This window comes from Schistocerca cancellata, chromosome 3 (assembly GCF_023864275.1).
Source record: "Schistocerca cancellata isolate TAMUIC-IGC-003103 chromosome 3, iqSchCanc2.1, whole genome shotgun sequence".
NCBI lineage: Eukaryota > Metazoa > Arthropoda > Insecta > Orthoptera > Acrididae > Schistocerca > Schistocerca cancellata.
The window spans coordinates 30,906,312-31,028,207 of record NC_064628.1 but is presented as its reverse complement, the minus strand read 5'-3'; the positions used below and the strand labels follow the sequence as shown (position 1 = coordinate 31,028,207).

At 42.9% G+C, this 121,896-nt stretch overlaps 1 protein-coding gene across 1 annotated transcript; it reads right to left on the bottom strand.

Moving 5' to 3' along the window:
* Positions 1 to 16,196: 16,196 nt before the first annotated feature.
* On the bottom strand, positions 16,197 to 110,784 carry LOC126175588 (cytochrome P450 4C1-like). The gene is made up of 5 exons (XM_049922449.1): positions 110,579 to 110,784; positions 76,758 to 76,959; positions 69,175 to 69,402; positions 42,262 to 42,522; positions 16,197 to 16,223 (listed from the first exon to the last, which is right to left on the bottom strand). Exons 1-5 carry the CDS (start codon positions 110,782 to 110,784, stop codon positions 16,197 to 16,199), a joined length of 924 nt encoding a protein of 307 aa, XP_049778406.1.
* Between the last annotated feature and the right edge of the window lie 11,112 nt (positions 110,785 to 121,896).

Below are 121,896 nucleotides of genomic sequence, written 5' to 3'. Positions count from 1 at the left end.
TTATCAGTGTGAGATTTTCACTCTGCAGCGGAGTGCGCGCTGATATGAAATTTCCTGGCAGATTAAAACTGTGAGCCGGCCGCGGTGGTCTAGCGGTTCTGGCGCTGCAATCTGGAACCGCGGGACTGCTACGGTCGCAGGTTCGAATCCTGGCTCGGGCATGGGGGTGTGTGATGTCCTTAGGTTAGTTAGGTTTAAGTAGTTCTAAGTTCTAGGGGACTTATGACCTAAGATGTTGAGTCCCATAGTGCTCAGAGCCATTTGAACCATTAAAACTGTGTGCCGGACCGAGAATCGAACTCGGGACCTTTGCCTTTCGCGGGCAAGCGCTCTACCAACTTTTATTTTTTTTTATTCACCAAAAACAGTAACAAAAATGGCTACAATGAAATGACATAAATAAGGTGACAGATAATTGCAGTCATAAATTTCAGCATTCAAAAAATGAGTCTTTAGCAGTAGCACAATTTGGCACCTTCCCTGTCACCTTCAACTGGTGGCAGTTCAGCATGCACATTTTCTTCTTCTGCAGCCGGTTCCTCATCATCATTTCCCAGACCCAAATTTATCATTCAGTAAATCCTTGATGTGTGTTCCTTCCAGCGAAAATTACATGGACAGAAGAGAAGTCCGGAGCAGCGACATCGCAAAATATTTGACTGCCTTGTTATTTTTGTCAGTTCCAGCCTTCTAAACACATCTATAGGGAGTTCCAGATCTTCCTTTATATCAGACACCAGATGTTTCTCGCCATATTCTTGTATCTGCTGTACTGCTGATTTATTTTTCGTGTGTGAATTGCAGGTGAGGTTAGGGTCGGGTACGTGACCCAATCCATTCCCTCTCTACTAGAAATCCAGTTCCTAACCTATACCCATTCGGTTGAAGACAATCCGGAGCATGTTACCACATTTCTTATTGTGATTCTGATATTTGAGTATTTTCTCGAATTCATTTTCCATATACATCTTGTATTCAATATGTTCATCGCTCCCAATATTGTTAAAAACATAACTTGTATATTTGCCCATTAACCAAATCACTGCCTTATTTTTTGCCTGAAGGTAGTAACTTTCCTCTGGTCTGAAGGAAATGTTAGTCGGTACATTGTTTGCTGAAGTTCTTGTTATTTGAGCAATTTTCTTCCTGGTCCACCTCCAGTTGATAATCCGATCTCCACAAGTGTAACGATGAGGCACACTATCAACGAGGTTGCATTTGCTGCAGAGGTTTGTGTCACTTAAACCGATGGCAAAGAGACGTTCATTAGTGCTGATGATGTTATTGAGTACCTTGTATCACGCTGTTCTCACGTCAGACGAAAGAACATCACTACTGATGTTTTTCCAGACCACATTCCATGCTATTCCAGCATATTTGGTTTCTGAGCTACCGAAGCACGCATCACGCCCGGTACTCACAGCTGTACTTCTGCCAGTATCTCGTCTCCTACCTTCCAAGCTTTACAGAAGCTCTCCTGCGAACCTGCAAAACTAGCGCTCCTGAAAGAAAGGATATTGCCGAGACATGGCTTAGCCACAGCCTAGGCGATGTTTCCAGAATGAGATTTTCAAAGTAAATTTCCTTTTACGCAGGCTGAACTATGTGCGAGAATGTACGATGAATTTCTTAAATCACAGAGCGTTTGATGACGAGCCATTTAGAAGTATTTCAAGCCCCGAAGATCAGACATTCGTCGTCACTATGCGCAAATTCACGTAGTCTACGGGAAGCTCTCTCTCCTCTGCGGTAGCTAATTTATTTGTGGAAAACTGTGAGGACAAGTCACTGGACTCGCCTAAAATTTTTACTGCCACATTTGTGTGATGTATCTTAAAGGGTAAACACGCAAAAAATATCAACATTATATGTGAAAGCTTAGGCCAATATTATATGTGAAAGCTTACCTTTTCTTGTGGCAACACTGTGTATATTAATTTAAGACATTAACTTTTCCTGAATGACATTTTCATTCTGCACCGGAGTGTGCGCTGATATGAAACTTCCTGGCAGATTAAAACTGTGTGCCGGACCGAGACCCGAGCTCGGGACCTTTGCCTTTCGCGGGCAGTTTTAATCTGCCAGGAAGTTTCAATTGTCAGTGTGTCTGCAATTCATAAATTTGGAGAAAATATTTGAAGCAGTTTCAACTAAATTTGTACAAACAGCCTTTGAGGAACAGGGCACTGAACCAACCTACGTTAGTAAGCTGAAGAATGTTTATGTCAGTGTTACAGCTTCCACTAGCTTCCATCAGGCAAATGAGAAATTTATAATTGAAGGCGGAGACCCACAGGGAGATTCCATATCATTAAAACTATCTGCAGCAGTGACACAGGTTTTCACATCATTAAACTGGGTAAAAAAGGAATGAGTGCCGATGAGTGATATTTGAATCACTTATTTTATTGACATTGTAGTGTTTGCCTCTAGTACAGATAAATTAAAAAAAAAACGAATGGCAGACTTTCACAGAGTAAGTTTAAAAGTTATCCGGCAAAATAAATTACAGCAAGATTAAAATGTACGGTGACTACAAGGAAGAGAAAATTACCCAAGGTAACAATGGAGTCATAGAGACAGTTGGGATTTTGTATTTAAAGCAGTTGGAAACCATGACTGGATGTTCAGTAAAAGAAATAAATAAAAGAGTATGCACTACTTGGAGTGCTTTTGGTAACCTGTACATGATTTTTAAAACTAACCTTTGATATGTCTGGAAATAAAAGTTTGCGATCAATGTGTAAATCAGTTTTGACCTCCGACAATGCGACAGGGATTCTCAGTTCAAGAACTATAAAATAAACGAGGATTTTTCATCTAGAGATGAATGCTGGGAATTTCTAACAGAAGCAGCAAAGGAAAAAACTGGGTTAGGAAAAGACTATAATAAGAGATGTAATTTCGACCATACTGAAAATGAAAGAGGTCGCTGACAAGTGTAGTCAGGAGAATCAATGGTACCCTGGACAACGGAAGATATTTACTGGGTCCCACGAAATAAGGTACGACTGAGATGATGACCTATTGGAAGATGGTTACGCGACACTAGAAACATGCAGAAGCAAATGGGTGTGTGTACTGTAATGTACTGGAAAGAGCAGATGAGGTCTTTATGAAGCAGTGGATGTCTAATAGCGGATTATATATATATATATATATATATATATATATATATATATATATATATATATATATACACTCCTGGAAATGGAAAAAAGAACACATTGACACCGGTGTGTCAGACCCACCATACTTGCTCCGGACACTGCGAGAGGGCTGTACAAGCAATGATCACACGCACGGCACAGCGGACACACCAGGAACCGCGGTGTTGGCCGTCGAATGGCGCTAGCTGCGCAGCATTTGCGCACCGCCGCCGTCAGTGTCAGCCAGTTTGCCGTAGCATACGGAGCTCCATCGCAGTCTTTAACACTGGTAGCATGCCGCGACAGCGTGGACGTGAACCGTATGTGCAGTTGACGGACTTTGAGCGAGGGCGTATAGTGGGCATGCGGGAGGCCGGGTGGACGTACCGCCGAATTGCTCAACACGTGGGGCGTGAGGTCTCCACAGTACATCGATGTTGTCGCCAGTGGTCGGCGGAAGGTGCACGTGCCCGTCGACCTGGGACCGGACCGCAGCGACGCACGGATGCACGCCAAGACCGTAGGATCCCACGCAGTGCCGTAGGGGACCGCACCGCCACTTCCCAGCAAATTAGGGACACTGTTGCTCCTGGGGTATCGGCGAGGACCATTCGCAATCGTCTCCATGAAGCTGGGCTACGGTCCCGCACACCGTTAGGCCGTCTTCCGCTCACGCCCCAACATCGTGCAGCCCGCCTCGAGTGGTGTCGCGACAGGCGTGAATGGAGGGACGAATGGAGACGTGTCGTCTTCAGCGATGAGAGTCGCTTCTGCCTTGGTGCCAATGATGGTCGTATGCGTGTTTGGCGCCGTGCAGGTGAGCGCCACAATCAGGACTGCATACGACCGAGGCACACAGGGCCAACACCCGGCATCATGGTGTGGGGAGCGATCTCCTACACTGGCCGTACACCACTGGTGATCGGCGAGGGGACACTGAATAGTGCACGGTACATCCAAACCGTCATCGAACCCATCGTTCTACCATTCCTAGACCGGCAAGGGAACTTGCTGTTCCAACAGGACAATGCACGTCCGCATGTATCCCGTGCCACCCAACGTGCTCTAGAAGGTGTCAACTACCCTGGCCAGCAAGATCTCCGGATCTGTCCCCCATTGAGCATGTTTGGGACTGGGTGAAGCGTCGTCTCACGCGGTCTGCACGTCCAGCACGAACGCTGGTCCAACTGAGGCGCCAGGTGGAAATGGCATGGCAAGCCGTTCCACAGGACTACATCCAGTATCTCTACGATCGTCTCCATGGGAGAATAGCAGCCTGCATTGCTGCGAAAGGTGGATATACACTGTACTAGTGCCGACATTGTGCATGCTCTGTTGCCTGTGTCTATGTGCCTGTGGTTCTGTCAGTGTGATCATGTGATGTATCTGACCCCAGGAATGTGTCAATAAAGTTTCCCCTTCCTGGGACAATGAATTCACGGTGTTCTTATTTCAATTTCCAGGAGTGTATATATATATATACTCCTAGACATGGAACAAAGAACACATTGACACCGGTGTGTCAGACCCACCATACTTGCTCCGGACACTGCGAGAGGGCTGTACAAGCAATGATCACACACACGGCACAGCGGACACACCAGGAACCGCGGTGTTGGCCGTCGAATGGCGCTAGCTGCGCAGCATTTGTGCACCGCCGCCGTCAGTGTCAGCCAGTTTGCCGTGGCATACGGAGCTCCATCGCAGTCTTTAACACTGGTAGCATGCCGCGACAGCGTGGACGTGAACCGTATGTGCAGTTGACGGACTTTGAGCGAGGGCGTATAGTGGGCATGCGGGAGGCCGGGTGGACGTACCGCCGAATTGCTCAACACGTGGGGCGTGAGGTCTCCACAGTACATCGATGTTGTCGCCAGTGGTCGGCGGAAGGTGCACGTGCCCGTCGACCTGGGACCGGACCGCAGCGACGCACGGATGCACGCCAAGACCGTAGGATCCTACGCAGTGCCGTAGGGGACCGCACCGCCACTTCCCAGCAAATTAGGGACACTGTTGCTCCTGGGGTATCGGCGAGGACCATTCGCAACCGTCTCCATGAAGCTGGGCTACGGTCCCGCACACCGTTAGGCCGTCTTCCGCTCACGCCCCAACATCGTGCAGCCCGCCTCCAGTGGTGTCGCGACAGGCGTGAATGGAGGGACGAATGGAGACGTGTCGTCTTCAGCGATGAGAGTCGCTTCTGCCTTGGTGCCAATGATGGTCGTATGCGTGTTTGGCGCCGTGCAGGTGAGCGCCACAATCATGACTGCATACGACCGAGGCACACAGGGCCAACACCCGGCATCATGGTGTGGGGAGCGATCTCCTACAGTGGCCGTACACCACTGGTGATCGTCGAGGGGACACTGAATAGTGCACGGTACATCCAAACCGTCATCGAACCCATCGTTCTACCATTCCTAGACCGGCAAGGGAACGTGCTGTTCCAACAGGACAATGCACGTCCGCATGTATCCGTGCCACCCAACGTGCTCTAGAAGGTGTAAGTCAACTACACTGGCCAGCAAGATCTCCGGATCTGTCCCCCATTGAGCATGTTTGGAACTGGATGAAGCGTCGTCTCACGCGGTCTGCACGTCCAGCACGAACGCTGGTCCAACTGAGGCGCCAGGTGGAAATGGCATGGCAAGCCGTTCCACAGGACTACAAGCAGCATCTCTACGATCGTCTCCATGGGAGAATAGCAGCCTGCATTGCTGCGAAAGGTGGATATACACTGTACTAGTGCCGACATTGTGCATGCTCTGTTGCCTGTGGTTCTGTCAGTGTGATCATGTGATGTATCTGACCCCAGGAATGTGTCAATAAAGTTTCCCCTTCCTGGGACAATGAATTCACGGTGTTCTTATTTCAATTTCCAGGAGTATATATATATATATATATATATATATATATATAGTCAATATTTTGTAAAGTGTTAGTAAAATTTCGTACAGTATGATAAGTACCATTTCTGGGTTTCAAAATCACCTAACGTCGAGTCCTATCACAGGATTTGACCTTAATGGCACACTTTCCTATAATTCATAACACATTGGACAGGAAATTTAATGACATTTGCTTTGAAGCATCATGAACAGTTTCTATTCTGTTTCGGGGCGACGAAATTGATCTGGCAGAAACACGAAATTCAATGCCGTTTCCTTCAACCCACTGTGCAATGGCCACTTTTAGTGCACAGGAACGTTAATATGTTGATACACAAGTCCAGCTCTGAATTACTGAGGGATGATGTCAAATCACTTTTATTATTAGATACAAGCACAGACTGTGAAAAAATTGTCCTCATACGATGATAATAGCTTCGAGTTTCACTCTCATTAAAATACAGTGCCGTAAATAACAGCAGCCCTTGGTGAGGTCTTCACGTATCTCATCATTCACAGTTCCTCATAATTGTATTAAACAGCCTCCCACTGCTCGTCAGTTCCACGACGGTGCAGTTTGCAATGAACTAAATAATGTTGGTTATCATTTCAGCGACAATTTGAATTAAGGAAATTAACAGTATATTTATTATGTAATGTGGAAATTTTAAGGAAAGGTAATTTTCATGTGGTATACTACATGAAGCATCGTACTACTTGTTAGGTTTTGATGCCAAACTGAACTACATGTAAACATGTAATAAAATATTACGATGGACCTGCCAAAACTTTTGAATGAGAGTGGCAAGAAAATCTGTAATGCTCTTGTATTAGATTTTGTAAAAGGAGACTATGAGTTTTATGAATTAGAAAAAAATGAGCTGTTCTAGAATATTGTTAGGTGAAACTGCTGCAAATATTTGTTGCAACGAAAGAGGTAAGGAATATCTTGAACAATTACGGCAATTTCGCGTACATTTTGCGATCAGACATCAGTTCCTTTACTCTGATTTCTCTCTAAACGGACAAGGTGAATCTTTATGGGTTTGACAAAGAGAGAGTGTTTGTATCTATCAAATGTGAGTTGTGTGACGATGCTAAATGTTGGTACACGTTTTATGGGTAACAGCAACGTGTTCATCCACACACAAACGTATTGTCGTCTGCCTGATATCTGAACACATGAGTTATGAAAAATGTCTTCTACAATAGCTGAATTTCATCTCGAAAGCCAGTGTCTCCATCAGTTAATTCCTTCCACCAACAAGAATTATTACTGAGTCTAGAGCTTTCCTAACGTTTACAGTTCACGATAAAATCACTAAAAACGATCTGAGGACAACGTGTAACTACCTGGAAATTTACGCCAGAATGCATGAACCTATGACCTACTACAGTCACGTTCCATTCTACCTCACTCAGTTTTCTCAGTGACCTCTTTCTGGAAAAAGTATATACGGTGATGGAGCATTGTACCCTACTCATAGCTTTGTATACATAACTTGAAACAACACAGAGTGTATTCAAAGGGGTGTCAATACATTTATGGCCACATAGTATGTAAGAAGTAATGAAGTGCCAATTTAATATCATCTTTATTGAAAATGGTGTATAATGTTGTATGTTTTCCTGCTAAAGAGGTAGAGAGTTTTATGACAGAGGAGGTTCCACAAGGTTCAGTCTTAGTTGCAACTGGTATATTACGAGAATATGTGTTTTTTCAGACTAGAAATATTGTAAAGATGTTTTCAAAAGAATGCAAAATCATTTTTTCACGTTGGGTCTCTCCCTTAATTTAACAAAAAATAGAATGCTGTACATCCCATTCTGCATGTCGATGGGCATAGCACCAAAAATAAATTTAATAGATGGTCAAGAGTTGTCCAGTAGCATACAAACTTCTAAATATTCCGGCTTATATGGAGCGGGAATCACCTAACACTTGCACCACAAACATTTCAGGTATGGGAGGCGTTATCGATACGCCATTTTCACGGAACTGAATTGTAGGCAAGGACATGTATTTGCAGCCAATACATATTTTGAGACGTTAACGAAAATGCAGTTATTTACAATAGTTACAAATTTTTAAATAGTATCACGCTTATTGACAGTGATATCCTAAAAGTAACGTAAATGAGAATGTCAACGGTGTTCGTTGTAGGAAGGTATGCAAGTTGTTTACTAGTTATCGTATTCTGAACGTCTTATATGCTAGGCGTTGATGTTATGTTTGTATACATTGTGTTGTGAGTACACTGCGACGGTTCTGTCACTGTGTGATAGTGGACGCAGTAGGATGTACTTTGAAGATGGTATTTCCCAATGCGGAAAATGAGGATACACTCATGGTTTATAGTGAATGTAGGAAGAATGCTGTTCGTTCGTGTACTGTGTACGCTGGAAGGTATCCCAATGGACGTTGATGATCACGATAATTGTTTGTGGACTTCTTCAAACAATTACGTGCAGACAGTAGTGTAACGCCTAAAATATGTAACAGAATGAAATGTGTGACTGGAGAGGAGGGTGAAATTAATGTTGTGGCTGCTAGATAAGCAAAGTAGATCCCGTGCAATCCCACGACATGAGTCAGGCGTTCTCCATCGTTGTAAGTTGCACCTCTGCCATATTTCTCTACAGCAAGTGCTGCATGGAAATGATTTTGCGAATCGTGTGAACTTTTGTACATGGGCATTGAGACATGGTATTCCGGGTGTATCATGTATCTTGTTTACAGATGAAGGAAAAAAAAATGCTTCAAATGGCTCTGAGCACTATGGGACTTAACTTCTGAGGTCATCAGTCCCCTAGAACTTAGAACTACTTAAACCTAACAAACCTAAGGACATCATACACATCAATGCCCGATCAGGATTCGAACCTGCGACCGTAGTGGTCACGCGGTTCCAGACTGTAGCGCCTAGAACCGCTCGGACACTCCGGCCGGCACAGATGAAGAAACATTTACTTGTCATATACAAGTAAATCTCAGAAACGTACACTACTGGTTTGTTGACAATACCTGTCGGCTTCGTCAGGTGATACGTCAGCGTCCATGAAGGTTCAACGTGTGGTGTGAAATAGTGCACCATTTCTTCACAGGCCCGTTGTTCGCGGAAGTATTTCAATCTCCTACCGGACCATCTTCCACACATGTTACAAGACGTTCTCTTTCAGTCTCGGAGGAACCTGTGACATTCATATGATGATTGTCCGACTCATAGTGTACGAATTACGACTTTATGTTTTCAGTGATCGTTTCCAAATCTATGGATTGGACGAAGCGGAGCTATACCTTGACCGGCCTGTTCCCAAATCTGATGCCTTTGGATTTTTTTTTTGTGTGGGAGAAGCTGAAAGACACTGCCTACAAGGACATACCAACCACACTAGAGGATATGAAATGGCGTATTACAGTTTTCCCTGCAATGCTAGAACGTGCGCAGCAATCATTCCATGGCAGACTGCAACCTCGTATTGACGCTGGTGGTGTTCTTTTTAAGCACAGGCATCGGTTCTTTATTTTTCCGACCCTGCAGAGGTACTGTATTCACTTTTGCTTGTCTTTCGTTTGCCCAGGAAATGTCCCATTTAACAACAAGACACCTCTTGAGGCGTATTAACATCCGTATAGTGCTGCATATACGCACCCACGTCCAATTCACATTCGTTTATGCTACCACATAGAACGAACAAGCAAGGATCGGTGTTTAGAATGGTCAGACTACGATATCTCGTAAACTTCTTGCACTAGGCTCCTACAACAAATAGCACTGAGATTTTAATTTGCTCTTCTTTCGTTGTGGTACTGTCAATAGGCATCGTTCCACTGAAATATTTGCACCTATTGTAAATAAACACACATTCGAAACTGGTAATACTCCGTGTACTGGCTGCAAATACGCGCCCTCTCCTGCAGTTCAGTTACATGAAAACGGCATATCAATAGCGGCTCCCACGTCCGAAATATTTGCGGTGCAAGTGCTAAGTGATTCACTCTGCATACGAGCACATGACAGTTTAAACTGGGTGAAATATTTTCTAGAAAACTTATTAACTGCTAACATCTGTAGCTTGGACACTCCACGCCAATGAAAATCTCATTAAGATAAATTATATCTATTTCTATTTGGCATCGTTTGGAATAAAACTCTGGTGAAATTTACTCCACGAAACCAAGCCATAAAATATCTACGGGGTCATGTATTACCTTTCCGGAAAACGATCTTAGACTAGTAGCGAACTATCTTAGTAGTTCGGCGCCTTACCTCTCAGGGCGCATGATTCATTCTTTCCATCAACGAGAACTGACAGTAACAAAAATTTGTAATTAGGAATTTTATGATTAATTGAGTGATACTGAAATTATTGTTAACAATTTCTCAGTGCAAGTAACGTCCTCAGTACAGTTGAGGCTTTATATAAATGTTTAAACAGTAAATATAAATAATAAGAGATTCTGTTCTTGGCGTCCAGCGTGGTAGGTGGATCCCCACTCCCTGGTCTCTTGCTCGCCCGGCCGTTCTCACACTGTGACCATCTGGTCGGTCGTTCGATAAGTTTGCTTTGTGATCCTATCTACTTGCAACAAAATGTTCCTATACTGTGTATTAAAACCTGCCAACAAAGAACGTAATAGACGTGTGCAGGGATGTGGCAAAAACGCAACAATATTTCTACGCCCTATTTTGTTTCCCTTCATGGAACTCCATCCTATGCTTACATCACAGCGAAGTAATGCCTGTCCGCGCACGGCGAGAGTTACCACTACTTGTCTTTGTGCTTGACAAATCCTATCTTGGCCACCAAGTTCACCGGATCTCTCCCCAATTGAGAACGTTTGGAACATTATGGGCAGAATACTGCAACTAGATCGAGGTTTTGACGATATGACGCGCCAATTGGACAGAAATTGGCACGATATCCCTCAGGGGAACATACAGCAACTTGTAACGCCGGAAATGCATATCCTCCTATTTTCATCTATTGTACTATAAATTTGTTTTCCTTATTTTTGTTACCTGAATATATAACATTTCTGTGTCTTTACATATTTTAATTGTTTTACTGTTTGTATATATATATTTATGCATTTATGTCGATGTATAATTGGTTTGTTTCGTAAATATTATTTGTTTTTTTACGCTGGGTCTTGCCTAGGGAAAACTGCTATCGAACGATTACATCGATAGGTCGTGTGAAGAGTCAAAGTGTGTAGGATCTTTGGTAGTGCTAACTCTGCCGCGTGGAGCGCGGGCTGAGCAGAGAGTCTGGCTGGAGTAGCGAGTGGAGCAGGTGTGTTATGTGACGCTCCCGCGAGTTGCCGCGCTTTCAGGGTTTGGCAGCATGTAATTGCGCTCGACTTGCGATGATAGTTTCTGACACGGTGTCGCGGATGGGAAGCATTAGCTGGCGCACATCAAGAGCCCGTTTCGTCTGGTGACCGTGTCGAGAAGAAGGCGCGCCAACATCCAGCTTCTGCAACAGCGACGGCTGACAATGAGTGACTGTCGCCACCTCCTCGATCGACGGCTTCAAACCTTCAATCAACCAACAAGAAAGACTGGAAGCACCTAAAGTTTTAGAACTGTATGGCAGACCTCAGCTTTTCCAACTTTTAAAATTGTTGCATCACAAAATTACAGCAACTTAGCATGAACCTTTGTTGCTCATTGTCCCAATTGCATTACCAAGCAGGGTCCCTTCCTTTTCTGGAATGAACCCGAGTGTCGTTGAAATTCAAACGCCAGCATTAAAGTAATATTATAGCATTTCGCTGCTTTAATTTCAAAGTTCAGTTAAAGTATTCATAGCTGGCTACAATATTGAGATTACACAAGCACAAATTAAGAGTGCGAGTTTTGTTACTGTATTTTAGCTTACCTCTGACTGCAAAGCTCAGCTTGGTACGTACTAAATTTTAATATTTTTAATTGTTCAGAATCATTTAATTCAAGTTCAAAGTTAAATCTCTTATTTCTAAATTGTGTAGATTCAAGTAGCTTTTGAAATGATTGTTGAGGTAGTCCAAGACTAACCATATTTTACTGAATTTCGATGTGCTTCAGAAAGAAAGCTCACTATTAACACCAGTCACTAAATTAACTTTCGATTTTCCGGTTTTATTAATTCTTCTGCTAAATTAAGTCAGGGTGTAGCGAAATTTATTACTTCTGACAAACTTTCAGTTTTCACACTATACTTGTCAACCTTCAGTTGCCACGCTTCTAGTGCTAATTATATGTGTAATAATCTTTCTTTTTCAGTTACTATAGTAATTGTCCTTAGGACTGGCGACTGTAATTTCCCCCAAATCTCAAATATCTAATTACCGCTAGTTGATTGTTAATGTAACTTTACCCCTATTTCAAAATTAATTTCCACCAGTTTCATTAGCATTTTTCCTTTCATTTAGATGTAACCCTTTCCTCCCTCTTTACCGACAAATTAACCTCGGTGACGATTGCTTTTCCCAAATTTCCATTAGGTACATGCGGTTTAATTTTTCACTGTCATTAAGGTCGATAACTGAGGGGGAGGTTACAAACTCTATCAATCAATGCTAAGTAGAATAACTGCTTGTTCAAGGGTCAGAGGTGGACCAACTCGTTATTGACTAGCCGAGTTTGTGAAGCTTTTTCTCTTGAATAAATCATCAGATTTTCTGACATACCTCACGCCACCGGACTTTTTTTTCAGAATCTTCAGAATCTTTTTCTTCAGAGTCTTCAAGGTTCTAGTTCACCAACCCGGACAGCGAACACTAGAAACATGTCTTATCATGAAATTACAATGGATGTGTCGGGACCCAGGCGGAAACGCCCACAGGCCGCCAGAGTGGAAGGGTGGCGCGCTACCACCAAGCGTGCGGGCCGCCTTGGATACATTGCGGTCTCCGTCAGGCAATGCGTTTGCGGTCATGCGTTGTCCACAGCATCCGGCAACAGGGCAATCCGGCGGCCAATCGGAGCGCGTGGCGCTAAGATTCCGTAGTTTAAAAACTGTGCGCTGTCGACCTACAAAACATTACTAATTTTGATTCCTACTGGCACCAGCTACCCAGGTTAACCGAGCGGTTCTAGGCGCTTCAGTCTCGAACCACGCGACCGCTGCGGTCGCAGGTTCGAATCCTGCCTCGGGCATGGATGTGTGTGATGTCCTTGGGTTAGTTAGGTTTAAGTAGTTCTAAGTTCTTAGGGGACTGATGACCTCAGCTGGTAACTCCCATAGTGCTCAGAGCTATTTGAACCATTTTATCCAGGTTAAAATTTTTCTCCACCCTGTATGTAGGCAGAGGTAGTAATAGTATGACTTGATGATATCTATGATAAACAATAACCAGTGTTCTATCTAGTTATGGTTCTCAAAAAAGTTTACCACAGACGCCGAAAACTAGTTTTTTGGGTAAAGACCAAAAAATTTTCCACTGCCAGTAAAACATTGGATAGCTGAAGTCTTCGGAGAGACGACCTCATACAATCAGATGCATATAGCTAACTGGGAGGGGAACCAACAGAGGACACATATACGCATCACTAGCAACTACTTTTACATTTTACAAAGCACAGTAGGGTTTGCAACAATTCCATTATCCTTATTTACTAAGAAGTATGGAGTAGCCTTGCACTGCACGAATAAGAACAGCAACTTCAAAGTGCTCCCAGAACGTGAGGACACAAGATGGGCTTTAAGTCACTGTTTATATGACGTTCTGAGTAGTGAAATGTCTACCTAATTCATACTGTGTGCAGTGAAAGTCATCAATCATCCTAAATCCATTTGTACAAGAACACTTGAATGTGGGACGAGCACTATTGGGAACTTTCCTGTTATTTTAAAATATTTGTCAAGCAATGTATGATCAAAAAGTCTGAGACTGTGTTTATAATTCTGAGTCGGGAAGGGGGGAGGGTCAGCAATAAAGACACAGCTGTTACCAATGGAAACAGTAAACTGGACGGTCAACAATAAAGACACAGCTATTACCAATGAAAACAATAAATTGGACGTTTCAAATGCAAAGAATGATTTCTTCGACTCAACCTAGGATAATGTGTCATTGCGATACTTTACGTTTAACCAACTTTCGAAAAAACTGTAACAAAAATTATCTTAGAAAACCTCTATAAATTACATCCTTAACTTGTGCAATGTAAAATTATCATAATATAAAATTACGTCAATTTAGTTAGACACCACAGCCTATCACAAGAGTCAATATTACTTAACATTTAACTGAAGGCCATATAAAAAATATATCAGTTACAATAGGACTTTCCTGCGGTCTGTCAATAGGACCATGTCTTAAAACTGCCCCTACAAGTGAAGCTAGCTCTATTAGTCTATTGTTATAGTGTGCCTACCTTGACGATGCTGTCGATGACAGTGAGCTGTGTGAGATCCTCCAAGGTGCAGGGCCGCAGATAGTCGTCTCCATTCCCAAAGACGGCGTCCAGCTCTTTTTGAGCGATGTCCTGCCACTCGGGGTGAAGTCCCAGTAGCGACAGGGCGAAGCCCAGCGTGGAGGCAGTCGTCTCTGTGCCCGCCATGGCGAACGTGCATACCTGTCCGGCAAAGGAACAGTGTCAGAGTGTGGCGCCTACCAGTTGGCACTGGGATCCTTAGCGACCCAGCAGTGGGAGGGGGGTATCGTCCATGTCTTCAAGAAGCCATGTGAGCAAAGTACAAAACGCCAGGATGACTAGATTAAATTTTGGACGCAGCCTCTCTCTAAAACGAGTCCAGAAGTTTTGAGCACCACGCCACCTCTGTCACTACTGTTTGGCGCAATGTCACTTCAGATGGGTTTCAAGCGTCTAGGGCTATAATTGTACAGATCGTAGAGGATGCTTAACTGAGTACTTTACAATAAAGGATTAATAGATTCAAATGCATATTTGGTTTACTACAATGGACATGAAAATTTTTGCTATACTGAGATTTTCTTGTTACTTATCGCACAATTCGTCTGTTCCCTGTGGCTTTGGCCACGTATGATTTCAATGCATATAATGAACACACCTCCTAATCCCTTCTCTGTATAAACCTCTTTCTCCTGCAATCCATCGATCTCATTCCCGCATCTCCATCTGCCTTTCTCCTCCTACCCCTCTCTGCCCCTTTCTTTCAACCTCTCCCTCTGATCGTAGGCTTCTTCCCCCTCCCTCTCCTCTCTTTTCCAATCTTCACCTCCCCCACCCCTTTTGCACCTGCCCAGTACCCCTCTATATTTTCCATCTGCCTAATGCATCTCTCCTTCTTCCCTTCTCTCGGTCCATTTCCTCCTCCCTTGCTCTGTCCAATTCTTCTGTCTATCTCAACTTGTCCTCAGTAATCCTCATTGGCAGGTGTAGCCACTGCAATACAGTTCAATAAACCAAGCCAGTACTATTTCAACAACATGCCTCTCATGCACGGCAGGCTACACATCAGGGGCCTGAAAATCATTTGCTTGCCCGTGACATGTAGGCAACTATGCAAAGCAGATCCATGAAGCAGGCCAATACTACAACACATCGTACCTGTCACGGAGGACATTCTATTTGCCAGGGGCTGGAAAAACACAATTTTGTCTTGTCTTTGCTCCTACAGTCCTGATACTTGTAAGACCCATTGTTTCTGAGCCAAATGTGGTTGAAGTCGATCCAGGGTTTGGGAGGAGATCCCACACATTCACAAATTTGGCTTTAGCCTTTATATGTAACAAAAGAGAGGGACACTTAGGACACTATTCAGTTTCTTCTAGGATTCCATGCACCAACGATTTTGCGCAGCACCACAATCAAAAAATCTCTAAGATATCCAATGATATGCTGGTCACAGGAGAAAAAGTCTTCTTCCAGTCCAACAGAAAAGATATCCATTGTTCAGGTTTTTAGACTTTAATATTGAAGTGAGATAGTGCTTCATCATGTCGTACCCAGAACCTCTCTCATTACAAGAGATGCAATCAACAGCTGTGGCAGAACATTTTCAGTGAACTTCAGGTAACGTGCACCATTCAGACTGTGCAGCAGCAAATAAAATCCTATCAGTTGAAATTGTACTATTTCAAGCCATTAGTAGGTAGAGAATCCTTGGTGGTGGTTAGAGAGGAGTGTAGCATATTGGCTTTTCATCAAGCCATACACGGTTGTTCTGGCATCTGGAAACAGCTTCACGCCACATCTATGGGCACTACAAACTGTAGGAAGATGGACATTGCTGTAATTCACTGTGTACTGGATTATCCATTGAAAGAATTGAAGAAATCAGTGTTCACTATAAGGGTGTAATTGCTGGTTTGGCGATGTACTCTCCACATGCTTTTCTTTGATGTGTGCATTTCGTGGGCAAGATGATATACAGTTATTGATGAAATTTTTCCCTTTCGAACAATTCTTTGTCAAAAACGTTGATATGATTACAAGATTGAAGACGCAGTTACTCATATATTTCTATCCATGTCGATAAATTTGTATCAATTAAAAAGACACCTAACGATAAACTTTTCTCTGAACAATCGTTTGAGTTTCTGGCCCCTACATTTTGCTACACCATATCTGCAAGTTCCTGTAACAAGTTACTTTCTGTCTTCGATACTCAGTCATTAACTGTAGACAGTGCCGTGCAAAACATCACATGCTACTGTGCGTGTTTTTGAAGATAGCACCACCAATGCCGAAACGACAGGCAGTTGATTCTTATGAAACTTAAGCATTTTACAAACACATGCCCGACACGCATTGCTTATCTAAGTCCTGGTATTACTCGTTTCCGGTCACTGATTCAAAAAAATGGTTCAAATGGCTCTGAGCACTATGGGACTTAACATCTATGGTCATCAGTCCCCTAGAACTTAGAACTACTTAAACCTAACTAACCTAAGGACATCACACAACACCCAGTCATCACGAGGCAGAGAAAGTCACTGATTCCTCTCCAAATACTCAGTTTACGATCCTCTACGATCTGTATAATTTTTGGTCCTAAAGATGTGGGGTCACCTCTGTATGGTCAAAAGTCTGATTCTGCTCATCACTGATAGCAGTTTTTCACACTCAGGAACTCCAAGAAAGGAAGGAAGTTACTATCGTTACTAGAAGAGAATGAAGGAAGAATACTGACTGTCTTTCCTGAAGAAATCATCTCTTATTTCGTTTGAAATGAGATACCCTCAACCCATGTACTGTACGATATAAACTGTAGTGGTCAGAAGCGATTTGAACCTCACTACTTCTAAATATGAGTCCCAACTCATTTCACCCAAACCAGGACCTATGAGACATCAAAGATATTTTAATATCGAGAGCGCTCTATGAATGTACCTGTCAGTTAATATCACTTACGGTGGAAAATAATTATTTTGAGAATTGAAGTTTAACAAAAACATGCTTCGAACCTCCCGTGTTAGAAGACAAGCTGAACGTTTTTGCATCGCTTAGTACTGAAAGTTATGTCATGAAGATGGTGTAAATAGTTTCATTAGTATCAAATGTAGGTGCAAATCAATTACCCAATAAGATTAAATTTCTGATTTAAACTTGACTACTTGGGAAAGTATTGCTTTTGAATTAATATAGGTAAAATTTGCATAGCTGATGCATTCTTTTTGTTTCCTCGTATTTGACTAAAAATATGTGTGCTTATACACTGCCTGACAAAAAAATGAAGCACCCAGAAGACATGTAGGTGGCCATATAAATGATTTAGAGTTTCACTTCTCTATGACAGGTTGAACTGCCACTAGTGTACACATGTGTTTTTCGTGTTTAGTGTTGTTACCGGTTTTGGTAGGGTATGCAAGGGACGTGAAGAGAATCAGATGCTGAATGATAGGCGTGAAGGACACCATGGTGCCGCGTAGATTAGAGGATCACAGAAATGTGCAGAAAGAGCTCGTGTTTCAAATGGTGCAGGACGAACACAGGAAGGGGGTAGACACAGGAACAATCAATATTGTATCTGTAAACTGCCGTAGCTGTGTTGGAAAAGAACCAGAGCTGCAAGAGCTAATAGAAAACATTGAATCCCAAATCGTTATAGGTATGGAAGCTGGCTAAAGCCGGAAATAAGTGCAGTCGAAATTTTTACAGAGGACCTAACCATGTTTAGAAACGATAGATTACATACATCTACATCTACATGAATACTCTGCAATTCACATTTAAGTGCTTGGCAGAGGGTTCATCGAACCACAATCATACTATCTCTCTACCATTCCACTCCCGAACAGCGCGCGGGAAAAACGAACACCTAAACCTTTATGTTCGAGCTCTGATTTCTTTTATTTTATTTTGATGATAATTCCTACCTATGTAGGTTGGGCTCAACAAAATATTTTCGCATTCGGTGACTGAAATTTAGTAGATAGATCTCGCCTCGACGAAAAAGTCTTTGCTTTGATGACTTCCATCCCAACTCGCGTATCATATCTGCCACACTCTCTCCCCTATTACGTGATAATTCAAAACGAGCTGCCCTTTTTTGCACCCTTTCGATGTCCTACGTCAATCCCACCTGGTAAGGATCCCACACCGCGCAGCAATATTCTAACAGAGGACGAACGAGTGTAGTTTAAGCTGTCTCTTTAGTGGACTTGTTGCATCTTCTAAGTGTCCTGCCAATGAAACGCAACCTTTGGCTCGCCTTCCCCACAATATTATCTATATGGTCTTTCCAACTGAAGTTGTTCGTAATTTTAACACCCAGGTATTTAGTTGAATTGACAGCCTTGAGAATTGTACTATTTATCGAGTAATCGAATTCCAACGGATTTCTTTTGGAACTCACGTGGATCACCTCACACTTTTCGTTATTTAGCGTCAACTGCCACCTGCCACACCATACAGCAATCTTTTCTAAATCGCTTTGCAACTGATACTGGTCTTCGGATGACCTTACTAGACGGTAAATTACAGCATCATCTGCTAACAACCTAAGAGAACTGCTCAGATTGTCACTCAGGTCATTTATATAGGTCAGGAACAGCAGAGGTCCCAGGACGCTTCCCTGGGGAACACCTGATATCACTTCAGTTTTACTCGATGATTTGCCATCTATTACTACGAACTGCAACCTTCCTGACAGGAAATCACGAATCCAGTCGCACAACTGAGACGATACCCCGTAGCCCCGCAGCAATGTTTATTGCTGTCAGAAGTAGTTTACCTTGTAGTGAAATTGAAGTTGGTAGTTCCTGTGAGTTAGTGGGTGGGTAGAGATTACACTCGACAACAGGAATTAATGGTTCCTTTTACCGGACCCCCGACTCAGATGATACAGTTGCTGCACAGTGCAAAGAAAACTTGAGTCTCATTTCAAATAGGTACCCCGCTCATACCATTATAGTTGGTGATGGCTTCAATCTACCCTTGATATATTGGCAAAAATACATGTTTGAAGTGGTAGGTACAAAACGTCGTCCGAAATAGTACTGAGTGTCTTGTCAGAAAATTATTTCGAACAATTAGTTCAGGAGCCCATTCGAAGTGTAAATGAATGCGAAAACGTACTTGACCACTTAGCAACAAATAATCCTGACCAAGTATGGAGCATTACGACAGATACTGGGGTTAGTGACCACAAGGTGGTTGTAGCTAGACCGAATACCGTAAATTCCGAAATCATCAAAATAAACGCAGAATCCATCGATTTAAAAAAATCTGATAAAAAATCGGCTTGGCATCTTCCTAAGAGAGAGTCTCCATTACTTCCAATCCGACTAACCGAGCAGGATAGCGCAGTGGTCAGCACACTGAACTCCCATTCGCAAGGATGACGATTCAAAACTCCATCCTGATTTAGGTTTTCTGTGATTTCCCAAAATCGCTTACGGCAAATGCAGGGATGGTTAGGGCGCGACCTATTTCCTTCTCCATCCTTCCCTAATCCGAGCCTGTGCTGTCTCTAATGACTTTTTGGTCGACGGAAAGTTAAGCAGCTGCTCCTCCAGTCTGACTACGTAAGCGTTGACCACATGTGGTTTAAATCCAGAAAAAAAGTGTCGACGGCAGTTGAGAGATATTTATAGCTTAATCAATTAATCATCTCAGATTAAAGAACTGAAATCATTAAAATATTCAACATGATTTATAAACATCGCTTTGACAAAGAATTTATTTAACAAGCTGAAATTTTAGTCATGCTCATCAAAGATCTGTATTTCCATTTGTAAGGGGTCCATAGGCCCTTACTATAAGTCTGCACTCGGCACAGGTCGATAGGGCAAACAATCAATTGTGTCGTGTTGCGAGAGCGAGTGTGAAGTGGAGAGAGTCCCATGTTGCGGGCCGAGCTGTGTGGAGGCCTGTTGTTGTAATGCAAGGCTTTACCGACAAAGGGAGTGGCCATCGCCGCGGTTTAACCCCTTTGTGCTAGAATAATACCGGAAAAGTGAAGTAGTATAATTACGAAGTGATCAGTGATATTTCTAGTGCCGATATTTTGGTTTCGCGTCTACCGCGCCGGCATCATTTTGGATTGCAGTGTTGGATTGCAGTGATTGAATTTGCGTGTGATGATAATGAATAATGAAGAAGCCTGTGCTGAGATTAGCCGTAATTAGATATGTATGACGAAGGCAGTGGCTGTCTCCTTCTTTCTGTGTTTTTGAGACGAATATAGGTCCTTGATTAGTGAAACTGTGTTGGTGTTCTTCTTGTTACCAGACGTTTCATTATTACAGCATTTGAGAAGGACAAACTGGAAAGTAACAACTCCGTAGCAGTCAATTCCGATTGCCAGCCCCATTAGGTACACGGTCACATTAATAATAATTATTGGGCTGCTATTTGATCAGACCAGGTTGGGTCGAAAATTTAAATAAGAGGTGTTACACCTTGGCTTACCATGAAAGGACAAGTGCAATTTTCGGACGAATCGTAAAGAACAATAGGTAATTTTATCTTGCTTAACGCGAGAAAATATTTTTCCAATTTTGGATGAAGACAGAGTAGGGACTTTAAGATCGCGACAAGAAACAGTGCATTATTGAACAATACGAAGTAATAGCATCTTACGATTGTACTAAACTGTTTTTTCTCGCCATATTAGATAAGAATAATAGTGTCGATAAACTGTGTTATAATGTGCAAACGCGTAAATCCGCACGAAAAACTGTGAAAAGTGAACACCAAAGAAAGACACGTGTGAACATTACAACAGCAAAACGAACTAAGAATTCGTCACAGAAGCTTTTAAAGAAGTGTTTAGTAGTAATATTATGACTGAAATTGCTTTTTGAATAGTGAAAATCGGGCAATTTCATGTGGACCAATAAACTGTTATACAGACGACAATTTATGTGGCGACGCAATTGTTGAGTGACGTCACGCAGACCCGTGTAGCAGCTGCGCCAAAGAGCTTCGATCTGCAAGGTGATTTCACACGTCATCCCAACTGCCTGTGCAAGGAGTAGGTCAGGCACAGACGCACAACACTGACGGATTTTCAGCTTGACTTCGAGACACGGAGCGCCAACCCGGTATCTAGCGGCCGAACTACAAACTACGCCCGCCTGCAGCGCCACGGAGCGGCCGGCTGAGAACTACGACGTCTCGCCAAGGATCTTCAGCTCGACTTCGAGACACTGAGCGGCGGTACAGCATCACGCCCACTTCAAACGTCAAAACATCGCGACTCGTGGTAACGTCAGTTGGTGAGTGAAGACGGCTGGCTGGCATAACATTAAATTGCCGTGTGCAGTCCTCGCGATAAATAAACAATTTTAAACTGATTTTTCACATTAGGAAAAGTGCCCAATTACAGTAATTTTCGAGAAGTTTGCGAAACATACTCTGAAATATAGCATACTTATTGATACATGCTGCGCTGTCTAAATGGTGATTGTACAGATATGCTCATTGTTTTTGGGGATTTTGCATTTATAGATTTAATGAATGGTGGGATTCATCTTATTTAGAACATTTTACATAAACTGTGTATGTGAAAATTGATATTTGAAATTATTAGGTTTTGAGAACCGTTATGTTCAGTATTCATACGTATTGTGTCAATTTTGGGAGTAACTGAAAATACTGCAGTTACTTTTGATTAGTTTCGTGGTAATTAGGAGTGTTTTGGGTTGCTAGAGGTTATTTTATATTACTTGCCTGTGCATTAAAATTAAACAAAACATGTCTACTGAAGATAAGTAGGTTTGTGAGGCAGTAGTTGAAAGGAAAGGGATAAGACAGGAAGACAGAGATGATTCAGGAATCAGTGATTGTGGGTTGTCATTAGAAAGCCCATTAGCACATTCAACTAGTTACCCCGAGACACCGGGACAAACGACGAGAGATAAGCCAGTTTCAGAGGATGCAGATATACGGTCGATTTTAGCAGACTTGTTAAAGGAAACCAAGGCAACTAGAGAATCATTTAAGGAAGAGTTACAAGAAACCAAAGAAAGCTTAGAAAGGTCATTTAAGGAAACTATAGCACAAGAGGTCAAAACATCGCAAATGAAGATGGAATGTAATCTGAAGAAGGAAATGCAGGAGTTACAAGAACAATTGAAGATGGACATCGACGAGAGAGAGAGGAAGCTACAGAAGAGCATGGACCAAGTCCAGGCAGACGTGGAGAAGATGGAAGGAAAGTTAACAAAAAAGATAGAAGACGATATTGAAGAAACTAAAGCCAAATTGGGAGAAAGGATCACCGAAGTGGAAACAAATTGCAATCATCGAATCACCGAGGTGACGCAGATGCAGAAACAATGCAATGATGCAGTTAAGGGAATAGGAGATAGACAAAACCAACTGGCTGTCAATCTGAGAAATGCTATAGCTGTGCAAAGAGAAGAGGATAACAAGAGGGTTGCAATGGAGGTCAGGCAATTACAACAGGGAGTGCAACAATTGGAGAGCAAGACAGAAGAAATTGATAAACGAATTAGCAATGCCGCTTTAACCGTTGGGGAAGGTAGAGTCGTTACCTTGACGAGCAGTGATAATCGGTACATCCAAAATAATACAGGGCAGAAGTTTAAACCAAAAGGAGGGTTGCACCCAATGATATTTATGAAATGGTTAAAAGGAGTTTTCCCAGCACATTTTAAAGACTCAGACAAGATTCAATTTGCAATAGATAGGATGGAAGGTGAGGCCTTCACCTGCGGAGTGAGGAAGAAGGAAGGGACTACTAGTTATGATCAGTTTGAAGGGGAATTCTTGAAGAAATATTGGTCCAAAAGTCATCAGTGTGCAGCAATTGAGGACCTATCACACCGCAAGTCACTTAATACATGGAGAGGAACGTTGAGAGAGTCTGCCGAACATTTGTGGGAATTGAACGAGACCTTGGCACAACCCCCGAGTGATGACGTCATGATATCAGCGATAAAAAGAAGACTGAGCCGGGGAACGCAAGAAACTGTATCCGGGAGCCTAATTAAAGATAGGGAGGCCTTGATGGAGATACTAGAACAGTTGGAATCTGTTCGATCACAGGAACACAAGCAAGCTAATGATCAAAACCGAGAGGGAAGTAATGACCAAAGGAATCATTTTAGTCATTCGTCTGATTATAGAGGAAGAGGTGGAGGGACCGGAAAACTGAATGACACTCCAGATGAGGTCCGGTCAAGATTGAGAGCTACAAGGACCTGAATAAACCTACTAAGATGTGTTTAGCATATTTAGTTGTTAAACGGACATTTGAAAAAGGGGAATGTTTATTTGTATTATATTTTCTGAGGTATTATAACTAGAACATCATATTTCATATCGACGATTACCTGAGAATGGGTGTAAAAACCTGTAACAACTAATTTGTAATATAATAATTCATATGTCATGTGTTCACGTAATAATTTTTGATTGTATGCTGTGTGTTACATTCAATATGGACCATAGAGGATTATTGCTGCATGATAAAAAATTGTAATTTGGACAATGCCATGTTTATGAGATGTAATAACCTTTTGTAGAATATTATTGTGGAGGCAGCCCACTACCGGAGTTGAGGGATTATTTGGTGAATTGTAATTTCATTAATTATTTACACTATGTGTTTTGTTCAGATGTATGATGATGATGATGATGAGTCGCATACTTCTTTACAGAGCATAGGGGAGCGACGCAGGAGAACTGCGCCGCCTTACTAGGCATGGTCCTAGTGGAGGTGGTTTGCCATTGTCTTCCTCCAACCGTAATGGGAATGAATGATGATGATGAAGACGACACAATAACACCCAGTCATCTCGAGGGAGGAAAAATTCCTGACCCTGCTGGGAATCGAACCCGGGACCCAGTGCTCGGGAAGCGAGAACGCTACCGCGAGGCCACGAGGGGCGGACGTTCAGATGTAATAATATCAAATTCCCTTGCCGATTCATTTACGCCAGAGGCTCCAAAGAAGTTTTCGAGGGCGGGGATGTAAGGGGTCCGTAGGCCCTTGCTATAAGTCTGCACTCGGCACAGGTCGATAGGGCAAACAATCGATTGTGTCGTGTTGCGAGAGCGAGTGTGAAGTGGAGAGCTTCCCATGTTGCGGGCCGAGCTGTGTGGAGGCCTGTTGCTGTAATGCAAGGCTTTACCGACAAAGGGAGTGGCCATCGCCGCGGTTTAACCCCTTTGTGCTAGAATAATACCGGGAAAGTGAAGTAGTATAATTACGAAGTGATCAGTGATATTTCTAGTGTCGATATTTTGGTTTCGCGTCTACCGCGCCGGCATCATTTTGGATTGCAGTGTTGGATTGCAGTGATTGAATTTGCGTGTGACGATAATGAATAACGAAGAAGCCTGTGCTGAGATTAGCCGTAATTAGATATGTATGACGAAGGCAATGGCTGTCTCCTTCTTTCTGTGTTTTTGAAACGAATATAGGTTCTTGATTCGTGAAACTGTGTTGGTGTTGTTCTTGTTACCAGACGTTTCATTATTACAGCATTTGAGAAAAACAAACTGGAAAGTAACAACTCCGTAGCAGTCAATTCCGATTGCCAGCCCCATTAGGTACACGGTCACATTAATAATAATTATTGGGCTGCTATTTGATCAGACCAGGTCGGGTCGAAAATATAAATCAGAGGTGTTACACATTTCAAAAGTCGCTTAGTGTAAGTACGAGGCGTGTTTTTTAAGTAAGTACCGTTTTGAAATTAAGAAAAGACGTGCTAAGATATCTCAATGATTTTATTTTTACATGAAAGTCTACTTTAATCTACTTTTCTACATAATGTCCGTCAATATTGAGGCACTTGACATAACGTTGTACCAGTTTTTGAATACCCTGCTCATAGAAGTCTGCCGCCTGACTTGGTAAACACTGCATCACCACTGTTTTGACTTCGTCATCGTCTTGAAGACGCTGACCGCCCAGGTGTTTCTTCAAGTGCAGGAACAGATGGTAGTCACTGGGCGCAAGATTGGGGCTGTACGGAGGATGATCTAGAGTTTCCCATAGAAAAGATGTGATGAGATCTTTGGTCTGATTCGCCACATGTGGACGGGCATTGTCTTGCAACAAAACGACGCCCTTGTTCATCTTCCATGGACTGTTGCTTTGATTCTGGCGTGACGTAGGCCACCCACCGCCCGTAACAATTTGGCTTAAGAAATCATCACCATCGTTGTGGTACCGCTCAAGGAAAGTCAATGCACAGTCTAAACGTTTGGTTTTGTGCACATTCGGCAACATTTTCGGTACCCAACGTGCGCACAATTTTCGGTAATTCCAGTGCTCGGTCAAAATGTCATACAAAACACTACGAGAAACATTAGGAATGTCATGCCGCAAGGAGGAAATCGTAAAGCGTCGGTTTTCTCTCACCATATTGTCCACTTCCTGTACCAAACTTTCATTAACGACCGAAGGACGCCCACTCCGTTGTTCATCATGCACATTTGTGCGGCCAACTTTAAATGCTCTCACCCACTTTCTTACCATTCCATCACTCATAATATTTTCTCCGTAAACTGCACAGATCTCACGATGAATATCGATCGCTTTTAGGCCTTTAGCACTAACAAATCTTATAACAGCCCGTACTTCACAGTCGGCGGGACTCACGATTATCGGAGGCATCTTAAACATTCAGTACACAACGTAAACAAGGAAGATTCAGACTGTAAAGGCGTCAGTGCGCAGATTAAGGTACAGGCTTTCATGTAAAAATAAAATTATTGGGATATCTTAGCACGTCTTTTCTTAATTTCAAAACGGTACTTACTTAAAAAACACGCCTCGTACAAGTACACAGAACTGTTAGGCAAAAACAAGGTAACAAAAGTAATGCAACAGCCACCCAGACTACGACGGAACGAAATGGAACGTCGCAGGTTGAAAGGGTATGAGATGCTGTTTCGCCAATTACAAAATGGTGGACTTCACAAAGACATTGACATTATGAACCTCTTCATGAATACGACGTCCTCGCATTCATCCGAAGAGTGTCACAAAACCGTTGTATTTTCTTCTAGCGTAATCTGGTACGCAACTGTTCTAAGCAGTTGTTCATATCTTCGTTACTGGAACTGGGACAGAGATGACTTCTGAGCCGAGTGTCTCAACATCACGTAGGCAGTTCACAGAGAACAGGCTGAAACAACAGTCTCGATAGCAATGATATTTTACTAATGACCGGTTTCGACTTCATGCAGAAGTCGTCTTCAGAAAATGAACACCTTCTGGCTGCTGCTGGCGGCTACTCGGATGATAACGTGGCAACACGATCGCAAACTGACGTATTGCTGCGTGAGAACCCGAGGAGCCCCCAGAAACAGCCAGGTGGTGCTCGTTTTCGGCAGGTGACTTCTACTTGAAGTCGAAATCGGTCATTAGTAAAATATTATAGCGATCTAGACTGTTGTTTCAAACCTGTTTTATTGCAGTTCACTGTTACTCCTCTGGCCCATGTTGTTCAAATTTATAGGGAGTTCGCAGAGATATTTGCCATGTATGGACGAGCATTACACCGTTACATGAGAGGTAAGCACGAGGACGCAGGACCAGATATAGACTGGGACATTCAGATGTTTAGGACGGGTGGTAGGGACAGAGCATCGAGTGACATTATACTGAGTGCACTATCCGAAAATTACCTCGAGAAATTAAACAGAGAACCGACTCGTGGAGATAACATCTTGGACCTACTGATAACAAACAGACCCGAACATTTCGACTCTGTAAGCGCAGAACAGGGAATCAGTGATCATAAGGCCGTTGCAGCTTCCCTGAATATGGAAGTAAATAGGAATATAAAAAAAGGGAGGACGGTTTATCTGTTTAGCAAGAGTAATAGAAGGCAGATTTCAGACTACCTAACAGATCAAAACGAAAATTTCTGTTCCGACACTGACAATGTTGAGTGTTTATGGAAAAAGTTCAAGGCAATCGTAAAATGCGTTTTAGACAGGTACGTGCCGAGCAAAACTGTGAGGGACGGGAAAAACCCACCGTGGTACAACAACAAAGTTAGGAAACTACTGCGAAAGCAAAGAGAGCTTCACTCCAAGTTTAAACGCAGCCAAAACCTCTCAGACAAACAGAAGCTAAACGATGTCAAAGTTAGCGTAAGGAGGGCTATGCGTGAAGCGTTCAGTGAATTCGAAAGTAAAATTCTATGTACCGAATAGACAGAAAATCCTAGGATGTTCTGGTCTTACGTTAAATCAGTAAGTGGATCGAAACAGCATATCCAGACACTCCGGGATGATGAAGGCATTGAAACAGAGGATGACAAGCGTAAAGCTGAAATACTAAACACCTTTTTCCAAAGCTGTTTCACAGAGGAAGACCGCACTGCAGTTCCTTCTCTAAATCCTCGCACAAACGAAAAAATGGCTGACATAGAAATAAGTGTCCAAGGAATATAAAAGCAACTGGAATCACTCAACACAGGAAAGTCCACTGGACCTGACGGGATACCAAGTCGATTCTACACAGAGTACGCGAAAGAAATTGCCCCCCTTCTAACAGCCGTGTACCGCAAGTCTCTAGAGGAACGGAAGGTTCCAAATGATTGGAAAAGAGCACAGGTAGTCCCAGTCTTCAAGAAGGGTCGTCGAGCAGATGCGCAAAACTATAGACCTATATCTCTGACGTCGATCTGTTGTAGAATTTTAGAACATGTTTTTTGCTCGAGTATCATGTCGTTTTTGGAAACCCAGAATCTACTATGTAGGAATCAACATGGATTCCGGAAACAGCGATCCTGTGAGACCCAACTCGCTTTATTTGTTCATGAGACCCAGAAAATATTAGATACAGGCTCCCAGATAGATGCTATTTTCCTTGACTTCCGGAAGGCGTTCGATACAGTTCCGCACTGTCGCCTGATAAACAAAGTAAGAGCCTACGGAATATCAGACCAGCTGTGTGACTGGATTGAAGAGTTTTTAGCAAACAGAACACAGCATGTTGTTATCAATGGAGAGACGTCTACAGACGTTAAAGTAACCTCTGGCGTGCCACAGGGGAGTGTTATGGGACTATTGCTTTTCACAATATATATAAATGACCTAGTAGATAGTGTCGGAAGTTCCATGCGGCTTTTCGCGGATGATGCTGTAATATACAGAGAAGTTGCAGCATTAGAAAATTGTAGCGAAATGCAGGAAGATCTGCAGCGGATAGGCACTTGGTGCAGGGAGTGGCAACTGACCCTTAACATAGACAAATGTAATGTATTGAGAATACATAGAAATAAGGATCCTTTATTGTATGATTATATGATAGCAGAACAAACACTGGTAGCAGTTACTTCTGTAAAATATCTGGGAGTATGCGTGCGGAACGATTTGAAGTGGAATGATCATATAAAATTAATTGTTGGTAAGGCGGATACCAGGTTGAGATTCATTGGGAGAGTCCTTAGAAAATGTAGTCCATCAACAAAGGAGGTGGCTTACAAAACACTCGTTCGACCTATACTTGAGTATTGCTCATCAGTGTGGGATCCGTACCAGATCGGTTTGACGGAGGAGATAGGGAAGATCCAAAGAAGAGCGGCGCGTTTCGTCACAGGGTTATTTGGTAACCGTGATAGCGTTACGGAGATGTTTAACAAACTCAAGTGGCAGACTCTGCAAGAGAGGCGCTCTGCATCGCGGTGTAGCTTGCTCGCCAGGTTTCGAGAGGGTGCGTTTCTGGATGAGGTATCAAATATATTGCTTCCCCCTACTTATACCTCCCGAGGAGACCACGAATGTAAAATTAGAGAGATTAGAGCGCGCACGGAGGCTTTCAGACAGTCGTTCTTCCCGCGAACCATACGCGACTGGAACAGGAAAGGGAGGTAATGACAATGGCACGTAAAGTGCCCTCCGCCACACACCGTTGTGTGGCTTGCGGAGTATAAATGTAGATGTAGATGTCCGTCTGAGTTCCGACAGTCGCTTCCATCCGTGACCTAAACTCATAACCGATGCTCCCTCCCCCGCCTACCCGCCTCCACACACACACATACAAACATACCATAATGAAGAAGTAACATGAAGACATTGAAGAAATGGGACTTTTCCTCAGGTCGCTACCAAACAAGCCAACGATACTCATCCGACGCAGTAGAGAAACGCTATTCATAGCTGAACACGCCATTCCTCAGCAGTCTGTGCTTCCGGGTACAGCATGACTCCAAATGCAGCCGTTTGTGCTGCGGTTTTAACGGCAGCGCACGCGTGGGACAGTAATTCGCAAGTCCGTCTGCTGCTACTCTCCGACGAATGGTGCGGGATGATACGGAATGTTACGGGGAATTGTCCTCAAAAGGCAGGTGATATTATGAAGGGCTTATGATCTGCCCGATACACAATACGGCGATCTTAATTTTTAGCGGTGAGACATGTTCCACCGTAACATTGACGACGAGTGTGCCTGCCCTCTTGCTGCCATGCAGACCAAAACATGAGACCAACGTCACATCCGGATGCCCGCTCGTCTGCATATTGTCCTAATCGATGAACTGGCCAAATGGTCGCCAGCGGCCAGACTCCGTAACTTGCTGATAATCCTGTGTCACACAAACTGCACTACTGGCCATTAAAATTGCTACACCAAGAAGAAATGCAGATGATAAACGGGTATTCAGTGGACAAATATATTATACTAGAACTGACATGTGATTACATTTTCACGCAATTTGGGTGCATAGATCCTGAGAAATCAGTACCCATAACAACCACCTCTGGCCGTAATAACGGCCTTGATACGCCTGGGCATTCAGTCAAACAAAGCTTGGATGGCGTGTACAGGTACAGCTACTCATGCAGCTTCAACACGGTACCACAGTTCATCAAGAGTAGTGACTGGCGTATTGTGACGAGCAAGTTGCTCGGCCACCATTGACCAGACGTTTTCAGTTGGTGAGAGATCTGGAGAATGAGCTGGCCAGGGCAGCAGTCGAACATTTTCTGTATCCAGAAAGGGCCGTACAGGACTTGCAACATGCGGTCGTGCATTATCCTGCTGAAATGTAGGGTTTCGTAGGGATTGAATGAAGGGTAGAGCCACGGGTCGTAACACATCGGAAATGTAACGTCCACTGTTCAATGTGCCGTCAATGAGAACAAGAGGTGACCGAGACGTGAAACCAAAGGCACCCCATACCATCACGCTGGGTGATACGCCAGTATGGCGATGACGAATACACGCTTCCAATGTGCGTTCACCGCGATGTCGCCAAACACGGATGCGACCATCATGATGCTGTAAACAGAACGTTTTGCCATTCGTGCACCCAGGTTCGTCGTTGAGTACACCATAGCAGGTGCTCCTGTCTGTGATGCAGCGTCAAGGTTAACCTCAGCCATGGTCTCCGAGTTGATAGTCCACGCTGCTACAAACGTCGTCGAACTGTTCGTTCAGATGGTTGTCGTCTTGCAAACGTCCCCATCTGTTGACTCAGGGATCGAGACGTGGCTGCACGATCCGTTACAGCCATGCGAATTAGATGCCTGCCATCTCGACTGCTAGTGATACGAGGCCGTTGGGATCCAGCACGGCTTTCTGTGTTACCCTCCTGAACGCACCGATTCCATAATCTGCTAACAGTCAATGGATCTCGACCAACGCGAGCAGCAATGTGGCGATACGATAAACCGCAATCGCGATAGCTACAGTCCGACCTTTATCAAAGTCGGAAACGTGATGGTACGCATTTCTCCTCCTTACACGAGGCATCACAACAACGCTTCACCAGCCAACGCCGGTCAACTGCTGTTCGTGTATGCGAAATCGGTTGGAAACTTTCCTCATGTCAGCACGTTGTAGGTGTCGCCACCGGCGCCAACCTTGTGTGAATACTCTGAAAAGCTAATAATTTGCATATCACAGCATCTTCTTCCTGTCGGTTAAATTTCGCGTCTGTAACACATCATCTTCGTGGTGTAGCAATTTTAATGGCCAGTAGTGTACATCTGCACGATTGCTCAGCAATTCACAATCAAGTGCCTGGTAGAGATTTCATCGAACCACCTTTAAGCTACTTCTCTACCGTTCCACTCTCTAACAGCGGGCGGGAAAACAAACTCTTAAATCTTTCCTTGCGAGCTCTGATTTCTCTCATTCTATTACGATGATCATTTCTCCCTACGTAGGTGGGCGATAACAAAATATTTTCTCACTCTGAAGGGAAAGTTGGTCACTGAAATTCCACGAGAAAGGTCCTGCCGCAGCAAAAAAGGCCTTTGTTATAGTGACTGCCATCCCAGTTCGAGTATGATATCCGTGGCTCTCTCTCTCTCTCTTGTTTCTCGAAAATACAAAACGAGCAGCCCTTCTTTGAACCTTATCGATGTCGTCCGTGAATGCTATCCGACGGTGATCCCACTCCGCACAACAGAACTCCAGAAGAGGGCGGGGAAGCATAGTGTAAGCAGTCCTTTTAGCGCACTTTTACCTTTTCTAAGTGTTCTGTCGATGAACCGCAGTCTTTGGTTTGTTTTCACCACAACATCTATGTGATCGCTTCAATTTAAGTTATTCGTAATTGTAATCCCTAAGTATTTAGTTGAGTTTCCAGCCTTTAGATTTGTGTGGTTTATCGTGTGCCTGAAGTGTAACGGTTTCTTTGTAGTTGTCATGAGGATGACTTAACACTTTCATAATTTAGAGCCAATTTTCGCTTTTTGTACAATACAGATATCTTGTCTGAATCATTTTGCAATTAGTTTTGATCATCTGATGACTTTACATGACGGTAAATGACAGCATCATCTGCAAACAATCTAAGACGGCTGCTCAGATTGTCTCGTACATCGTTTACGTAGATCAGGAACTTCGTGGGAATAAAGAAAGACCCAGCAGTGTTTCACAAGAACGATATTTTCTGAATCCGTGTTGGCTATCTGTCAATAGATCATTTTCTTCGAGGTGATTCATAATGTTGTTGTTGTTGTGGTCTTCAGTCCTGAGACTGGTTTGATGCAGCTCTCCATGCTACTCTATCCTGTGCAAGCTTCTTCATCTCCCAGTACCTACTGCAACCTACATCCTTCTGAATCTGCTTAGTGTATTCATCTCTGGGTCTCCCCCTACGATTTTTACCCTCCACGCTGCCCTCCAATACTAAATTGGTGATCCCTTGATGCCTCAGAACATGTCCTACCAACCGATCCCTCCTTCTGGTCAAGTTGCGCCACAAACTTCTCTTCTCCTCAATCCTATTCAATACTTCCTCATTAGTTATGTGATCTACCCATCTAATCTTCAGCATTCTTCTGTAGCACCACATTTCGAAAGCTTCTATTCTCTTCTTGTCTAAACTATATACCGTCCATGTTTCACTTCCATACATGGCTACACTCCATACAAATACTTTCAGAAATGACTTCCTGACACTTAAATCTATACTCGATGTTAACAAATTTCTCTTCTTCAGAAACGCTTTCCTTGCCATTGCCAGTCTACATTTTATATCCTCTCTACTTCGACCATCATCAGTTATTTTGCTCCCCAAATAGCAAAACTCCTTTACTACTTTCAGTGTCTCATTTCCTAATCTAATACCCTCAACATCCCCCGACTTAATTCGACTACATTCCATTATTCTCGTTTTGTTTTTGTTGATGTTCATCTTATATCCTCCCTTCAAGACACCATCCATTCCATTCAACTGCTCTTCCAAGTCCTTTGCTGTCTCTGACAGAATTACAATGTCATCGGCGAACCTCAAAGTTTTTATTTCTTCTGCATGGATTTTAATACCTACCCCGAATTTTTCTTTTGTTTCCTTTACTGCTTGCTCAATATACAGATTGAATAACATAGGGGAGAGGCTACAACCCTGTCTTCATAATGTTAGAGCTCAGCATTTGCCCCAAAGTCCTACTGTAAATCGACGTAAGTGATATCGGCCTGTAATTCAAGGAATTACTCCTACTTTCTTTCTTGGTTATTGCTGTGACTTGTGCGACTCTTAGGTCTTTGGGTACGGATCTCCCTAGGAGCGAGCGGCTGTGTATGACTGCTAAGTATGGAGATATTGTGTCAGTACACTCTGGAGGGAACCTGACTGGCATACAATCTGGCAGGAAGCCTTGCTTTTCTTAGGTGTTTTAAGCTGCTTCGCTACACAGCGGATATCTACTTCTAAGCTATTCATGTTGACAGTTGTTCTACATTCGAATTCTAGAATATTTACTTCGTCTTCTTTTGTGAAGGAATTTCCACACAGGTCCAGCCTAGGGGGCCAATAGGTCCTGAGTACGATCCTACTGGTGCATTTATTTCTTACGATACTGTTTGTCCAGCAACCACTGCCAGCTAGTACCAGCTGGTTATAATTAACGTGCAGCTAGTCACAGAGGTCCAGTGTGCGCTGCAATTATCGTATGGCAGCGAAACTTCGTAGATATTCTAATGCGTTAATGCAGTACCGATTTAAGCTGAAAAAAAAATAAAAAATTGCTCCAACTTCGGCCACCAGAAGCAAATCTGGTACTGTGAATGCGAGAAACACGTACAGAAATGTTTCCATATGTATGGATTAGAAAGGGGATGTAGGCAGAAAAGATCAAACAAGTGAGAAAGGCATAATATTTATTTTATTATTATCTGCCGCTTGCACAATTCGTTCGCTATGAGCACTGGAGATGTCGACAAGATGCTGTACAGCGCCAGATCTGCGCCTGGTGGCTAAAACTGGAACTAATTTTTTTCCAGCGTAAATTGATTCCAAATTAACGTTTTAGCATATCTACAACGTTTCGCTGCCATACTACGACGGGCGTTTGAAAAGTCCACGCAAAGTGCGAGAGATTGCACCGCCGGCGCGTATCGAGGTCAGCTGTAGTTAGCAGCATCTTTGGAAAGAACGCACACCAAGTTTGAGCCATATTGATCTATTTCTTTGTGCCTGGCGTTCGTGTGGATCAAGGAAGTCGAACGATTGTCAAAAAATGGACGAAAAAGAATTTCGTGTGGTGATTAAATATTACTTTATGAAAGGCAAAACGCCTCAGGAGACTAAAGAGAAGCTTGATAAACATTACGGTAACTCTGCACTTTCGATTAGAACAGTTTATAAGTGGTTTCAAAATTTTCGTAGTGGCCACATGGGCACAAGTGATGCTGAACTTTCTGGACGCCCTGTGGAGGTTACGACTCCAGAAATCATTGATAAAATCCATGATATGGTGATGGATGAGAGAAGAGTTAAGGTGCGTGAGATTGCTAGTGCTGTGGATACGTCAAATGAACGGGTACATAATATTTTGCATAAACATTTGTACATGAGAAAGCTATCCACAAGATGGGTTCTGCGATTGCTCACGCTTGACCAAAAATGGAATCGTGTGAAGTGTTGCAAGGATTGATTGCAGATGTTAAGAAGGAATCCGCAGGACTTTATGCATCGTTTCATCACTGTGGATGAAACATGGGTACGTTTGTGGTGTGCGTACTGTAAGACCTTCGGTACACACACCATCAGATTATTTGACTTGTCGCTCTAACAAAGTAGGTGAGTGTCAGAAATATGTCTCTTGGTCTTATCGTGGCGTGTTTATCTTCTGCCGTTAGGTCAGACGATAGAAATGCCACTTGCACGCTTAGAGTAGCAGATTGACGGCGACCAATTTTAAACAGAACTTGATTAATTTTCACACACATTTATTAAAATAATAAAAAGCATAGACATTACGTAACTTGATTCTGGATGCTATTTACAATTGACAATCTGAAGTTCCTTTGGTCTTGGTACGTTAATCTTATTCTCACATATCTCTGATACTTGACAAAGTGTATTCATTTATCTTCATGGCTATGTACAGGAATATGGTAATCTTATTAGGCGCAGACTGAAACTTGACTATAGACTGGTACAGACTAATGCAGACTGGCATATCAGAGGTCTGTACACTCGTTATAATACCTCGCGCGTTCAGGTATCACTGCGTGAGTGTGATCCGCGAGGAGAAAAGGTTCTACGTTAGCAGCATTCTCATTGGCTGCATTACATATTAATACGCGGATCGGCGGAAACAGAATTTGGTCCGCCTCTAAGGCAGTGCCATCTCGTAGTGTGGAGACGGACGAGCGCTGCGCCTGCACTGTTGTGCTTAGCGGGGCGCGCTCTAGTGGGAAAGTTGTGTACGCGCTGACTACGCGGAACTATGTACACAACAACATTACTATACACCTGAGACCAAACAACAATCTAAACAATGGGTTATCAAGGGAGAATCTTCACCAAAAAAGGCGAACACCATTCCTTTGGCCGGAAAGGTTATGGCGACTGTCTTTTGGGTTTCACTAGGGATAATCCTCATTGACTATCTGGAAAAGGGTAAAACTATTACAGGGGCATATTATTCATCGTTATTGGACCGTTTGAAAACCGAGCTGCAAGAAAAACGCCGGCGATTGGATCGCAAAAAAGTCCTTTTCCATCACAAAAATGCAGCAGCACACACCTCAGCAGTTGTGGTCGCAAAATTAATGGTAATAGGATTCCAACTCGTTTCACATCCCCCCTAGTCTCCAGACTTGTCTCCCTCGGACTACTATTTGTTCACCAATTTGCAGAAACGACTGGTGGGACAAAGATTTTATTCAAACGATGAGATGATTGCAGCAACTAATAGCTATTTTGCAGACTTGGACAATTCCTATTATTCGGAAGCGATCAACAAATTAGAACAGCGTTGGATGAAGTGTAAGTCTAAAAGGAGACTATGTCGAAAAATAAAAAAGGTTTACCCCAAACACGTAAGTAGTTTTTATTTTTGCACGGACTTTTCAAACGCCCCTCGTATAATTTCAGCCCACACTAGACCTTCCTGACAAGGGAACCTCCCCATCGCACCCCCCCCTCAGATTTAGTTATAAGTTGGCACAGTGGATAGGCCTTGAAAAACTGAACACAGATCAATCGAAAAAACAGGAAGAAGTTGTGTGGAACTATGAAAAAAATAAGCAAAATATACAAACTGAGTAGTCCACGCGCAAGATAGGCAACATTAAGCATAATTTGAGCTCAGATGCGCCGTGGTCCTGTGGTTAGCATGAGCAGCTGCGGAGCGAGAGGTCCTTGGTTCAAGTCTTCCCTCAAGTGAGAATTTTAATTTTTTATTTTCAGACATTTATAAGAATTCAGGCACTCACACATAATCAACTTCGCTCTCCAAGATTCCAGGACATGTTCAGATTTGCTTGGACATATACAGGATTTGACGGCCTACACACAGAAAAATTTGAAAACGTTAAAAACTTATGCTTTGACAGAGCGCAGAGAAAAATGTGCCACTGTGAAACTGTGGCATTCATTTGTTGCAGTTTATGTGACACACTCTTATGTTTTCACCACTTTTTGGGAGTGATTATCACATTCACAAGAAAACCTAAATCGGGCAAGGTAGAAGAATCTTTTTACCCATTCGCCAAGTGTGCAAGTTAGGTGGGTCGACAACGTATTCCTGTCATGTGACGCACATGCCGTCACCATTGTCGTATAGAATCCATCAGACGTGTTTTCCTGTGGATGAATCGGTTGACCTAAGACCTTGCGATCAAATGTTTTCGGTTCCCATTGGAGAGGCACGTCCTTTCGCCTACTAATCGGACGGTTTTGCGGTGCGGTAGCAAAACACAGACACTAAACTTATTACAGTGAACAGAGACGTAAATGAACGAACGGACAGATCATAACTTTGCGAAAAAAAAAAAGAAAAGAAAGTAAACTTACGCTCGAGGGAAGACTTGAACCAAGGACCTCTCCCTCAGCAGCCGCTCACGCTAACCACGGAACCACGGCGCTCTTGTGTTGGTAGTATCCTTGATGTTGCATATGTTGCCCATAGACTACTCAGTTTGTATATTTTGCTTATTTTTTTCATTTTTGTTACCTGAATATATGACATTTCTGTGTCTTTACATATTGTAATTGTTTTACTATTTGTATATATATATTTATGCATTTATGTCGATGTATAATTGGTTTGTTTCGTAAATATTATTTGTATTTTTACGCTGGGTCTTGCCTAGGGAAAACTGCTATCGAACGATTACATCGATAGGTCGTGTGAAGAATCAAAGTGTGTAGGATCTTTGGGAGTGTTAACTCTGCCGCGTGGAGCGCGGGCAGAGCAGAGGGGGTCTGGCTGGGGTAGTGCAGTGGAGCAGGTGTGTTGTGTGATGCTCCCGCGAGTTGCCGCGCTTTCGGGGTTTGGCAGCATGTAATTGCGCTCGACTTGCGATGATAGTTTCTGACATGGTGTCGCGGACGGGAAGCATTAGCTGGCGCACATCAAGAGCCCGTTTCGTCTGGTGACCGTGTCGAGAAGAAGGCGCGCCAACATGCAGCTTCTGCAACAGCGACGGCCGACAATGAGTGACTGTCGCCACCTCCTCGATCGACGGCTTCAAACCTTCAATCAACCAACAAGGAAGTCTGGAAGCACGTAAAGTTTTAGAACTGTATGGCAGACCTCAGCTTTTCAAACTTTTAAAATTGTTGCATCACAAAATTACAGCAACTTAGCATGAACCTTTGTTGCTCATTGTCCCAATTGCATTGCCAAGCAGGGTCCCTTCCTTTTCCGGAATGAACCCGAGTGTCGTTGAAATTCAAACGCCAGCATTAAAGTAATATAATACAATTTCGCTGCTTTAATTTCAAAGTTCAGTTAAAGTATTCATAGCTGGCTACAATATTTAGATTACACTAGCACAAATTAAGAGTGCGAGTTTTGTTACCGTATTTTAGTTTACCTGTGACTGCAGCTCAGCTTGGTATGTACTAAATTTTACTATTGTTAATTGTTCAGAATCATTTAATTCAAGTTCAAAGTTAAATCCCTTATTTCTAAATTGCGTAGATTCAAGTAGCTTTTGAAATGATTGTTGAGGTAGTCCAAGACTAACCGTATTTTACTGAATTTCGATGTGCTTCATAAAGAAAGCTCACTATTAACTTCAGTCACTAAATTAACTTTCGATTTTCCGGTTTTATTAATTCTTTTGCTAAATTAAGTCAGAGTGTAGCGAAATTTATTACTTCTGACAAAGTTTCAGTTTTCACACTACACGTGTCAACCTTCAGTTGCCACGCTTCTAGTGCTAATTATATGTGTAATAACCTTATTTTTCAGTTACTATAGTAATTGTCCTTAGGACTGGCGACCGTAATTTCCCCCAAATCTCAAATAGCTAATTACCGCTAGTTGATTGTTAACGTAACGGCCGCTCATTTACTTTCTTGATTAACTTTACCCGTATTTCAAAATTAATTTCCACTAGTTTCATTAGCATTTTTCCTTTCATTTATATGTAACCCTTTCCTCCCTCTTTACCGACAAATTAACTTCGGTGACGATTGCTTTTCCCAAATTCCCATTAGGTACACGCGGTTTCATTTTTCACTGTCATTAAGGTCGATAAGTGAGGGGGAGGTTACAGATGTTGCATATGTTGCCCATGGACTACTCAGTTTGTATATTTTGCTTATTTTTTTTCATAGTTCCACACAACTTCTTCCTGTTTTCTCGATTGACTGTGCTCAGTTTTCCAAGGCCTATCCACTGTGCCAAATTATAGCTAAATCTGAGGTGGGGTGCGATGGGGAGGTTCCCTTGTGAGTAGCTGCAATTTAATTACCGTATAAGCACCCAGTACTAATCGCGACTGTGCAGTGACAGAGCCGAAATGCTAACACTGCACTGGCACTGTCGCCCTTTAACTGGTGCGCCGAAGGTACTGGACCCAGCTGGCTATTAAGGCAGACCTGTGACGTACACACTAGAGAGCTGCAACGCTCTCTTTTTGACCGGTCACGGCTCGCCTGTTGACGGGGGGACCGAGTCGCTCGTGTCCGGCCCCATACGACTCGGCTCGGTCACGTACTCGCCTCATGTCTGTTGTCCGGATTCCGGACACGCGGATAACCGAGCATGACCGGTCACCGCTGACGTCTCACCTCGCCTTGCCCCGGCTCGCTGCACGGCACTGTACTGTACAAATCCAACGCCTCTCTCTCTCTCTCTCTCTCTCTCTCTTTTAATACAAATGTAACATTTCCAAGAACGGGTACGTGACACAGCTAAATTCATAAAGCACCTGCAAAGTAAAACGATATTTCAATACAACCGCGGATAGAAGACGAGTCTCATTTCCGAACAAAAGAGATATTTTTCCTTTCATTTATAGGAAACATTAAATAAGTGCTTTCCCTGTAATCTAGAAGACAACCATCTTCATAAAGAAAGCATCCAAAGAACATTAAACATTTACAGACGTAACTTGTCATACGTTTCAATTGCTTGCAACGTAAACAAAATCATAGTTATTGTTGATCAGCAGGAAATCACTAACGCGTTCCGGATGTAATTGGCTGCGGCAATTTGTTAGTAACATGCCGGTTTTACTAAAGCACCTTTCACTAGGTGCGTTTGTTGCTGCCAAACCTGGCAGATCTGTTTCATGTCTGCTCCACCACTTTAAGATGTCATCATCATCTCCGGGGTGCATTAAAATGTACAGATCTACTTCATCTGCTGCGGATGATCTGCTGTTCCTCCATTCCTTGAAACGAGCTCTCTTTCTGGGTGGTGATGACACAGTACTTGAAAGATCTATGATAATAAACAGAAGAGACAAGTAATACAGAACTGATATGGAAATCATCGAAACATTCCCGTAAGAGACCTATGACCTCGCTGTTTGGTCTCTCCCCCCCAAACAACCCGACCCCCGTTCCCATAAAAACGAGATGTTTTACGTTAATGAAATATTATACGAGTCACAACATTCCCCTTTCTCTATAATACACTTTCCACTAACTATGCAAAAACGATTATGTTAATGATTGAATGTTGTACCTGCGTACGCAGCACACATTTGTCGCACATTGTTAAGAATTTCCTGCTTTTCACTTATTTCAAGCATATTAAGATAACAGAAGGACGACCAAAGAAACGATCTTTGTGAGGTTTCTTGCAACTGTGTTTCTTTAAATGAGTGGTTCCCGACTGGAAAAACAATAAAGTGGAGCACTTTATGCACGATACGTACCCAGTAGACGCAATGTTTTCGTCTACAACCAACAGAAATGTACTCCATACTTGGTTTTTTAGACCTTCCCGTTTCTTTAATGTGTAAACATTGGTTTCAACCTTACGTCTTACTACACTGGCTTCCTCGCGCTGCATGATTACAGAGAGAGACACACCACAAATCAGAAGCCCGTACTGGCTGCAGTGTTACACTGATAATAACACGTGTAATGTGTTTGAAGTTATGTGCTACGTATTCGGTCACGGCTTCTATGCTCGGTCACTGGAACTAGTGCGGGTAGCCTATCCAGTTAGGGTGTGCCCGCCCCACCTCGTATTTTGTAGAGATGGGCAAAACTGTTCTTTTCAGAGATTGGATCAGAACTGTTCACTCCCTGAAATGAATTAGCTCTTTTTCATGACTCACCACTCATTTACAATAGAAAATAAATGGAAGGCACATTGCCCTTTAAACTTGGTTTATTCCAGTACTATACCCGTATTTTGATCTTATTTGATCCTATTTTGAAGTAACACAGATAATGAGTAAGAATTTTGTATTGTTTATTGAAATTTCCACGATATGACAAAGTTTTTGATTATTGATCTATTTTGCACTATCGTGGTTTTTTGGGTGATCGGAAAATGTTGTAACTTGAGATTTACATTAACAATATATTTGGCTATAATGTATTAAAATTTCATTAACCTCATACAAATACATCGCAAGCCATATATTTTTAAAGTGAACGTTTCCTTCCGAAGACGCCTAAAATCGCAAAATCCGTACCAGAATAAGAAAAAAAAATATAAATTTGACTGTAAAACGAAAGTGCTGCATATAGCCTTACGCAGAATAAAACAAGGAAAATATTGGTGTATCACATTTTGCGATACGTTTATCGGTTCGCTCGTAATTAAAGCGTAAATTCGAGTGTCCATAATAAAAATCCTATAGTAAGAGGAGTCGGCAAGAACCTAATGTAATCAGTTTAAACAAAGAAAAATAAAATAAAAACAACATAATAATGTAATATACATAGCGGTATTACTACGAAGAACAATATCCAGTAGAGACGAACTCCGATGCAGAAGCACTGAGTCGAGCAGGTCGAGCCGCGAGCTGTATTACTGCGTGAGGTAAGACCCCAGAGACTAGAGTGACACCTGAGTCGCTTTTCTCAACGCTCTGGCTAGAGTCGAGACGGTGGGGCGAGCGTTGAGCGGGCGAGTTCCGAGGGTGGGGGGGAGCGGTGAACTCACCCGCTCCGAGACAAATCGTTCGTTCCCTTGCGAGCAGGTTGTTGCAAGTAGTTCCTATGTTATCCGCTAGGTGGCTCTGTCCTGTTGCTCGCATCAACTGCCCAGAGGGCAGGACGTGCGACTGAAACGATCGCCGACAGAGTGCGATGCGAAGTTACGCTGCGCCAGATACTGCAGGCGGCAGACGACGCACAGAGACGGCACAGCATATGTGAAACACAAAATCCAATGGGGCACTGCACAATGCAGGCAGACAAGGTAGAAGCAGGGCAGAGGCCGGCGCTGGCTGTGTTGTGTGGCGTGCACTGTGCTCTGACCAGCAGAGGCGCTGCTGATATGCTCCGTCTCTCTCTCTCTCTCTCTCTCTCTCTCTCTCTCTCTCTCTCTCTCTCTCTCTCTCTCTCTCTCTCTCTGCCGTGGGAAACGTTTGGAGCTACCGTTCTTTTTTTCTGAATCACTGATTGTTCACTCCTTTGAAAGATGCAACTCTATGAATCAGTTCAGGAGCGGATCCCCCATCTCTAGTATTTTGTGCTCGCTTACTCGGTCATGCAGGACTCTAGTACACACCTCGTCGTGGACCTCCTGGGGCGACAGCAGCAGCTGGCCGTGCGGCGCGATCAGCACCTCGGCCAGCGGCCGCCTCTTGGCTGGCTCCCGGCCGCCGCCGGGGTGCTGCCTCTTGTAGGCGATGCCGCGCGCCACCAGCCGGTGGATCTGGCCCTTGCGCTCCCGCAGCCAGCGCGCGCCCAGCGCAGTCGACGCCACGCAGACCACCTGCAGCCACGGCCGGAACACTATGCGCTGCAACACCGAGGGCACAGGTCAGCGCCTTCAGGAGAACTAATTATTGCACAGAATTCATTAAGGGGCTCCGGAAAGGCTCAAAATCATGAAAAGTTCAATTTTTACTTTTTTGCGTTTTCTGAATCTGCAGACTATTACCTTTTAATAGATAATAATTTATTCAATTCCGAAGACTACAACTATTTTTAAATTTTTTTTGAAATGTGTTCTACATGGGCGTGACCCGCTGTGGCGCTGTTAAACTGCTGTCAAATGGTATTATTAACGTCCGTGTTCATCAGGTACATTTTAGTGATGTGAGATAAAGTATGTGTTGTGGCTAACCTGTGATGGTTCAATATATTTCGCTGGTGTGATTGTCGATTGTTTCATGTTTATTTACTCTGTCGTTATCTCGAAAATATTCGTAATTAATTCTGTTTCTTGAGTCTCTGTTTTGTTGAACTATAATAATGAGTAATAGTAAAGTTATTAGAAATCCTCTGAAGGCTTTTAAGAAAAGGAGAAATGTTGGAAAGCCAAAGGTATGTGTTATTAGTGTAAATAATAACATTCTAACATGGTACGAGCGATGCTTGCTTTAGACAAGGAACGCCTTTGGGCTGCAGACAGGGCTGTAAAGAGTCTAGAAATACAAGCAAGAGTAAACAGGAGGAGGAACAAGAGGAAGCTGGAGGAGGAGTTTGCAGAGGATGAAGATAATCCATCCTATGGACCTGGAATGCACTAAAAAGTTAATCCAATCTTTGTCGCTCGATTCCCAAAACTTATTTTCTCATACTAATTACATGTTTTCTAAGGATCTTCCAAACATATTTGTTTCAAACTTTCAGTAAATGTTACACAGTACCTTCTGCATAATTTAACACAGCCTTTTTCCAAAAAACTGTATATTTTTGAATATATAAATAAAAAATTGCAAAAAAAATGTTGTGAATTTTCATTACAATTGAAAAAAATCATCTTTAATAACTGAACTAAAATTTTGTAAAATCCCTGTGTTAAGTTGTAGCCCATATTCCAATAAATAATCTGTAAAAAGTTCAACTTCCTACCTCAAATACTTTGTGAGGAAAGATGTAATTTATAAGCGTTATTTTAACATTGCAAGTATAAGGCTTTCCGGAGCCCCTTAATAACAGCATTTTATTGTCTTCCTGTTATCTTCTGCCAAACGTCTCCATTCAGGGCGTCGACCTTGAACACATCACGATACTCCACGATTTCAATGAAATGAACACCCTTAGCTGCTTACAGGCGTTGACACACGTCAACGGGGACAGATGAAAGTGTGTGCCCCCCCCACCGGGCCTCGAACCCGGGATCTCCTGCTTACATGGCAGACGCTCTATGTATCTGAGCCAGCAAGGGCACAGAGGATAGCACGACTGCAGGGATTTATTTATCTCTGGCACGCCTCCCGCGAAACCCACATTCTCAACGTCTTGTCCCGCACTACATTCGTAGTGCCCCCGCCCGTTATACTCATTACTCGCGGCGCGTTGCCGATTCCCGTAAGAGTTCGGGCACTGTTTGTGCATTCGCACAGTAGAAGAAGATGGACATGTCCGAAAGAACAGATACCATCTTACAAGGGAACCTCCCCATCGCACCCGCCTCAGATTTAGTTATAAGTTGGCACAGTTGATAGGCCTTGAAAAACTGAACACAGATCAATCCAGAAAACAGGAAGAAGTTGTCTGGAACTATGAAAAAAATAAGCAAAATATACAAACTGAGTAGTCCATGTGCAAGATAGGTAACATCAAGGACAACGTCAGCTCAGGGGCGCCGTTGTCTCATGGCTTAGACTTGGATTTTTTTCTAAAATGCCAAGGAACCTGTAATTAATTTTAGTTTGTTTTATTACTTTTAAATGTCAGTTGAAAATTATGTACTACTGTGGAATGTTATGACTAATTTTAAAAAAATGGTTAGCGTGAGCAGCTGCGGAACGAAAGGTACTTGGTTCAAATCTTCCCTCGAGTGAGAATTTTAATTTTTTATTTTCAGACAATTATGTGACGCACATGCCGTCACCAGTGTCGTATGGAATATATCAGACGTGTTTTCCTGTGGAGGAATCGGTTGACCTATGACATTGCGATCAAATGTTATCGGTTCCCATTGGAGAGGCACGTCCTTTCGTCTACTAATCGCACGGTTTTACGGTGCGGTCGGAAAACACAGACACTAAACTTATTACAGTGAACAGAGACGTCAATGAACGAACGGACAGATCATAACTTTGCGAAAAAAAAAGTAAATTTTTCACTCGAGGGAAGACCTGAACCAAGGACCTCTCATACCGCAGCTGCTCACGCTAACCACGGGACCACGGCGCTCCTGAGCTCATACTGTCCTTGAAGTTGCTTATCTTGCGCATAGACTACTCAGTTTGTATATTTTGCTTATTTTTTTCATAGTTCCACACAACTTCGTCCTGTTTTCTCGACTGATCTGTGTTCAGTTTTCCAAGGCCTATCCACTGTGCCAACTTATAACTAAATTTGAGGGGGGGTGCGATGGGGAGGTTCCCTTGTTAGTATATATATAGTTAAGGCTCACCGGCCACTTCTCCATCTTCTTCTTCTGTGCGAATGCACAAACAGTGCCCGAACTCTTACGGGAATCGGCAACGCGCCGCGAGTAATGAGTATAACGGGCGGGGGCACTACGAATGTAGTGCGGGACAAGACGTTGAGAATGTGGGTTTCGCGGGAGGCGTGCCAGAGATAAATCCCTGCAGTCGTGCTATCCTCTGTGCCCTTGCTGGCTCAGATGGATAGAGCGTCTGCCATGTAACCAGGAGATCCCGGGTTCGAGGCCCGGTGGGGACACACATTTTCATCTGCCCCCGTTGACGTATGTCAACGCCTGTAAGCAGCTAAGGGTGTTCATTTCATTGTACTTTCATTCTAACGAGGTGCATGGTCACCGATGGTGTCTGTTCTTTCGGACATGTCCGAAAGAACAGATACCATCTTAGTATATATACTCCATGATTTCGTTGATACGATCGTTATAACTGAGCCGTGGTGCGCCTTTTCTGGTCACCAGCTCTTTGGCACGACTCTACCGATTACCCGGCCCGAAGCAAACCAAGCGCTGTATCATGTGTGAGGTACAGAGGCGAGCGAGTGCGCCGGGACTTAACCCCAGTTCACTGCTAGTAGCGCCACGTCACCTTAACGCGTCTGCATGTAGCGCACAAGTGTTGCACGACAATTTAGTATGAAATTAAAAATCAAAATTTATGTTTAAAACTTTGTTAAATTATAGTTTAGTGTAATAAGGTTCCAAATACTAAGTCTTGACGTTCTAAACTTAATAGTTTACGGAAAAATGCAGTTTCAAGAGTAAAATCAGAGGCGCTAAATAATGACGCTAGGAAGCCAGAATTTGGTCAGAAGGTGCAGTTAGAAGTTATAAATAAGTGATGCTGGTTTCCAAAATCATAAAACAAATATTAACGCCACAATCCACGTTTTTCAGAAAAATCAGAGGCGCTAAATAATGGACTTAGAAACTTGAAAATTTCTTTTGTGCTTTAGTACACCCCAGAAATAATAAGAGAGAGTCCACGTTAATCTACCTCTTGTGGTTTTTGAGTAATTAAATGAAAAACTAATTTTGTAACTAAAATGTACCTAAGTGTTATAGATTAAGTACTTGAAATTTTAATGATAGAGCATTTAGGTTAAACCAGATGATCAAATATATCAAATAATAGAGCTACACCAAGTTTAAGACTTGTAACATAAATAGAACTGATGTAAGTCTTAGCGAAGGTATGGGTCAGAGGTAACAATTTACCGTTAGTTCCACTAAATAAATTCTATTAAGCAAAGCTTTCATTCTAGCGAGCTGAAACTTTCTACGTGCTTTCAAACTGCTTATCTGCATACCAGCAAAAATTAAGAAGTTTCAGAAGTAATTGGTAACTATATTACTAAAGATTATGTGCCCCAGATAGTGATCGTTTGTAGACTGCCGCCGTATGCAAATAGACAGAGACAACAGATGTTTTCTCGGCAGTCCGCACCGGAATCTTCTAAATACAGCCCCTGAAGCAGTAGGAAGGTTCACTTCGCTCTCAGACACTGTGAGGTCCACGCCAGTTACACGTCTGGTCGCGCTCTGCCTCGGATGACGTCAGAGCCGAGCTGTGACAAGCCACGCGTATTTGGCAGTGAAAACGGATAGTGAACTCGCGAGGACTGTACACCGTCCTGGATCGTTTAGAATTCGGTGAAATAACTGTTAGTGTGCCATCCGTGTGAAATTCAATTCCGCGTGACAAGTGGTGAATTTATTTCCAGTTTCGTGGCGAGCATTAATTTTTGAACATTTATTGCGAACTTTCAATTGAGTGATGTTAGTCAGGGCGAAAAACAATCTAGTAGGAAGTTATCGTAGATGTCGCCTCTGAACTGCTAAAGGTTTTGTTAGATTAGAAAGACTTGTTTTCAATTGAACATAAGGCAATTTTAAGTGTTGTTTGTGAGAAACTTTAATTAAATTAAATCTTGATTAGAACTTTAAACTTTTACTGAAGTCATAGTTCTGATCCCGCAAAGAAATGGGAAATAGACACTTTTCTTTCAGTGGGCTGGACCGCAATGTGACCGTGCAGAATGGAAACTAAGGTCAGTATGTTTCCCTTCGCTTTCAGGCTGACCACCAAATTAGTTGCCAGGCTCACGTGATTAAAGACGGCATCAAAACTTTAAACCAGTGATGTAACTTACTCTCCGCCCCACAGGCCGTACTAGGATCATTGCCAGTGTTGTGACGTCGCGGGTGTTTCGCGCTCGCGGCAGTTGGTGTTGGACTCGCTACGGGGCGCAAGGACGTGCTTGAATGGACGAAAGAGGAAAATCCTCGTGCTTGGCCAGCAACGGCAGGCCGGGCCTACCTCGTAAGACAGTCGGGGGTTTGTGGTGGACCTGCCTGATGTCAACTCCGGTCGCTGTTCGTCGCGTTGCCTTGGTGCCTGTTTCCTCGGAGAGATCCATTCCTGGAGACCATCTCGAACAACGCTGTCCATCAAAGGTGTAAGTGGTTTTGGTGCCTTCGTTTCGTTGAACCATTTGCGCTCCAGCGAGTGTACTTGTTGCTTGGTTGCCCTAATATACGCGTTGTTGAAGCAAGAGCAGCCGGCAAAGTTTGTGATCGCATGGAGACCAGCAGTTACTACTGCCTTTTAAAAATCCGCTGGTTGGATTACTATTAGGTAGCTGATTAGCACGAAGGTGTGTGTGTTATATTTTTTGGCTTTTTGGGACAGTATCCAGAAGTTTATGTATTGTCTGTATGAGATTTTCAGTGTATTTTGATTGCCATCAAGTCAACGTCACTTGTTTATTGCTGTAAAATTTGGGTCACTTATATACGTGCATTTCTTTGAAAGTGTGGTGTCACCGCCAGACACCACACTTGCTAGGTGGTAGCCTTTAAATCGACCGCGGTCCGTTAGTATACGTCGGACCCGCGTGTCGCCACTGTCAGTGATTGCAGACCGAGCGCCGCCACACGGCAGGTCTAGAGACACTTCCTAGCACTCGCCCCGATTGTACAGCCGACTTTGCTAGCGATGGTTCACTGACAAATTACGCTCTCATTTGCCGAGACGATAGTTAGCATAGCCTTCAGCTACGTCATTCCTACGACCTAGCAAGGCGCCATTATCATTTGCTATTTATCTTGTGATGCATGTACCGTCAGACCGATGTTCACCAATTATGGATTAAAGTTAAGTATTCCAGAAGATCCGTACGTTTTTACTAGACTCAACTCCTTTAATGTTCCAGACCTCACGCCAGCCTGCGTGAGCTTAACGCGTGCCTTTCGGCTACCAATCATAGTGGCTTGGCTGTCTTGCCAAGTCACAACAGAAAGCACTCACTCAGTTAGTAGTAAAGACTCGTATTTTGTAAAGCTTGCCGTTGGTGGGGAGGCTTGCGTGCCTCAACGATACAGATAGCCGTACCGTAACAGCAACCACAACGGAGGGGTATCTGTTGAGAGGCCAGACAGACGTGTGGTTCCTGAAGAGGGGCAGCAGCCTTTTCAGTAGTTGCAGGGGCAACAGTCTGGATGATTGACTGATCTGGCCCTGTAACACTAACCAAAACGGCCTTGCTGTTGTGGTACTGCGAACGGCTGAAAGCAAGGGGAAACTACAGCCGTAATTTTTCCCGAGGGCATGCAGCTTTACCGTATGATTAAATGATGATGGCATCCTCTTGGGTAAAATATTCCGCAGGTAAAATAGTCCCCCATTCGGATCTCCGCGCGGGAACTACTCAGGAGGCTGTCGTTATCAGGAGAAAGAAAACTGGCGTTCTACGGATCGGAGCGTGGCAGGTCAGATCCCTTAATCGGGCAGGTAGGTTAGAAAATTTAAAAAGGGAAATGGATAGGTTAAAGTTAGATATATTGGGAATTAGTGAAGTTCGGTGGCAGGAGGAACAAGACTTCTGGCCAGGTGAATACAGGGTTATAAATACAAAATCAAATAGGGGTAATGCAGGAGTAGGTTTAACAATGAATAAAAAAAAAGTAGGAGTGCGGGTAAGCTATTACAAACAGCATAGTGAACGCATTATTGTGGCCAAGATAGACACGAAGCTCACGCCTACTACAGTAGTACAAGTTTATATGCCAACTAGCTCTGCAACGATGAAGAAATTGATGAAATGTATGAGAGGTAAAAGAAATTATTTAGGTAGTGAAGGGAGACGAAAATTTAATAGTAATGGGTGACTGGAATTCGAGAGTAGGAAAATGGAGAGAAGGAAACGTAGTAGGTGAATATGGATTGGGGCTAAGAAATGAAAGAGGAAGCCGCCTGGTAGAATTTTGCACAGAGCATAACTTAACGATAGCTGACACTTGGTTCAAGAATCATGAAAGAAGGTTGTATACATGGAAGAACCCTGGAGATACTAGAAGGTTTCAGACAGATTATATAATGGTAAGACAGAGATTTAGGAACCAGGTTTTAAATTGTAAGACATTTCCAGGGGCAGATGTGGACTCTGACCGCAATCTATTGGTTATGAACTGTAGATTAAAACTGAGAAAACTGCAAAAAGGTGGGAATTTAAGGAGATGGAACCTGGATAAACCGAAAGAACCAGAAGTTGTACAGAGTTTCAGGGAGAGCATAAGGGAACAATTGACAGGAATGGAAGAAATAAATACAGTAGAAGAAGAATGGGTAGCTTTGAGGAATGAAGTAGTGCAGGCAGCAGAGGATCAAGTAGATAAAAAGACGTGGCTAGTAGAAATCCTTGGGTAACAGAAGAGATACTGAAATTAATTGATGAAAGGAGAAAATATATAAATGCAGTAAATGAAGCAGGCAAAAAGGAATACAAACGTCTCAAAAATGAGATCGACAGGAAGTGCAAAATGGCTAAGCAGTGGACAAATGTAAGGAAGGTGGAAGGTGTATATAGAGGGACTATACAGAGGCGATGTTCTTGAGGACAATATTATGGAAATGGAAGAGGATGTAGATGAAGATGAAATGGGAGATATGCTACTGCGTGAAGAGTTTGACAGAGCACTGAAAGACCTAAGTCGAAACAAGGCCCTGGGAGTAGACAACATTCCATTAGAACTACTGACAGCCTTGGGAGAGCCAGTCCTGACAAAACTCTACCATCTGGTGAGCAAGATGTATGAGACAGGCGAAATACCCTCAGACTTCAAGAAGGTTCGCCGACGACATTGTAATTCTGTCAGAGACAGCAAAGGACTTGGAAGAGCAGTTGAACGGAATGGATGGTGTCTTGAAGGGAGGATATAAGATGAACATCAACAAAAGCAAAACGAGGATAATGGAATGTAGTCAAATTAAGTCGGGTGATGTTGAGGGTATTAGATTAGGAAATGAGACACTTAAAGTAGTAAAGGAGTTTTTGCTATTTGGGGAGCAAAATAACTGATGATGGTCGAAGTAGAGAGGATATAAAATGTAGACTGGCAATGGCAAGGAAAGCGTTTCTGAAGAAGAGAAATTTGTTAACATAGAGTATAGATTTAAGTGTCAGAAAGTCGTTTCTGAAAGTATTTGTATGGAGTGTAGCCATGTATGGAAGTGAAACATGGACGGTTAATAGTTTGGACAAGAAGAGAATAGAAGCTTTCGAAATGTGGTGCTACAGAAGAATGCTGAAGATTAGATGGGTAGATCACATAACTAATGAGGAAGTATTGAATAGGATTGGGGAGAAGAGAAGTTTGTGGCACAACTTGACCAGAAGAAGGGATCGGTTGGTAGGACATGTTCTGAGGCATCAAGGGATCACCAATTTAGTATTGGAGGGCAGCGTGGAGGGTAAAAATCGTAGGGGGAGACCAATAGATGAATACACTAAGCAGATTCAGAGGGGTGTAGGTTGCAGTAAGTACTGGGAGATGAAGAAGCTTGCACAGGATAGAGTAGCATGGAGAGATGCATCAAACCAGTCTCAGGACTGAAGACCACAACAACAACTCCATTGATTTTAATACCTACTCCGAACTTTTCACGGCATTCGCTTCAGAACTGCTACAAATTCGTCGGGCAATAGACCGCGCCACTCTAACTGTCAACACAACTGGCACTGCTAAGAGTATTGTACGACTTCCACGTCGCTGGCAACGGGTTATACACAATGCTGGTGACTACTCTGAAGGTCAGTAAAACTCTGAAACGTATCTATTTTTTACGAGCTGTAAATAAATAGTTGCCAGAATATTGGGTCGAAAGTCGAACGAAGGATAGCCTCTGCCCTTCAAACCGGTACCCTTCGTTCGACTTTCGACCCAATCTATCTTCAGATGAGCGATCGCAGTACCCACATCCTATGACACCTCACTTTAATGAAAACTAACCCTTATGCGGAGATGGCAGTAGACCTTTTGAGTTGGCCATCATGCCGGTGTGGGCGTGGAGGGGCTCCACCTCTTGGGAAAAAAAAACTATTAAAGTTCCAACCTTCGTATATTCTGTAGCATTTCAGGGGTATGCTTAAGTGTTCAACCGGAACCTCACTCTCTCAACAAGTTTCTTTGGTCATGGATGATAGGGCATTCTCAACCATTGTTCCTTTCAGTTTAGTGATTTTATTTCTGTCACCGTTTCATTTATCCTTACTGATTACTTTCTTTGTCGATTATTGATATTCTAGCGTTCCCTCGTAAATAACCAATTTCTACATCTACCAGACTTCTTTTGAGGTCAGCACTGAAAATCCATAGTTCTAATCCACAGCATAGGACAAATTCAGCCATTATCCTACCCACCAGCTTTTTACTGTTGTTGGAAACGATCTTGTTTCACCAAAAAGAGTCCACACACCCTGATTACTTTTCTGCTTTCTTGTATTCAGTATTTTACTTCTGTGTTACGTAATTCACTTGTCAATAAATGCTCCTACATAGTTACATTTTTATACATGTCTTATAACTGCTCTGTCATTTGTGGAGTGCTTCAAATCTAGCGTCACTATTCGCTACCAGAATTTGTTTTACTCATCTGGCATATTCCTGGCGACGTTTGTCACATCATAAATCCAAAATCATCTTCTGCTAGAATGGCATAATTCGCGAAAACTCGGTAGACTCCAAGGCCCGATGTAATCCCATCAAATTCTATACAGATAGGGCAAGGGCATTTTTTGACAACGACAATCACTATAAAAGTATCAACATTATTAACATCGCAAACACGGGTCTTCCGAAACTTTGCTTTCTGTTTGTCCATGAGACACAGAGCGTCATAGACTAAGGCGCCCACGTTGACACCGTGTTTGTTGAGTTCCAGAAAGATATTTGATACGGTTCCAAACTGTGGTCGATTAACAAAAAAACGAGCTTAGCAAGAGTCAGACAATTTTTGTGGCTAGATTCAGGACTTCCGAGCAGAATTCAGTATCTCATTCTTAATGGGCCACAGCAGACAGATGTAGCCTATAGGGAGTGTTACAGGGCTGTTACGGTTAACAGCTGTAGCCAGAACCATCTAGTAGCTAACATCGGAAGCTGTGTGCACTTATCGGACAATGCTGTTATCTTCAGAAAGCTTGAACGCAAGAAGACTAACAAAATACGTGAAGACCTACGGTTGCCGCAAGGATTGACAGTTGATTCTTAATGTAAATACAGCTAACGTATAGCGCATAAATAAGCGAAGGTATCAGTTGTTTTATAATTGCACTATTGAAGGTAAATCACTAGAAACAGTAACAACCATTAAATACCTAGGAACCTTAACTACACAAAACTCGTTTTGAAAAATGCAAATATCTGGCTGATATTTAAAGAAACCATTCATTCACGAAAGAAGTAACTTATTAAATACTCGCTCGACTTATTCTTGATTATGTGTTGGCTCTTTGGGACCCTTATGTTGGATAGATGAAAATCACTGGCTGTGCTGTGTGCAGTCTGTGGCTGATTTGCGTTGTTGGAATATTTGCTATTGTAGTGTTGGGCAGTTGGATGTGAACAGCGCGTAGCGTTGCGCAGTTGGAGGTGAGCCGCCAGTAGTGTTGGATGTGGGGAGAGAAACGACAGGTTTTTTAGAGCGGACGATCTGGACGTGTGTCCGTCAGAAAAAAGAAATTTGTGAGACCGGATGTCATGAACTGATTATATACTTTTAAACACTATTAAGGTAAATACGTTGTTTTTTCTTCATCAAAATCTTTCATTTGCTAATTATGGCTATTAGTAGTTAATGCCTTCAGTAGTTAGAATCTTTTATTTAGCTGGCTGTATTGGCGCTCGCTGTATTGCAGTAGTTCGAGTAACGAAGATTTTTGTGAGGTAAGTAATTCATGAAAGGTATAGGTTATTGTTAGTCAGGGCCATTCTTTTGTAGGGATTATTGAAAGTCAGATTGAGTTGCGCTATATATAAAAAAAGTATGTCAGTTTAGTGTTGATCAGAATAAGTAAAGAGAGAAATGTCTGAGTATGTTCAGTTTTACTCAGCTGTTTGAAAATCATATAACGTAAGAGGTTTACTAGTGCAGTCTTTTATAAATTTTTATAAGGGGATGTTTCAAGGGATGCTCAACAAATTCCATTGTCAACATTTACAAGAGATGCTTCCTGTTCAAATTACGAGAGGGTACGTTTCCCCCCCCCCCCCCCCCCCCTCATGAACCAAGCACCTTGCCGTTGGTGGGGAGGCTTGCGTGCCTCAGCGATACAGATAGCCGTACCGTAGGTATAGTCTGTCTGTAAACTGAAGAGCGAGCAGCGCTTTTGGTGGGGGAAGTGGCATTTCCCGGAAGAACGCTGCCACCGGACTACAGGGGCACCCAAAATCTGTTGCCCGTTACCTGTGTAGCAGTGCAGATCGGCGTGCAGTGATATACGTCGTTTCTGTTCATGGGATTTTAGTTGCCAATTTCAGTTAACTTTGTATACTTACTGATATACTTCGATATCCGGAAGTGATGGATAATCGTCTAGCATTGTAAGAAAATGTGCAAAATACGAAGAAGATATTTGCGGAGTAACAAGCGTTCGATCGTCTCTAATGTTAGTACAGCGTATGTTAAGAGGCGACGCAAAAAAAACTGTTGGCTAATATTACTACTCCCAACCAAACGGCTGTAATTTAGGCAAACCTCAGCCTCGCCAAATAGGTCGCATAAAGAAGAAACGCGGAAATAAGCCGCATGGTTTACTGGAATCGCCACGAAGGAAATTAATAATTTTGTGAGGAAACCCATCCTTATAGACAGTTTCAAAATCACGTAAAACCTTTGATGCTGATGGAACACTAAATCTCTGTCTCGGCCACTATTCACCCGATTCTAAGACATACTGCTTAAGACATGTGCACAATAGCTATCGTAAACACTTCGAAACACATACCCCGATTCTGGACTTCCAAGCAGAAAGCTTGACATACGAGGTGCGCTTACATATTAACTTTTATTTTTTGGTAAGAACTTTATTTGTTAGTCTTCAGCAATGTTATACTCTTCAAAATATTCCACATTACATACTACACACTTATGCCAGTGCTTTTTCCAATTCCCGAAACACTTTAGGAACTGTTTCTTCGAGATAGTTTATAGGTCTTCTAACTGCATATTTTTAATCTCATCCATACTTGTTAAAACTGCTGCCCTTTAAGACCCACTTTGAAATGTTTATACCACTTGTATGCCCTTGGTTTACTCATAACAAGTTCACCAAAAGCAATATTCAATATTTCTAAAAATTTCATACATTTTATTCCATTCTTACAACAAAATTTTATACAGATTATCTGATCTATTTTTATACAAAACAAATAATCGTTGATGCTACCAAAACACATGTAATCTTTTTGACAACTGGCAACAGAGTAAATAGCCAATATGCATAACATTGTACACGTACTTTAGAGACATGTTCACGAAGACAGTGACAAAAAAGTAGTGCAAATCGGACTAACACATAAAATTATAAATTTCTGCTTACTTTTTTAACACTCTTCATGTTGCAAGAATTGTTAAGTTTCAACACAGTCCTTCAATGAAAACTTCTACCTTTCAGTAGAAACACAAAGTAAGAACAAGCCATAAATTCTACAGATTTATTGAATTATGTGCAGTTCGTTTTACGAATAGCAGTGGAGGAACATATACCATATTCACATGAGCAGGCATTCGGTTCTATGTTTGTAGTAGAATCCTGACTTCCGTTCTTATATTAATATTATTTACTTTATTGTTATATTTCGAAAGAAGCTATCGTCTTTTGTATTCCTTATGGTCTTAATGCATTTGTCTGAAAACAAACGCAGCCGAGACGTATCTGTATACGGCGTCGCCACAGATTTAAATCGCGCGCCGCGGCAGGGCCGGTACTGCGTTGTGAAACAGCCTGTAGAAGCGCCTCGTGACGTAGCTGGGTTGGCAGAGTGGGGACTCGCTCGCTCGCTCTTCAGTTTACAGACAGACTATACAACCACAACGGAGGGGTATCTGTTGAGAGGCCAGACAAACGTGTTGTTCCTGAAGAGGGGCAGCAGCCTTTTCAGTAGTTGCAAGGGCAACAGTCTGGATGATTGACTGATCTGGCCTTGTAATAATAACCAAAACCGCCTTGCTGTGCTGGTACTGCGAACGGCTGAAAGCAAGGGGAAACTACGGCCGTAATTTTTCTCGAGGGCATGCAGCTTTACTGTATGATTAAATGATGATGGCGTCCTCTTGGGTAAAATATTCCGGAGGTAAAATAGTCCCCCATTCGGATCTCCGGGCGGGGACTGCTCAAGAGGATGTCGTTATCAGGAGAAAGAAAACTGGCGTTCTACGGATCGGGGCGTGGAATGTCAGATCCCTTCATCGGGCAGGTAGGTTAGAAAATTTAAAAAGGGAAATGGATAGGTTAAAGTTAGATATAGTAGGAATTAGTGAAGTTCGGTGGCAGGAGGAACAAGACTTCTGGTCAGGTGACTACAGGGTTATAAACACAAAGTCAAATAGGGGTAATGCAGGAGTAGGTTTAATAATGAATAGGAAAATAGGAGAGCGGGTAAGCTACTACAAACAGGATAGTGAATGCATTATTGTGGCCAAGATAGATACGAAGATCACGCCTACTACAGTAGTACAAGTTCATATGCCAACTAGCTCTGCAGATGATGAAGAAATTGAAGAAATGTATGATGAAATAAAAGAAATTATTCAGATAGTGAAGGGAGACGAAAATTTAATAGTCATGGGTGACTGGAATTCGAGTGTAGGAAAAGGGAGAGAAGGAAACGTAGTAGGTGAATATGGATTGGGGCTATGAAATGAAAGAGGGAGCTGCCTGGTAGAATTTTGCACAGAGCACAACTTAATCATAGCTAACACTTGGTTTAAGAATCATGATAGAAGGTTGTATACATGGAAGAACCCTGGAGATACTAAAAGGTATCAGATAGATTATATAATGGTAAGACAGAGATTTAGGAACCAGGTTTTAAATTGTATGACATTTCCAGGGGCAGATGTGGACTCTGACCACAATCTATTGGTTATGACCTGTAGATTAAAACTGAAGAAACTGCAAAAAGGTGGGAATTTAAGGAGATGGGACCTGGATAAACTGAAAGAACCAGAGGTTGTACAGAGTTTCAGGGAGTGCATAAGGGAACAATTGACAGGAATGGGGGAAAGAAATACAGTAGAAGAAGAATGGGTAGCTTTGAGGGATGAAGTAGTGAAGGCAGCAGAGGATCAAGTAGGTAAAAAGACGAGGGCTAGTAGAAATCCTTGGGTAACAGAAGAAATATTGAATTTAATTGATGAAAGGAGAAAATATAAAAATGCAGTTAATGAAGCAGGCAAAAAGGAATACAAACGTCTCAAAAATGAGATCGACAGGAAGTGCAAAATGGCTAAGCAGGGATGGGTAGAGGACAAATTTAAGGATGTAGCGGCTTATCTCACTAGGGGTAAGATAGATACTGCCTACAGGAAAATTAAAGAGACCTTTGGAGATAAGAGAACCTCTTGTATGAACATCAATAGCTCAGATGGAAACCCAGTTCTAAGCAAAGAAGGGAAAGCAGAAAGGTGGAAGGAGTATATAGAGGGTCTATACAAGGGCGATGAACTTGAGGACAATATTATGGAAATGGAAGAGGATGTAGATGAAGACGAAATGGGAGATACGATACTGCGTGAAGAGTTTGACAGAGCACTGAAAGACCTGAGTCGAAACAAGGCCCCCGGAGTAGACAACATTCCATTGGAACTACTGACGGCCTTGGGAGAGCTAGTCCTGACAAAACTCTACCATCTGGTGAGCAAGATGTATGAAACAGGCGAAATACCCTCAGACTTCAAGAAGAATATAATAATTCCAATCCCTAAGAAAGCAGGTGTTGACAGATGTGAAAATTACCGAACAATCAGTTTAATAAGCCACAGCTGCAAAATACTAACACGAATTCTTTACAGACGAATGGAAAAACTGGTAGAAGCCGACCTCGGGGAAGGTCAGTTTGGATTCCGTAGAAATACTGGAACACCTGAGGCAATACTGACCTTACGACTTATCTTAGAAGAAAGATTAAGGAAAGGCAAACCTACGTTTCTAGCATTTGTAGACTTAGAGAAAGCTTTTGACAATGTTGACTGGAATACTCTCTTTCAAATTCTAAAGGTGGCAGGGGTAAAATACAGGGAGCGAAATTTACAATTTGTACAGAAACCAGATGGCAGTTATAAGAGTCGAGGGGCATGAAAGGGAAGCAGTGGTTGGGAAGGGAGTAAGACAGGGTTGTAGCCTCTGCCCGATGTTATTCAATCTGTATATTGAGCAAGCAGTAAAGGAAACAAAAGAAAAATTCGGAGTAGGTATTAAAATCCATGGAGAAGAAATAAAAACCTTGAGGTTCGCCGATGACATTGTAATTCTGTCAGAGACAGCAAAGGACTTGGAAGAGCAGTTGAATGGAATGGATGGTGTCTTGAAGGGAGGATATAAGATGAACATCAACAAAAGCAAAACGAGGATAATGGAATGTAGTCGAATTAAGTCGGGTGATGTTGAGGGTATTAGATTAGGAAATGAGACACTTAAAGTAGTAAAGGAGTTTTGCTATTTGGGGAGCAAAATAACTGATGATGGTCGAAGTAGAGAGGATATAAAATGTAGACTGGCAATGGCAAGGAAAGCGTTTCTGAAGAAGAGGAATTTGTTAACATCGAGTATAGATTTACGTGTCAGGAAGTCATTTCTGAAAGTATTTGTATGGAGTGTAGCCATGTATGGAAGTGAAACATGGACGATAAATAGTTTGGACAAGAAGAGAATAGAAGCTTTCGAAATGTGGTGCTACAGAAGAATGCTGAAGATTAGATGGGTAGATCACATAACTAATGAGGAAGTATTGAATAGGATTGGGGTGAAGAGAAGTTTATGGCACAACTTGACCAGAAGAAGGGATCGGTTGGTAGGACATGTTCTGAGGCATCAAGGGATCACCAATTTAGTATTGGAGGGCAGCGTGGAGGGTAAAAATCGTAGGGGGAGACCAAGAGATGAATACACTAAGCAGATTCTGAAGGATGTAGGTTGCAGTAGGTACTGGGAGATGAAGAAGCTTGCACAGGATAGAGTAGCATGGAGAGCTGCATCAAACCAGTCTCAGGACTGAAGACCATAACAACAACAACACCCATCCAAGAAGAGCCGGGTAACACTTCCTCTCACATACGCCTCGTCAAATGACGACGACAAGAAAGTCAGAGTAATTAGAGCTCATAGAGGTTTTACCGTCAGCTGTTATTTACACACACCACGAATGGAAGAGAGAGTAAGAAAATTATACTGGTACTAGAAGTATTCTCCGCCTTAAGCCTTAGAGCGTCTTGTAGACTGTGTGTGTAGCGTTAGTTCCAATTTCCTGTAATTTAATGCAAAGGCTAAAGGAAAAATGTTCTATGTCATTGGAAAGAGGCAAAGGTCACACCTCTCTAAAAATAAGAGGCAGAAGTGATACACAACTACTAAGATATCCAAACTTAATGATGAAAGTAACTTTCGCCTGAGGTGTCAATGCCAGGTAACATAGCTCGACGAAGCTTCGATCATACATATATAGAAATGCTACAGTGCAGCGCAGACAGTAACTGAAAGAATTACACAATGAGACGAGCAGAAAGGACACTTTTAATCAAAGAAACTACACTACTGGCCATTAAAATTGCTACGCCACGAAGATAACGTGCTACAGACGCGAAATTTAAGCGACAGGAAGAAGCTGCTGTGATATGCAAATGATTAGCTTTTCAGAGCATTCACACAAGGCTGGCGCCGGTGGCGACACCTACAACGTGCTGACATGAGGAAAGTTTCCAACCGATTTCTCATACACAAACAGCAGTTGCCCGGCGTAGCCTGGTGAAACGTCGTTGTGATGCCTCGTGTAAGAAGGGGAAATGCGTACCATCACGTTTCCAACTTTGATAAAGGTCGGATTGTAGCCTATCGCGATTGTGGTTTACCGTATCGCGACATTGCTGCTCGCGTTCGTCGAGATCCAATGACTGTTAGCGGAATATGGAATCGATGGGTTCAGGAGGGTAATACTGAACGCCGTGCTGGATCCCAACGGCCTCGTATCACTAGCAGTCGAGATGACAGGCATCTTATCCGCATAGCTGTAACGGATCGCGCAGCCACGTCTCGATCCCTGAGTCAACAGATGGGGACGTTTGCAAGACAACAACCATCTGCACGAACAGTTCGACGACGTTTGCAGCAGCATGGACTATCAGCTCGAAGACCATGGCTGCAGTTACCCTTGAAGCTGCATCACAGACAGGAGCGCCTGCGATGGTGTACTCTACGACGAACCTGGGTGCACGAATGGCAAAACGTCATTTTTTCGGATGATGACTGGTTCTGTTTACAGCATCATGATGGTCGCATCCGTGTTTGGCGACATCGCGGTGAACGCACATTGGAAGTGTGTATTCGTTATCGCCATACTGGCGTATCACCCAGCGTGATGGTATGGGGTGTCACTGGTTACACGTCTCGGTCATATCTTGTTCGCATTGACGGCACATTGAACAGTGGACGTTACATTTCAGATGTGTTACGATCCGTGGCTCTACCCTTCATTCGATCCCTGCGAAACCCTACATTTCAGGAGGATACTGCACGACCGCATGTTGCAAGTCATGTACGGGCCTTTCTGGATACAGAAAATGTTAGACTGCTGCCCTGGCCAGCACATTCTCCAGATCTCCCACCAATTGAAAACGTCTGGTCAATGGTGGCCGAGCAACTGGCTCGTCACAATACGCCAGTCACTACTCTTGATGAACTGTGGTAACGTGTTGAAGCTGCATGGGCAGCTGTACCTGTACACGCCATCCAAGCTCTGTTTGAGTGAATGCCCAGGCGTATCTAGGCCGTTATTACGGCTGGAGTTGGTTGTTCCGGGTACTGATTTCTCAGGATCTATGCACCCAAATTGCGTGAAAATGTAATCACATGTCAGTTCTAGTATAATATATTTGTCCACTGAATACCCGTTTATCATCTGCATTTCTTCTTGGTGTAGCAATTTTAATGGCCAGTAATGTAATTACACTGAAGTTGCAGCGATTGATGACGGTCGACTAGACATTACAAATTGCAAACCTTGATCTTTAATGTGGTGCGTGATCACCGAGGTCGGCAGTGCATGCCTCGTAACGCGCTCATATGCTGGCCACAAGGTTAGTTGTAAACACTCTGCTATTGAAGATACACTTCTTGAAACAATATTAATATTGTTATGAAAGGTAAGGAAATGATAAACAACTAAGTGCATTACATGTAAGAATGTGAGCAAAAGGCTGAGGCTCTCTTTACTTACCATTTTCAATCTCTCTACAGCTCATTTCCCTTTCCACGTAGAAATCACCAACTGCAAGTCTCATTATTGCTGTCTGTTACTAACAAAGTGCTTTTCTATTTAGAAAACCTGACAATATGGTGTTCATTCTGGTACTGAAGATAAACACTTTTCAGAGGAGTTGTAGAACCTATTCCTGCCCGTATATGTAATTGGTATTTCGTTATGAACTTTTATGCTGTTTACAAGAATATATGTAATTTGGTCTTTGGTTCGAATTATAGTTCGCTCCTTTCTGTATGACGGACAGAAGATCGTTAGCATCAGGCGCGTCTGTACGAAGGTGTCCGTGGACTGCTGCGTCGGCTATTGTAGTGGGACGCGAAATTGAAGCGTCACCCATCCACCAGTGTCAGCCCAGTTTGCAGGTGAATATAAGTTTAATTTAGTTTGTTTATGTATTTTTTGTAATATTTTTGTAATAGCTGTGAATTATCTAAAGTTTTTGTATTTATTTTTTATGTTTCATGTACGGAGAGGGCGGCGCAACGAACGGAGACAGCATCTTCGCTGCCGCGACCAGAGAGAAAATTGCTGGCCACTATACGTCGCGGGTCGACAGCCAAAGAGCAACAGAAGATTCTGAAACCGATTTGTTGCGTCGTGGTTCTAAAAATTGAAAATGAATTTTTTTTTAAATGTTTTGTACAACAATGACGTCATAGAGAGCTTAATCTTATTGAAAATGTCAGTCCTATCTTGTCAAGGCTCAGGTTCACGTTAGGAAGATAATAAACTAGTGGATGCTATTAAAGTTGAAATACGTGTTCCGAGGATTTATTTATGAAGACTTATGTGAATGAATTAATAATATATTTGACAAGAATTATATAAATTTGACAGCGTTCATCGTGACTTTGAATCTCAAAAGTTTATTTAATGTGGTTCTAATATCGATTAAATCAAGATAAAGTGTATCAATATAATTTCTGAGGAGAAACAAACGACATCTAAAATTGAAAAAGTTTACGAAAACCAATTGGCCCGAGTGACGTAATTCTGTGCAAACGACTCAAATGATGTTTTACAGTTTCGTTCAAGAACCATTCTGAGACAATTTAAAAAGAATATAAATAATTTCGGAGTGGGTTGTAACTGACGTAGGTGACGAAGTCTGCACATGGTCATATGTCGAAAGAAAATCATTTATAAGAAACTTACGTCGTTACACTACACTATGGGCCGCTTAGTGTGACGTCACTAACACTGCTGGGCGGCCTTGTTATCCCAGGGGTGTCGATTATACAGTGTGAGACCCTCTCCTGCTATTGCACGGGACCTGTGGTAGTAATCGAAGACACGCCGACAGCTGCGAACCACCTGCATGCCTCCATGCTTGACATATTCCCTGACGGCGATGTCATATTTCAGCAGTGAAATTCTCCGTGTCTCTGAGCTAGGATTTGAAGAGCATTTTAGTGAAGTCACGTTGATGACTCTGCGACCACATTCGCCTGATGTAAATCCTATAGAAACCATCTATGCCACTATCGGGCGCCGACAACGTGTACGCAAATCAGTGGCCCGTTTTTTAAGTGAATCGCATGACCTGTGCGTAGACATCTAGCGCCACATATCTCCACAAACCTTGAAAGATGTATACATTGCGGCGATGGGCGAGGCATGACAGAATCTCTGACCAGAGAGTAGTTTATAGTTAGCTGTTGCTAGTCTGCGCTTGACCGCGCGAGTCGACAGTAGTAGTTGTCAGTCGACAGTAGTAGCCAGTCCGTGCTAGTCTGCGTGAGTCGGTGGGAGTCGGCATGCGTCGGCTGTGTGCTCTGCTCGCGACTCTGGTCAGAACTCTGAAGGATGAGTATTGTTGTAGAAGGTAAAGAAGCAGCCTTGCGCATATTTAATAATGTATGTTAATTGTAATTTAATTTGTTCAAAGAAATGCCCCAATAATAATTTTTATAACATAAAGCAACTCTTTTAAAGAAAAGCATTCATTTCAATTTAAAGAATATTTCAAATGCATGATCATTCCTTCCAATAATAATAATAAAAAAAAAAATATATGCCAGCATTGCACGAAGCTGTGTCGAAAAAATTCAACTTAAGAGCAGATATAATTGCGGTTTTTATTGAGGCAAGAATTTGTTTTTTTATTCAGAATACAGGGCCAAAGGCCAGCGCTGCTGTCCTCATAAAATTTATCAGGTTACTAAACCTTTTTTATTTTTTTTTTGGTGTTTAGTGTAACCTCCCCGGAGGATTTTGAAAGACAATATTTAAATGTTAACGAGAATAGAACCTAGTCTAACCTACCAGCAAAAAATGTAAAGTCAATTCAATAAAAAAAATGAAATCTCAGTGACAATGAAAACGCAAATAGACCGAAATGTCGATCTTAGGCCCTGTTCTTACCTCAGTAAAATTGCATCTGCTCTTATTTTTTTCGCAATAGCTTGGAGGAAATGCATCGCAAAAATTCTTTGAACTTAAGTAATTTTTTTTTTAAGGAAATCATGGGAAATTTTCTTTCAATAAAATATTTGTTTTGTTAAAATGCTTGGTTTGAAAACAAAATTATTATTGGGGCAATTCTTGAACAAATTAATTACAATTACAATACATCATTAGCTGAGCGCAATGCTGCTTCATTACCTTATTTAACAATATACTTCGTCTTGAATCTTGACCAGAGTCCAATGTCGACGCCCGCCGACTCCCCACACACAACAGCCAACTCGCATCTGTACTACATGCTCTCGCGTCTCGCTACGTACCACTACTGCCTCGCTCCCTTTCGCAACAGAACCTACCGTCTCGCTACATGCAACTGCACTGAACTCTCGCGCGGTCAAGCGCAGACTAGCAACGATAAATAACACTCTGGTCAGAGATTCTCTCATGCCTCGCCATCGCTGCTACTGAATACATTCGTGTTTCATTAGGAATTTTTCTATTTCGAACTTGACATTAAATGGGAAAAGAATTTTGTGGGAATATTAAGTGTGAATGCATTCTTTGCACAGAGACTATAAATGGGAGCCAATTTTGTTCAGAGGTTACATTAAAATTAATTTTGTTCAGAGGTTACAATCATAGAAAAATTCATTTAATTATTATTTTTTGTGGCGAGGTTACACTTGGCTCACATTTTCATTATTTGCGGCGAGGTTACACTTGGCTCACATTTTCATTATTTGCGGGGAGGTTACAACTTACGAAAAAGCTGTCGGATCCCTGATAGAGTCAGTTACATAATTCGGTCCAAAGATGGACAAACAAGCTGTTAAGCAGGTGGTCATTGTGTTTTGGCTCAAAAGTGTATGAACTTGACTCAGACTTACGCCGTTGCTCAAATGTAGCGCTGAAATAGAGCAAATTAGCGCAGCTGTGTGCAATTAGAGGCTCTCCATTTTTTATGCTTTTTGTCCAAAAATCTCGACCTCGTGCTATATTATTTGTATGCCAATAATATCTTTCAAATTTATTACAGTATAATCAAAAGGAGGAGGAGGAGATTAGTGTGTAACGTCCCGTCGACAACGAGGTCATTAGAGACGGAGCACAAGCTCGGATTAGGGAAGGATGGGGAAGGAAATCGGCCGTGCCCTTTCGAAGGAACCATCCCGCTATTTGCCTGAAGTGATCTAGGGAAATCATGGAAAACCTAAATCAGGATGGCCGGACGCGGGATAGAACCGTCGTCCTAACGAATGCGAGTCCAGTGTGCTAACCACTGCGCCACCTCGCTCGGTAGTATAATCAAATCCCATGTCACTTATTTTGAAATCTGTCGTTTTGACGTTAATGTGAGAGGTAAAGGATGAACTGCATTGTGGTCTTCCTCAGTGGAACAGTTTTGGGCGTTTAGTATTCTGGCCTTCTATGTGCCATCCTTCGTTTCGATGCCACTATGATAACGGAGTGTCTGCACAGAAGGTTCTGATCCATTTACTTATTTAACGTAAGCATTTTCTGTCAAGTCGGTTGACAGAATTTTAATTTCTAATTCGTTGGACGCTACAGGTACCTCTCTCCTTACGCTAACATTGTTTCTTTTAGTTTTTGTTTGCCTGTGTGGTTTTGGCCACGTTTAAATTTGCAGTGAAGCTTTCTTTGCTCTTGTAGCGGCTTTCTAACAAGGCTCTCCAACCACGACCGGTCTTTCTCATCCGTAACAACTTCGCTCGACCCGTACCGGTGCAAAGCGTATTGGAAATTACTGTTGAAATTTGTCAAAAATGGCTCTGAGCACTATGGGACTTAACTTCTGAGGTCATCAGTCGCCTAGAACTTAGAACTAATTAAACCTAACTAACCTAAGGACATCACACACATCCATGCCCGAGGCAGGATTCGAACCTGCGACCGTAGCGGTCGCTCGGTTCCAGACTGTAGCGCCTAGAACCGCACGGCCACTCCGGCCGGCACGAAATTTGTCCATTTATTCTTAATATATCCAGTGATGGAAATGAAATTTTCAGGTTAACCACTCGGGTAACCTTAAATCTGCTTCTGGTAGCGGCCCTTTAACGCTCTCTTGGCGTGCGCGAGTTCTGTGTGAAAGGGAAGTCCTCCCCCTTCCCTCTGCCCTCCCCCCCCCCCCCCTTCAATCTAGTGCTTCGGAACCAATTGCCTTTCTCCCGAATTGTTAGGCTTGCAATCCTAATCATTTAACCGATTGGGTTCTGAGGATGATCCACATTACACTCTAAATAAAATGAAAATATAGGTTTCATCTTCTCTGTATATAAAAGGCAATGTCCTAACTGACTACCTGGCACACCATCGCCCAGCCCAAACCTCTAAGGATAAAAACTTGAAATCTGGGGAAGATGTGGATATTTGCTAAACATCTCCGGTACGCTACCACGCTTACCAAATAACCCTGTGACGAAACGCGCCGCTCTTCTTTGGATCTTCTCTATCTCCTCTGTCAACCCGACCTGGTACGGATCCCACACTAATGAGCAATACTCAAGTATAGGTCGAACGAGTGTTTTGTAAGCCACCTGCTTTGTTGATGGACTACATTTTCTAAGGACTCTCCCAAAGAATCTCAACCTGGCACCCGTCTTACCAACAATTAATTTTATATGATCATTCCACTTCAAATCGTTCCGTACGCATACTCCCAGACATTTTACAGAAGTAACAGATACCAGTGTTTATTCCGCTATCATATAATCATACAATAAAGGATCCTTCTTTCTATGTATTCGCAATACATTACATTTGTCTATGTTAAGGGTCAGTTGACACTCCCTGCACCAAGTGCCTATCCGCTGCAGATCTTCCTGCATTTTGCTGCAATTTTCTTATGCTGCAACTTCTCTGTATACACAGCATCATCCGCAAAAAGCCCCATTGAACTTCCGACACTATCTACTAGGTCATTTATATAATATTGTGAAAAGCAATGGTCCCATAACACTCCCCTGTGGCACGCCAGAGGTTACTTTAACGTCTGTAGACGTCTCTCCATTGAGAACAACATGCTGTGTTCTGTTTGCTAAAAACTCTTCAATCCAGCCACACAGCTGGTATGATATTCCGTAGGCTCTTACTTTGTTTATCAGGCGACAGTGCGGAACTGTATCGAACGCCTTCCGGAAGTCAAGGAAAATAGCATCTACCTGGGAGCCTGTATCTAATATTTTCTGGGTCTCATGAACAAATAAAGCGAGTTGGGCCTCACACGATCGCTGTTTCCAGAATCCATGTTGATTCCTATATAGTAGATTCTGGGTTTCCAAAAACGACAGGATACTCGAGCAAAATGCATGTTCTAAAATTCTACAACAGATCGACGTTAGAGATATAGGCCTATAGTTTTGCGCATCTGCTCGACGACCCTTCTTGAAGACTGGGACTACCTGTGCTCTTTTCCAATCATTTGGAACCTTCCGTTCCTCTAGAGACTCGCGGTACACGGCTGTTAGAAGGGGGGCAAGTTCTTTCGCGTACTCTGTGTAGAATCGAATTGGTATCCCGTCAGGCCCAGTGGACTTTCCTCTGTTGAGTGATTCCAGTTGCTTTTCTATTCCTTGGACACTTATTTCGATGTCAGCCATTTTTTCGTTTGTGCGAGGATTTAGAGAAGGAACTGCAGTGCGGTCTTCCTCTGTGAAACAGCTTTGGAAAAAGGTGTTTAGTATTTCAGCTTTACGCGTGTCATCCTCTGTTTCAATGCCTTCATCATCCCGGAGTGTCTGGATATGCTGTTTCGATCCACTTACTGATTTAACGTAAGACCAGAACTTCCTACGATTTTCTAAGGGGATGAAATAGTGGTTGAAGGATTTTTTAAAAAAGTATATCGGTATTAAGGTAATTTTTAAGCTAGAAGTAGGCAAAACTGGTATTTGATGTCTCAGTCAGGGAATAAAAAATACATGTTTCAGCACTTTTGCAAGTTCAACCACTAAGGGGGTAAATGGTCGGTGAAAGTGTTTTTTGAATATAAATAATTTCTAAAGAAGTACTAACGGGTTCTTAAGGCTACATCTAAGGCACCTGATATTTGACTTGTCGGTAGGAAATGGTTCTGAGCACTATGGGACTTAACTACTGTGGTCATCAGTCCCCCTAGAACTTAGAACTAACCTAACTAACCTAAGGACATCACACACATCCATACCCGAGGCTGGATTCGAACCTGCGACCGTAGCGGTCGCTCGGTTCCAGACTGTAGCGCCTTGAACCGCTCGGCCACTCCGGCCGGCCTGTCGGTACGAAATTAAAAAATGAGTGTTTCTGCAAATTCAGCCCCTAAGGGATTACAATAGGTGATCAAAATTCGTGTGAAAATATTTAGTTACATTAAAAAAATTTTAAAGGTAAATTTACGAAAATCGGTATTTCACTTCTCGGTTAGATAGAAAGAAACATTTGTTAAGGCGTGAAAGTTGCTATGGGAATATCCCCACAAGACCGCAGAATGCACGAGTAACAAAACTTTTGACTCCAGCTACCAAAACCGCTTTTTGGTCAGAAGTTCGGAAAAGACCATTCTTACATGGCTATAATTACGTGAAAAGCTTAGAAGGTGTTGCAGTTTGTAAACAACTTACAAATTTAATTAAATAAAAACAAAAAAAATCTCTGCGGGCCATACAGTTTACGCGAGCGAAACAGCGGGCACTAACAGGGAGACGGCACGACCGTGGGGTCGAGGATTTGTCCGAAATTGTGTGTGGTGAAAGAGGACCCCCAATATCTCACGTGGTTAAAATATTAGGACGCACTACTCTGAAAATCGCGAGAAAAATCGATCCAAAGTTTCTTAGGTGCCTTATGAGTATAAAATTTAGTCCATTGCCGAGCCGCCGTCTGGCCTACATGGTTAGCGCTCGGACTCTTACGGCAGAGGTCTCGGGTTCGATTCCTCCTCCGGCACTTTTTTCCCCCTTCTGTTGCTTGCAAAATTGCAGCGCATTGTTACAGGAGAATCGTGAAATTAATTCCCGGGAAGACTGTATAAAAATTCATTCTATAATTCACCATCAATTATCGTCACCAGTATCCCGAGACATGATTGAATATGTCTGGTTTGCCTCAAAATTATCAGAAACTCACAACATTTTCGTAAATGTTAATGGGGCATGTTTTTGTACAGTTTTATTGCAAACGCCCTGTGATTGTAAAAAATCTGCTTCTATATGCTGCGCAAGATGTCGCAAAAATTATTGCTTTGTTTGTTTCTAGGATAATTACCACTGCGGTTCTTGTTTATAATTATTACACGAATAAAAGTAATTGAATGTTTCCCAATCGACTTTGTTATTCTGATTAAAAACCCAATGTTTCTCCTCACATAGTTTACAATGAAAAATGGAAAACCAGCCGCCATGAATTGTGTTGTTGGACAAAGAGAAAATACTTTTTATTCAATAATGTAACTAATTTGTTAAAGATAATGTAGGTTTGGGAATCTTTCTGAATAGTTGGTGGAATAACCAAAGAAAATGAAACGGAAGAGAAAAAAAGTGCTGCAGGAGGAATCGAACCCGAGACCTCCGGCGTAAAAGTCCGTGCCCTAAACATCCAGGCCAGACGGCGGCTCGGCAATGGGCTAACATTTTATACTCCTAAGGCACCTAAGAAACTTTCTTTGGATCGATTTTTCCCGGGATTTTCCGGGTAGTGCGTCCTAATAATTTTAACCACATGAGGTGTTAGGGGTCCTCTTTCACCACACAAAATTTCGGACAAATCCTCGACCCCACGGTCGTGCAGTCTCCTTGTAAGTTAGTTGTTAATGGCGGTCAGACGGCGTAAGCTTACCTGGATTGCTTTCATGGATTTGTAAAACTCCGTAGCGAAGTGCACCTGCTTGCTGTGGTCTGGTTCCAGCTGGTCCAGGCCGACGCCGAACAGGGTGGAGGTGAGGGTCCGGAGAGCGGACTGGAAGAACGTGGGGTAGACGTTCAGCTCGGCGCCCCCCGCCGCAGACAGCCGTTCGCACACGAAGCGGCCCGCCTCGTTGAACGCTCCCATGAATCGGCCCAGCACCTGCAGTTCCGAACCCACCAGCGCGTCAGTCACTCTACTGAACTATCTAACGTCGTAACTTACCTGTCAGGCTGGTAACAGTAAATAAAACTAGCCTAGCTTCAGAGGATTATTCCCTCGTCTTCACAGATTTGATGAAGATAACAGGTTTAGGGCGCTCAACAGCTTGATCAACAGCGCCCTAACTGGAGATCAATATACACATATTTTGTGTCTGAATTACACCTGTTCTCATAAATAAAATTCCTATGACGAAGCCGGCCGGTGTGGCCGTGCGGTTCTAAGCGCGTCAGTTTGGAACCGCGTGACCGCTACAGTCGCAGGTTCGAATCCTGCCTCGGGCATGGATGTGTGTGATGTCCTTAGGTTAGTTAGGTGTTAGTAGTTCTAGGGGACTGATGACCTCAGTAGTTATTTCCCATAGTGCTCAGAGCCATTTGAACCTTTTTTTTTTTTTTTTTACTATGACGATTCCCGAGGGACACACATGAGCAGTTTTCTTCATAGTGACGGCTATGTTGACACAAATTTACAGTTTGTCCCTGAGACAATAAATTTATCTGTTATCTTATTATGTATTATTATCCACTAATTGTTAGGAAAAAGGTTTTTATGTCACGTACAGCACAATGGTTTAACGGCGGCTGATTAATTAATGTCTCCATTGACGCTGCCGTCTTCGAAGCTTAAGAAAAGTCGTCTTTAGCTGTATTTAATCCTTTATTTGTAGATCACAACCGGCTTTCAAGGGTCTAAGATTCAAATGGTTCAAATGGCTCTGAGCACTATGGGACTTAACATCTGTGGTCATCAGTCCCCTAGAACTTCGAACTACTTAAACCTAACTAACCTAAGGACATCACACACATCCATGCCCGAGGCAGTATTCGAACCTGCGACCGTAGCCCAAGGGTCTAAGAGACACATTCAGGTGAACAGCAGCATAACAGTAAATCAAGAAGGAATAATAACCCTGAGACATCCATTGTTATGGTAATTTTCTGATATTATTTAAGTTTTAATTTTTTTAAAAAAGCTTTTAAAAACCCTTACATAAGAATATTAAAACATACACGTGAAAAAAAGTTTTGCATCACCCCAGTTCCCAGAACTCCTGAAAATAGACGTTGACTGGGGATATTTCATCACAAACCCAGTCCCTTTGTTCAGAGACGTCACTAAACCCGTTCAAAGATGTAAACAACTATGCATGAGCAGCGCCTATTAGACGGAGGGGTCCGACAGCCGATCAGTTCCTGCCATTCCACCAGGAAGGAGGTACATGGCTCGTGTTGTCTGTAGTTCAACCGTGCCTAGACGGTCAATACCACGGTTCGATCGCGCATGCATTGTTACTTAGTGCCAGGAAGGGCTCTCAACAAAGGAAAGTGTCCAGGCAAGGAATCCTGACAGCAACGCTACCATACTGAATACGACTCAAACTGTGGGCAGTGGGCTGCACTATGTGCAACTTCACTCCCGACGTACACGGCGAGGTCCATCTTTGCAACTACGACACCATGCAGCGCGTTACAGATGGGCCGAACAACATGCCGAATGGACCGCTCAGGATTGGCATCACGTTCTCTTCACCGATGAGTGTCGCATATGCCTTCAACCAGACAATCGTCGGAGACGTGTTTGGAGGCAACCAGGTCAGGCTGAACGCCTTAGACACACTGTCAAGCGAGCGCAGGAAGGTGGAGGTTCCCTGCTGTTTTAGGGTGGCATTATGTGGGGCCGATGTACGCCGCTGGTGGTCTTGGAAGGCGCCGTAACGGCTGTACGATACGTGAATGCCATCCTCTGGCCGATCGTGCAACCATATCGGCAGCACATTGGCGAGGCATTCGTCTTCATGGAAGACAATTCGCGCCCCCATCGTGCACATCTTGTGAATGACTTCTTTCAGGATAACGACATCGGTCGACTAGAGCGGCCAGCATCTTCTCCAGACATGAGCCCTATGGAACATGCCTGGGTTTCAGTGAAAAGGGCTGTTTATGGACAACGTGACCCACCAACCACTCTGAGGGATCCACGCCGAATCGCCTTGATGAACGTGCGGATAGTATGCTACGACGAATACCGGCGTGCATCAATGCAAGAGGATGCGCTACAGGGTATTAGAGGTACCAGAGTGTACAGCAATCTGGACCTCCATCTCTGAAGGTCTCGCTGTATGGTGGTACAACATGCAATGTGTGGTTTTCATGAGCAATAAAAAGGGCGAAAATGATATTTATGTTGATCTCTGCTCCAATTATCTAGACAGGTTCCGCAACTCTCGGAACGGAGGTGACGCAAAATTTTTTGATGTGTTGATGAGTGTAGTTATACATACACAACGAAAACATTACAGCTTAAAAGAACCCAACATTCGTTGTCCGCCAGAATATAATACGGCTAACAGGTGGTATGTCATTGAATAAAAAGTCCGGAGACATGGATTCCAATCCATTATGGTGTTGGTGTTGTTGTTGTTGTGGTCTTCAGTCCTGAGACTGGTTTGATGCAGCTCTCCATGCTACTCTATCCTGTGCAAGTTTCTTCATCTCCCAGTACCTACTGCAACCTACATCCTTCCGAATCTGCTTAGTGTATTCATCTCTTGGTCTCCCCCTACGATTTTTACCCTCCACGCTGCCCTCCAATACTAAATTGGTGATCCATTGATGCCTCAGAACATGTCCTACCAACCGATCTCTTCTTCTGGTCAAGCTGTGCCACAAACTTCTCTTCTCCCCAATCCTATTCAATACTTCCTCATTAGTTATGTGATCTACCCATCTAATCTTCAGCATTCTTCTGTAGCACCACATTTCGAAAGCTTCTATTCTCTTCTTGTCCAAACTATTTACCGTCCATGTTTCACTTCCATACATGGCTACACTCCATACAAATACTTTCAGAAATGACTTCCTGACACTTAGATCTATACTCGATGTTAACAAATTTCTCTTCTTCAGAAACGCTTTCCTTGCCATTGCCAGTATACATTTTATATCCTCTCTACTTCGACCATCATCGGTTATTTTGCTCCCCAAATAGCAAAACTCCTTTACTACTTTAAGTGTCTCATTTCCTAATCTAATACCCTCAACATCACCCGACTTAATTCGACTACATTCCATTATCCTCGTTTTGCTTTTGTTGATGTTCATCTTATATCCTCCTTTCAAGACACCATCCATTCCGTTCAACTGCTCTTCCAAGTCCTTTGCTGTCTCTGACAGAATTACAATGTCATCGGCGAACCTCAAAGTTTTTATTTCTTCTCCATGGATTTTAATACCTACTCCGAATTTTTCTTTTGTTTCCTTTACTGCTTGCTCAATATACAGGTTGAATAACATCGGGGAGAGGCTACAACCCTGTCTTACTCCCTTCCCAACCACTGCTTCTCTTTCATGTCCCTCGACTCTTATAACTGCCATCTGGTTTCTGTACAAATTGTAAATAGACTTTCGCTTCCTGTATTTTACCCCTGCCACCTTTAGAATTTGAAAGAGAGTATTCCAGTCAACATTGTCAAAAGCCTTCTCCAAGTCTACAAATGCTAGAAACGTAGGTTTCCCTTTCCTTAATCTTTCTTCTAAGATAAGTCGTAAGGTCAGTATTGCCTCACGTGTTCCCACATTTCTACGGAATCTAAACTGATCTTCCCCGAGGTCGGCTTCTACTAGTTTTTCCATTCGTCTGTAAAGAATTCGTGTTAGTATTTTGCAGCTGTGGCTTATTAAACTGACTGTTCGGTAATTTTCACATCTGTCAACACCTGCTTTCTTTGGGATTGGAATTATTATATTCTTCCTGAAGTCTGAGGGTACCTCGCCTGTTTCATACATCTTGCTCACCAGATGGTAGTTTTGTCAGGACTGGCTCTCCCAAGGCCGTCAGTAGTTCCAATGGAATGTTGTCTACTCCGGGGGCCTTGTTTAGACTCAGGTCTTTCAGTGCTCTGTCAAACTCTTCACGCAGTATCGTATCTCCCGTTTCATCTTCATCTACATCGTCTTCCATTTCCATAATATTGTCCTCAAGTACATCACCCTTGTATAGACCCTCTATATACTCCTTCCACATTTCTGCTTTCCCTTCTTTGCTTAGAACTGGGTTTCCATCTGAGCTCTTGATGTTCATGCAAGTGGTTCTCTTATCTCCAAAGGTCTCTTTAATTTTCCTGTAGGCAGTATCTATCTTACCCCTACTGAGATAAGCCTCTACATCCTTACATTTGTCCTCTAGCCATCTCTGCTTAGCCATTTTGCACTTCCTGTCGATCTCATTATGGTGTGTGGGGCCATAAACAAATTATACCATAGCGATCCACTGTTAAGGTCAAAATGAATGAAAAAGACAAAAAAACCTAAAATATACTCAGTGTTTCTATTAAATTTCGGCTTCAGCCTACAAAGTCTTTCATCTTATTTTTGATTGTAATTTACAAAAAGTGGTTCAACACAAAAAAGGCATTCTGGGGGAGCAAATTTTAACCTTATTTATCTACGAAGGAACCTGGTTGTCAACTAACAATGTCGTTAGTGAAAAAGCCTTTCGACACATAAATGACGAAGTGGAAATGCTGTTTTTAAGTAAAACCGCTTCAGACGGAAGGGAGGACTTGGTGCTGAGCTCTCTTACGAACCCAATTTGTGTCTATTGTAGCCGTCTACAAGATGCCTTTTAGTTATGTTACGCTGGCACCAAGTGACCTACGTTTGTTTATGTTGTCGTGTGATGGTTGATTGTTTATAAAATAGATATGTAATAAGTTGACGGTTTCTTTGTATTAAAGTATTGACAAGGAACCCGTAATATTGACACAATGAACATGTGGAGTTCCAAAATTCGGCTTCATAACCGAGAGCAAACATAAATGATTTGAACTATAGGGCATTTAAGCAATTCCTCTACTTGTGGCGTCTACCGTATACCATCTGATCTTGAATGGATTTTTCATTCTGCAGCAGAGCGTACACTGTTTCTAATCTGGGACAGTAACACTGGGTACTTAGAATGGTACTGCAACACGACATCCTGACTTTCGCGGACAAAATGGCTCTGAGCACTAGGGGACTTAACATCTGAGGTCATCAATCCCCTAGAACTTAGAACTACTTAAACCTAACTAACCTAAGGACATCACACACATCCATGCCCGAGGCAGGATTCGAACCTGCGACCGTAGCAGCCGCGCGGTTCCAGACTGACGCGCCTAGAACCACTCGGCCACACCGGCCGGCCCGCGGACGAAACTAGTACTGACAGTTACCCAGTTATCACGACCCTCCATCACAACTTTATTTCCACCAGTAACTCACTCGTAAGTTCTCAACTCCATCGAAACTCTTTATCTTGCGGTGCCAACACCCCCTGGAAGAAAGGATGTTACGGAAGAAAAGGCTTACCCGCAACGTAGAAGATTTTTTAGAGTTTATCTTTCACCGCGGAGAGTGCGCTGTTTTCAAATTTCCTGGAAAATTTAAGCCATGGGTCGGGAGAGATGCTGATGGCACTGAAGCTCAAAGCGGGTCATGAGCCATGCATGATTGGTACAGTCGACGATGACACGGTACCCGAGCGTGTTCTGTCAAGAGACTGGCCATCCCCTGTGTGAAAAAAAAAAGCACCACGAAGTTTTAATCTGACAGAAAGTACCGTAACAGTCCACAATTCGCTGCAGCGTGAAGGATTTATTCTGTAAACTAACTCTTAGGCTGTGGCTACGCCGTTCCTCCGCAGTATCTTTTTTTGCAGGAGTGCTTGTCTTTGAAATTACGAAGAAGGGTTTCCGGGAAGTTTGGAAGATAGGAAGGAGGCACTGTCGGAAACAAAGCTGTGAGAGCCAATCGCAAGTCGCGCCTGTATAGTACGAGGGCAGTTCAATAAGTAATGCAACACATTTTTTTTTTCTGAAACAGGGGTTGTTTTATTCAGCATTGAAATACACCAGGTTATTCCCCAATCTTTTAGCTACACAACACTATTTTTCAACGTAATCTCCATTCAATGCTACGGCCTTACGCCACCTTGAAATGAGGGCCTCTATGCCTGCACGGTACCATTCCACTGGTCGATGTCGGAGCCAACGTCGTACTGCGTCAATAACTTCTTCATCATCCGCGTAGTGCCTCCCACGGATTGCGTCCTTCATTGGGCCAAACATATGGAAATCCGACGGTGCGAGATCGGGGCTGTAGGGTGCATGAGGAAGAACAGTCCACTCAAGTTTTGTGAGCTCCTCTCGGGTGCGAAGACTTGTGTGAGGTCTTGCGTTGTCACGAAGAAGGAGAAGTTCGTTCAGATTTTTGTGCCTACGAACACGCTGAAGTTGTTTCTTCAATTTCTGAAGAGTAGCACAATACACTTCAGAGTTGATCGTTTGACCATGGGGAAGGACATCGAACAGAATAACCCATTCAGCGTCCCAGAAGACTGTAACCGTGACTTTACCGGCTGAGGGTATGGCTTTAAACTTTTTCTTGGTAGGGGAGTGAGTGTGGCGCCACTCCATTGATTGCCATTTTGTTTCAGGTTCGAAGTGATGAACCCATGTTTCATCGCCTTTAACAATCTTTGACAAGAAATTGTCACCCTCAGCCACATGACGAGCAAGCAATTCCGCACAGATGGTTCTCCTTTGCTCTTTATGGTGTTCGGTTAGACAACGAGGGACCCAGCGGGAACACCTTTGAATATCCCAACTGGTGAACAATTGTGACAGCACTACCAACAGAGATGTCAAGTTGAGCACTGAGTTGTTTGATGGTGATCCGTCGATCATCTCGAACGAGTGTGTTCGCACGCTCCGCCATTGCAGGAGTCACAGCTGTGCACGGCCGGCCCGCACGCGGGAGATCAGACAGTCTTGCTTGACCTTGCGGCGATGATGACACACGCTTTGCCCAACGACTCACCGTGCTTTTGTCCACTGCCAGATCACCGTAGACATTCTGCAAGTGCCTATGAATATCTGAGATGCCCTGGTTTTCCGCCAAAAGAAACTCGATCACTGCCCGTTGTTTGCAACGCACATCCGTTACAGACGCCATTTTAACAGCTCCGTACAGCTCTGCCACCTGTCGGAAGTCAATGAAACTATACGAGACGAAACGGGAATGTTTGATAATATCCCACAAGAAATTTCCGGTTTTTTCAACCAAAATTGGCCAAGAGAAAAAATGTGTTGCATTACTTATTGAACTGCCCTCGTATTAATGCCTGTGAGAGAGAATGTTTTCGGTGTGAATCCCAGGGCTGCTAACAGCTTTAACGTACCAGCAAGTTTCAGAACAACTGTACTTGCGCACTCTGCTATCTCGCACAGCTGAGTTAATTGTGTGGCGACTTACCTCGGTATGAAACGTCGGCAGGACTATTTTGCGGTGTGCCTCCCAGACGTCAGCCTTGTTTGTGATTAGCCCGTCTCCGATGAAGAAGCGCATGGGCCGCATGAAGTAGGGGTCCCTCTGGCGCTGTCTGCAGCCCACCAGCACCGCCTTCACGTCCTCGGGCTGTGTCACCACCACGAACAGCTTGGGCCCCACGTAGAACCTAGAGCCAGCAGACATCTCATGACCGTCCGCAGCTTCTCAATACAGCACTTAAATCTCTCATTTTACTAGACTCTCAGTCACTAATGCAAGTACTGCAAAGCCATTATCTCGCAACGGAAAGGTTCGCCCTCATCATCATCATCATCATCATCATCATTTAAGACTGATTATGCCTTTCAGCTTTCAGTCTGGAGCATAGCCCCCCTTATACAGTTCCTCCATGATCCCCTATTCAGTGCTAACTTTGGTGCCTCTTCTGATGTTAAACCTATTACTTCAAAATCATTCTTAACCGAATCCAGGTACCTTCTCCTCTGTCTGCCCCGACTCCTCCTACCCTCTACTGCTGAATCCATGAGTCTCTTGGGTAACCTTGCTTCTCCCATGCGTGTAACATGACCCCACCATCTAAGCCTGTTCGCCCTGACTGCTACATCTATAGAGTTCATTCCCAGTTTTTCTTTGATTTCCTCATTGTGGACACCCTCCTGCCATTGTTCCCATCTACTAGTACCTGCAATCATCTTAGCTACTTTCATATCCGTAACCTCAACCTTGTCGATAAGGTAACCTGAATCCACCCAGCTTTCGCTCCCATACAACAAAGTTGGTCGAAAGATTGAACGGTGCACAGATAACTTAGTCTTGGTACTGACTTCCTTCTTGCAGAAGAGAGTAGATCATAGCTGAGCACTCACTGCATTAGCTTTGCTACACCTCGCTTCCAGTTCTTTCACTATGTTGCCATCCTGTGAGAATATGCATCCTAAGTACTTGAAACCGTCCACCTGTTCTAACTTTGTTCCTCCTATTTGGCACTCAATCCGTTTATATTTCTTTCCCACTGACATTACTTTCGTTTTGGAGATGCTAATCTTCATATCATAGTCCTTACATTTCTGATCTAGCTCTGAAATATTACTTTGCAAACTTTCAATCGAATCTGCCATCACAACTAAGTCATCCGCCTTGTGATGACTGGGTGTTGTGTGCTGTCCTTAGGTTAGTTAGGTTTAAGTAGTTCTAAGTTCTAGGGGACTGATGACCATAGCTGTTAAGTACCATAGTGCTCAGAGCCATTTGAACCATTTTAGATGGACAAGATATAAGACTGTAAATCTGTCAATCAAGCTCTGTGTGATGTATAAAATATTCATTAATCAGGCGAAGGAACAAACATTGACATCCAGTTCCCAAACGCTCGTAGTAGTGACCGTTAGGCACAAGACTAAACCAAATGCGCAATCAAGAACCGATAACTATTACAAGCACTGTGTCGCCAACAATAGTTCTCATTCTGGTCTGGAATGCTGTTGAAGCGAGGCGACCCGCAACGGGAAATACACACACTCTCTCGGTTATGTTGTCAGATTACATCTGTATAATAAAGTCCCTAGAATTCGATCGAACGAATAACTTCTAGTTTCTTTGTTTGCCCTCAACTGAGTTGCAGAATAGTTTTGTTCTGCTACATCTACATCTACATACATACTCCGCAATCCAACATACGGTGTGTGACGGAGGGTACCTCGTACACAACTAGAATCTTCTCTCCCTGTTCCATTCCCAAACAGAAGAAGGGAAAAATGACTGCCTATATGCCTCTGTACGAGCCCTAATCTCTCTTATCTTTGTGGTCTTTCCGCGAAAAATAGGTTGGCGGCAGTAAAATTGTACTGCAGTCAGCCTCAAATGCTGGTTCTCTAAATTTCCTCAGTAGCGATTCACGAAAAGAACGCGTCCTTTCCTTTAGGGACTCCCACCCGAGTTCCTGAAGCATTTCCGTAACACTCGCGTGATGATCAAACCTACCATTAACGAATCTAGCAGCCCGCCTCTGAATTGCTTCTACACTCCTGGAAATGGAAAAAAGAACACATTGACACCGGTGTGTCAGACCCACCATACTTGCTCTGGACACTGCGAGAGGGCTGTACAAGCAATGATCACACGCACGGCACAGCGGACACACCAGGAACCGCGGTGTTGGCCGTCGAATGGCGCTAGCTGCGCAGCATTTGTGCACCGCCGCCGTCAGTGTCAGCCAGTTTGCCGTGGCATACGGAGCTCCATCGCAGTCTTTAACACTGGTAGCATGCCGCGACAGCGTGGACGTGAACCGTATGTGCAGTTGACGGACTTTGAGCGAGGGCGTATAGTGGGCATGCGGGAGGCCGGGTGGACGTACCGCTGAATTGCTCAACACGTGGGGCGTGAGGTTTCCACAGTACATCGATGTTGTCGCCAGTGGTCGGCGGAAGGTGCACGTGCCCGTCGACCTGGGACCGGACCGCAGCGACGCACGGATGCACGCCAAGACCGTAGGATCCTACGCAGTGCCGTAGGGGACCGCACCGCCACTTCCCAGCAAATTAGGGACACTGTTGCTCCTGGGGTATCGGCGAGGACCATTCGCAACCGTCTCCATGAAGCTGGGCTACGGTCCCGCACACCGTTAGGCCGTCTTCCGCTCACGCCCCAACATCGTGCAGCCCGCCTCCAGTGGTGTCGCGACAGGCGTGAATGGAGGGACGAATGGAGACGTGTCGTCTTCAGCGATGAGAGTCGCTTCTGCCTTGGTGCCAATGATGGTCGTATGCGTGTTTGGCGCCGTGCAGGTGAGCGCCACAATCAGGACTGCATACGACCGAGGCACACAGGGCCAACACCCGGCATCATGGTGTGGGGAGCGATCTTCTACACTGGCCGTACACCACTGGTGATCGTCGAGGGGACACTGAATAGTGCACGGTACATCCAAACCGTCATCGAACCCATCGTTCTACCATTCCTAGACCGGCAAGGGAACTTGCTGTTCCAACAGGACAATGCACGTCCGCATGTATCCCGTGCCACCCAACGTGCTCTAGAAGGTGTAAGTCAACTACCCTGGCCATATGTCCATATGTAGGATGATTATTTAATCTGCAGTGAAATTGGGATTGTGAGGCCGAAAGTGGAGGAGGTCAGGTCCATATGTAGGAGGATAAGAGTGGAGAAACTTCAGGATAAGGAAATCAGGCACAAGTACATAACAGCGATCTCAAAAAGGTACCAGTTAGTTGAATGTAGTCAATTACGGTCATTGGAAAAGGAATGGACAAGGTACAGGGACACAGTACTAGAAGTGGCTAATGAATGTCTTGGAACAGTAGTGTGTAAAAATAGGATGAAGCAAACAGCTTGGTGGAATGATACAGTCAAGGCAGCCTGTAAAAGGAAAAAGAAGGCGTATCAAAAATGTCTACATACCAGAACCCAGGTAGACAGAGAAAGTTATGTTGAAGAAAGAAACAAAGCCAAACAGATAATTGCAGCATCCAAGAAGAAATCGTGGGAAGACTTTGGAAACAGGTTGGAGACTATGGGTCAAGCTGCTGAAAAACCATTCTGGAGTGTAATTAGCAGTCCTCAAAAGGGAGGTAAGTAGGAAATGACAAGTATTTTGGACAGGTCAGGAAAACTGCTGGTGAATCCTGTGGATGCCTTGGGCAGATGGAGGGAATATTTTGAAGAGTTGCTCAATGTAGGTGAAAATGCGATCAGTAATGTTTCAGATTTCGAGGTAGAATGGGATAGGAATGATGATGGAAACAGGATCAAATTTGAGGAAGTGGAAATAATGGTCACTAGATTGCAGTGCAATAAAGTGGCTGGGGTGGATGAAATTAAGTCGGAACTCATCAAATACAGTGGAATGTCAGGTCTTAAATGGCTACACAGGATAATTGAAATGGCCTGGGAGTCGGGACAGGTTCCATCAGACTGGACAAAAACAGTAATCACACCAATCTTTAAACATGGAAACAGAAAAGATTGTAACAACTACAGAGGTATCTCTTTAATCAGCGTTGTGGGTAAAATCTTCTCAGGTATTGTTGAAAGGAAAGTACGAGTATTAGTTGAGGACCAATTGGATGAAAATCAGTGTGGGTTTAGGCCTCTTAGAGGTTGCCAGGACCAGATCTTTAGCTTACGGCAAATAATGGAGAAGTGTTATGAGTGGAGCAGGGAATTGTATCTATGCTTTATAGATCTAGAAAAGGCATATGACCGGGTTCCTAGGAGGAAGTTATTGTCTGTTCTACAAGATTATGGAATAGGAGGCAAACTTTTGCAAGCAATTCAAGGTCTTTACATGGATAGTCACGCAGCAGTTAGAGTTGACGGTAAATTGAGTTCATGGTTCAGAGTAGTTTCAGGGGTAAGACAAGGCTGCAACCTGTCTCCACTGTTGTTCATATTATTTATGGATCATATGTTGAAAACAATAGACTGGCTGGGTGAGATTAAGATATGTGAACACAAAATAAGCAGTCTTGCATATGCGGATGACATAGTTGTGATGGCAGATTCAATTGAAAGTTTGCAAAGTAATATTTCAGAGCTAGATCAGAAATGTAAGGACTATGGTATGAAGATTAGCATCTCCAAAACGAAAGTAATGTCAGTGGGAAAGAAATATAAACGGATTGAGTGCCAAATAGGAGGAACAAAGTTAGAACAGGTGGACGGTTTCAAGTACTTAGGATGCATATTCTCACAGGATGGCAACATAGTGAAAGAACTGGAAGCGAGGTGTAGCAAAGCTAATGCAGTGAGTGCTCAGCTATGATCTACTCTCTTCTGCAAGAAGGAAGTCAGTACCAAGACTAAGTTATCTGTGCACCGTTCAATCTTTCGACCAACTTTGTTGTATGGGAGCGAAAGCTGGGTGGATTCAGGTTACCTTATCGACAAGGTTGAGGTTACGGATATGAAAGTAGCTAAGATGATTGCAGGTACTAGTAGATGGGAACAATGGCAGGAGGGTGTCCACAATGAGGAAATCAAAGAAAAACTGGGAATGAACTCTATAGATGTAGCAGTCAGGGCGAACAGGCTTAGATGGTGGGGTCATGTTACACGCATGGGAGAAGCAAGGTTACCCAAGAGACTCATGGATTCAGCAGTAGAGGGTAGGAGGAGTCGGGGCAGACCGAGGAGAAGGTACCTGGATTCGGTTAAGAATGATTTTGAAGTAATAGGTTTAACATCAGAAGAGGCACCAAAGTTAGCACTGAATAGGGGATCATGGAGGAACTGTATAAGGGGGGCTATGCTCCAGACTGAACGCTGAGAGGCATAATCAGTCTTAAATGATGATGATGATGATGATGATGATGATGATGATGTTGGCACTAAATTTTGGTTATGGTCAACAACCATAAAGCAAAAGTTCCCGACTACCTTGTAACTGTGTGAATGCCGGAATGATTCCTTCAATAACGCCATGACCTATTTCCTGTGTCAACATTGCCCAGTCCCAGTTCGTGCTTGCCATTGATAATTAGCCAGGATGTTAAAACCTAAAGTCTTCTTTTTCCGTCGAGAAGTTATGTGCTAGATTCGTTCTGGAAAATGAGATTCTGGTTAACACTTTATGAGCCACACATAGAGCGTAGGAAGGTCAGAGGAAAGCAAGGCCATCCTAAAGGCCTCAAGCTGACATCTAGCATTATCGTTAACTGGTGAATCAATACATCAAGCCCTTGAAATTTCATATTCTACTGCTTGTTTACAAACGTAATCCATGGCGCGCTCCATTGGACCTAAGTAGAAATCCTTGGAGCCCCAGAACTGGGCATTAGCGGTCTTTGAAGGACCTGCGCCTAGATTATATCCTAGCGCAGGGCCGGCCCGCGCTAAATTTCACGTGTGGAGTGTGTGCGGGCCACGTGCTGGCCACGGCTGTGCTCCTTCTCGGAAGTATTCATTTCGTATTGCGTTTTTGCATTTTTCATTCGGCACAACTCTATTTCGGCAGAATCGTGGTGTCCGTGCTTTTTCTTTGTGGTATGAAGGACGTTCGCAGGTATCGCAGCTATTTGCAGAACAAGAGGCAATCTAACGATCTATGAAGCCTTTAAAAATGAATAGGACTGACGGAAGAGAGGGATGAGAATTCTCAGTACCTATTTGCAGTCTCTTAAGTAATGGGAACTGAAAAATTTGTTATGAAACAATATTACAATACCACACAAAAAGAATTTAAAGATTTAGTTAACAATGGAAAAGAAAAAAATTACAGCAATCGACTGACAACCGGCCGCTGTGGCCGAGCGATTCTAGGCTCTTCAGTCTGGAACCGCGCGACCGCTACGGTCGCAGGTTCGAATCCTGCCTCGGGCATGGATGTCTGATGTTCTTAGGTTAGTTAGGTTTAAGTAGTTCTAAGTTCTAGAGGACTGATGACCTCAGATAGTGCTCATAGCCATTTAATCGACCGACGGGATTCATTGTTCGTGCATCAGGAAGAACTTTCTGCTAAATCTGCAGGCATGCAACGCGCGGGAAAGCTGATGCTGTAAATAGCAAAATTTTTGAAGTGGCACACATTATTCCACTGTCAGTTGCAACAGTTTTAGGTTGCAAATGAGTGAAGAGTATGGAGACTTTATTACTGCAAAGTAGGCTGGTTAAGTAAAGGGGTGTACTTGGAAGGGTTTTTCGAATTAAAACTCGCTATTGTTCAATTTATGAAGAAAAAAGGAGTGCAGGAACGAAAATTAGAACATCCAGCCGGCCGCGGTGGTCTAGCGGTTCTAGGCGCTCAGTCCGGAACCGCGCGACTGCTACGGTCGCAGGTTCGAATCCTGCCTCGGGCTTGGATGTGTGTGATGTCCTTAGGTTAGTTAGGGTTAAGTAGTTGTAAGTTATAGGGGTCTAGTGACCACAGATGTTAAGTCCCATAGTGCTCAGAGCCATTTGAACTATTTTTAGAACATCCAGAACTTATTGCACACCTCACATTTTAAGTGGACTTGACTGCACAGTGCCCACAGCAAGGCATTGTAAGATAAGAGACTACTACTTTCTGGTTTGATGGGGATGCGTTTGAAAAGAAAATACCGTTATAGAAGGGACACTTTCTGACAAACACAGTCCAATTCCCTACGCTCACTGCAGTTAAAGAAACGCCAGGTTTGAAACATTTACTGTGTCCTTGAATGAGTTACAAGGATAGTTTCCTAAAGGTTTTGAGGACACTTTCAATCTTATATCTGTTTTTCGAGCTGTTTGCGAGAGCGTTTAAAGTTCCAGTCGAAAGCGTCCCTGTACATGTGCAGATGTAACTGACTGATATGCAAGGTAATTCCCATTTTAATGGCAAAATCTTTTACGTCGAAATTGTCCAGTACCTCTAAATAGCTTTCCTCAGGCAGGGTTTCCACATATCATTAATGAGGTTGCAAAAGTGTTCCAATACAGGGCTATTACAAATGATTGAAGCGATTTCATAAATTCACTGTAGCTCCATTCATTGACATATGGTCACGACACACTACAGATACGTAGAAAAACTCATAAAGTTTTGTTCGGCTGAAGCCGCACTTCAGGTTTCTGCCGCCAGAGCGCTCGAGAGCGCAGTGAGACAAAATGGCGACAGGAGCCGAGAAAGCGTATGTCGTGCTTGAAATGCACTCACATCAGTCAGTCATAACAGTGCAACGACACTTCAGGACGAAGTTCAACAAAGATCCACCAACTGCTAACTCCATTCGGCGATGGTATGCGCAGTTTAAAGCTTCTGGATGTCTCTGTAAGGGGAAATCAACGGGTCGGCCTGCAGTGAGCGAAGAAACGGTTGAACGCGTGCGGGTAAGTTTCACGCGTAGCCCGCGGAAAATTGGCTCATGCCACAACTGGAGACCGACAGCGCCGACTTCATCTTTCAACAGGATGGTGCTCCACCGCACTTCCATCATGATGTTCGGCATTTCTTAAACAGGAGATTGGAAAGCCGATGGATCGGTCGTGGTGGAGATCATGATCAGCAATTCATGTCATGGCCTCCACGCTCTCCCGACTTAGCCCCATGCGATTTCTTTCTGTGGGGTTATGTGAAAGATTCAGTGTTTAAACCTCCTCTACGAAGAAACGTGCCAGAACTGCGAGCTCACATGAACGATGCTTTCGAACTCATTGACGGGGACATGCTGCGCCGAGTGTGGGAGGAACTTTATTATCGGCTTGATGTCTGCCGAATCACTAAAGGGGCACATATCGAACATTTGTGAATGCCTAAAAAAACTTTGAGTTTTTGTATGTGTGTGCAAAGCATTGTGAAAATATCTCAAATAATAAAGTTATTGTAGAGCTGTGAAATCGCTTCAATCATTTGTAATAACCCTGTATTTCGCTCGATTACTTTGCGTGAAAGATTTTTGTTCGATTATGCAACTGCATAATCACGATTAAATGGTAACTTGAGTGCGAAAATCTGAAATTGTCGGGGTTTGTCCGTATGCAGAAAGTTTGTACAAGATAAATACGGTATCACGTTTTCAGTGTATCACATTAATCAAATACTGAAAATTTGTTTTGTTTGTGATCTATGTTGTCGAGATACGAGGAATGTAAAACCAGGTCATTAGCAGTGCGATAGCGTTGCCATTTAAATGCAGCGCGTTCGCAGCTTCCCCCTCTCACACATCAAAGCGTTCAGACGGCACGCAGGGCCGTGAGCCGAAATCTTGGCCAGCCCTGTTTTAAACTATAGAGCTGCAGCTTCTACATTTAGCTGCTAATGCACTAATAACGGTGGCGACGCTTTCGTACCAGGTTTGCAAGTTTCTATTTATGCTTTGATAATTTGATGTTCACAGGCTTTCCTGACCAGAGAGATTCAGTGTTTTGTCTAAATTATTTAGGAATTAATTGTCTGCACTGGACGGTGAATGTAGATATTAGTTGCAAAAAATGTAAGGATTGCTCAGATAGTCTCGTAAAGCGTTTATATAGACTGAGGAGAGCAAAAGGCCTGTTGCACATCCTTGAGGAACACCAGATGTAACTCCTCTTTCACTAGACGAGTTTCCATCATTCACTTGGTACTGTGATCTTTATGGGGCGAAAACACAAACCCACTTGCATAGCTGACGCTATCCCATAGACACACATTTGATCAAAGACCATTTGTGATGAGTGGTGTTTAAAACCCTCGAGACACTTACTAGTTCTTCTTCTTCTTCTTCTTCTTCTTCAAGTTAGACATTTTCCTGTTACGTCCTCTCCTTCGGTGCCTCTTGTCTGTTGTTGCTTTTCTTCTCTCCGCGTCATATAGTTTACCCGTTGATCTTTTCCCTTCTGGTTGATAATTCATTATTGTTTTAAAATTTTTATCTTCATTCATTCTTGTGACGTGAAATCTCCAGCTATTTCCATAGTCCGTGGTCTGTACGTTCATGCTTTTAACTCTTAGTTGTTGTGTTGTATAACTATTGTACTCCCTATCATATCAGACAGTCTATAACCAACTTCACTTGTCAAAAACCTCATCTCTGGGACTTGTCTTCTTCGCTCATTTCCACCTGTTGTCGTTAGAGTCTCTCTGGAATGAAGCATTGATGATATTCTTAGTGTTTCGTAGAACTGCATTACGGTTTCTTTCCTCACCATTTTTTCAGTGTTCTGCATATACTCCCATTAATATCACTGAATCTTACCATTTTTGGTACGTCTTTTCGTTAGTGAAGGAGATAGTATTTCCCAATAAGTGAAATTCATTATCTTTTTCTATCTTCTGGCCGTTTATTATAGTCTTGCTCGGGGACGAATCTTGAACTTTAAAAGCCAAAACTTTTCATGGAGGTGAAGCAACTAAGGAACGACAGAATTCGGAAAAAAATGAGGACTGACGTTTTTGAGTCGATGTTATGAAGTTACAAACTTCACAGTTTGTAAATATGCCTGGGGATTGAATATACGTCCTAATTTCCTTCTCTCCCCCCCCCCTCTCTGTCCATCTTCTGCTCCCTCCTCTCTCCATCTCCTCTTCCCGTCTTTCTGCTCATTTCCTCTTTACCGCTTTCTATGTCCTTTCCTCCGCCTTCTCTATGTGCATTTCCTCTTCCTCCTCCAATCTCGCTGACGTATAGTCTTGTTTATCGTTACTACAAATTCACATTCCGTAGTAGTATTGTTATCATTAAGTGATAAGTCATAAACACAAATTTTCTGTTTTGTGGGAAAACCGACCGCGGGAGAAAAAAAAGAAAACAGTTAAGTGTTCTGTGTGTATATATATATATATATATATATATCGCAAGAAAGAAACCAAAATCGCACATTTTTACAGCACAGTACAGCATTCCTTGCATTCAATTTTAGCAGAAAACCAGTACACTAGTGTTTAAAAAATGTGTAATCTATGTCAGTCTGAATGTTCATCAGAGCATTTGAAATCAATCGGTCAAGTAGGTTTCGAGATGTTCGGTAACAACTTCAAAGAACTTTTCTTTATTTTGTACTTAGTACATACAGACAACTCTTGTCAGATATTTGATTTATAAATGGATGTTTGAAGATTGCTTTCGCTGTCAGCGAAACGGTGATGGCCGTCAACAAATGGTGTTGTCATTAGATAATTCTTTTGGTTAAAGTTATCGATGTAAAACTAATTATTTAGCCATAGTCCCAACGTATTATCAACAAATATTATAAAGTATCAGAGACAAACTACAACTTTGTCACAAACCTAAATTTGTTGTTGCTTTAATATCCCTTTTTCCGGCAATGGAAATTCTAGAGTCTCTGTACCTTTGCTAGATCACTCTTTGAAACTGATGTGATATGCCTCAGTCTAGTATTCCTGACCACATTCTCCTGTCTACATTGTCAAACACTTTCACATAATCAATAAATAATATGTATGTTTCTGTATCAAATTTTACCCATTTTCAATTATTTGACTGATAACAAATTTGTTGTCTAAACAGAACCTACCCTTCGAGAACTCTGTTTGCTCCTTCAACTTTAACAAGATATTTTCTAAAAGTACTGCAAGTCTTTGTACTACTCTGTTCGAAAATATTTTGTATCATGAGCTGTGTAGAGGAATGATCCTACAATTCATATTGTGCTTCCTATCTCCTTCCTTAAATGCATGTATCACTTTGGCTAGTTTCCAGCCGTTACGAATTTCCGTCGAAGTCCATCATTTGTTGATGTAAATGAGGAACCTAACTTTCATGAGAGTGAAAGTGCACTAAGAGTTTCAGTGGCTCCACCAGCAGCAGTTTGACTTCTGTATTCTTACATACAGGATGAAGTGACGCAGTGGCTAGCGAGCTGGACTCTTCAGGGCGGTTCAAATCATAGTCCGACCATTCGGATTTAGGTTGTCCGTGGTTTCCATAAAACGCTTAAGGCGAATGCCGAGATGGCTTCCCCAACCTGAGCCTGTGCTTTGTCTGTAAAGACCTCATCATCGAAGGGATGTGAATCTCTTGTCTTCATTTCTTCCTTGAGGTATGCACATGTGCGTTCTATTTGGCAGACAAAGATGTGGCAAAAACGTCCTGTGTCGTCTTCCTTGCATAACTGGATACATCCCTGTTTGCCGAATAGACAGCATATATACAGGGTGTTTCAAAAATGACCGGTATATTTGAAATGGCAATCAAAACTAAACGAGCAGCGATAGCAATACACCGTTTGTTGCAATATGCTTGGGACAACAGTACATTTTCAGGCGGACAAACTTTCGAAATTACAGTAGTTACAATTTTCAACAACAGATGGCGCTGCAAGTGATGTGAAAGATATAGAAGACAACGCAGTCTGTGGGTGCGCCATTCTGTACGTCGTCTTTCTGCTGTAAGCGTGTGCTGTTCACAACATGCAAGTGTGCTGTAGACAACATGGTTTATTCCTTAGAACAGAGGATTTTTCTGGTGTTGGAATTCCACCGCCTAGAACACAGTGTTGTTGCAACAAGACGAAGTTTTCAACGGAGGTTTAATGTAACCAAAGGACCGAAAAGCGATACAATAAAGGATCTGTTTGAAAAATTTCAACGGACTGGGAACGTGACGGATGAACGTGCTGGAAAGGTAGGGCGACCGCGTACGGCAACCACAGAGGGCAACGCGCAGCTAGTGCAGCAGGTGATCCGACAGCGGCCTCGGGTTTCCGTTCGCCGTGTTGCAGCTGCGGTCCAAATGACGCCAACGTCCACGTATCGTCTCATGCGCCAGAGTTTACACCTCTATCCGTACAAAATTCAAACGCGGCAACCCCTCAGCGCCGCTACCATTGCTGCGCGAGAGACATTCGCTAACGATATAGTGCACAGGATTGATGATGGCGATATGCATGTGGGCAGCATTTGGTTTACTGACGAAGCTTATTTTTACCTTGATGGCTTCGTCAATAAACAGAACTGGCGCATATGGGGAACCGAAAAGCCCCATGTTGCAGTCCCATCGTCCCTGCTTCCTCAAAAAGTACTGGTCTGGGACGCCATTTCTTCCAAAGGAATCATTGGCCCATTTTTCAGATCCGAAACGATTACTGCATCACGCTATCTGGACATTCTTCGTGAATTTGTGGCGGTACAAACTGCCTTTGACGACACTGCGAACACCTCGTGGTTTATGCAAGATGGTGCCCGGCCACATCGCACGGCCGACGTCTTTAATTTCCTGAATGAATATTTCGATGATCGTGTGATTGCTTTGGGCTATCCGAAACATACAGGAGGCGGCGTGGATTGGCCTCCCTATTCGCCAGACATGAACCCCTGTGACTTCTTTCTGTGGGGACACTGGAAAGACCAGGTGTACCGCCAGAATCCAGAAACAATTGAACAGCTGAAGCAGTACATCTCATCTGCATGTGAAGCCATTCCGCCAGACACGTTGTCAAAGGTTTCGGGTAATTTCATTCAGAGACTACGCCATATTATTGCTACGCATGGTGGATATGTGGAAAATATCGTACTATAGAGTTTCCCAGACCGCAGCGCCATCTGTTGTTGAAAATTGTAACTACTGTAATTTCGAAAGTTTGTCCGCCTGAAAATGTACTGTTGTCCCAAGCATATTGCAACAAACGGTGTTCTTCTATCGCTGCTCGTTTAGTTTTTATTGCCGTTTCAAATATACCGGTCATTTTTGAAACACCCTGTACATGCAATGAGTACATTCTGTGGCGTCAAAACGACGAAAGTCACCTGATCGTAGCACGACCATGAATAAGAACTGTAGTTGCAGTTGTTGGAGGTTAGCTGTTTAATGTACTCTACAGTTCAGTCAATATAGTAAAAATCCAACATTATTTTATTAAATTGTTAACGAATCTTAGCTTATTGCAAATTATGATATATTATGAACTTGGAGTAAATGAACTCAAATTGCAGGAGCCAGAGTTTGATTGCTTTGCTATGTTTATATATCGGGGAGTCAAAGAAACTGATACACCTGCCTAATATCGCCCCCGCGAGTACGCAGAAGTGCCGAAACATGACGTGATATGGACTCGACTAATGTCTGAAGTAGTGCTGGAGGGAACTGACACATGAATCCTGCAGGCTGTCCATAAATACGCAAGAGTACGAGGCAGTGGAGATCTCTTCTGTACAGTACACTGCAAGACATCCCAGATATGCTTAACAATGGAGTTTGTGTGGCCAGCGGAAGTGTTTAAACTCAGAAGAATGATCCTGGAGCCATTCTGTAGCAATTCTGGACGTGTGACGTGTAGCATTGTCCTACTGGAATTTCCCAAGCCCGTCGGGATGCACAATGGAAGTGAATGGACGCAGGTGATCAGACAGGATGCTTACATACGTGTCACCTGCCAGAGTCGTGTCTCACATCACTCCAACTGCACGTGCCCCACACCATTACAGAGTCTCTACCAGCTTGAAAGGTCTCCTGCTGACATGCAGGGCCCATGGATTCATGTGGTTCTCTTCATATTCCTACGCGCTTATCCTCTAGATACAATTCGAAACGAGACTCGTCCGACCAGGCAACATGTTTCCATATATCAACAGTCCAATGTCGGTGTTGACGGGCCGAGGAGAGGCGTAAAGCTTGTGTCGTTCAGTCATCAAGTGTACACGAGTGGGCCTTATGCTCCGAAATCCCATATCGATGATGTTTCGTTGACTGGTTCGTATGCTGACACTTGTTGATGGCTGTAATGGTCGCCTGGTCATAGATATTGCTAATTGCTATAATCGCACTATTTCACTCCCATTTACGGAGCTTGTTAGCACTTGATGTTAGGTTGGCGCCATTAAAATGCATTGTGTTGTAGTAATCGCTGCTACATGCTGGATCGCTGCTGTCTCTCGATGCTGATGCTGGCTCTACATCTGGTTGTCTAGGGTTAAAAACATGAGGTCCCGTGTTTTTATGTGCTTTTGATGATAAAGAACGAGCGAAACCAACAAATATGTAAACTTCAAATATTTATTATTCTGGTGGCCATCTTAATTCCACTGTCCACCAAAGACCATGACTGAACACCAAGTAGTACTTCCGTTACATGTTCTTTGCATTGTTTATCCACCTCAAACAATAACACACAAACACTTTACCCAAGTGACATTCCGACTCCCTCACGACCGTTCTTGCTGCTTGTATTTATAACATTGTCAAAGAACTACTAAAAAGAGATATAGTTTACAAGTCACATGTACATCTGTTGTTATAATTTGTGCAGAAAAGTAATTAATTTGCATCGAGTGACATAATTTAACATGTTGTTAAAATGACAGACAGATTTGTTGACTTGACAGAATAATTCTTTGTTACAAAAAGGCCGTTTTTTAGAAGTTTGTCAATTGACTTCTCTAATTTGCATAAATAAGTAAATAACATGAATTATTAAGAATTACATTGGTTTTCGTCTAAAATAGGATTGATTACGTGAATACTGAGTGAAAACGCTCCTATTGAACAAATAGGTTTCACTGGGTGATTTTTATTTAAGGAGATTCAAAATACCTAAGTTGGCCACTATTTTTCGTACTTCATATTAATTATTTAAGATGAACTTAGTGTTTTTACATGATGACATTTGCTGTATCAGTGATCAAGTGATATAAACTTTTGTGTGGGTCAGTTACTCAGTATAATTTAATGGGTTGACTGTTTATGCAAACATGTTATGCAATCATTGTTAACATACACAATAACTTTTCTATAATCATAAATACTCAAACTGGTTGAATTTGGAGGGTATCGCATACTTCGGTACAGTAAAGCCTTTAATATGTTCCGTTACATGGTCCAGCATTGAAATCTGCAGCAATTGGCGGAAGGGTTGCACTTCTGACACGCTGAACGATTCTCTTCAGACGTCATTGGTCCCGTTCTCGCAAGATCTTTTTCCGGTCTCTGCGAAGTCGGAGATTTGATGTTTTACCATATTCTTAATATTCACGGTACACTCGTGAAATGGTCGTACGGGAAAATCCCCGCTTCGTGAGTACCTCGGAGATGCTGTGTCCCATCACTCGTGCGCTGACTGTAACACAACATTGAAACTCACTCAAATCTTGATCATCAGCCATTGTAGCAGCGGTAACCGATCTAAGAGCTGCGCCAGAAAGCTGTTGTCTCATATAGGCGTTGCCGATCACAGTGCCTTATTCTGCCTGTTTACGTATCTCTGTACAGGGTTATTACAAATGATTGAAGCGATTTCACAGCTCTACAATAACTTTATTATTTGAGATATTTTCACAATGCTTTGCACACATACAATAACTCAAAAAGTTTTTTTAGGCATTCACAAATGTTCGATATGTGCCCCTTTAGTGATTCGGCAGACATCAAGCCGATAATCAAGTTCCTCCCACACTCGGCGCAGCATGTCCCCATCAGTGAGTTCGAAAGCATCGTTGATGCAAGCTCACAGTTCTGGCACGTTTCTTGGTAGAGGAGGTTTAAACACTGAATCTTTCACATAATCCCACAGAAAGAAATCGCATGGGGTTAAGTCGGGAGAGCGTGGAGGCCATGACATGAATTGCTGATCATGATCTCCACCACGACCGATCCATCGGTTATCCAATCTCCTGTTTCAGAAATGCCGAACATCATGATGGAAGTGCGGTGGAGCACCATCCTGTTGAAAGATGAAGTCAGCGCTGTCGGTATCCAGTTGTGGCATGAGCCAATTTTCCAGCATGTCCAGATACACGTGTCCTGTAACGTTTTTTTCGCAGAAGAAAAAGGGGCCGTAAACTTTAAACCGCGAGATTGCACAAAACACGTTAACTTTTGGTGAATTGCGAATTTGCTGCAGGAATGCGTGAGGATTCTCTACCGCCCAGATTCGCACATTGTGTCTGTTCACTTCACCATTAAGAAAAAATGTTGCTTCATCACTGAAAACAAGTTTCGCACTGAACGCATCCTCTTCCATGAGCTGTTGCAACCGCGCCGATAATTCAAAGCGTTTGACTTTGTCATCAGGTGTCAGGGCTTGTAGCAATTGTAAACGGTAAGGCTTCTGCTTTAGCCTTTTCCGTAAGATTTTCCAAACCGTCGGCTGTGGTACGTTTAGCTCCCTGCTTGCTTTATTCGTCGACTTCCGCGGGCTACGCGTGAAACTTACCCGCACGCGTTCAACCGTTTCTTCGCTCACTGCAGGCCGACCCGTTGATTTCCCCTTACAGAGGCATCCACAAGCTTTAAACTGCGCATACCATCGCCGAATGGAGTTAGCAGTTGGTGGATCTTTGTTGAACTTCGTCCCGAAGTGTCGTTGCACCGTTATGACTGACTGATGCGAGTGCATTTCAAGCACTACATACGCTTTCTCGGCTCCTGTCGCCATTTTGTCTCACTGCGCTCTCGAGCGCTCTGGCGGCAGAAACCTGAAGTGCAGCTTAAGCCGAACAAAACTTTATGAGTTTTTCTACGTATCTGTAGTGTATCGTGACCATATGTCAATGAATGGAGCTACAGTGAATTTATGAAATCGCTTCAATCATTTGTAATAGCCCTGTATTTAAATACGTATGCCTATACCAGTTTCTATGGCGCTTCAGTGTATTAGGTTGCTGAATAAGTTCTTAGCGTTTAGTTTAATAAACACAGTAGTTCACGGTAGTTCACACAACAGAGACTTGAGTCATCAAGAATACTCTAGAATTCTCCTTCAGTATTCACAACAGTCTGCCAACAATGGGAAAAGTTTTCGACTCCGCGACTATAAAAATCACATGGTTTTCAGGCGAAGAACTCTTAGGGCCATGTTTGGAGCGCATTTTCATCCGGAAAGGAAGTTCCTTGAAGGCTGTTCGATAGAGAGCGGGAAAGGCGGAAATGTGAGGGCGCAAGATCAATGAATAAGGTGGGTGCGGAAAGACTTCCCCACCCAACACCTGTCCAGCTTTTATTGTCAGTCTAGCAGAATGCAGGCGGAAGTTATCGTGGAGTAGCATCACTTCACACAGTCTTCATGGTCATTGTTCTTGGAGTGCGTCTGCAAGACATCTCAATTATTGACAATAAATATCAGCAGTGACGGCTATGGATATGATACGAGCAGCAGAAGAAGTAGGAACCCAGTGGCTATACAGAGTGCTGAGGGTGGTGTGGAAGGAGAACAGAATTCCTGAGGATTGGAAGAAAGGAATTATAGTCCCGACCTTCAAGAAAGGGGATAAAAGGAGATGTGAGAACTACAGAGGAATCACCCTGCTATGCCACTGTGGAAAAATCTATGAAAAGATCCTGGAGAAGAGAATAAGAAGCAGTATTGAAGGTAGACTGCAAGAGGAGCAGTACGGTTTCAGACCGGGAAGATCAACAACGGACCTCATATTTGCGGTAAGGCAACTGCAGGAGAGGCACTATGAGTACGGGAAGGACTTAATCATGGCCTTTTTGGATATTGAGAAGGCGTATGACAGTATCTGTAGGGACAAGCTCTGGGATGTGCTGAACGCAAAAAGGGATAGATGAAGAGATAACACGAAAAGTCAGAAAAATGTATGAGGGAAGTGAGAGTTGTGTGAAAGTGGGGAGGGAACGTACTGCATGGTTCAAGCTGGAAAATGGGCTGCGACAGGGAAGTGCACTTTCGCCTTTATTGTTTATTATTGTTATGGATGAAATCCTACAGCAAGTATCAGATGCAATTGGAGATCATAAAATGAAAGCAGTGCTTTTTGCCGATGACCTGATGTTATGGGGAAATTGCGAGAAGGAGGTGCAAGAGCAGTTAGATGCATGGGAGGCAACGGCAGCACAATATGGAATGCATTTCTCTGCAAAGAAAAGTGAAATAATCGTCACAACAAGAAAGAAGAATAGGTGAAATGTGGATATAACTTGTGGAGGGGAAAAACTACAAGTGGTAGAGAACTACAAGTGGTAGAGAACTTCAAGTACCTGGGAAGCGTGATTGAAAGTAAGGGGGGAAACGCAATGGAAATAAATGAAAGGTGCAGAAAAGCAGGGCAGTTCTACAAATGTATTAGGGGGCTTATTTGGAGCAAGGAGGTGCCACAGAAATCCAAGGGAATTATATACCGAACCTACTTTGTCCCCATATTGGCATACGGAAGTGAGACATGGGTAATGCACAAAAGCGACAAAAGTAGAATACAGGCTAGTGAAATGAAGTTCCAGAGGAGCAGGTTGGGTGTAACAAGATGAGACAGATTGCGAAATGTGTATGTGAGGGAAAGACTAAAGGAGGAACCAGTACACGACAGGATAGAAAAATCAAGACTGCAGTGGTATGGACACATGAAGAGAATGGATGAGGGAAGAATTCCAAAGAGGATGTTTGATCTGCAACTGGAGGGGAAGAGGCCCAGAGGAAGACCAAGGGATAGATGAGTGAAGGGAGTGAAGGAATGTGTGATGAGAAGAGGAGAGAACTGGACGAAGGTGGAAGAGGGGGAATGGTGGAAAGACAGAACACGATGGAGAGGCTTGTGTTCTCGACAGACCCAGCCAGTGGCTGGAAACTGTCCAAGATGATGATGATGAGTGACGGCTAAACCTCGGAAAAGCAATTCGTTCTACACCACACCGTTGCTGCTCCACCAGTTGCTGCTTTGTTTGGGCTCTAGAATTCCTTTCTTTTCACTTTTCCTTATGTTAGCATAAAGACACGGTGTAGGATAGGAATAGTCGGTGTCGTCCACGAGCCAACTGATGACATGCAAGCAGAGATTCACATGTGGCCACCCGTTGCTATTTTATTATTTTAGCTTAGGACATGCGACACCCGTAAACCAGATTTCTGAACCTTCCTCATTGTTTGCGAATATCGCATGATGGCGTAATGATCACAGTTCATCACAATTGCCAGTTCTCGAGTACACTGATATGGATCACTGTGGATTAATGCATTTAAAACATCATCATCAAATTCCGAAGATCTTCCTGAACATGGAGAGTCACTAGTGTCAGAACGACCCTTCCTAAAACGAGAAAACAATTATCTTGCCGTGCTCTGTACAATGACATTATCCCCACACACGGCGCAAATGTCTCTGGCTGCCTCCGATGACACTGAAAAAGTTCAAAGAAGGGATGCTCGTTTAGTATTATCGCGAAATAGGGGAGATAGTGCCACAGACGTGATACGTGAATTGGAGTGGCAATTATTAAAACAAAGGCGTTTTTCGTTGCGACGGGATCTTCTCATGAAATTTTCATCATCAGTTTTCTCCTCCGATTGGGAAAACATTCTGTTGGCACCCACATACGAGAGTAATCCCAAAAGTAAGGTCTCCTGTTTTTTATAAGTGCATAGACCTGTTTATTTCTACACTGGTTTACATCAGTTTACAGCTTGCATTTAGCTATTTTTAGACATAATCACCATTCCTGTTGATGCATTCTTGTAGACGTTGTGGCAGTTTTTGTATGCCCATGTCATACCAGCTCGCCGCCATGCTGTTCAGAAAGTTATGAACCTCTTCTTTCACCTCGTCCTCGGAGCTCAATCGCTGGGAACACAATTAACGCCGACAGGTACTGTGAGACTCTGGAAAAACTCAAACGGGCAATTCAGAACCGGAGAAGAGGAATGTTGAGCAAGGGCGTACACATTCTCTCCTCTCCTGCAACAGTTTCAGTGGAACATATCACCTACCCACCCTATAGTCCTGACTTGGCGCCCAGTGACTATCACCTGTTCCCTAGGTTAAAAGAACATTTGGTTCGAAAGCGATTCAGCTCCGACGCCGAGGTGAAAGAAGAGGTTCATAACTTTCTGAACAGCATTGCGGCGAGCTGGGATGACATGGGTATACAAAAACTGCCACAGCGTGTACAAAAATGCATCGACAGAAATTGTGATTATGTCGGAAAATAGCTAAATGTTCAAGCTGTAAACTGATGTAAACTATTGTAGAAATAAACAGGTCTACGTACTTCTAAAAAATAGGAGAACTTAGTTTTGGGATTACCCTCGTACATAGTTCTAATGATCGTCACGATAAAATAAGACAAATCAGGGCTCGAACAGAAAAATTTAAGTGCTCGTTTTTTCCCGCGCGCTTTTCGAGAGTGGAATGATAGAGACAGCTGGAAGGTGGTTCATTGAACCCGCTTCCAGGCACTTTATTGTAAATAGCAGAGTAATCACGTAGACTTAAGCGATGCTGTCACTCCTCTATTGAACTCAAACAGAAGAACAAGTCGGAAATGTTCCGACTTCTCCACTTGTCACTATTTTCTAGCGTCCACAGCTCCACTCACTATGTTCAAATGACAAAATTACAATATGTAAACTCAAATACCAACAGTGAACAACAAATAAAAAATGACAATCATAAATAAACCCACAGCAACCGGAATACCAACATGAAAAACAAAAACGCTCCGAACTTGTGCACCAACCTACTATAATTTTATTTATATGGCATGTATCTATATTTCTTGAATGATTTCTTGGATAACAAAGATGGCTCTATGTACTTAATGTAAATGTAGCGTCATATAACATGTGTAACATCCCTGTGTAATGTTACAGTGTAACACTTCATGTACAGTGAAGAGAGAATACAACGAACAGCAGTACGGGTAATCATTTGGTTCTTGCCTAATTCATGTTAATCCGCCCTCGTGGTCTCGCGGTAGCGTTCTCACTTCCCGAGCAAGGGGTCCCGGGTTCGATTCCCGGCGGGGTCAGGGGTTTTTCCTGCCTCGAGATGACTGGGTGTTGTTGTGTCGTCTTCATCATCATCATTCATCCCCATTACGGTCGGAGGAAGGCAACGGCAAACCACCTCCATTAGGACCTTGCCTAGTAAGGCGGTGCGGGTCTCCCGCATCGTTCCCTTACGCTCTGTAAAGCAGCATAGGACTTCATTTCCATTTTTTCCAATTCATGTTGATTGCTTTAGCAGTTCTGCTTCTGAAATAAAAATCACCAGCAAAGAACGAAATACAATCTGTTTTGTACTTTGCCGCTACTGTGAGAAAGGCTTCTAGTCTCTGCACTAATCCAAGAATGTAACTACACAATTCTTCCCCTGAAGATGGTATGAACCTTCGAAATGCGTAGTGGTGCAATAAATAAGTGACTAACGCAGAAATTGTGTGTTATCAATACAAAATTGTGAATTATCAGTTGAAGTCTTCATGATGTTATCCTTCATGAAGAAATAATTATGACAGTCCTTGACAAACAGTGCTTAATGGGCGAAATATCTTTTGTTTTTACTATGTATATATTCCAAGATAATATTACAAATCATTGTTAATGATAAGAATCTATTGGGAGTACGGGTTTAAAACAAAAACTTTGAGGTTACCTGATTGCATAGTAAATTAAGTCAGATAAAGGACTTGAAAGATCAGTCGAAAACATGTTCAAATGTGTGTGAAATCTTATAGGACTTAACTGCTAAGGTCATCAGTACCTAAGCTTACGCACTACTTAACCTAAATTATCCTAAGGACAAACACACGCACCCATGCCCGAGGGAGGACTCGAACCTCCGCCGGGAACAGCCACACAGTCCGGGACTGCAGCGCCTAAGACCGCTCGGCTAATCCCGCGCGGCTGAAAGATCAGTCGAATAGGATGCTTAGCTTCTTGAGAAGAGGTTAAGTCGAACATCAAGAAAAGTAAAAGAAGGGTAACGGAAAGTAATCAAGTCAAATTAGGAGATGATGAGGGAATCAGATTAAGAAATGATACACTGAAAGTAGTAGATGAGTGTTTTGAGCAATAAAATAACTGACGATAGCCAAAGTAGAGGATATAAAATGCAGACTGGCAATAGCAAGAAACTCGTTTCTGAAAATTTTGTTAACATCGATTATACATTTATGTGCTTGGAAGTATTTTCTGAAGATGTGTTTACAGAAATTTGTATTTCCTTACTAAGTAAAATAATAGAACATGGAATAGGTCCCCATGGTACACAACACAGTTCAGGACATTGTTGCAGAAACAACGAAAAAGCAGGCCATTTTTAAAAGAACACATGATCTCCAAATTAGGCAATAATTCAAAGATGCTCTAAACATAGCACGGAATTTAGTGCGAGTTGCTTTTAATAGTTTTCACAACAAAATAGTCTCGAAATACGGCAGAAAATTCGAAGAGGTTCCGATCGTATGTAAAGTTTACCGACGCTATTTACTATCACTGCGTGATAGCAATGGTAATTTTACCAACAACAACGGCGCCGCTAACATGGAGTAACTAAACATGGTTTTGGGAAACTCATTCACCAGAGAAGATTGGTCAATATTTCAGAATTGGAATCAAGAACAGCTGCCAACATGAGTAATCTAGAAGTAGATATTCCTCTGCGTACCGCAACAACTTGATAAACGTAAGTCTGCGGACCCAATTCTATACCAATTAGGTTCCTTTCGGAGTATGCTCAATTTTCATCAATCGTATACGCGGTCCAGTCACTTTAATGTGACCATCGCCTTTGTTTGACGTCAACACGCAATAACCACCCATAGACGGCAGGTGGCAGCACTAGGGTATATAAAGCATACTGGGGGAGGGGCAGTGGTAAACAGAGCAGTCGTTGTAATACGGAAACAAAGAGCTTATCTGACGTCCAAAAGGGCACAATCTTTGGCTTTCGTGCCAAGGGAGGATGCATTTCCGAAACGGTTAAGTTTGTAATCTGCCACAAGCCCCGTGGTTAAAGTATACCGCGCATGGCAAAACGGTGCTGTCCAAAACTAGCGCTGAGGTAACTGTGATGCAGCACGGGCCATAGATGACAGGGGTGAACGGCAACTGCGGAGATACGATGTTAAAAAATATATCGGCTCAACCACTTGTTTATAGTGTAAAACAGTAAGATTGACGCGTTTCGGAAGTCAAGCTTCCATCATCAGAATAATAAAAAGTAAAAGAACCTGTTAAAACTCGCTCAAATGGAACATGCACCAGGCACAATAAAATTGATAATAAAATTAAAACATCGTGGCTGCTTCGCTTGTTGCAGCCGTGTCTTCCAAGGTGCATCTCCACATGTTGTTGTGGTCTTCAGTCCTGAGACTGGTTTGATGCAGCTCTCCATGCTACTCTATCCTGTGCAAGCTTCTTCATCTCCCAGTACCTACTTCTACCTACATACTTCTGAATCTGCTTAGTGTATTCATCTCTTGGTCTCCCCCTACGATTTTTACCCTCCACGCTGCCCTCCAATACTAAATTGGTGATCCCTTGATGCCTCAGAACATGTCCTACTAACCGATACCTTCTTCTGGTCAAGTTGTGCCACAAACTTCTCTTCTCCCCAATCCTATTCAATACTTCCTCATTAATTATGTGATCTACCCATCTAATCTTCAGCATTCTTCTGTAGCACCACATTTCGAAAGCTTCTATTCTCTTCTTGTCCAAACTATTTACCGTCCATGTTTCACTTCCATACATGGCTACACTCCATACAAATACTTTCAGAAATGACTTCCTGACACTTAAATCTATACTCGATGATAACAAATTTCTCTTCTTCAGAAACGCTTTCCTTGCCATTGCCAGTCTACATTTTATATCCTCTCTACTTCGACCATCATCAGTTATTTTGCACCCCAAATAGCAAAACTCCTTTACTACTTTAAGTGTCTCATTTCCTAATCTAATTCCCTCAGCATCACCCGACTTAATTCGACTACATTCCATTATCCTCGTTTTGCTTTTGTTGATGTTCATCTTATATCCTCCCTTCAAGACACCATCCATTCCGTTCAACTGCTCTTCCAAGTCCTTTGCTGTCTCTGACAGAATTACAATGTCATCGGCGAACCTCAACGTTTTTATTTCTTCTCCATGGATTTTAATACCTACTCCGAATTTTTCCTTTGTTTCCTTTACTGCTTGCTCAATATACAGATTGAATAACATCGGGGAGAGGCTACAACCCTGTCTTACTCCCTTCCCAACCACTGCTTCCCTTTCATGTCCCTCGACTCTTATAACTGCCATCTGGTTTGTGTACAAATTGTAAATAGCCTTTCGCTCCCTGTATTTTACCCCTGCCACCTTTAGAATTTGAAAGAGAGTATTCCAGTCAACATTGTCAAAAGCTTTCTCTAAGTCTACAAATGCTAGAAACGTAGGTTTGCCTTTCCTTAATCTTTGTTCTAAGATAAGTCTCCACATAGTCGTCAAAATATAAAAACTCTAAAATGGTGTCGCCTATGGTGTTCAACATCTAACCACATGGCTCTCTGCTCTATCGTCGTAAACTGCCCGTGCGTCTTCGTTGATACCACACACCACGTAGCCACGTAGCGACACTGAAACGCGAGTGAGCTCACGCGCAAGTATACAAGGAAGTCACAGAGGTGTCTATACAAACAGATAACTTATACATGTTCCAAGGACTTGATGAAATGATGGTATCCGGCAAATTGCTAAAAATGTAGTTACTATAATAAACCAGTGAAATGTTTTAAAAAGTTATTTGTATCACCAGTTAGCTGTTCATTCACTGTGTTCTGATTATCCACGCTATGTATCGTAATTCCCAGCTGTTCTAGTAGATCCAGCTTTTTGCCTTTGTCCTGTCTATGTAGAATAACGAGATCCTGATCAATTCCCAACATGGGGTGTCCCGTTTCCCAAATATGCGTGGCTACAGCTAGAGGAGAGAGCCATGTGGTTAGATGTTGAACACCATAGGCGACACCATTTTAGAATTATTATATTTTGACGACTATGTGGAGATGCGTCTTGAAAGACACGGCTGCAACAAGGGAAGCAGCCACGATGTTTTAATTTTATTATCAATTTTATTGTGCCTGGTGCATGTTCCATTTTAGCGAGTTTTAACAGGTTCTTTTACTTTTTATTATTCTGATGATGGAAGCTTGACTTCCGAAACGCGTCAATCTCAGTTTTACATTATAAACAAGTGGTTGAGCCGATATATTTTTTAACATTGACATTCACAACCGCGACCTATCATCCAGTATGGATAAAATCAATGCGGTGATACGTAAGGGCGAACAAAAGTGTACTTGTTGAGCAACTGACCGCGCAGATTGTAAGTAGGCTGTTTAGGTTTAGGTTCTTATATTGGTAACGCCGCCGTCATGTAGCGCTCTCTATATGAAAATCACTGGCTGTGCTGTGTGCAGTCTGTGGCTAGTTTGCATTGTTGTCTGCCATTGTAGTGTTGGGCAGCTGGATGTGAACAGCGCGTAGCGTTGCGCAGTTGGAGGTGAGCCGCCAGCAGTGGTGGATGTGAGGAGAGAGATGGCGGAGTTTTGTAATTTGTCATGAACTGCTATATATATTATGACTATTAAGGTAAATACATTGTTTGTTCTCTATTAATATCTTTCATTTGCTAACTATCCCTATCAGTAGTTAGTGCCTTCCGTAGTTTGAATCTTTTATTTAGCTGGCAGTAGTGGCGCTCGCTGTATTGCAGTAGTTCGAGTAATGAAGATTTTTGTGAGGTAAGTGATTTCTGAAAGGTATAGTTTAATGTTACTCAGGGCCATTCTTTTGCAGGGATCTTTGATAGATTGCGTTGCGCTAAAAATATTGTGTGTCAGTTTAAGCATAGTCTTGTATAAATTGTTCTAAGGGGACGTTTCAAGATGAACCAAGGGGCTGCCAACAGGGTCTCCTAAACGACCGTTCAGCGAACACTGCCGTGTATGGGCCCGTGCAGCAGCCCCCCCCTCCCGCCCCCCCCCCCCCCACCTAATGCACTCATGCTAACTGCTATTCATCGGCGACGGAGGCTGGAGTTCCCACGCCTATAATGCATCTGGACGTCCACTGAGTGGCAACAGGTCGCCTTTTCAGTCGAATCACGCTTTATGCGCGGACGGCGTGAAACCCCGAAAGCAAACACTCTGTAACAATAGTCGGAAGGATGCAGGCAGCGTAATGGTACGGGGACCGTTTTCGCGGCATCCCCTGGGTGACCTCGTCATTCCGGAAGGCGCAATGATCAACGCAAGTATGCACCTATCCTTTGGAACTCTTTTCACCCCTACATGCTGTTTGTTTTCCCTCGGGGCGACGGCATCTCACAGTAGGACAATGTAACGCGTCGCACAGCTCACAGTGTATTTGCGTTGTTCAAAGAGCACCAGAATAAATTTACTGTACTCCCCCGGCCGCCAAACACCCCGACTAAATCGATGAAGCTGTTCGCGCCACGGATCTTCAATCGAGAAACGTAACACAGCTGGCTACGTCATTGGAATCGGCATCAATGGCAGTACGTTCCAGATCCTCATCCACTCTTCCTGCACGTCTCGCAACAGTCCGTACTGCAAAAAGTGGTTACGCAGGCTTTTGACAGGTGGCCACGTTAAGAGGACATTGTACGTGAAATTCGTTGAAATTTGACATTTTCAGTGTTTTACTCCATAATGTACTTTGAACTTTCCTGAACGTTTTGATATATAATACAATAAAATCAGGCAATTGCGAGACATTCAAATAATATTTTGAATTTTGACGTGCGACTCAAATTTCGCGGCTACGCATACACTGTCACAGTTGAGCAGTCATATCTTGGGATCTACACAGTCTAGAAGGCTGTGAATTGCTTTGTTTTGTGCCTACTGCTACGTCTCAGAAGTTGGCATTACGAATAAACAAATAAGTTCTTTGTTTCTGATACTAGCTTTCGATGAAAGTAGTGTGATTATCGGCTATTTTTGTAGTAAGCTGACTTCTACTGCTTTTTATATGTAAATAAAATGACTAAGCGTAAAAGTAACTTCAAGAAATGCAGATTTGCGGGTAACATATGTGAGACCTGCATTTTCTTCTGAAGTACTTGAAAATAGGTGTGCTAGTAGTGAAGGAAGCCATGTCATGCTCTGTGTCCACCTCCAGTAACACTTGGTGTAAATATAGGCAAGCTGAATTTTCTGGCACCCTGCATGAATGTACACATAAACATTCTCTTCCTTTGGCAGTAATGGAGGCAATCAAACCTATTTACAGAGATTTGGCAAATCCTGAGCTACTAAAGAAGTGTTTACATGGGAAGACCGCCGGCCGCGGTGGTCTAGCGGTTCTGGCGCTGCAGTCCGGAACCGCGGGACTGCTACGGTCGCAGGTTCGAATCCTGCCTCGGGCATGGGTGTGTGTGGTGTCCTTAGGTTAGTTAGGTTTAAGTAGTTCTAAGTTCTAGGGGACTTATGACCTAAGATGTTGAGTCCCATAGTGCTCAGAGCCATTTGAACCATGGGAAGACCCAGAATGTGAATGAGTCCTTCAATAACTTTGTGTTGTGCCGTGTGCCTAAAAATGTATTTGTTGGCGTTATGACTCTAAAGTTAGAGTGTCTGGCTAAAAATGGTTCAAATGGCTCTGAGCACTATGGGACTTAACATCTATGGTCATCAGTCCCCTAGAACTTAGAACTACTTAAACCTAACTAACCTAAGGACATTACATAACACCCAGTCATCACGAAGCAGAGAAAATCCCTGACCCCGCCGGGAATCGAACCCGGGAACCCGGGCGCGGGAAGCGAAAACGCTACCGCACGACCACGAGCTACGGACAGCAGTGTCTGATGCTGTAGTAACTTTTACTGGTGTGAATTATGAAAAGACTTAAGGTTCTACTATTTTAGTAATAATTCTAGTTTACTGTATCTAGAAAGGTTCATTCAATGATTAAGGAAAATTGTAAGTTGGTGTCTTAAAAAGTTTCCAAGATAGTGGGTAACAAAGTTCAATAATTTATGTCGCCTTAATGTGACTGGATACTGCTTAACCGCTCGCTAGACGAAAGATCTGCAACTAGAGACTGGAAAGTTGCACCGGTCCCATCATTACACAAGAAAGGAAATAGACTAATCCGCTGAATCAAAGGCCCATTCACTGATGTCGATTTGCAGGTAATTTTGGAACATGTCTATGTTTTTACGTTATGAAATCCGTCGACCATCACGGCCTCAGGAAATATTTTTGAGAAACACAACTGAATTTATTCACACGAAGTAATCAGTCATATTGATAGGGGATCTCAAATTGATCCGACAGTTCTATTTTTGATAACGTTCATCACAAGCGGCGCCTAAACAGATTGCGCGACTATCGAATATCATCGCAGTTGCGCGACTCGATTCGTGATTTCCTGTCAAAATTCACAGTTCGTAATAACTGACCGGGAGTAATGGAGTGAAACAGAAGTGATATCTGAGGTTCCACGAGGAAGCGTTGTAGGCCCTCTGCTGTTCCCAATCTGTACAGCATAAACGACCTTGAAGATATAAACAGCCCTCATCAGAAGGTCAAGACTAATTGCAAAATGATGTAGACAAGCTGTTTATATAGTGCGAAAATAGGCAGTTGAGCTTAAACAAAAAGTGTAAGGTCCTCCCCCTGAGTACTGAAAAAACCGTTAAATTTCGTTCACAATAAATCAAATTGAGTAGCTGTTGATTCAACTTAATACCTAAGGATTACAATTACGAATAATTTAAACTGAGCCAACACCAGAAAGCGTTGCGTGGAAAGCGAAGCAGAGACTGCGTTTCATTGGCAGAACACTTAGGACATGCGACAAATTCTTAAAGAGACTGCCTATACTTCGCTAGTCCGTACTCTTCTGATCTACTTGCGGCGGGCATCAAACAATTTCAAATTGAAACAAATGTTTCTAGTTGTGGTGAGATCTTACGAGTGCGAAAATATTTGCACCTACACCGGGAGATAAGACCGCCACCATTATGGCGAAATCAGAGCAGGTAGGGAAAGATTTAAGTGTTCACTTTTTCCACGCTCTGACTGAGGATGAGGCGATAGCGAAACAGCCTGAAAGTAGTTCCACGATCCCTCTGCCAAACACTTAACAGTGAATTGCAGAGTGATCATGTAGATGTAGATTTGCCTGTAGTGCAGTCCCGTATGGAAGTGAAACGTCAAGGATATGCAGTTCAGACAAGAAAGGAAAAGAAGGTTTTGAAATCTATAACTACATCTGCATCCATACTCCGCAAATCATTGTGTACAGTACGTCCCATTGTACCTGTTAGGGCTGCTTCTCATTCCATTCACGTATGGAGCGCGGGAAAATGGCTGGTTGAAAGCCTCTGTGCGCTCTGTAATTAATCTAATCTCCCTCAAGATCCCTGCGAGACCGATACGTAAGGAGTCTTAGGATATTTTGACAGTTATGATTTAAAGTCGGTTCTAGATGTGTAACGTCCCCTTAGAACAAATTATACAAGACCGTGCTTAAACTGACACACAATATTTTTAGCGCTACGCAATGAGACTTTCAGAAATCCCTACAAAGGAATGGCCCTGACTAACATTAACCTGTACCTTTCACAAATCACTTACCTCACAAAAACCTTCGTTACTCGAACTACTGCAATACAGCGAGCGCCACTACTGCCAGCTAAATAAAAGATTCAAACCACAGAAGGCACTAACTACTGATAAGCATAGTTAGCGAATTAAAGATTTTAATAGAGAACAAACAATGCATTTACCTTAATAATCATAATATATATAGCAGTTCATGCCATCCATTCTGTACTCCAACAATGCAAACTAGCCACAGACTGCACACAGCACAGCCAGTGATTTTCATACCGAGCGCTACGTAATGTTGCCGATAAGAAAACATAAACAGCCTACTTACAGATGGGTCGCACGAGTGATTTGTAAGCTTTTTGGAAGAAATACGTTTCTTGCAGAGATTTATTTATTTCTATTTAATATTTATTTGCGTACCACTGTGCGCAGTCGCACCTCATGGCGCCGAGGTGCCGCTGCACTCAGTTGAGCGCTGCCTCATAATAGCAAATTGCATAAATTACAATGAAATGAACACCCTTAGTTGCACACAGGCGTTGATATAAGTCAACATGGACAGTTGAAAATCTGTGCACCAACCGGGACTCGAACCCGGGATCTCCTGCTTACACGGTAGACGCTCTATCCATCTGAGTCACCGAGGACACTGCAGGGACTTATTTCTGGTACGCCTCCCGTGAGACCCACATTCGCAACTTATTGTCCCGCATTATAGTGGTTCAGATGGCTCTGAGCACTATGGGGTTTAACTTCTGAGGTTATCAGTCCCATCGAACTTAGAACTACTTAAACCTAACTAACCTAAGGACATCACACACATCCATGCCCGAAGCAGGATTCGAACCTGCGACGTAGCGGTAGCGCGGTTCCATATATATATATTTTATTGTTTACACTATATCGAATATTATCGCTACAGTTCTAAGGCTGGACAAGCACGGACTGTCTCTGAAAATAGCTGTAACCCAAAACAAATGAAGTTAACAGATTAAAGATTTTACTTGAGAATGGCTACAAAGCCGAAACGTCGTATTAAGCAAAATAAAAAATAAAATGGACATAAGTCGTTGCAAGAAACCTTCCATTACTTTCGAGATATTTATCATGTTTCTCAGCCTTGTCACAACAAATGATAAGTAAGCAACTATCTTTGTAGACTGATAGTATTTTCCTAGTATTCCACCAATAAATCAAAATCTGCGGGTCGACAGAAGCGTCCGATCCCACGCGTCTGCTTTGACCCGTGACGTAAGGGTGTTGTGTGTGACGTCATGACGGCGCGGAGTTTGGTTTGAGTGTGGCTGTCTCCAGTTCTGTTTTATTTTATTTACTTTTCTGATCTGTTCGTTCCATCTCGTGAGACTTCTTTTTAAATTTAAAAACACTTATTACTTATTTTAATTATCTGTTTCCTCGAATTTCTGTTTTCGTTTATTATATTTATCTTTCTGATCTGTTCGTTCTATCCCGTGAGATTTTTTTAAAAAAGACAAAAAACACTAATCAGCTACTGAAGCATCTTTATCTTCTATGGGTTGCAGGAGTTACGACCCATGGGGAGGTGGGTGGGTATTCATGCATGGCTGTCTTCACTTACACGTTGTAGCTACGCAAGGCGTCTAAATTTGTTTATATTTAGTTTGCCCCCCACCCAAAACACCCCATTTCCCGCGCTTGTCCCGTTAGTGTCATTAGGCTTCTTGTGGAAAGTGTGTGTGTTTGTTTTTGTTTCCGCCATATTTGTGACGTCATGGGTCAAAGCAGACGGGTGGGATCGGACGCTTCCGTATTTCCAAATCTGCTACCTGCCTTAACTACGCCTGAGCCTATGTGATCATTCCATTTTATATCCCTACAAAGTATTACAACCATGTATTTGTATGAGTTGATCGATTCCAACTGTGACTCGTAGATTCGGCTGCTACAGTAGAATGTGTACTATTAGATGGCGTAATCGAATAACTACTGAAGAGGTACTGAATCGAACTAAAGAAGAAAGAAATTTATGGCACAGCTTGACTAAAAGAAGAGATCGGTTGATAGGATATATTCTGAGGCACAAAGGAATGAGGAAATGTGTACTACACACCAAGGTGACAAAAGTCATGGTATAGCGATATGCACATATACATATGACGGTAGTGTCGCGTACACAAGGTATAAAAATGCAGTTCATTAGATTCAAAATGGTTCAAATGGCTCTAAGCACTATGCGACTTAACATCTGAGGTCATCAGTCCCCTAGACTTAGAACTACTTAAACCTAACTAACCTAAGGACAGCACACACAGCCATGCGCGAGGCAGGATTCGAACCTGCGACCGCAGCAGCAGCGCGGTTCCGGACTGAAGCGCCTAGAACCGCTCGGCCACAGTTCATTAGAGGAGTTGCCGTTTGTACTCAAGTGATACATGTGAAAAGGTTCGCGACGTGATTATTGTCCTACGACGGGAATCAACAGAATGCGGACTTGTAGTTGGGCGCATGGAACATTCCGTTTCGGAAATCATTAGGAAATTCAACATTCCGAGGTACACAGTGTCAAGAGTGTGCGGGGATACCACATTTCAGGCATTACCTCTCAGCACGGACAACGCAGAGGCCGACGGCCACGAGTCAATAACATAAACTCTCCGGCAAAGACACAGCAATACCCCTCGGCACACCATTTTCAATAGAAAATGGTAAAACGACAGGAAACCCTCCCTCCAGAGAAACCATAAAGGTAGCACTGGCACAATATAGTAACATAAAAAAACGCAACGTAAAACAAGAAAAAAGTATCAGACCTAGCAACACCTAACTAACAAAACGAGGCTTCTCCATTTTGCTGACTGCTTTCATTAATGTAAGAAATAAGCAATAACCCTTAGGAATACTGTTCCTCCAACAGTATTCATCTAAATGGCCTTGCAACACAGAAATCCTCTTTCCTCGCCCGATAACAGATTTTACAGCCCCCCAATACCTCTCAATAGTATTAGTGCATGCCCCCGTCTTATAATCCTTAAACTCAATGTTGTGATTCATGACCAAATGATGACAACCCCTTTCACCCAACCCCATGTACGAAGCAAACCCGTCCGACATGACTACAGAACCTTCATCAACATATTCTTCTATTAAAGATGAGAAGACTTCCTTTGTCCGATTTGGTACAACCCTAAATACAACATCAGCATAATTTCCTCCAAAAACCCAAACCCCAACAAGCTCGTGCCCCCTTTCGTACTTTCTCTCTCCAAAATGTGACTCATCTACTTCAACTATAAACCCTGGCCCCCTCAATGACCCCCTTATACTTTATAAATTCCCCGCAGACTTCTCTACACAACGAGAACCAGTCGACTACAGTACCACACGAAACCCCTGCTTCGTGCACGACAGATTTTCAAGAATATTCACAGCAAAAATAATAGGTTAGCGTGACAATTACTGCTCAATTCAGCCTCGATCTTTCGAACCACGTCCCCCTGCGTATGGTTCTCCATATGTTACTTTTTCTGCACCTCCGCTTGAATTCGTCGGAAGTTCGTGACGACGCAACCTTCGTCAAAACCATATAATTTCCACAGACACTGTACTTGCAAAATTCAGCAATTACGCCCAATTATTGCAAGAATTTTATAGTTGATTTACGGTCACTCATTTTCTGAAGCAGAATTTTCACAGTAAAAACAACTGACTCATCCATAACGAACAGCGTCAGAAATCAATACCTTATAAATCACGACTACTTTCATTAACAAAAGACGCCGAAAACAAATTACGAGATGAAAACAAAAGAAATTACGTCGAATTTTAAATATATGCGCGTAACGAGGAAGTCCAGAGAAATCATTTAATGTTCATCGACAGCAATCTGCGGCACAAACAAAATAACATCACACATTAAGTCATTGGTCAAAGCCGACGGGTGGTATCGGACACTAGAATTGACCCGCGGACTTGACGACATGTCGAGTTTATGCCGTGTAGAGTTGGTGCACTACGCCGGACGAAGGTGGTCCGACACGAGGTATCCCATGACTTTTGTCACCTCACTGGACAATGAGACAAGTAACGCACCTGAAGACGTCTCCGTACTGCGCGTGCATGTCCTTCAGCTGTTGTACGAGCACGGGAAGTTTGCGGAAGAGCATGAGGTTGCCTAGCAACGGCAGCGTGGCTGGACCCGGCGCCGAGGTGCGGGCGCGCGCCGCCCACAACCACCACAGCACGCCCGCCACCCAAACCGCCGCCCACGCCGCGCCAGTCAGCAGCTGCGTCCACATCTCCGTGCGCGAAGTCAGTCACCGCGTGTGAGCGAGGTCCGCGCCGGTGCCCCAATATATGCGTTACCCGGCGTCCACAGCCAGACACGGTGGCGCCAGTCCGGAAACTCTCCCTCTGGCCTTCTGTTTCCGTGTACACGAAAACACGGCCAGAGGTCAGCAGGGTATGAGTCAATGTTGATTTGGTGAAGCGAAGGAAGGCAGGCAGCGGTGTTTACCGTCCCGTTGTGTTTACAGCGATAAGCTGCTTCGCTACTCAGGGAATCACCGTCTACTTCTAGCCGGCCGTTGTGGCCGAGCGGTTCTAGGCGCTACAGTCTGCAACCGCGCGACCGCTACGGTTGCAGGTTCGAATCCTGCCTAGGGCATGGATGTGTGTGATGTCCTTAGGTTAGTTAGGTTTAAGTAGTTCTAAGTTATAGGAGACTGATGACCTCAGATGTTAACTCCCATAGTGCTCAAAGCCATTTGAACCGTCTACTTCTACATCTACATGGATACTCTGCAAATCGCATTTAAGTGCCTGGCAGAGAGTTCATCGAACCACCTTCACAATTCTCTATTATTCCAATCTCGTATAGCTAGCGGAAAGAATGAACACCTATACCTTTCCGTACGAGCTCTGATTTCCCTTATTTTATCGTGGTGATCGTTCCTCCCTATGTAGGTCTGTGTCAACAAAATATTTTCTCATTCGGAGGAGAAAGTTGGTGATTGTAATTTCGTGAGAAGATTCCGTCGCAACGAAAAACGCCTTTCTTTTAATGATTTCCAGGCCAAATCCTGTATCATTTCTGTGACTCTCTCTCCCATATTTCGCGATAATACAAAACGTGCTCCCTTTCTTTGAACTTTTTCGATGTACTCCGTCAGTCCTGTCGGGTAAGGATCCCAAACCGTGCAGCAGTATTCTAAAAGAGGACGGACAAGCATAGTGTAGGCAGTCTCCTTAGTAGGTCTGTTACATTTTCTAAGTGTCCTGCCAATAAAACGCAACCTTTGGTTAGCCTTCCCGACAACATTTTCTATGTGTTCCTTCCAATTTAAGTTGTTCGTAATTGTAATACCTAGGTATTTAGTTGAATTTATGGCTTTCAGATTAGATTGATTTATCGCGTAACCGAAGTTTCATGAGTTTCTTTTAGCACTCATGTGGATGACTTCACACTTTTCGTTGTTTAACGTCAACTGCCACTTTTCGCACCATTCAGATATTTTTTCTAAATCGTTTTTCAGTTTGTTTCGATCTTCTGATGACTTTATTAGTCGATAAACGACAGCGTCATCTGCAAATAACCGAAAACGGCTGCTCATATTGTCTCCCAAATCGTTTGTATAGATAAGGAACAGCAAAGGGCCTATAACATTAGCTTGGGGAACGCCACAAATCACTTCTGTTTTACTCGACGACTTTCTGTCAGTCACTGCGAACTGTGACCTCTCTGACAGAAAATCGCAAATCCAGTCACGTAACTGAGACGATATTCGATAAGCACGCAATTTCACTACGAGCTGCTTGTGTGGTACATTGTCAAAATCCTTCCGGAAATCCAGGATTAAGGAATCGATCTGAAATCCCTTGTCAATAGCACTCAGCACTACATGTGAATAAAGAGCCAGTTGTGTTTCACAGGAAGGTTGTTTTCTAAACCCATGTTGACTGTGTGTCAATAGACAGTTTCAAAAAATGGTTCAAATGGCTCTGAGCACTATGCGACTTAACTTCTGAGGTCATCAGTCGCCTAGAACTTAGAACTAATTAAACCTAACTAACCTAAGGACACCACACACATCCATGCCCGAGGCAGGATTCGAACCTGCGACCGTAGCGGTCACGCGGTTTCAGACTGAAGCGCCTTTAACCGCACGGCCACACCGGCCGGCAATAGACAGTTTCCTTCGAGGTAATGTATAATGTTCGAACACAATATATGTTCCAAAATCCTGCTGCATATCGACGTTAACGATATGGGCCTGTAATTTAGTGCATTACTCCTACTACCTTTCTGGAATATTGGTGTGACTTGCAACTTTCCATTTTTTGGGTAAGGATCTTTTGTCGAGCGAACGGTTGTATATGACTGTTAAGTGTGGAGCTAATGCATCAGTATACACCGAAAGGACCCTAATTGGTATATAGTCCTGCGACACCCTTCAATCTGGTGGGGGTTCATAGAACTAGGTAATTTCCAAAGCTCTGTAATTTCCGAGAAGCGTTGCCTATCGAACACCCGGGTTCCGGATGAAATAAAAGGTGACTCACTTAAAACCTGTCCGCAAATACTGCGGAAATGGGAAGTGGTATTTGATGTCCGGTTTTCATAAAATGGATTGGTAGTCAGGGACCCTTACTGTTGCCAATCAATACATTGTAATAATTTTTAAAAAGCGTATCTTTGTGCAAAGTTACAGTTTCTTAAATGGATTAATTTCTATTGACATTAACAAACTACAAGTAGGATAAATTAGAATGTCAGTGCAGTTTGTTACAGGAGTCTAGTGCGAGTCTTTTACAAGATATCGAACTGTGGAAGGTTTCCACACAAACACTTCTTTGCGCCTTTCAAGCTGCGCAGTTGCTACATACGATGTTGTTGTGTTTGCTTGCAATGCGCTTGTGTATATCTTGAGTGCATTACAACTTGCTATTTAGTTAGTGTGTGCCAATCCAAACAGCGGGTCCTGAGTGGACGGCCGGATTTACCAATGCAGAAAAAGCCGACATGCACATGGTGTACGGAGAGTGTAGGAAGATTGCAGTTCGCAGAAGTACGGTGTATGCAGCAAGGTATCCCATAGACATCAACATTTTCGTCAATTATATATAAAAACCTCGTTTACCAGTCACGTGAAAGTGGTACTGTAACTCCTAGACAACGTAAACAGAAGGAAACAAGTGACGACAGAAGAGGGGGATATTAATGTTCCTGCTGCTGTTGCAGTTATCCGCACGTTAGCTCCAGCGCAATGGCACTAGGAAGTAGGCAAGTGTCCCACGCATTCTACATCGACATATGTTCCATCTCTCCATCAACAGCTGCGTGGAAACGATTACGAGAATGCTGTTAACTTCCGTACATGGGAATTAAGACAGGATATGTCAGATGTTATAAGAATCGAGAAGCAGTGGTTGGGAAGGGAGTAAGACAGGGTTGTAGCCTCTCCCCGATGCTATTCAATCTGTATATTGAGCAAGCAGTAAAGGAAACAAAAGAAAAATTCGGAGTAGGTATTAAAATCCATGGAGAAGAAATAAAAACGTTGAGGTTCGCCGATGACATTGTAATTCTGTCAGAGACGGCAAAGGACTTGGAAGAGCAGTTGAACGGAATGGATTGTGTCTTGAAGGGAGGATATAAGATGAACATCAACAAAAGCAAAACGAGGATAATGGAATGTAGTCGAATTAAGTCGGGTGATGTTGAGGGTATTAGATTAGGAAATGAGAGACTTAAAGTAGTAAAGGAGTTTTGCTATTTGGGGAGCAAAATAACTGATGATGGTCGAAGTAGAGAGGATATAAAATGTAGACTAGCAATGGCGAGGAAAGCGTTTCTGAAGAAGAGAAATTTGTTAACATCGAGTATAGATTTAAGTGTCAGGAAGTCATTTCTGAAAGTATTTGTATGGAGTGTAGCCATGTATGGAAGCGAAACATGGACGGTAAATAGTTTGGACAAGAAGAGAATAGAAGCTTTCGAAATGTGGTGCTACAGAAGAATGCTGAAGATTAGATGGGTAGATCACATAGCTAATGAGGAAGTATTGAATAGGATTGGGGAGAAGAGAAGTTTGTGGCACAACTTGACCAGAAGAAGGGATCGGTTGGTAGGACATGTTCTGAGGCATCAAGGGATCACCAATTTAGTATTGGAGGGCAGCGTGGAGGTTACAAATCGTAGGGGGAGACCAAGAGATGAATACACTAAGCAGATTCATAAGGATGTAGATTGCAATAGGTACTGGGAGATGAAGAAGCTTGCACAGGATAGAGTAGCATGGAGAGCTGCATCAAACCAGTCTCAGGACTGAAGACCGCAACAACAACAACAACGTCAGATGTATCTTGTTTAGTGACGAAGCCACATTTACCAATTACGGCCAGGTAAATCACCGAAACCTACGTTGTTGGGTGTTGACAATCCCTCTTGGCTTCATCAGGTGGAACGTCAGCGTCCATGGAGTGCAAACGTCTGGTGTGAGATAGTGAACCATCAGCTCATAGGCCCGTTTTTCATAGACAGAGGGCGCACCCTCCGGACAGACTGTCTTCCATGGATGCTAGAAGATGTTCCTCTGCAGATTAGGAGGAACCTGTGGTACCATGATGGCTGTCCAGCCCATAGTGCACCAAGTACTAAAGCATGTTGCAAGAACCCCCCGTCCCTCCCCCCCCCCCCCCTCCCGAGCTAAATCTCCAGAAATGTCTCGGTTTAGCCGGCGAGTGCGTAGCTGGTAGTACAAGTTGCGTACAGTACAACTGGCCATGCTTTCCCATCCGAGTTTTGCGATAATTAAGCCGGTCTGTCCTTCAACTGACTTAGTGAGCCGCCGCGTAGGAATTCTTCCTAACTGTTGTCTGGATATCCTTTCGTAATTTTATGTCTCCTTGCAAAACCGTAGCAGGGTAGTCGGATTTTGAAAGAGCAGTACCACAGTCTATGTTTTACGTAATGAAGCGGGAAGACATTTTAGGCATTTTTTTTTACACAGGATGACATTATGGTGCGTTTCTTTAAGAAACATCGTAAAATGAACTTGTTCACTCTAACATTAGCTAACAGTTACCGGTACGAGAGTACGGTCTACCGCATGACTAGATCGAAAGGCATCCTATCGGCGACTGCCGAGTATGGCGCACAGTCTAACTTGAGCGTACAATCGGTATAGTTCGTATAAGATCGTACCTCTTCGGTTATGCCAAAGTTATTCATTTATTTATTAATGTCAACTTTTCCCATCCTCATAAACTAAAGGCTATGCCTTGTCGATTTAGCCACGTCCCTCTCTCCATTGTCATCCTCTTCAATTCTTCACACGATTTTATCCCCATATCTTCTTTGATGTTATTAAAATACGTTGCTCTTGACCTGCCTCTTGGTTTTTTACCTAAAACTTTTATTTCAAATGCTTTCTTTAGGAACAGGTTGTGTCTCATTATGTGTCCTATCATTTTTGATTTTGTTCTTCCTATATAATTTAGCAGCGTTCTGTTCTCATTCACTTCTCTTATGACCTGTTTATTACCTTTTCAATCTACCCAGCTTGTTTTCGTCATTCTTCTCCATATCCATATTTCCATTGCTTCCAGTCTCTTTTTTTCTCTTCCTTTCCCAGAGTCCACGCTTCACATCCGTATGTTAAGACACTCCAGACAAAAGTTTTGGCAAACTTTTCTCTAATTTCTAGGCTTACATGATAATCTGTTAGTAAATTCCTTTTATTTTGGAAAGCTTGCTTTGTCAAAGCTATTCTTCTCTTTGTATCTGTGATGCATTTACTGTCGTCAGTGATTGTGCTTCCCAAATAACAGAAGTTCTCAACCTGCTCTAGAACATCATCTTATAGTTTAATATTAACTTTACCATTTTCTTTTGTCTTCCCTACTGCCATAGTTTTAGTTTTCTTCTGATTTATTTTTAGATTAAATTCTCTTAGGTTTTTGGCAAATTTTAGCAACATAAACTCCATTTCCTTTATTGAGTCAGCAAGTAATACTATATCATCTGCAAAACGGATACAGTGCATTCGTTCCCCGTTAATTTTAATTCCTTTGGTTATTCTTTTCAATTTTTCAATGATTTTTTCAATAAATAAGTTGAACAAATATGATGATAATGGGTATCCTTGCCTTACTCCCCTCCTTATTTTTGCTTTCTTCTTCACACCATTCACTTCTACCTCTGATTCCTGCCTTTTATACAGGTTCCAGATTAATCTTCTGTCCCTCCAATCAAGATTTATGTTCTTCATTGTTCGGAATAACAATTTCCAATTAACCATGTCAAATGCTTTTTGTAAATCCATAAAGGTCAAGTTGGTTTTCCTATTAACTCCAATTCGTCTTTCTAATACCATCCTCAGAGCTGGTATTGCCTCTCTAGTTCCTTTTCCGGATCTGAAACCAAATTGGTCTTCTCCTAGGTTTGAACATTATTTTGGAAGTGTGGCATAGTAAGGAGATAGTTCTATAGTTCTCACAGTCCAGAGAATTTCCTTTTTTGGGATTATTACTGTTTTGCTGTTAAGCAAATGTTGATTCTCCAATTTCCTTCAGTATTTCTGCTGGGATGTTATTTGTGCGTGTCGCTTTGCCATTACTTAGATCATTCAAGGCACTCTTGAATTCCTCTTTAGATATAGGTGGACCTATCACCCACACTGCTCTTTTCTTCCAGAATTTTCCCCTCATTAGCAATATCTTCTCCTTCAAATAGTTCCTCAATATATTCTTTCCATCTTTCGCATACAGCCTGTAATTCGAAAAGTAGGTCACCATTTTTATTCTTGACCATATTTGTTTTTGTTCTTGGATTTATCTGCATTGATTTAATTTTAGAGTACGCTCTATCAATTTGACCTCCACTTAGATCTTATTGAATTTCATTATGTTTGTAGTGCATCCACTTTTCTTTATCATATCTACATTTCTGTGTAATTGCATTTTTTACTCTTTTGTACTTACCGAAACTGTTTTCCTCAGCCTGTTTCGTTCTTCAATAAGGTCTAGTATTTCCTTGGTCATTCATGGTTTTCTCGGTTCTAGTTTCCTTAATCCTACTAGTTCTTTAGCAGCTACTTCTATGGTCTCTTTGAATCCTTCCCATCCTTCCCTGTTGCCTATCAGGTTATCGGTCAATTCTTTCACGTCTGCAGCTCCTTGCTTTTCTTAAGTTTTTCTACAAGCCATCTGTGTTGGTTAGTTCTTTTATATTTCTTAAATCTGCTACTATAGTCTGCTATCACTAGAACATGGTCACTGTATATATCATATCCAGGGTGTGAGTGGCTAGACTTTGATTCATAAATTTCTTTTTGACTAGGATATAATCTATCTGATACCTTTTGCCATCTGCTGGACTTTTCCATATATATCTTCTTCTCTTGGGCATTTCAAAACTCGTGTTGGTGACTATCATCTCATACTGTTCACAGAAATCTAACAACCTTTCTCCTCGACCATTCATTTTTCCTAGCCCGTACTTGCTATTCCATAATCCTTTGTGATCTTCACCAACTGATGCATTGAAATCATCAGTTATGATAAGATTGTCCTTTTCTTTAACCAGTTTCATTAAGTCATCAGTTTGCTCATATACTGCTTCTACTTCCTCATCCTTGCTATTTGTTGTTGGTAAGTAAACTACAGTTACACACAAATCCGTGGGTTGTGCTTTAATTTTAATCATCATTATCCTATCACTGCATTGGTATGTGTTCAACACGTTGTTCTTCCTTTTTCGTCTCAAAATTATAGCGACGCCAATTCTTCCTGTTCGAGCACTACCACTGTGAATGATCCTGAAATCCCTTGACATAAAATCACCGTTACCGCCCCATCTTGTTTCACAGATTCCTAATATGTCCAGCTGTGACTTTTCCATCAGCATCTTAACCTCTTCTAGTTTCCCAGCTTTTAATAGGCTTCTGACATTCCATGTTCCAATTCCCATCTGTTTTTTTATTCCTTTACTCCTTACAGCCTTGCTCAAGACATCCCCCCCCCCCCCCCCCCGGAGATCCGAATGGGGGAATTGAAACTCCGGAAAATTTTGAATTGGACGTAGCCATATTTCTACTTGGGAATCCTGTATGGGATATTTAATGCAGTGGTTTCCCATTGCCTTCTGCATCCTCCTGCCGTTGACCATGTTAATGGTTCCTCCGCCTTTAGGGACAGTTTCTCATCCCTGGGACAGGGGGTGCCCCTTCCTTACCCGCTCATCCGCCCCTTACTGGCCGTAGGCACTTAGTAAGGTTCGTATCCTTATACCGGGAGCCATTCGGTTAACAGCCATGTGTTAGAAAAGACAATGAAAATGAAAGACACCCTCGGGCCTCGCAACGTAATACCGTCGGGGTCGAAGCAGCAAGAGTTGACCAAGAGAGGCCGACAGGAAGGAAGAAAGCAGAAGTCTGATACAAGTAAGTGGAAGTAATGGCAGACTTCGCTAAGGGCCCGTGTGGTTGCCACCCACATAATCCCAAGAAGGGAGCCGCCTGCGGGTCAACTTTTCCCGGCATAGTAAAATTACAGAAAGTATTTATGATCCGTAGACACCTCCTAATGTCTGAGTGGAGAAAGACAACTTTTGTTAGGAAATATTTAATAATAATAATTACTTGATTCGCGCCGGAATAAACGTCCTTCCCCTAAATACCTCTTTGCTGACGTCACGTGCGATTTCTGCATCGGCACCTCATCCCATTGACTCTGAAAGCACCAGATGACCAACCGCCTCCGCTAGCCAGCGAGGGAACATACCTCTCGCTCCTTACTCCATAAGTACTACAGCGCCGATAATTGACTTCACGTATGTGAGATATCAAAGCTGGAAACAATGTAAAATTCGCTCTTATCTGCAAATAAAGGTTACCTTACAATGTCTTCACGAATTGTTTCCAAATCGGTAGACTGGACGCAGAGGATCTATACCTTGGCCGGCCCGTTCCTCGGATCTGACGGCTGTAACTTTTTTCTGCGGGGAAAGCTGAAAGACACTGCCTACAAGGACATAGCAACTGCATCCGATGATATGCAATGACGTATTACCTCAGCCTGCTCGGAAATCTCCACTGAAATGCTACCAGGTGTGCAGCAATCGTTCTACACCAGACTGGAAGGGTGTAATGCCGCCGCCGGTGGTCGTTTGAACACAACCTGTGATGGTCAGTTGACTCGGTCAGAATCCACATAACTAGTGTATACACTTGTGTTGTTCTTTAATCTGTGGTCCACAGCTATTGTGTACAAGAGTCGGTGGGTGACTTTTTCAAAATACGACATCTCGTAAATGACTTTCTCTAGAATCCTGCAATAATTACCAAGGGGTTTCTAATTTTCCCTACTTTTAGTTTGTTAATGCCAATAGGCGTTCTATTCAAAAAGTGTATGTTTGCACAAAAATACACTTTAAGTATTATTACAGTCTGTTTATTGGCTAACAGTACGAGCCTCTGACTACTAGTCCATTCTGTGAAAACCGCATATCAGTAGCACTTTGCATTTCCGAAATATTTGCGCTGCACTTTTTAGGTAATTCACCTTCCTAGTGGCAAATATGGATACTGTTAATTTTGTTGACTACAGATACGACAAAATTCGGACGTTTAAGTTAACATTAATTACAAATAATTTCACTTGTTTTACTCGTCAACCAAGTCTTTTTCATGGACTATTCCGCCGGTTGTATACGTCGCCGGAAGTAAGCCTTGTTTCTCGTGGTCCTGGTACACTCTAGATATATCTCTGAAGAAAATTGGGAGAGTCTCAGATGATTGAATTTTCCCAAGAGAACCTCAAATTGTTGTACAGGTACAGTTCGTCCCTGTCTCCCAATCGGCCTTGTCTTTTAATCGACGATTTGACAGATTTCCAGAAGCGCTTTTTATTTTGTATGTGAACAGATGGGACATTTGAAGAGACAAATTACACAGAATAATTTACAAATTCATGTTTGAAGCTTTCTTTCTTGAAGGTGTTGTAGGGCTTAAAGTCGTCAGCTATAAATCTGGTCGCTGGGAAGACGAAGAGGCACTAAAGTTTTCTTGCACCTCGAACATACTCTATGAAGCACTTCCGGGATTCCCTTTCAAAGCCTCCGAAGATCCATACGTGCCAATCTCGTTTCCTAGGGATCGTCCTTTCTTGTATTTCCGATACGTACATTGCATTCGTCTATTTCAACTGTCTTGTTTTGTACACCGATAGGAACACTGGCATTTCTGACTATCGCATAGCAGTCTTCACAAAACCCACAGCAGTCACAAACGCTGTTTGTCGATAACTCAGTCTCGGAAGCGGTCACTTGTAGGGTATAGTCTCTTACCTAACAAGAAACTAAAATAATGCTCTCTTCGATGGTTAACTTACAACTGTCGATCCATGTGTTTTCCCTTATCAATATCCTTTTCTGGCGCTGCGCACAGTACAATTGAAACAGGCGAAATCGGCGACTTTCTTACGAAGTTTGCCATAGCTTTCCTCAGGACAACTCGGACAACTCTTGAAATTGTCATTTGGTAGCAATATATGTTCCCAACAGAAATCGAAACAAGATTACATACTACCCAATCGGGGAATTACGTTTCACCAGGTAGAAGTATCCGGACTTGAGGCTACAACGGCTTCACTCATTCCTGTTCCCAACGCTAAACGTTTCACGATTTTCCCTCGGCAATGCATTAAACGCTTTCCATATCTCCTGCGACGATAGCTTCGCGTTCGATGTATTTCGTCGTTCGATGCTTATAGTTCGGAGTCCGCGCGTTGGATAGATAACGCGTCTTGGAAATTACCCCGAACTCGACTGGATGTGGTGCCGTGTAATGCCATTTAAATGAGTAAGTGCATAGCTGCAAACAAATCAAAGTGCCATTATCAAGTGTTTTAAGTGTTACAAATTGCCTAAGATGGCATACTGTCGTATTAAAATACACTATGAGACACATTGTCTAAGAGTCGATATTTTTGGTAGAGTCTACTGCTTTGTTTCATTATTGAGTACAACACCTCGACTGTGGCCCCGCATTATGAAAAAATTATTAAATATTTTTATACCAAAAACAGCGAAACAAGATAAGATCCAATGAGGAGCGGATTGTATTATCGCAGGATGGTTTGGCCTGCGCTAGAGTGTTACGGAGAAGTTCATCAAAAAGCAGCGCAGATGATACAAGTCAGCCGTTGTTCACAGAATTTATTGTAGAAATCCCGAGAGTGCACGCTCCTAGAAGAGCCAGTCAGTATTTTGCTTCCTAACACATATTCGTTGAGCTAAGACCGCGATGGTGAAACTGGAGAGATTCGAGCTCACAAAGAGGATTCCCAGTCTCTCTTCCCACCGCACCATTCGGGAATGGGACGGGGCGAGGAGGGGGGCTAGGGGTATC

Bases quoted from the DNA above. Each gene is read 5' to 3' on its own strand.
- LOC126175588 (XM_049922449.1), bottom strand. From the start codon at position 110,784: ATGTGGACGCAGCTGCTGACTGGCGCGGCGTGGGCGGCGGTTTGGGTG. The intron at 69,403-76,757 runs GTAAGTCGCCAC...TCGGAACTGCAG, and splicing joins TGCCGACGTTTCATACCGAG to GTGCTGGGCCGATTCATGGG. The intron at 42,523-69,174 runs GTAAGCTTACGC...TCGGTGTTGCAG, and splicing joins AATCCATGAAAGCAATCCAG to CGCATAGTGTTCCGGCCGTG.